At 50.6% G+C, this 143115-nt stretch overlaps 1 protein-coding gene across 2 annotated transcripts; it reads left to right on the forward strand.

The window, feature by feature from the left end:
- Positions 1-23491: 23491 nt before the first annotated feature.
- EPAS1 (endothelial PAS domain protein 1) lies at positions 23492-120645 on the forward strand. 2 transcript variants are annotated; one of them, XM_075535924.1, is made up of 16 exons: positions 23493-24085; positions 77144-77334; positions 86939-87090; positions 87487-87571; positions 89891-90009; positions 90115-90320; positions 98117-98223; positions 107035-107182; positions 107857-108071; positions 109795-109982; positions 110439-110549; positions 112542-113023; positions 114049-114175; positions 114397-114511; positions 114833-115012; positions 118549-120645. In XM_075535924.1, the coding sequence occupies exons 1-16, from the start codon at positions 24060-24062 to the stop codon at positions 118698-118700; spliced, it is 2604 nt and encodes an 867-aa protein (XP_075392039.1). In that variant the 5' UTR covers positions 23493-24059; the 3' UTR covers positions 118701-120645. The 2 variants fall into 2 exon arrangements, with proteins under 2 accessions (XP_075392040.1, XP_075392039.1); XM_075535925.1 differs by lacking the exon at positions 114833-115012 and having other exon boundaries at positions 23492-24085.
- Positions 120646-143115: the final 22470 nt, after the last annotated feature.

Consider the following 143115-nt stretch of genomic DNA (forward strand, 5'->3'; position numbering starts at 1 on the left):
CAGCGGCAAAACTCCTGGAAACCCTGGACCTGGCCTCGGACGTATGCTTCCTCTCCCGCCCCGGAGACTCTTAGGCAGTGGTGCTCTCTATGCAGAGCCCATAGTACTTAGAAGAGGGTGGAGCAGGATGGCTAGGTGGCCGCCCTCAGCCCCGAAGACATGCTCACTCTTCCTGGAAAGTTCCTCACATTCCTCCCAACTCCCTCTGCCACAGCACAGCCCTTGTTTGCAGCCCTGTCGCCTCACCTGGGATGGTGCAGAATGGCTTCTGACTTGCCTCCTTGTCTCCATCCTTCTGCCTGCGTCCACCTGTCCTGCTAGTGTTAGAGCTGCCTTCAGAAACGCCTCTGCTCGGGGTCGCCCTCTGGGAAAGGTGTGAGACCTCTCACTGTCCGCAGGACAGAGCCCAGACTCCCAAACCTGGCATTCATTCTGAGGTCTCTGAAAATGCCATCAAACTACTGTGTGTGTGTGTGTGTGTGTGTGTGTGTGTGTGTGTTTGTTTGTAATTCCTCCTTCCCACTGCCCTCTCCACTGTTCAGGATCAATTGTCCCAGCTCTGTTCTCAATCTGTCCTGAAGATCACTGCCACCCCTCTCTGTCTACCTAATCCAATCAAATCCTTCTTCCCAAGAAGTCTCCGAAAGCCCAATCCCAGTCCTCTCTGCGGCCTCTTCATTATCTATGCAGGGCCCACCAGGGGGCCCTGGTGGTGATGTCAGGTAAGCGCTGGGCAGCTCACCACAAGGAGAGCAATACGAACCCACTAGCCACTCCTTGGGAGAAAGAGGAGGCTCTTTCCTTCAGTAACGATTTAGAGCTTCGGAAACCCTGTACAGGGTTGATGGGCCTTAGAATTGACTTGAGGCGGTGGGGTTGGGGTGCTACCTCTGAGGGTGTTCATTACTTACCAGCTGCCGGCGAGTCCGTTGTGACTCAGGGCACCTATGTGTGCAGAGCAAAATTGCTCCAGTGAGTTGTCAAAGGGTTGGCCTTTTGGAAGCACATGGAAGGCCTGCTTTCTGTGGTAACTCTGGGTGAGATTGAGCCGCCAGACCTTGGGCTAGTAAGGAAACACTTAAACATGTGTATCACCCAGGGACTCCTTGTCCTGCTAACAATCACGAAGGAATGAGACAAGGAACGTTTTCTTCTTGCTCTCACTTTTCACCCTCATGTCTTAGCTCTCCGTTGATAGTGCAGGAGACAGAAGCCCTAGGTCCTGTCTTGAATCCGTCTACCTCTTCTGCAGGAAAACCCGAGAAAGCCGAAACCTGTGGAAAACCAGCCAGAGGGAAAGAAAGCTCAAACGTTTTCCACTAAAATGAGCACAAGAGGAAAGTGATAAGAAGGCCAAGGACAGAACACCTTGCAAAACCTGCACAAAGTGGCAGTCCCGTGCGAGGTCCGGCTCTCAGGGCGTCAATGTGTAAAATCCTTGTGGCTGGCATGTGGGGGAGACTCAGTGCGGGTGGGCTGATGGGAAGATTCTGGCTCCTGTCCCCAAATATGTCCTTCCCAGCTCAGTGTCCCTGTGCTGGGGCAGCCACCTGCCTGCAGAATGGGGGCCCAAATGCTTACATGCTTCCTCAAATGCATCCGACTTAACACGCTCGTTTTCCAAAAGGAGCCTGCGTTGTTAAGAGGTCCTTGGGACAGCACTGTCTAATAACCGCCATCAAGCTTCATGATGGTGGAATGCCACCTATCAGTGAGAGGAATGGTTGGAATGGGAACCTTTCTTGGAGCCGTTCAAATCAATGTGTCTGCCTTCCTTGTGGGCTGTTTCTCCAGCTCTGGAATGCAGGCTAGAAAGAGGAGACAGAATCTTCTGATTTGCAAAATCCGGCATTTACAAGAAAGCCACGTGTCTCCTTCCTTCATTCCATACAACCACCCCTTAGATGGCATCTGAGAAGACACCGTGCCTGCATTGTCGGGACACGGTTGGCCACGCGCATCTGTCCCTGCTCAGTGGACTGCCTCCAGCTCCTGACGTTTCTGTCCTGCAGGAAGAGCCGCTGGAAGGAGCTCACTCTGTCCTTTGGGCCGACAGACCCCTGGGGAGACAAATGTCACTCGAGTGGAAGAAAACGGGACAGGCTGCCAGTGGCATAAGATTCGGAATGGGAACGGGGAGCATGGGGCTAGAGAGTGTGGGAGGGTGGGGAGGACCTGCACTGAATGAGCACATCTTGTGTGCCGGACACCAAGCTACTGAGTCACTCATATGACATCCCCCCTCCCGCCAGCAGTCTTGTGCAATGAGTGTTGTTAGCACCATTCCCTTCCACGGAGCTCCATGTCCTGGCACACCCTCACTCCATTGTTCTGATCACCAAGGAGTTGGTGTTTTGTATGGACAAAAACTCAGAAAACTCATTGGCCTGGAGTCCAATCCAACTCCGAGGGACCCCGTAGGTAGAACTGCCTCTGGGGGTTTCCGACCAAACTGCCTTTCTCTGTTGGGGTCTGGTAAGAAGGTGGGGGAAGATACAGATAGGATTTACCTGTGAGTAATTGTGAACAGGATTCCCTCCAGGGTCATCGTGCTGTGTGTCCAATGATCTCTCTGAGAAGCAGGAGGTGGGATCTCATTCCCGGCAAGAGCCAAGTGTGGAGTATGTCCTCTGGATCCGAGATCCCTGTTCAGTGAGCCTCCTGGATCCAGATGACAGCTAGGCCATCAGAAGAGCAGCAGCAGAACCAGACGCTCGAGCGTGGAACAGGTGGGGGACTCCCCAGCCATGGAGCAAGTTAAGAGGAGAGCTTTTGTATGGGGGGCTGGCTTGTAGAGTAGGGTGCCTCCGGACACTGGATCGGGGGAGTTGGACTTGCTGACCCACAGAAGTGGAGCTGAGTGTCTTCATGCTGAGGCTTCCTGCAGTCGGCTGCCTCTGGGCACTTAATTCAGGACATTGGGCTTACTGTCCCATGGAAATGAGCTGGGCACTTAATTCAGGGAGCTGGATTTGCTGACACACCGAGCTTGAGCTGAATGCAGGTTGGCTTGCTGGTTTCCCTAGAATGCCATCCTGCTGTGTATAAAATGAGCCCTCTGAGAAGGAGGAAGAGGGATCTTATTCCCAGCAAGAGCCACGCGTGGATGATGTTCTTTGGACCCAAGATTCCCGTGCGGTGAACCTCCTGGTTGAGCCTTATCGCCGAGTAGTCTGCCCCCTTTGGCATATATTGGAAGACCTGAACTTTGAGACAGGTCCTGGTAATCAACTACCCCGAGCGTTTCTCACTGGCATCACGACTTGTGAACTCCTTTATTAAGCCCTTCCATCATGAATTTTGTCTGTGAAATTCCGTGTAGCCATTGCAATGGATAATAGAACCCAAAGAAGTAAAATAGAAAACAATAATTGTGACATTATATTGATGATGGAAACCAAGACTCTAGGCCCATCCTGGGGGTTAATTTGAACCCAGCTCTGATTGACTCTTGAGCTCTTTATGAGGAAAAAGCAGGAAGGCGAGGAACAATAAGCAGAGCTATAGCAGCCTGAGTGCTGGAACTAGAGCATGGTCTGAAGGATGACGAGAAGTGAGTTGGTGGGGATTTGGGAACCTTTGTGGAGGATTAGGAGATAGAAGAAAGTTCTGGGAACTTGGAATCCAGGAAGGGACCTAATCTGGCATCAATTGAGAATCTTTCTGATCATCACCTGCAAACTTTCAGGACATGCTCCTAGCGTTCTTCATCCTCTTCATACCCCTTCAGAGGATGTGTTAGACTAGGTGGACTAGAGAAACAAATTCAGAGACCCTCACATGTGTGTGAAAGAGAGCTTTATATCAAAGAATAATTGCACATTAAGAAAACATACCAGCCTAGTCCAGATCAAGTCCTTAAGTCTGATATTAGGCTTATCAGACTTATCCGGCTTATCAGACTTGTCCAATACCAGTCTATAATTTCCTCTTCATACTCATGCAACACATGCTATGATGCCAAATGCAGGAATATCACAAACCAGTGGGTGGAAAGTCCTGTGGATGCAATGGTGGTGGAAACATCTCGGTGCTGGTGTGGGTCTCCCTGTGGCTCCTCCAGCTCCAGGGATCTAGTTCCATCAAGGGTCTCCATGTGGCTGGTCAGCAGGAAGACAAGCAAAGTGTGTGGTCTGGGTTCCAGTGAGCTATCTATTTCTGTAGTGCTCCCAAATGATGTCATCAAACTGCGACCTGACTGACAGGCTAAACGCCACCCCTTTGCTCTTAATGGTCTCAAGTCGATACCAGATTATGTAACTACCACAGAGAACATCCTCTAGCCATCTCCTCTCCAGATCTGCCATATGCTCAGTAGCAGAACATTCGATATATCCTACCCTACATATTCTTAAAATTCTGAGGGCACCGTTGCTATGCCTTGCACTGATGTCTAGGGAACAAGGCATCCTCTGAGGCAATATGACCAAAGTCCAGGGTCCAAGGACTTCTTTGATCATTGTTCCTTACCCAATCATCTTTATTTCAAGTCACAGTTCTATTCATTCTTGGCAGAGGAAGGGCAAGAGGGGATCAAGGAGGAGGGTGAAGAAGGAAAGAATCGAGAAGACAGAATTCCTGACCTCCCTTTGATGGATGCACAGTCTCCCTATTAGGCAATTAACTCTTTGACTTCCATGCAGCCTTCTCCACATCCACCTTTCCCTTCACCTAACATGAGGAAGCTCAATAGAGACCGGAAGATGACTGAGGGGGGTTATGCTCCAGTCCTACCTGGAAGGAAAACATGTGAAGCAGCGACCAAAAATTCAATACAGCACTGTGCTGCTGACCATCCCCAGTATGTTCTGTGAAATAGGACAAGGTGTTATAAGACTTAGATTGTTGTGGGAACATCCAAATCACAAGCAATGTTGTTGGTGGTGTTGTTTTGTTAGGTGTGCCCAGTCAGTTCCGACTCATAGCAACCCATGCGCAACAGAAGAAAACCCTGCCCAGTCCTGCATCATCCTCACCAGTGATCTTACGTTCCAGGCTGCTGTTGTACCACTGGGTCAGTCCATCCCCCGGGAGGGCCTTCTTCTTTTTCGCTGCCTCTCCACTTTCCCGAGCATGGTGGCCTTCTCCAGGGACTGGTCTCTCCTGACGCATCCAAAGAGATGGAGATCTTTGCCTCTAAGGAGCATACAGTTTCTTCCAAGACCGAATGCATTTGTTCTTTGGGCAGTCTGGGGCACTTTCTGTATTCCTTGCCAGCAGCACAATTCGGATGCATTGGCTCTACTTGCTTATTCCGTGACCAGCGTCCACGTGCATATGAGGTGATGAAAGTACCATGGTTTGGGCCAGACACACCTTCCTTCCCAATCGCGTGGCAGATTTACCCGATGCAATACGTGGTTTGATCTCTTTACCCAGTGCAATCACTGTTCGGCGCTGCTGGCATGGACATCGATAGTGAATCCAAGTGAGAGGAAATCCTTAACAACGTCAATCTTTCCTCCATTTATCATGTAGCCCATGGTGAAGATTCTGTGAGGCTCGGTTGTGAGGATTTGGGTGTGGTTTGGGTTTGTTTTCTACATTGAGCTGTCATCCATACTGAAGGTTGCGATCCTTGGTCTTGATCCTATTAGGAAGTGCTTCAAATCCTCCTCACTTTCAACAAGCCAGGTTATGTCATCTGCATCCCACGGGTTGTTACTAAGGCTTCCTCTAATCCTCGGTGCCACGTTCTTCTTCATGTAATCCAGCCTCTCGGATGACTTGCTCAATCACAAGCCATCCTGTCCACTCGTTTTCTCCCTGCTCTTTCTTTAATTGCCTTTTGATTAGCCTCTCAATCAATACTTCTCCCTTGCCTCTGGCTGCTGCTCTCTCTAGCCCTGGTTTTGCTGCCTTCGGAAGCCATGGTGCTTCCTGGTAACATTTTCGAGAGAAAAGTCATCGGGTGATGCTATAGCACACAACAGAGACACGACATTGGCTGCAAGTTGACACGTACCCTGATTGTAACTGGGTAAATGTTTTAATTGCCGGTCAAGAAAGTTTGCGTTAAGATAACAATAGAAAGTACAACAAGTGTGCACATAAGGAACAGCACAGACGTTTACTGGGACTCCCCAGACACATGCAGGGCAGGAATGTCTGGCTGGAGGTGTCATCGCTTTGAGCAGGAGACGCCTGCGGCATGCAGGACGGGGACGCTGCGGTGTTCCCGGCATCCAGTCACCTCCCGCAATATCCCATTATCTGATCGGGATTCCTGAACGCTCTTATAATCTATCATTTACGGTCATGTATGTGCTCAGACATTGTCTAGCAAGACTGTAGTTGAATCCTGCAGTCCAGGAATCAGGCATTTAGAGGGAGGAGAGCCTGCTCAGAAGAAAGGTCTGGTAATTGCTTTCCGAAAACCAGCTATTGAACCCTCAGTGGAGAAAATGTGCTTAGTACCATGATCCTACGTCTTCATTTGCCGCACACTTCCTGGGGTCTTCAAAGTTGGCAAGCCGTCGTTTAATTCTGGACTCAGAGACATCTTCCTCTTATGGAGACTGGGGACCCGAACCTGTCCTGGCTTCCTCGCAGGGTGAATGGGGGATTGGCAAACACCCCTGGGGGGTGTTCAATCCCTGCTCGTGCCTTCTCGCTCAGGGAGTCTCCCTGTGGTCCATAGAGTGGGAGGATAAGCCCATGAAACTTCAAGCCAGGCTTCAATACCCCTCCAGAGTCATGGTGCCTTGAGCCTCACCCCGGGCCGCCGGCTTCATTCCAGTGACACACATGCAGGAAGGTGGCTCGGCGGATGACTTCTGTGCCTGAGCACTGTACAGGCCGAAGCTCAGGCACAAGAACACTTGGACGGGGTGGTGTTCCGCTTTCTTGTACATAGCGTTGTCATGCGTTGGAAACCACTCCCCGGCACCTGATAGCAACAGCCCCTGGACATGCTGTACTTTAAAACCTCACTCCTCACTGCCTCCCTCGGAAGTCGTCGCCACCGCCGCCGCCACGTTCCAGATAGGAACTCGGATAACCAGAGAGGTGGAAGGACTTGTCCAGGCCTAGGAGCCAAAGGACAGAGCTGGGGGTTGGCCCAAGTCAGTGGGATTCTAATGCCTCTGAGCTCTCCTGCCCGAAGGTTCTTGGCCCTAATGTATTCACAAAACTGCTGTGTTTTAGAAAGTCAATGATGACAAAGCCTACCTAATGTAAAATTCGCATGCTGATTTTTTTAAAAAAATAAATGATTTTACTGGGGGCCCTTACAGCTCTTATGACAATCCACATATCCACTGGATCAAGCACATTTCTACATATTCTATAGACTCGTGCAGAAGCTGAGTTATTTTTTCATCATTTTAAATCACAATCTATCCCTCCATCCATCGTGGCAAGCGTATTTATACATTTATTGCCATCATCATTCTCAAAACATTTGCTTTCTGCTTGAGCCCTTGGTATCAGCTCCTCATTCCTACCCACTCCTCTCCCAACATTAGCCGAGTTTTTCAGCACATTTTTTGTTCAGATTTTGTGAGAAAATTAGGTGCCTCAGCTGATATTCAGGTGTGCTTATACTCAAGTATATACAGTATGTTGCCATCATCATTTTCAGAACATTTCCTTTCTAATTGAGTCCTTGGTATCAGCTCCTCTTTTATTCCTCCCTCCCCTATCCTCCCACTCTCGTGAACTCTTGATAAATGATAGATTATTATTATTTTCGTATCTTATACCGACTGCTGTCTCTCTTCACCCACATTCCTGTTGTTCTTCCCCCTCTGGGTGGGAGGAGTATATGTTGATCATTGTGATCAGTTCCCACTTTCTCCCCCTCCTCCCCCCACCTTCTCCCTACCCTCATGGTATCGCTATTCCTGTTGTTGCTCCTGAGGGGTTATCTGCCCTGGATTCTGTGTGTCCAGAGCTCTTATCTGTACTTGTGTACATGGTTCAGTCAAGTCAGATTTGGGAGGTAGAACTGAGGTCATGCTAGTGGAGGGGAAGGTAGCATTCGTGAACTAGAGGAATGTTATGGGTTTCATCGGTGCTACACTGCACCCTGGCTGACTCATCCCTTCCTTGTGACCCTTCTGTGAGGGGATGTTCAATTGTCTACAGATGGACTTTGGGTCTCCACTCCAACTTCCCTCATTTGCATCGATCATATAGGCTGGTGTGTTTCTTCCATGTAGGCTTTGTTGATTCCCTGACAGATGGCTGCTTATTTAACTTCAAGCCTTTAAGACCCCAGATGCTAAATCTTTTGATAGCTGGGCACCATCAGCTGTCTTCACCACATTTGCTTATGCACCTGCTTTGTCTTCAGTGGTCACGTCGGTAAGATGATCATCACAGAATGCCAGTTATTAGAACAAAGTGTTCTTGCATTGAGGGATGGCTTGAGCAGAGACCCAATGTCCATCTGCTACCTTGATACTTAACATATAAAGATATGTGCATAGATCTATTTCCTTATCGTTAGATATTAATATATTTAGATATATACATGCCTATATTTATACCTCTATAAATGTCTTTTGCCTCCTACTTCTTTCCTCTATTTACTTTTACTTTCCTCATGTCCCACTAAGCATGCCGATCATTTATTATTTTTTTTAAAATAATTTTATTCGGAGCTCTTATAAAATTCCATACATCAACTGTATCAAGCATATTTGTACATATGTTGCCATCATCATTTTCTAAACAATTGCTTTCTATTTGAACCCTTGGAATCAGCTCCTCTTTTTCCCCTCTCTCTCTCCCCCTCCCATCTTTGGTAAATTATAAATTATTCTCATTCTCCTATCTTAGACCAACTGCTGTCTCCCTTCACCCACCTTTCTGTTGTTCATCCCCCTGGGGTATGGGGTGGGGTTGATCATTGGGATCAGAGTGATCATTTTACAGCCTAGAAGGTTGTATAACCATCTCCACTCTCTGGTTCCACAACTTTGTCCTCACCCCAAATGGAAACCTGAAAGCCGTTAACCATCAATCTGAACCCCCACTTGCTCCAGGCCCTCAAGCCACAAAACTCTTTCCTGCCTCTGCATTTACCTGTTCCATCCAGTTCAGATGCGTGACCTTCTGCGTCAGGCTCTTTCCACTCAGCAGAATGTTTTCAATGTTTGTTCACATTGCGGCATGTATGAGTGCCCCGTTCCTTCGAATGACCAAATTGTAGTTCCTTGGACTTCCGGTGTCTTGGGACAGAGCTCTACTTACTTCCCAAATGTCAGCCATCGAGCAGGAAGAGCAGAGTTCTCTCCAGACCCCCGTGGAGTTGCCATGAATGGAAGTGGACTCCGCGGCCATTGGTTTGGCTTGGGTTTCTCGGTCCACTGGATGGATTTACCACCGTGTGGGTACCCCTTCTTTAGTTGAGAAACCTCCTCATTGCCTTTTCCATGGAGCTTAGAGGGCCAGACATCCCGGAAGCCCCTCTGGCCAAAGATGATTAATCTTCGATAAACTCGGGCCTCTTGGGACTAATGAGAGACAGTCAGCCTGCAAGTGTTCATTGGGGGCCTGTGCGGAGATCTGGCAGGCAGAAGCATGTATATACGAGTGATTCAAAGACAAGATGCAGCTGAGTCTGTGCACTGGGGTAGAAGGATGCAGCAAGGGGCTGTGGGTAAGGTAGAGTCAAGGGATCCAGGGAGGTGACAGGGCAGTCAGACGGGCTGCAGGGATCAGGTGACACCATGAAGAAGAACCCTTGCTGGTATTCATGGGAGGGTCAATGGAAGTGTCCTGCACAGCTGCACCCACATCTCAGGCCTGGTAGGATGACCTTGGCCCAGCCTCTGCCCTGGTCTTGATGTCTATTTTCTCTGAAACCCCCACTGTCTAGGCCGAGGCTGTAGAAGCTGAGCTGAAAGAACTTTCTCTCTATGTGGAGGTGGTTCCCAGGAAAGACAGACCCCCATGGCAGGGCTGGGATGGGGGGTGGGAGTGGGGGCTGCAGGGTAGTCAGCAGCCTTTCATATGTGGGGCCTGGGCTCCCAGGGGCTCTGGGGTGACAAGGTGTGGGGCTTAGCCACTGGACCTGCCCCTAAAACCGCAGGCAGAGAGGGCGGGAAGGTGGAAAAACCTGCCCTTCCTGTCAGATGCTCCTCCCTGGGTGCGTCTCTCAACCTTGCTTTAAAGAGGTCACCAGAGGCTCCATGCCCCTGCCACCACCTGCATTGCACTCAGGGACATCCCCCCAGGCAGCTCTGCCCCAGTGGGTAGAGGGTGCAAAGTAGGTCTTCTCCAGAAGTAAGCTGATGTAGCCAGGCAACGAGGAAGGAGGGCAGGGGACGGTGGCGGCTTTTCCCTGACACTTAAAAACAGATTCTTAATTCTCACACAAACGAATTTTTTGGACATCGTTCAAAGCAAACACTAAGTTTTTAGATTATTGGTACCCTCTTCAGTACCCAAGTGTTTTTGTCTGGTCTGGTCCGTTTTTCACTTCTGGGGAGGCCGATCCTTATTTCGCCGGCCACTCGCCCTTGGACGTGCTCACTTCCAAGGAGCAATCTTCCAGGATAAGAGCTGTCTGTCCTCCCGGCGGCCCATGGTCTATCCAGGATGCTTCACTCACGCCATAAGGCAGATGCATCAGGTCCTCCCCGGCGTGGTTTCTTTCTTCCCTGTCCGGCGTCTGAGGTGATTGGAAAGGTGACAGCCGGGATCAGGCATGCCTCTGTCCTCAGGACATCTCAGCTGTGGAACTGCTTGGGGAGGCCTCTTGCAGCAGATGTGCTGCATCTGTTGATGTCATCCGTTGATGTCTTGACTGCTGCTTCCTTGACGATCGGCTGTGGATCCAAGTTATTCTTCCCGTCTTTCAGGTCAGGAAGCTGGGACTCAGAGACGGTGAAGGAGCCAGTGGTCCTTGACTTAGAAGCAGAGACTAGGACCAGGCTTCTGACTCCCAGGTGCCGCCACCTCCACGGCACCCCCAGTGTGGCCACATCTGTACTCTCACACACACTTCTAAGGCAACATTCAAACTGTCTCCTCTGCCAGCCCCACCCCAGCCCCAAACGCCTTCGTCCATGCAAGCCCAGTTCAGTTGGCTCCAGCCCTAATTTTTATCCAGAGTTTTTCAGGTTTTCTGGTTGGTCCCGTTGCGTTTCTGGGGTGGTTTCCCTCGGTTCTTGCTTCGCAATGCTGGAAGAATTCACGCGACAGAAGCACTTTAGTAACTCCAAGTGACTTGTATGAGGGAAAGGGACGTGTCAGGTATGACCGTCTCAAAAAGCACACGCTACCTCTAGAAAGCATGCAGGGCCGAATGGCAGGGGAGGGGGGAGGGGGTGGGAAAGTTCGTGACTGAAAATGGCCGTGTCGAGGGAGCACGGAAAAACACGTGGATGGACTATGGGAACAGAAACAGGTACCAAGAGCAGGAAATCCCAAGAGAGCGAGTGGCGGTGAGCAGGTGTGCCAGGCCTCCTGTGGGAGGAATCTCACCCTCTGCTGGTGGAGCCCACCAGAGCAAGAAGAGACTGAGCAGGAGCAGCCGGCTTTTATGCCCTGCCAGCCCCACCGGCTGGGGAGGGGTGGTTGAGGGTGTTGACCGACCTTATTGGCTAACTTTAGGCGAACCTGTGTGATGCCATATTGCTGGTGCCTAAGGTGGGTGTGCCCAGGTTGGTGTCTGCCCAGGGCCTAGGGGGCCTGTGTCCCAAGGATGCTCCGTTCTGAATTTTCCCGTAGGTGGCTAATTAGTGTGCCCGATTTCTTTGTAACCCCTTTATAGTGGCATGGACAGCTACTTTTTCAGTTAGCATAGGCATTCAGTGGAGACAAGCCTCCTTTATCCCTAAGCTAGCAACCTGCCAATACCTCGTTGACTCTTCTGCCGGTGAGAAAGACCAGACTTGTCCATTTGACGGAGGGAAAAAACCATCCTAGGAATCAGTAGGAAATGAGATGCATTCATTCCTGGCCCCTTTTCTCAAGAGCTCTCAGCCACATTCTTCCCAGCGTTACATGTGTACACGCCTGTGCTTAGATCTCTGTATGTGCTCTTTGCCTCCTCATCCTTTCCTCTATTTCCTTTTACTTTCCTCTTGTCCCACCATCATGCTTGCCCTTCATTTGGGTTTCAGTAATTCCTCTCGTTTACATTGCCCTTGATTAAGCCCCATCAGACATCCTATGGCCTCATCATCATCGATTTTAGATCACTTGTTGTTCCCTTATCCCTGGGTTTGTTGACAACACCCCTTCCTCTCTCCAATGCCCCCCTGAATCCTGTCCCCCTGCCCCCAAACCATTGGCTCTGTTGTTTTCTCCTCTGGATTGTTTATCCCGCCTATCTTATCTAGATAGACATGCAGAGACAATAATAAGCACAAAAACAAAAGACAGAGCAAAACAAAACAACAAAAGAAAACAAAAAGCAAAACAATAATAATAACAAAAGCCAACCACACTAAAAAAAGAAAAGCCTATAAATAGTTCCAGGTCTGTTTGTTGACTTTTGGGAGTGTTTTCCAGTCCATTCTGATGGGGTGCCATGCCCTGGCCCCAAAGTTTAATTTTGTATTCCCCGGGAGACTTCATTGCTTTGCTCCCCTTGCTGCTCCATTGCGTGCCCTTAGTGTTTTGCCACAGTGTGATGGGGACAGACCGGGCACAATTCCCAGTGTCTCCAGTGTTGTCCCCTGTGGTCAGTGAGGGACGTCGTGTCTCCTGGTGGGGCAGGCCCTATGGTCCTCTCTGTGCATTGGCTGCTCTGAGGAGGAATATCGTCCTCAGGGCTGGGTGGGCCAGGATGTGCTCCACTCGCTCTCCCTCCCCCTTCATTTGCTCCTGTGTGCTCTGATCAGACATGTCCCTCTCCCTGAGTTGTAGCTCCAGTGCTGTCCTCTGAAGTACATTCTTCTGAGGGGAGCATGGATAGCCACAAGGTTGGGATTGGGGTTGACCCGTAGACATCTCTATTGGTTCACTATTTCATGAAGGTATGTTGCATTCATGTCTTGGCTCACAGATTGAAGTCTGGTCCCTCTCTCTCTGTCCTGTGGAGATATAAACAATACCCTCCCCTTGGGTGGATTAGTGGCTGAGCTCTTCTTTACAGGCTCTCTGGAGAGGAACCTCCCCCCTCTTTTCCCCTCCCTGTCCTCGGATTCCTCACCAACAGTCCAGCCATGCCTGTGGCCAGGAGCCTCATCCATGCTGCTATCTCTTAAGCAGAGACAGTGACAAAAACAGCTGTCTTATCTCTGTGATGGTTGTGGGAGTGAAGTCTGGCCATGGGCAATGTTGGACTCAGTAGAAACATCTGGAGGAAGGGAGGGAGGCGGAAAGGGAGGGAGAGAGGGAGAAAGGAGGAAGTAAAGAAGGAAGAAAATATATGTGCTTTAGGAAAGTGAAATGGCACAAGAAAAACCAATAGGGTGGGTGGGAAAAGGTGGTTTAATTTTAAAAAGAAAGGGAAAGAAATGGTTGAGACATGTGTGGCAAGACATGTAATTCCTCTGGGTCTCGGGAATTACCCCACCCACCCACCTAGGCCACAATGACCCGATCTCGGGGCCTCCCCATGCTGCTCACACCTCAGAATCCCTGCTGAGCTGAACTGTGGGTGGGAATTTGATTTGCCCTTGGACTCTATGTGATATCCCCAAGATTCTGTGGCCTCTGCGGTCACCAGTCTACACTTGCTGGGTCACACAGTGATGGCAAGGACCCTGTCAACTTCCAGGCTGTCACAGTTGATCTTTGGCTTCACCTGGACATGCTCTAAGAGCTCATACAGCCACACACATGTGGTTCTGGGTTCCAAAGATGCCCCTAGAGTTTGCAGAAAAATACCGGCCACTGTGGTTGCTGGTCATTCCTGCCTTATGACCAATTGGACTCAGATCCGTGGTGGAGAAACCTGGAATGTCATTACAAAAGATTAAGGGTGAAAAAAGGGGGCGGGGACGGGGAAAAACAAGATTATGGGTCAGGTCCCATTCATCACCAATGTAGGTTTTGCAATCATTTTCAAAACATTTTAGGCACGAACTGTGTGTTCTGACTACTGCACAAAGTCAGAAACTGCTAATGATCTAAGATGAACAATGAAAACTAACCCTCCACAGAGGAGTGCCTTATGGGACCTCCCTTTGCTTTGAAAATCATAAAGAAAAGACATTTTATACTCTTGGCCCAGAAAGCTCTTCTCTTTCTTTGACTAACAAACCCCTAGTCACCCTTCAAGCTCCATGAAAAATGTCTCCTTTGTTGGAAGCCTTCCTTGACTCCCCCTAATCCAAGAAGGCGGGGGTGGGGTGGGGGTGGTGGAGCCTTCTCCATGTTTGAATATCCAGAAACATACAATCTTAACATCTGAGGGGCCGTGCTTTATCTGTGGACAAGCCCATCTCCAATAGTAGACACGGATGTAGAGAGCAGGGCCTTGTCTTATCTGTCTGAGCTGAGTTTCAACCATATGAATGGGTACGTGCTGGCCACCCAACGGCTGTGGAAGAACAGAAGAAGAAATCAGTGAAACAAATGAAATAAACGGAGTTTAAAGTAATACATGCCTAAAGAGAAATCCTCTGCTGCGATGCTGTTGCTAGGTGTTGAGTCGGTTCACAGCAACCCTATGAACACTGCCCCGTCCTACACTAGCAATTGTTCCATTTGAACCCATAATCACAACCAGCCCATTTGCGGGGGGGGGGGGGTCTCCTCTTTTTTACTGATCCTCTGAGCTACAACAAAGTATGATATCCGTTGCTAGGCACTCATCTCTCCTGATAACATGTCCAAAGTGCATAAGACTAAGCCTCGCCATTCTTGCTTCTAAGGAGCATTCTGGTTGTACTTCTTCGACGACAGAAGTGTTTGTTCTTTTGAAGTCCATGACACATTCAATATTCTCCGCCAATACTACAATCCAAATGTATCAATTCTTCTCCAGTAGTCCTTCTACATTGTCTAACTATCACATGTATGTGAAGTGATTGAAAATATCATGGCTTGGGTCTAAACTCCAAAACCAAACTCACTGCCATCAAGCCAATTCCAACTCAGAGGACAGAGTTGAACTGCTTCTGTGGGTTTCCAAGACTGTTGCTCTTTACAGGAGTAGAAAGCCTCATCTTTCTCCTCAGAGCCACTGAGGGAGTTTCAAACTGCTGGCCTTGAGGTTAGCAGATCAGTGAGTCACCAAGCATGGCCCCTGGGCTCCTGTCAACCACACCTTAATCCTCAGAGTGACATCCTTGCATTTCAGCCCTTTAGAGACTTAAAGACCTCATTCAAATGTTGAACAGCAAGGAATGCCTCTAGTGCAATGGAATTAGAAGAAGGAATTTGGAATGTTCCCTTTGGAAGCTGTTATTCAATTACTTTTAAAATGAGCTCACTACTCTTAACAAGTTAAGTTAGCTGAGAAGTCTCTGGGGGTATTATAATTACAGACTTAATGACTCATTAAAACCTTGCACACAGGAGAGCTTCCCTTTGTAATATGCTCTCGCAGACAATGAACTCTGGGCTCCCTGCCTGGGAGACAACTACTCAGAGGTTTATCGTTGGCATGGCTTAGTCCAGAAGGCCTCTCTCCGCCATAAATGCCTATGTGTGCAGGATTCACTCTGCGTTTTAATTTCGCCTAAAACAGAAGTGATTAGGAGAGCTAATCTGCTACGCTACAACATTAGAGTAGTGCATGCCAAGACCCATGTCCAAAGAGTTCTAACGGCCCGCGCCTCCTCTCCTCCCACCGAGGTAGAACGCCAAGACTTGGGCAGAACTGGAGTTCACAACCCTGAGACTCACGCAGCACAAGACCGTGACACACAGAGGACGACCAGGAGGAAATCCTTGGAATTTAAAATCTTATTTACAGCCACATTCACTGCGCTCTGCACTGGCTTTCTTCAGGGGGTAAAAGACAGAGGCATGTTCTTGAAAGAAGTAAACTGGATGGGAACAGATCTGTTAGCTCAACACCCGGGGGGGTACCCATGCCACTGACGGTTCTGAGAAGAACTGCCCAGTTGGGTTTCCGAGGTGGCAGATCTTTACAGGAAGAGATGGCCTCATCTTTCTCGCACAGCGCGGCAGGTGGGTCCTAACTGTTGACTGTTGACTTAGTTGTCCAATGCTTAAGACACTCTTCTGCCAAAGCTCCTTTGTACAAGGGGGCTTTAAAAAGTTTGTGAAAAATAGAATTCAAAAAGAGTGTTCCACACACTTTTTGAAGTCCCTCTGAGGTAGTTAATTGTGCCAACCTGGCCGATAAACACATGTGGGGTTAATTGAAGGGCGGAGCAATAAATGGCTCCGTGAGCCTATCCTTTCTAGTCCTTGGGTCTCTTGCTCTCTTGTGGTTGGACCAGAGTGCAGCTGCCTTAGCCAGTTTTCTGCTTTAGCTGGCAAGGCTCACTTCCTGCAACACATCCCTGAGGAGAAGCTAGATGAACCTACCCTGATGCAGCCCTGGGTACTGGAGCACCCATGTGGAGACCCCTGCCAGCGCTGAGATGTTTACACATTCACTGACTTGGCTTTCTTCCTGCAGTCAGCATCATTGCGTGTGTTTTCTGAGATGGAGGAGGACTTTGTGGATTGGTGTTGGACATGGGGTAAATGAGTTAATGTTGGACTTGTGGGCTTGGGCAGCACTGGGTTGGGATGTTTTCTTGATGCGCACTTACCCTCTATATAAAACTCTCTCTTATAAATGAGTTTCTGTGGATTTGTTTCTCTAAAGTACCCAGACTAATACACCTCTCTTGCCCCACACACCTGACACCCCTGACCTGGCAGGCCCACTGATGACTATAAAGCAAGCCATTGGCTCTGGTCCAAATAACTGAAGGTCAACAGCCAGATGCAAGATTCAGATCCAGCACAAAAGCAAGTAAGTGTCTACTCTTTTGGGAAGCAGAGCTCATCATGGGGAGGACTGGCTTTCAACTACCAAACACTGAGAATAAGGGCCTAGCAAGTTGACACAAACTTTCAATATCATAGAGTAGAGCTGCTTTCTAGAATCTCTGGTGTATACATATTTGCCTCATCTTTTCCCCGCAGAGTAGCTCTTGGGATTTGAACTTCTGCTTTGGATTTAGCAGTCTGACACTTAACCCACTACTTGATCAAGACTCCTTTTGATGTCTGTCAGACACTGCAAATTGGAAAAGAAGCTTTGATTCGGTTGTAAGGTGCTTGAGGTTGGAAGGGAGACAGGTGTCAGCCATAGAGAATCTAGAAGGTGTGCAATCATTCGCCACAGATTTATAAGTAGGCACAAGGAAGCCTGAACCAGAGGAAGCCAGCTGACCTTGCACATTGGGTAACCTGACGCTGTCAGGGGGGGTAGCGCACCTCTCTTTAGGTGTCGAAGCTCCTCGTGGTGACTCCTCCCAGATCTCACCCTGTGGGTGCCTTTACCTGCATTCCGTTATCTTTAAGCTGTTACCATAGTTATGGCATCTTCTGTTAGTGCCGTGAATTGTTCCACAGGACAATTGGACCGAAAGGAGGAGGTGGTGCCTAGTTGGAAGTGGAGGGGGTCATGTGGATTCCCAGGTTTATAGCTGGTACCCACTGGCCCAGGCCCAGGGGAGAGCAAAAGGGCGGTGTGGGCAGCTGGGGTCTGAATGAAACAGAAAAGGAAGCTAAGGTTTCCAGAAGAGGCCCCTGGTGTGTGGAATGGAATTTGCTATTGGCCCCCGATTTGGCATTGGATGTGAGGGACCTTGGTCTCCCTGGACTGGTTTGCATCATTGTCAGTGAGGATGGGATTTCATAGAGCACATCCTGAGTCTCCCCTCCCTACTAGCATGCCTGGATCCCTCTCAAATCCTCATGAGCACCATTGTTCCCGAGTCCCTGCAGACTCATTGTAGCCCTGCAAGACAGAATGGAACTGGCTCATAGGGTGGCCAAGCCTGCCACGACTTTCTCCATGGCTCAGCTGCTAGGTTCAAGCCAGTCTTTCACTTAGCAGCTCGATCCTCAGCCACCAGGGCTCCTCCCTCCAAAGTAGGAGGGACAAAAGGTTAGGGAGCGAAAAATATAAGATCCTAACAACAACAAAAAGTATTAGCTCCTTGGCTTTGTCCGACCTGGGCACCTGTTTCCCCCAAATGTATTTCTGGACTTGTTGGCTGTTTCCTTGCCGGGGCCCCTCCAAAGGCAGCCCTCTCAGGGCCAGAAGGGGCTCTCCTTCAGCTTAGGCGGTCTCCTCAGCGTTTGCCTCCATTTCCTAAAGAAAGAAGCTCACTTTTCCAGGGGACTCTGACACACTCTAGGTCAGTCTTCTTCCTGTGGGGTGCACAGCTGGTCCCTGGATGCTATGCTGGACCCTGTGGTGCACGGTCCAGATGGCCCTTGAAGGACATGTCCTCCCGGGGTTCTCGGGGAGGTGTCTCTGCTGAACCGAGCAACCTTGCCTGAGTTCATGTCCCTTCCCCAAGGGCTGCTGGGACCAATGACTGACCTGCACACCACGATACAACAAGTTGATAGCTAAAACCTATTTTGTATAGACTAAATAATTAGCGCTTAATTTTATGTTGGCTGAAAAAAACCTGAAGAGTATATCACACACACACACACACACACACACACACACACACAGGCCGGGGATTGGCTTCAAGAAGTTCATGGGAAAATTCCTTTACTTTTAATTCCATATGTCATGAACTTTTGGAAGCCCCTTGTTTATTTAATGATTCAGAAAAACGATGGATAACAAAAAGGAAATATTACTATATTAAACAATGCTAGCTAATTTCAGAAGTTTTAAAATGCTGAGTCCATGTCTCATCTGTCTCACACCCTGGGAAGCACGGTGGCTGTAGGCCTGCTATGTTTCCATCTGGAGAGAAAGAAAGTCCCTCCTCTCCGTCCCAAGCTGGTGCCTGGGGAGGTGGCCTGGAGCAGGAGAGCACTGTGGCCTTCCCTATCTACTGAATGGTCAAATGGAGGACAGAGAAGCCACTTCATGGGCAAAACCCATAGAAATGGAAGCTAATGGCCTTTCAGGCATTGAATCCAGGTGTGGAGGTAGGGGGCATGGTGGTTCTTCCTAACTGGCTTCTTCTCATTGGCATGTACAAAGTCAAGACGGGAAAAAAGTGTGACATCTTTCCTCCATTAAAAGAAATCGCAGGACTCTTCATTAAAGATGTCAAGTTCCTGAGCTGTGAGCATAAGAGTCACATGTTGAATCAGGGCTGCAGTATGTGCCTGCATGAAACATCTCGGGCATGTGGGCCTCTGAAGCCCAACACAGTAGGCATGGTGTGTTAGGCTGGGCTCTCTAGGGAAACAAAGGCAGTGGCACCTGAATGTGTATGTCTAGAGAAAGGGATTTATATCCAGAACTGGCTCCCACGGTTGTAGAAGTGCATAAGTCCAGTCTGTGAGTCAGCTATAAATTGAAGGCTTCTCCTGACTAGTGTAGCTGCAGAGACGGATGCCTAGGAAGTAGGAAGATGAGCCAGGAGGGCCAGAGGCTGGTGGATACAGAACTGAGTGAATCCGAGGGTGCCTGAATGAATCCTAGGTCTGCAGTCCAGGATGGCTCGTCATAAAGTGATATAACGGAAGTCGTCAAACCAGATGCAGAATCCAGTTCCCACAACAGAAGTGAGCTAGCTTCTGCCCAGCCTCAATCTATACTACAGGTAAGCTATACCCTGAATGGACCTTCTCTCGGCTGTATACAGGGTGTAATCAAACTAAGGGGATGGTTCTCTCCTCATATGCTTACTGTAACTGCTTGACTGCTTCACAGAAGATCCCTTCATGGAACTGACCACACTGTTGGATCACCTCATGTGAAAATCCACCCCCTACCCCGCCCTCCTGCAAGTTGACATAAAGCCTGTCACCCTGGAGCTGCAGTTCAAGGCTGGCGAGTGTGCGAAGGATAGACATTGTCAAGTCCAATTGAGAAGATGGCTTCTTTGGAGGGCTGAAGGAACATGCAAGAGTGAGGGAAGAGATGATTCAGGAAAGGCTTTTCAATTGAGGAGCCATGGCCTCTCCCTGATTGTCTTTCCTTCCATCTCCACCACCGAGCCTGTATGCTCTCCTCACCTCAAAACCCAATCCATAGCCAGACAAGGACCCTTAACATGTGATAAGACTGAGACACTCACAGGACCGTCAGAGGGAAACCAAATCCGAAAAACCAAACTCACAGTCATTGAGTCGACGACGACTCCCAGTGACCCTATAGAACATGCTAGAACCACCCCTGTGAGTTTCCAAGACTGTAATTTTTTCATGGGAGTAGAAAGCCCTGTCTTTCTCCCATGGAGCAGCTGGTGGGCTCGAACTATCAACCTTGTGGGTAGCAGCCCAAGGTGTAGATACTATGCTACCAGGGCTCCTTAAATTCTGCACACCAGGTGCCTTTCACCTCACCAGAGCCCTAGTCTTGATATGTGATGATACATCCAAAGTTGTAAAGAACTAGCGAAATCGCCCTGCCTTCCCAAATCTCTTCCTATTAGCTCCCACCCTGTCTAACTTAATTTCTAGCCACTTTACTGTGATGGCATTTCTGCATGCCAGTACCTACTCTCTAAGTTAAACCCTACCCCTCTTGTATCCTAAGGGCATGCTCTCAAAGAAGGGAGCTAGAGACCCGATGTTCCCTAGTGCCACAATCTGTCTTCCAAGTAGTTGAGTCTGGAGTTGGAAAGACAGGTGGGGAAATTCTCAGGTGGGGTTTGGTCCCATGTAAGTCCACCTGGGAGCTTAGCTCAGCCGTGCCTTCTACTGCCCTACGCATCCCTGCCTCTTGAGGTAGACCTGCCCCATGGAGTTTCCCAGGCTGAAGCAGACCACCACCTCTTTCTCCCACAGAGTGTCACCCACCAGAACCCGTTACTGTCTCCCGAGATGCATCACATTTCAGAGCTCTTCTCTCTTACTTCTCTGAGAGCTTTAACAACTTACCAGGAAGCCACAAGCCCGCCTTCCTCTGCTCGATGCACTCAGGTCTCCTCTGCTCAGCTTGCTGAACTGACTCTTGGAAGAAACCCCTAAAAGTCATTGGGCTCCAAGCAACCCTTCTCGGGGGGCCAATCTTCCTGGGAATTATATAGGGTTCCTTCCCGTGAATCTCACAGACACTGGTAAAATCCCAGAATCTTCAAAGTGAGTCACTGGGGTTTCCTCAACTCTATCCAGTGTTTATCTCAGCTGGAGGGTCTTTCATTTAGAGCCTGAAGTCTCACTCAGAAGGACTGGCTGACTGGCGGGGGATAGGGGTGGGGGGTGGAGATGCTCCCTTAATATGACTGGGGTGCTCCCTGTCTTTCAAAATTTTAATTTGCTTTATTTTTTTCCTGTTGTTGTTGAGCATAGACACGGAACAGCCACGAGCTCCACGTTTCCACAGATGCGGACTCCGTTCCTCAAGTTGCTCAGCTATTTTTCACTCTCCTTTCCAGGATTCTTCTTCCTCCTTTAACATAAACGCACCACCCGCATGTTTCCTATCAAAGCTGACACGCTCCTAAGTGACCTTTTACCTTTCCTCCTTAAAACAAACCAACCCCCAGAAAGGCTGACTGCATGAGCTCCAAGGTGAGGAACATCCCCTGTCACTTAGGGTGCTGCTTTGTGACTTGGTGAGCACATTCCAGGGGACCCTCCAGGCTCTGGTGGGGGAGGGCTCTGAAAACTGGGCACCCCCCAGGCACCTGACCTGTTTTCTCCCCCAACTCCTGACCCAGTGGGGCAGGTTTATGGTTAAGGGAGAAAGAACTGTGTCTATCCATTTGGATGTTGCATTAAGAAAAATAATGGCTTTTGATGTTAAAAATCACGCACTGCCATCAAGTTGAATCCGACTCTATGATTGGGAGTCTGTGGGACAGGATAGAACGGGCCCCTGCGTTTCTGAGACTGCACACGTTTCACAGGAATAGGAAGCCAGCAGGGGTGGGGCAGGGGCGTGCTGGTGGATTCAAACCGCTGACCTTTCGCTCAGCAGACCAACGCATAACACCTACTCCACCAGGGATCCTGGCCATGGAGAAAACCAGTATAAAATCACCTGGTCCCTGAAGCGGCCGAACCAGCCTTGACAGGACTCCTCCTGGAGAATGGTGCGCTTTGGGTGAATCCCCTGACTGTCCCGTTTGACCTTCCCGGAGCCTGGGCGATGAACAGGCACCTCTAGGGAGATTGGGAAATGTGTCCGGTTCTGAAGTCCTCTGATTCTTTCCCTGACATGCTCCTGCCTTGCTTTCTGCCACTTTCCAAAGAATTCTGAGACTCCCCCCGCCCGTGGACAAAGTGGGGTGGGGGACGGGAAAATGCGTGGTTTCATATGGCAACGACAATTTTATTTTTAAAAACGGTTGCATGTATATCGTTTTAATATAAAACTGTGGCAAGGCATAAAAGCAGTCTCGAGAGGTTCGCACCCCAGTTTCTCTTGGATTCTCCTCTCCTCATCTAGGGTTTCCCCCTTCCCGGGGCGGGCCTGCAGGAGAGCTACTGTTTAGATAAGAAAAGGGGCGGGACTCCCCGGAGAGCTGAAGGGTGCAAGCGAACTTCTCCCGGGCCTGGTGCGGCTCCACACAGCGCTTCGCTAGCGGCCGAGAACCCCCGGGGCGCTAACGGCCGGAGCCTTTAGAGCCTCCCGTTCTTCAGACTTCCATTCGACCTGGAGACACGGAGGGCAGGCGCTTGATTTTACGATGTGGGCACGCGCTGCAAACTCCGTTACCCTAGGAAGCCACATGAACTTGTCCCATTCTGAATTTGCCCCGACTAGACTTCGGCGAGTCGCGAACGGCAGGCCGCCTGGGGGTTTAATTGTTTCTTTCTCTCTTAATCCGCCCAAACCAAGCGTCGAGCCAAACCCTGCCAGCGACCGGTGGGACCAGGAAGAGGAGGCACCGCCATCTCGCTACGATTGCACTTTCTCTTAGCCCCTGGGCAGGTGACCGCGCTGCCGTTCGGCCTCTCCTCGCCGGCTGCAAAGCCAGCTACGCGTCCGCGGGCGCGCTCCGACCGATCCCCGCCAAGTCCCAGGGGCCACTAGAGCGGGCCAAGGGGCGTGGGAACACGCACGGCAGCGCGCAGCCCTGTCCTCGCTCCCAAGGACATGGCACGGGTGGGAGGACACCGGGCCCGCGGAGCGCTCTGGGCTCGCTCGGCACGCTCCGGCGACCACTCCTCGCCGCCAGCGAGCCCCTCGCCTCCCGCGGCGCGGAGTCCCACCTCGCTTCCGCCACCCGGGACCTCATAAACAACGGGGGGAAGTGCGTGCGGAGGGCAGCGCGGGAGGTGGAGCGGCCCGCGCGGGCCGGAGTGGAGCGGAGCGCCGGGCGCAGGGCGGGCCGAGGTCAGGGCCGCGGCGGCGGTCGCGCCTCCCCATTGGCCGGGACGCAGTGGGCCGCCCCCCCCCGCCCCTGCTCGGTGCGGCGCGGGCGGGGGGGCGGGACTTGCCGGCGCGCGCCGCCCCCGCCCGCCCCCCGCCCGCCCGCGGCGGCCACCGGAGTTTTTAAAGTGGGGAGGCTGGCCGGGGCGCTGGACATTCGTGAGCCGCCCGCCGCGCAGCCCCGGCGCTCGCCGCGCTCCCGCCCGAGTTTTCTGAGACGGCCGTACAATCCTCGGCAGTGTCCTGAGACTGTATGGTCATCTCAGCCGCCGCCGCCAGCCCGACCCGGGACTCCTTCGGACTCTGGCCATTGCAGCCTCTGCTTGCCCCCCCCGCCCCTTTTCTGCTCTTTTTCCTTTTTTTTTTTTTTGAAACCCTAGCGAAGTGACTTCTTTTTGGACAGAAACAGGAACTTCGGTTCGCCTCCCGCTGCCTTCTCGGCGCTTTTGACAACCTCCTCCCACTCCTTTCCCGACCCCGCCTCCCTCTGCAGGTTCCTCCCCGTCACCTTTCTCCACCCCCCGCCCCCGTACCTAGCCAGCCGCCCGCAAACTGCCACCTGATTGTGCGGGGCGCTCCTGAACTTGCGAGCACCCGGGACCTTTTCCAACCGCCTGGGCCTCCGAAAGCGGACGAGGATCACCGCGGAGGCAGCGGTCGCCGCCGCCGCCGCCAGCCGGATCATTCGGGTTCCGCGTCTCCGGGCTCCACCGCGACAATGACAGCTGACAAGGAAAAGAAAAGGTAAAGGGGTGTCCGAACTAGCGAAGGAGCTGGTCCGAGGCGGGTGGCTGGGCTACGCGAGGTCGGCCTGGTCGAGAGGGGTAGAGAGAGGTCTTCGTGGCCCGAAGATCGCACTGGAAGGTTTGGAGCTGGGGAGCAGGTGCCCAGCCTGGGCATGGAGGGCTGAGGCTCGCTGTGCAGCGGCTGGGCCCGCAGCAGTCGGGCGGCTAGGCGTGCGGAAGGGCCGGGAGAGCAACTGAGTTGGCCCTGGAGGACCGGTGCACTCCCGCGGTGCTCTCCAAAATCTCCCGGCCTCCTCGCACCAAACTGCTGGGGCTGGCGCGTAGAAAGTGTTGAGTTCCTAGTTTTCCCACGCCTCGGCTGCAGGGAAGCATTGGCTCCTTTTTTTTCTGGGCCATCTGGGCCCCTCCAGATGCGCTCCTCTGCCCGCGCTGCGCCCCAAACGGCCAAGGGTCCGGAGACGGAGCGCGGCTAAGGTGCGTGACCCCTCGGAAAGGCCTCGCACGCGAGCTCCAGACTTGACAGGAGTTTAGGGACCCACCTTGTCCTACCCGTATCTTGACTCCCACCGGAGAGTGGATAGTGGCAAGAGTTGCCTCGTGGGGGGCAGGAATCTTGGTGTCGGGGAAGGGTGGGGGACTCTGGGCGCCCTCGACGGGCCCTGGTGTCTCCTCTCCCAGGAGGGGAGGAAAGGGCAACTATAATCTGTCCGCCTGCCCTCGGGAGTCTCTAGGCACTGGGTGAGAGGGAACTCGGGCCAACTCTCCTGCCCTCTCGCCCCCTCCCGGCTGCTTCCGGCCAGGCCAGCAGGCCCTCTGCAAACCGGGTTTGGAGCGCTAAGCGCGACGGAGCAGTTGAGTACGGGGACTCTGGGCGCAGTGCGGGCGTCGCTGCCCGGTCTCCCACTCCCATCTCCACCGGTGCTTCCCGCAGTGGTCTGGAGGTTCCAGACCCACGCTCTGCGGAGACTGTTAGAACTGGGTTGCTGGGATGGAAATCGCGCCCAGCAGAGCCACCTAAGCCCGGGGAGTCCAGGGGCCGTGGACACCAAGAGGTCGATTGAGGCAGGAAGGACCTAAGAGGAAGGCCTGGCTGACCTGGTATGGCACCGGGAGAGCTCAGTCCCGGGTGGGATTTGTTCATCTTTTCACTTCCACTGTTGCACCGGAGCCAGAAACTTTGTATCCTCCCGTGGGAAGCGGCCGTTCCAACCTCCACGCACCGATGAAGACATGATAGGTCGTGGGGTCTATGGATTCCAACTCCCTACAGATAGAGTTTGCATGGCAAGAGCTGCAAAGTTACCTGGCAGTTCAGTCCCACCAGGTGCTCTGCGGGGAGGGAGAAAGATAGGCTCTCTGAACCCGCAAAGATTTGCAGTCTCAGAAACCGTGTAAGGACCACTTGGGTTTGGTTTGGGGAATCTTACCAGAAGCAGATGGCCAAATCTCTCCGTCCCCAGCACAGCCCCACCCCCCCACCCCCCTCCGAACCAGAGACTGGTGGGTTCAAAATGCCGAACTGTTGGTTCACAGCCCAGTGCTTAACCATGGCGCCACCTGGGCTCCCTGAAGGACTTAATAAACGGGAGCGAATTTCGCCCTTCATGGTTGGTGTCCTGGGTCGCCAGGGGGTAGAAGTTGAGCCCCACTTCGGGCGCTGACCCTCCCCCATTCCTGGAGTCACCTGGGAGCCCCTAGACTGGAGCCAGGCAAGGTGATGGCTGGGCCTGGTGGGCAGTTGCTGTGTAGCCTGGGGGTCCTGTGTAGCCCAGACCTGGGTCCTGTGTAGCCCAGACCTGGGTCCTGGGCTCTTTGATGGGAGAGCAGCAAGGATTCCTGCGCATTTTACAAAGCCGATGTGATGTGGCCGGCATACCAACGTCAGCATCAAGGACCCGGGAATAGTCAACTCCTGTGAGTGAGTGAGTGAGTGAGTGCTGCCGCGCGCTCCAGGCCAACCAGGGAATTTAGGGACTATTTACAAGGTTGATGCCCATCAGTGGGTGTTGAAATCGTGGAGGTGGGGCCTGATAGTAATCTTGACAAATGTGTGAGATGTCTGTCTAACCACAGCAGAGTGGCTGGGCTCTGAGTCCTGGATTATTATTATGCATATCCTTTGTTGCTAGAAACTTGGGTGAAATGGACTAGGTTCTTTGAACACACCCTACTGCCATGCCTCTTCCTTTAGAGGGCAGGCTGTGGAGCAACTGAGGGAGCTGGGTGAAAGTTATGTAAGGTGACTCCCAATTATTCCAGAGATCGGCCCCTCTAAGAACTCCTGCCTTCCAAATATACTGCCTACCTGGCTTCTGCCCACTCTACAGACGGCTCTGGTCAGCTCCCTGGGATTTGTCTTGAGTTTTGTGCCACGGAATGGCCCGGGCAAGGAACCCCGGGTGGATTCCTGTTGGACTACTTGTTTTGAGATTTACAATTGATATTTGGCTCTGCTTACTGCTTTCGGGCTCCCAGAGGGGCCAAGACGTAATTACATTATGTAAACTAAGGCATTTGTTCCCTAGTGGTCCCAAGTGACTACATCCTGAGCTGTCCCACAGTGTCACACAAATTTGGCATGACCCCGAGGGGGCTTCCCTGTGTTGATTGTATGCAGTCATTGTTGAAACTGCCCATTTATTCTGGTTCTGCCGTGGGGCTACATACAGGGCCCGTCCTCCCCAACATTTAGGATACAAGTTACCTTTGCAGTGTTTCTTCTCTGACAAGCTCCTCAAGAGCGTTCCAGGACTAGTTTGTTGCACAACATTCAGGTGGCAGCCCTAGTAGTCCGTTGCTATGGGGTTGGTTCTGGCTATGTTAATGTCGAATAACATTAAACACTAAAATCAATTTGCTTTCTAAATGTTGGCTGTGTGTGAGGGTGCCAAACCGGGCTCATTTGGTGATAGTGGGCATTGCTTATGACGTCAGAGGTGGCCAGAAATGGAAGTGCCTTTTCCCCCTCGCCCTCTGTACTGATCTCTTGGGAGTGGCATGGAGACATAACCAGGCTGGGTCCTGGAACTGCAAAGAGCTAGAATGTGTCTGATGACTCACCTTCTGATAAAACAATTTCTCAGTCCTTCCAAGAAGCATAAAAGAAGTAGTCTGGAAGTTCTTAGGTGCCTAGGGATTGGAAAGAGGTTTATATAAATATAAGGGAGGTCATGAATAACTGGGGATCAGTGGCCATTCCAAAGCCAGTTGCAGCTGGAAAACTTTCAGGAAGGGTAGTGCTGGGCCGGCTGTGGAATGGGAGTTGGGTACATCTGGGGTGAACCCTGTCAAATCATCTCCCCACTTTCCCCTGCCAGCTGGGCTTTGTGAGTCCTCTGCTAAAATCAACTCAAAACCCATCTTTTGTTCTGTTCCTGAAGGGAAAGATATTACTGAGCAACCCCCCCCCTTGTTTTCCATAAAAACTTCCTGCATCCATTGTATTACTATGAGGAGTGATATGGAATTGATGCAGCATATTATACGTTCCTTCCAGTGTGTACATTTAACCTGCCCAGCTTTTATGAAGTTCCAAAGGATGCTGTGGTTTTCAGTTATCCTTTTTTAATTTTCAGGTTTGCTAATGGAGGGCTGAGAATTTGTTTATAAAGGACAGTAGAAATACAAGGGGGTCTAGGGGAGATGAGTCAGTCAGGGTGTGATGTAGCACCGATGAAGAATACAGCTTTCCTCCGGTTCCTAAATGCACCCCCCCCCACTATCATGATCCGAATTCTACCTTGCAAGTCTGACTAGACCAGAGGATGTACACTGGTGCAGATAGGATCTGGAGGCACAGGGAATCCAGAGTGGATGATACCTTCAGGACCTGTGGTGTGAGGGGCGATACTGGGAGGGTAGAGGGAGATTAGGTTGGAAAGAGGGAACCGCTTACAAGGATCTACATGTGACCTCCTCCCTGGGGAACGGACAACAGAAAAGGGGGTGAAGGGAGATGTCGGACAGGGCAAGATATGACAAAATAATAATTTATAAATTATCAAGGGCTCATGAGGGAGGGGGGAGCTGGGAGGAATGGGGAAAAAAGAGGACTTGATACCAAGGGCTTAAGTGGAGAGCAAATGCTTTGAAAATGATGAGGGCAAAGAATGCACAGATGTGCATAACACAATAAGAGTTGTATGAGCCCCTAATAAAATGTTTTTTGGGGGGGAGGGGGGAGCAAGAAGGGAGGGGAAAAAAAAGAGGACCTGATGCAGAGGGCTTAAGTGGAGAGCAAATGCTTTGAGAGTGATTAGGGCAAAGAATGTACAAATGTGCTTTATATAATTGATGTATGTATATGTGTGGATTGTGATAAGACTTGTATGAGCCCCTAATAAAATGTAAAAAGAGAAAAGAAAAAAAAAGAAAGAAAATGATTAGGGCAAAGAATGTACAGATGTGCTTTATACAATGATGTATGTATATGCATGGATTGTGATAAGAGTTGTATGAGCCCCTAATAAAATGTTTTAAAAGAAAGATCAAGTGAATGCCATACAAAAAATGTTTGTTTGTTTTTTTAAAGAAATACAAGGGGGATTCTGAAAAATTTGTGGAAAGGCGGAATTAACACATAATGGCCTTCTTTGCAGACCGGGACACTGGGGAAGTTAGTGGCAGGCCAGAATCAGAACCCTGCTTTCCTTATTTCCATTAAGAACCATTTTTCTAATCGAATCGTTGACAACGTGGCACCTGTCATCCTGAAATGCCTCTCAGCAGAGAGAGTGACTTCAAAAGACTTATAGCCACCCCCATACCACTGAGCCTTGTGGACAGGGGTTTGCTTTGGGAGACAATTAGGAAAGATGGCAGGCTGTGGCAGAACTTGGCTTCCTTGCTCCTGCAAGAAGGACTAGGAGTTGCTGCTGCAGACACTAGGAAGTATGAATTCAGTGGCTCCATATAGAGAACCACCTCATTAAACAAAACCAATGCTAAGACCGTTCCTCGGGGGGCACATTGCTTTGTCAATGGGAGAACGCCCCATCACCAGAGGCATCATTCATGTCGTTATTGGGCGGATTCCTGTCCTGAGTGCACTGGCATTTTCATGAGGAATGAAAATAGATGAGACTAAAACAGAGTGTAAATGTGGGTGACTCTCAGCTCTGTAGGAACCATCTATTGTGGAAAGTGTGTAGAAATGGAAGGAACTTTCAAGTTGGCAATTGCTGTTCCTCCAGAACTGTCCTCCCAATACATTAAAAAATGCCTGTTTTCATTAATTATCTCCAGAGTGAGGCCATTTCTTGTGTGTGTGTGTGTGTGTGTGTGTGTGTGTGTGTGTGTGTGTGTGTGTGTGTTCTACCATTCATTATTGCCTATCTTTAATGGAATCTGCCCTTTTGCTTTTAGGATTGACCATTCCTGCTAGATCCTAACACATCTGACTTGTGCCAATATTGTAATGTTATCAAAGTGTGCTCCCAGGGCCCTCCAATTGCCCCCTCTCACTACCTGGCCCTCAATCCCATCCTACTTACTCTCATGATGAAAACCCACTCCTCGATAGTCACCCCAGGAGAGAAATCAAGAAGCTAAGCAGTGTGTGTTGAGCAGTTTCTCCCTACTCTGGATCAGTGCTGACACAGAGGCCAAGGCACGGAGAACTGGTCTTTGTGGTATTCGTCTGACGGGACAGACACACATGGGAGATTGTTAAAAATAGAGCTGGCAGCTTACCTGCGATTCTTCTACTACAGAGGCCAGAGCTTTTGAAGTTAAAGAGCGCTCACTGCCTTTGAGTGATTCCAACTCCTAGGAACCCTTGGGGACAGAGCAGCACTGCTCCTGGGGGCTTCTGAGAGTGTGACCCTTTACAGCAGTGAAAAGCCTCGTCTGTCTCCCTGGGAACAGCTAGTGGCATCAGATGGCTGACCATGTGCTTAGCAGCCAGGTGTGTAACCCAGTACATGGCCAGGACTCCCAAAGTTAAAGATAGGAAGTAATTACTACATTTCAAGCAGTACAAGTGCACACAATTATTTAGGAGTACAGAAGGTTGACAGTTCAAACCCACCAGGTGCTTCTTGGGAGAAAGATGAGCCTGTCTGGCCCTGTAAAGGCGATATGGAGCCTGGGAAATCCCTGGAAATCCTTCCAGGGTCTCTGTGAATTGGAACTGATGAGATGGCAGCGGGATGGGTGTGTCTGTGGATGGAGAATGGGTTCCTAGGGTCCCTGGCATCGCATAGGTAGGTGCGGACCACCAGCACAGAGACTGGCTCTGAAGGAGATTGAACAGAGTAGTGGGTGTGTGAGGAGGTGGTACTGTGAGCAAAGATCAAGTGGAGAAGTCAGGGGGGTTCCCTCTTGTGAACATTGACCCCTATCAACAGAAGTCTGTACAGTAGTCTCTACTCCCTGGTTTTGGGTGAGGGGCAGGGAGGGATGACTGAGAAACCCCACTAATGTTTGAGATTGGGGTTTTCTGATCCACCAGGAGCAGTGGAGATGGCTTGGACTTCCAAGAGGGGAGCTGGGCCTTCTTCCTGGGGGATCCAGGTGTGGTCTGTCAGTCTTTGAAGCCCAGTGTGCTGCACTGGGTTCAGTGGCATTTGTTTACCTGAGGATAGGCTGTTCCGCTCTCAGAGGGCCTGGGTTCTGGAGCAGGTGAGCCTTTCAGGACCTGTGTGCTGCCGTGATGACTTTATGCTACCCTCCGCCTGCTCATTCAGGTCCCAGGCAGTCCCTACACTCCGGCCAGTGACCCTCCAGGCCGCCTTCTGAAGGCAGGAAGAGGTGGGCATCCAGACCAAGTCAAGGGTCTTTGGTGCAGCTTAACTTTATCCGTTCCTAGCTGCCTTGTCTGTCCACCTGTCTGCTCTCGACACTGGAAGGAATGGGAGCTAGGTGACCTGCACACGACCAGTTCCCCCGAGTGATTTTTTTTTTTTTTGGGCAAATGTTCATGGAAGAACTGTGAAGATACATTCATCTTTCCCATCTGCCCTCAAGCAATCATTCGGAGGCCCTTTCATGAGCCGGAAAGGTCTGTGTATATGTGTGTGTCCTTAGCAGAAATCATATGCACAGCAAGACAGAAACAAAGAGCACTCAGTCTTATCCTGTGCCGGTACCACTCTCAGAATCTTCCCTGGAGCGCCTTTTTTTTCTTAGCCCTCATAACAATCCTGGGGGACCATCCCTGCCTTCTCCCCATTTCGCTGCTGGGAAAGCCGAGGTACAGAAAGGCGAACTGCCCAGGGTCCTACAGGTAGCAAGGACAGACTGGAATTCACACTGGGTAGAGTGTGCCTATGGTACATCCTCCTGCCCACCGTTCCACACCACCATCCCTTCCCGAGGATGTCTCTCAAGCGTTTCAGGCCGGGCCTGACTCATGCTAAGCACCCCATCAAGGACAGCTGCTTTTGTTATTGTCGTCTTTGTGATGATGCAGTGGCGGGTGCCTTCCGTGACTCACCCCCTGCACAAACCCTCACCAGCCGTCAGGGAATGCAGAGTTGAAAGGTGGACTCGGAAGTCGTCCTGGCACTTCCTATTTTTCATCCATTGCCCTCAACCCTGACAGGCGGCCGCGCCTTACCGCCCCAAGGAGTTCAAAGTGCCCCACCTCCCACCCGTCCCCGGTGGCAAAGCTTCAAGGGTTATGGTAGCCTTCGAACTCCATTGTGCAGCAGAACCTCTTCTGAAAGACCCTGTGCAGATCGCCCTGCACAGGACTTCCTCCAGCCCTTTTGATCTTTTGAAATGGCAAGCGCAGGAAGGAAAGAATGGATGGGGGCATCAAGAATAGCCGCAATCGGGCGATAATAACACGTTGTATTTTATAGAGCCCTTTTGCTGACAGGTCCTCAGAACCCAGGCCTCGGTGCTGTGAACCTAAAAGGGATTCTGGGATTTTCCCAAGGTGGCGAAATCTACTTGCCTCCATGTGTATGATACCAGAGAGAGGGAGCCGTGCCGGCAATGCCTTGGCAGTGCACGTGGGGTGGCCGTCACAGGTAGGGGCATGCCCTGACAGCATTGGCAGCTCCCAGGTAGAGGTGGGGTGTCCTTTGGCACCAGCTGACTGGTCCCACCATCGAAACCCACAGAACCCACAGGCTGGTGTCCTTTGTGATCCCGGGAGCTGAGGAGTCCTTGTGAGGAATAGACCGGAATGTTTCCTACTCCGAGTGGCTTCTGATTTCTCAAGAAATACTGGTTTGCTTGGCTGCCACACACCCAGCAAATGTGCCTTTACTCTAGAGCATTGGCACCGATAGCGTCACGTGTTCTTAGGAGGCACCAGTCTCCCCCCAACTTCCTTTCTTGGGAGCATTCTTCTGTTTTAAAGTTGTAAAGAATTTCTAGGCAAGCTAGCGATGCTGGCCAGCAGACCGCCTTCTCCCGTGGCATGATGCTTTGGAAACAAACCCCCACCGATTGTCAATGAAGAAAATGGCACTTTTTGAAAAGTACATCTTTACCCCCTACACACACACACACACACACACGCCATTTCCTGGTGAGTTCAGGTGGACTCAGAACCTTTCAGCTGCCCCAGCAGCTTCCTTCCAGGACCACCTCCACTGGAGGGGCAATACAACCAAGGGCGCGGGTTTGGAACCAGAGCAGATGGGGGGCTTCTCTGGCCAGGCTGTGCGATAAAGCAGGTGGAGAGGAAACTGCATTTATGGCGCCCCACTCCTGGTACTAGAGGTAGATGCTGCCGGCACATATCCAGGTGCAGCCAAACTCTGCTTCCTAGGATATACGGAATCCACTGGCAAGCAGCGACCATTGGTTCTTTTGCTCTGCTTTTTAGCATCAGGTACTGGTGTCCTGATCCAGACACCGCCCCCCGACCCCCCACCCCTGACATCGATGGCAGGAGGTCTGGTAAGTTGGCTGTGAGTCAGAGAACACATGAGCTCTAGCTGAGAAAGCTCAGAAGCCTTTTATGAAGCTTTTGAAGTATATTCACTAAACCCAATGGACTTGTTTCTGGTAATAATTGTTTGTAGCCATGCACGAAGTGTCTAGACTGACGATGCTCCCGAGTGCCCCATCTCCTGTCTTTTAAAGTTACACGAGGGGGCCTTCAAAAAGCTTATGGGGAAAAAAATCATTATCTTTTCATTTCATTGACACGAACTTTTAAAAGTGCCCTTCTACCTGTGTTACCAACCGCATGAGTTTGACTCTGGATGAAAGTTTTCATATCGACACTAGCGCGGAACAAGGCTAATTTTATATTTGGGCACTTGAGAAGCTGAAAGGAGCAAACCACACTGACCCCAAGAAGCGCAACCTACTGTCCAAAGAGAGGCTGGACCCCCGTGCGTCACCGAGGCTCCTAAGTCAAGGTAGTGAGCCGAGACTGCAAAGAGGAGGCTCAAACTTCAGGGCCAGCTATCCTCAGCACTAATAAGTAATTACTGCAAATATTTGCAGGCCTCCTGTCTACCTGTACGATTTCCTGTTGCCGAAGCACTTTGGAATATTGAGAAACAATGTGCTGGAAAAATACGTCATACGCAGTTGCAGCAAAGAATGGTTTTTAAGCACATGTGCCCACTCTCACATAGGCACTCACACACACCAGTTGCTGCCTGGCTTGGCTTATGAATTCCGTGCGAAAAAGACAGAAAATTATGCTTGTGGGGGGGCTGTTTGAGAGTCTTGTTTTTTTCTCTTGAATTTCTAAACAGGGTTTTAAGTATTGAATCGGGACTATCATGGACGTGGGGAAATGGGACCCATGGTGCCCTTAGGGAACAGTCTAGGCAGAATAGCACCATGCAAGTTGTAAAGTAACATTTGGAATCCACACACGTCATTTGCTACATTGTCTTTCAGGAGCCCATGGCCTCTGCCATGCTTTTTCTGCATAAGTGGTGTCGTGCTTTCGAGAGTCAGTCTCCAGGTTTGCACCAGAGACAAACTCACTGCCATCGCGTTGATGCAGAATCAGAGCGACCCTCTCAGGACAGGAAGAGGTGCCCTTGTGGTTTCGGACACTGCCACTCTTTACAGGAGTAGAAAGCCCCATCTTTCTTCCAGCTCTAAGTACAGGAAGGGACTTAAAACCCACACGAAAGGACCCGGGGAGCTAGGAGAACATCATTTGCTTTCTAAAAACACCACTGTAAATCCCGACTCTGCGTATTTCATGAACGTTTGGTTTTCGGGGCCCCCGCAGTGAGATTCTCTCCTGGTGAGGTTCTGTGAACTACTGTACCCGGCATGCCTGTCCTGTGTGCCCCGGGTTTGCGGATACTATTTTAGAATGGCTGAGGCTGAAGAGGCTAATTTTGGTGCCCAGGGTAAAAGGAGAGAGAATCAGCTACAGAGCTAAGAGGGCCTTGTGGTACCTGGGTTTGGAGCAGCGGGCTGTGACCGGACATGCCACCTTTCACCTTTAGAACCTTTGTTTGTGGGCTTGCACAACAAATGTTTACCCAGATATGAAGATAAGGAAAGTATGAAGGTCACATTTCATCGGTGGCAAGGGAGCTTCTACAAATATAAGCACATCCCCTTGCCATACGAGCTGATCTTTCATTCCACACCAGGAACTTAATGGCAGGTGGGGCAAGGCGTGTCGTCTGTCTCTCTGCAGGTGCTGGGGCAGCTGACTCGCCCCTCTCATTTGATGAGGCCCTTTGGGGTGGCGAAGAAGCCAAAGGGGGGTAACCATGCCTGCTGTGGGGGTCTCCTAGTGTCTTGAGTTCTCTGGCATTCCAGGGCAGTCAGCGGGAGGCGGGCCTGCCTGCAACAACTGTTCTCTTAGCTTTTCCAAGGAGGTTTGCATGGCGCTGGGACTTCCTGTACCTTCCACAACCTGACAGCATTGTCTTGAGAATGGGAAAGTTGGTTTTTGCATCTGATGTTCCACCTAACACACTCAGAGCCCAAAGGAAGACGTCTGAGAGTAGCCACCTTTGCAGTGAAGGTGAGTCTTTCTGACCACCACCCCATTTGCCATCATCCAGCATGCCCCCTGCGCTCCAAATATCAAAACCTCATCCTGCCACCCAAAGACTTTGCTTCCCCATTGTCCCCGGACTCATGGCCAGGGCCTTAGGCACAGCCACCACAGGCCTGTGCACACAGCTGCCTCCGCTGTGGGTGGGCCTCCCTTCTGCCACTCTCCCAGCCGGAGCCCAAACTCCCCATCTTTTCCAAGGCTTCTGTGGTCTTTTCCATCCGGGCCCCTGCCCGCCTCCACTCCTTTCTAGTTTGGGTGACGTCTGCCAAGCAGTCCAATTATGTTTCCCTGTCATCCATTGACATGTTATATCGTCGTGTTTTTCCAACACGATGGCATGCGGCTCAAGGGCAGGACATCTCATTTTATGATATCCCTGGGAGGTCTGCCACTGCTGGGGCTCTAGCAGCTGCTTCCTTAAAAACAAACAAAAAGCGTAGTCTTGAAGATGCCTCTTGGATTGGGTGGGAACATGCCTGTTCCCAGCTGAGCAGATTTGAGCCCTCAGTCAATCTCCCCGTTCAAGAGAGAGGAAAAGTAGGGGGATGAGGGTGGAGGAGCCATAAGCAAATATTATTGATACATGATTTTGTATCACCTGCCCACAGGAGAGTAATAGTAGGTCAATGTGTCATAGGCATGGACCTACTAAATAACAGAAGACCCAGCGGGAAAGTTGCATCTAGGGATTGCCAGTTCTCAGTGCAGTAACCCTCTCCACTGACTAGACTGAGGATCTGTGCCCTGATCAGTCTCGTATCCTGTGCATGCTATGTGCATGTGTGCATGCATGCTTGTGTCCATTCATACTTAGCTGGTAAACTCTTTAAGAATAAGGAGCCAGCCATTGTTTCCTGTTCTCTTTCCCCACCGTACGCAGACCAAAGGTCTATATTGAGGTGCTCACATAGACTGAGTGATTCTGTCGGCACTTGAAACTAGTCCTGGAGCTTGGTGCTGAACACACTCAGAGTGCAAATGAAGCCTAGTACCAAAGGGTGGGAAACAGAGGCAGAATCTTTGCTCAGATCAGAGTCTTTGCTCAGAGTCCTCACAGGACTCTGACCAGGCATCAGGGTTTCTTGGGATACCAACGTCATCACAATGTGTGAAAGTAACTAAGTCTAAATGTAGGCCCCAGGCTTGGCAGTGAGTTTACAAAGAGACAAGGGGGTAGACCCAGTGCTCAGAGGGCTTACAATTGAATCAGAGCCAAGAAATTCCCAAAAGGATATGTTTGTGTTAGTGGACATCCTAACCTCCTCTTTTAAGATCCTGTCGTCTTGTTAGGAAGTCAAAATTAGCTCAGATTAAGCTAAATTGAGAAAACTTAGAAGACTTAGTTGATTAGTGATGATGTGTGCGTGTGCGCCGATATCAGGGGAAACAGGTCTTGTGGAGAGTGAACAGTTAGCGAGAGAAGCCATCAGGAAAGGTAAGAGGGAGGCAGCGTGGAGCCGCTTAAATATCCTGGTCTTGAAGGGGAGCTGAAATTTGGATGGACAGGTGGGGGAGCGGCATGAATACAATATCCATGAGGCATGAGTGGGGTGTGCAGGCCAGGGCTGGTGGGCTGGCACCTTCCAGAGCTGAACCAGGGCTCTGCTAACAGATGGGAGATGAGGGCCAGGCCTGGACTGGCACCAGGAAGCTTAGGGACAGTCCTCCCTGAGTCATGTTGTGATGGAATCTTCAAGCTGCCTCAGGGCCGTGTGGACAGATAGAGTTAGTGACAGGAAGGGGTTCTGCCTGGGCACCGTCATTATCCCTCCAAGTACGTCTGTCCCCTGGGTGGTGTTGTAGAAGGCCTTGGTTGCTCTCCACAACGACCTCACCTATCTGGTAGGAAGGATGTCTGTCATCAGGGAGGTGGTCTCCACCTGTCAGGAACATGGATGTCACAGCACACCACCCCCACCCACCCCTGTTTGTAGAGTGGGAGCTATTCGGGGCTAGCTCATGCATCCTAAGGCAGGTTCTTTTGGGTTCTGTGGAGGGGACTGATGAGTCCCCTCCCCAGCGTCTACTCCTGGTAAAGTGTTTGCCCCCGTGATGGTCTGATAAGGTCTTTTAGTCTATTCCGCCTTGCCCTTTCTCATTCCAGATTCTCGGTTTTTGAGTCAGATGATTATAGAAAGATAGGGCAGCCCCATCGCCACCCCACAATTTGTAGGGAAGGAGGCACTCAAATCCAGTAAGACCACCCCTTTGGTCAGACTCCGGCCAAGAACAGGGGTCTGCCTGCCCTGCAAGGGGTCCTGTGGTGAGCTGTCCCTTGGCTACTTTGCTGCTCTGACGTTCCCTCAGCCCTCATGCCGATGCGTGTGCGGAGACGCTGCCCAGAAGGAAAAGGACCTTTCTCTCTGGACTCGCCTGGGCGAAGCAGCTGAAGCGGGAGGAAAGGAGCCTCGTGTTGTTGTTTTGTACACCCCCGCCCCCTTTCCCAACACCTCCCCTTCCCAGTAGGTATAACCTTCCCCCTGGAGGAATTTAGAAGCACTTAAGGTCATGGCTGAACACTTGTGGGCAAGGCCTTAGCCAGAGATCCAGACTTACTGGAGAAGAGCCCGCACCAAGGACCAGCCGGGGCCAACCTAATCTCATCAAGCCCAGCTTGACCTTCCAATGGTCCTTCCAGGGAGGCAGCAGCTCCCCGAAGTGCTTGCCTTGAAACTTGACCTGACAACCGTCCCTTGACCTCTGGTGTCTTACCCCTTTCTGCAGGCCTCCCGTCCTAGGTAGACGGCTGTAGGCCTGATGGGTTTGTTCCGTGGTTCACCCAGCAGTCTTTTTCACAGTGTCTCTGGAGCAGCCCATTTAGGGTTTCCAAGGCTGTGACCTTTCGAAAGCAGATCACAGATTTGTCCCCCAAGGCACCTCTGCGTGGGCTTGAACTGCCCCTTAACCGGGTGCAGTAAGCTTAAGTGCTGACTCTGCAGGCTGCTGGGCACAGGGCTTGAGTTCAAGAAGGGATTGCTGGAAGCAGGTGGGGAAAGCCCAGTGCTGCCTAGCTCAGACCCTAGGCACTGCCGGAGCCTTGGGCAAGCCGTGGGAAGTGGCTCCCGAGACATCCTGAGAAACTCCCAACACCAGAAAGCGGTGTTCACTGCCAAGGTTAGCACCTACTTTCTCATAGCACCCGGTGAGCTCAGGAGAGGAGCAGGAAGGTGTCCGTCAAACAAGTCCATCTGTGACGAGACACCAGCGGGCCCCAAAGCCTGGTTCGTACCCACGTCCATGCCTTTGAGGTGCCCGCTTCCTCACCACAGTCAAAGGTGCTTTTGAAACACGCTGGGTTGGCCCCCGCTGAACTCCTATGGCAAATCCACGGGGCCTGTGCACATTGGTGGCCGTGTGGTCCCTGCTGCTGTTGGCCAGCTCAGGGCCTCAGGAAATGGCAGTGGCAGAGACGCCGGGGAGGAAGGCATCTGAGTTGACATGCGTGTCGATTCCTTCTGTCCTGAGCCGGTCCTTGGAAGCATGTTTAAGACAGTTTCTCCACACAAGCTCCGCCTAAGCCGGGGATTGTGGGCTACCTGAGCTCCTTGCATGGGCCGTGTGCTCCAGAGGAAACCACGGTAACTTTGCCTCCTCCAGTTAGAAGCCCGGGCCGAGGCAGAGCGCATGTTTGTTTTGGCAAGGGCAAGCGTTCACCCACTTGAATTCCTTTGCCTCCAGAATTAGCAGCGCGGGTGACCATAAGGGTTCTGTGTTCTTGAGCTTTTTGTCTTGGCAAGCCGATGGTGAATGCTTCCAGATTCTTCCGTGACCCTGGCTCCCCACCAGGCTCTCCGGGAAGCCCTCACCATCTTCTAGAAGCTTGAAAAACTGCTGTGGGCCCTTCTCTGACTTGGATGACCTCTGGCAAGGCAGGTCACCTCTGCTGGTTTCCTGTCCCAAAGAGGGGACTGAACACAAACTGCTAGGAAGTTGAAATGCGCGAGGGCTTTGACACAACCATGCGTCTCTGAGACGCTATTCGATCTCTCTCTCTCTCTCTCTCTCTCTCTCTCTCTCTCTCTATATATATATATATATATATATATATATATATATACATACATATATATATGTATATATATATATCCATTATCTTGAAAGAAAGACCTTTGAAAAGTATAAAGTGCAGACATACAAGGCGTCATTAGGAACCAGCATGATAATTTAACCATTAGGCCTTTTATATCTGCAGATCTGACTTGACTGCTGTTGGAAGGGAGCCTTAGAAGAATCCGAAAGGAGACCCTTGCTCTCTCTGGCTTTTACATTCCTCTCCTGCCTGGGCTTTTCAGGATGCTGGGAGGTGGCTAGTTATGATTTGAGGCTCTGAGTTCTATTTTTGCCATCTCCCGAGATGTGAGGAAATCTGATAATGTCAGTGAACCAAGGGGACTCCTGATTCTGGAATGTCTCTTGCTCTCTGGCCCGCCTGCCCTTTACCTGTGGGATGGAGAAAACGCAGGCTGTCCCACATGGGCTGTACCTCTCTCCCAAGCACCCCTAAATCCCCAGAGCCAGAGGGCTGTATCTGTACCCCATCTGCTCAGGTCCTAACTCACTGCCTTGCCCTTGAGAACAGGGTCCAAGGTTGGGTTCCCAGAGAGACTCGGTAACTTGCCCAAGGCCACAGAGCAAAACATGCCCCTCTTCCAGAGAGGGATCTAGAAGGAGAGGAGGGGTGGGCCTATGCCCACTGCAGGCTCCTTGGTCTCCTGGTGCTCTGGGTGCTCAGAGCCTGGCTGGGCCTCCGGCCCACGGTGAGCCCTCGCTTGGCGGGTCAAAGGATGCTGGTGGTGGAACTCACGCCCACCATGTGTCACTACCTGCCCCCTGTGCCCAAGCTTGCTCTTGCCACTGCACCACCCCTGCAGCTGACCAGCTGACGTGGGCGCAGCTTAAATGGCATCTCCTCTGGGAAGTCTTTCCTGACCTCCCTCAATGGAAGCCTCATCCCTGTTTTCAAAAAAGCTTTAACACTGCTTCCCATAGAGCGGGATTGATTTCTTGCTGATTGACCCTCCCCCCACTCCTACCCCCTTCTAGTGAGCAGGCTCTAAGAGGGCAGACCCCCTCCTTCCAGCTTGTAGCTTATTCTCCACCATGCCCCCCAGGCTTAGTGCCAGGCACCTCCGAGCTGCCACTTAGATATCAGTGAAGAGACAAAAGTCATGTGGCCTTGCCAGGCCCTTCTCCTCAAAGTCATCATTTCTTACATACATCCAGTTCTTGATTTTCTTTTTTCTCTCCAACGACTGTGAAGTAGATGAAAGGAGTTGGGATTCTTATCCTACAGGTGCTGCCCTTAGGACACAAACATCAGGATCCCAAGGCCAGGCTGTGGCAGTGCCCTGGCCGACAGGCTCCCAGGCCCCCACTTTTCCCACCGGCCTGCAGCGTCCCGCTTGGCACCCTATCTGTCCGTTGTGGTGATGTGATTGTTTGCCTCACTTGGCAGTGTTTACACCCAAGGAGTAGTGGCCATTGTGCGTGGTGACGTCTGGAAATGCACAACAGAGTCCCAAAAGGGTGCGCTGCAGGTCCTTACCACAATGAGCAATTGTCAGGTCAGCCTGTGATGGGTGGGTGCCATTCCTTAAGGGGCTGGTTCTGGGCCTGCCCTCAACCGACTGCCCCCTGTCCTCCCAGAGGCCAGGGGAGGTGCTCTGGGACCACAGCCCCATGTCGGCCTGGCCCAGTCAGTCTGTCTGCCCGCATCTGGAGCTTTTCTTGTGGCCCTGTGCCCTGCGTGCATATTGGAACTTTGTGGCTTTGCAAGGTCATGATTTGGCAGAAAGGACAGAGGGGCTCATCTAATCAGCCGGGGATCTCTCTGGGCCTCAGTTTCTCCTCCTGTAAAGCGGAGCAGAGGGTAGAGATTAGACCGGACGGACGGAAGGATTTCTTGTAGGCGCCCAGGTCTGTTCCTTTCTAGTGACGTGAATCCCAGGGGCTTGAAGGTGCCCTGGCCCTGTTTCCTGTTTATAAGGGGCCCCCCGGGAAAGGCAGGTGGAAGGCGAGGGCGATCACTGAGGGTTTCCAGGAAGCGTCTCCTCTCCCATCATGCTCTCCAAGAATGGGGGGGGGGGTGGTCCTGTGACTATGAAGGGTGGCAGAGACTTGAAGGTTGCCTTTGGGCATGGCTGCGAGGCCAACCTTCAGGACAGCAATGGGGCCTCCCTGGGGATGGAATGGCGGGTGCGCATTGCCTGGCCCTTCTACACAAAGAGACAGCTGTACCAGTAGGCGTGATGGCAGTCTGTCCCTCTCTGACAACAGGGAAGAATGAGGCAGGCTGTCCCTTCAGTAGGGCCACTGGGGAGCAACTCTGCCCCCATCCCACCTTGGTCTTTCACGACCAAGAGCCTCCGTTTCTACGCCCACGACGACGGGTGGCCTCATGCTGCTTTGCCAGTCAGATTGGGGCTTGGGAAATAGAAACCCGCTTGCATCAGAAAGGGTGGCTGCCACCGTGGTCCTCGTGTGAACGAGCGTGGGGTGCACAGGGCCAGCCTGAGGCGGCCGGAGAGAGGACAGAACTGGAAAGCCAGCAGCCATGGAGGAACGGACACTGAATGGAGTCACGCCTTGTTGGGGGGAGGGGCGGGCCCCCTGTGGGACAGAGTTGAGCCACCCCACCTCAGTATTGGGGAGTCACCTTGAACCTGGGCCAAAAAAGTAAAAATATTGGGACTCGAGTTTATCTGCCTCCCATCAGGTACATCAAGTTCTGGACAGCTGCCCACTGGCCAGCAACGCGCCAAGGACGGCTCTCCTTGGCCTCCCGGGAAGGCTTTCTGCTGGCTCTGGCCCCGCTGAGCAAAGTCCACTTGCTCGCCGGAGTTCACACAGTCTCCTTGCCAGGCCTGCCCAGAATCCTGTCTCCTCTGACTTCCTGCGCTCTTGCATAATATTTCCTTGTCTCTTGAATAGCTGCCTCAGCACAGGGGCAGCTCACCGATGCTTCTGGGCACCGAGTAGGATGCGCAGGGAGAGAGAGCAGGGATGTGAACGCCACCCAGGGGTGTTCTGGGCCTTGGGGGGCAAGAAGGGGGGCCAGGGGGAAGGACACAGTTTCCCAAAGTGTTTGGGAGTGAGACATTTAGCGCCCAGCAAGTTCGGGAGCATATGTGAGCGTGCTTACACTTCTACCCTGCGAGTTATCCTCCGCTGCAGTTTGTAAAGTGACCAAGTTGTTTCCCCTGATGATAAAAGGATGCACGCTCCTCCTAAAAATCCATAGCCACAGGAAGACATGGAGATAAAAATAAGAATCCCCCAAACTCCTCTACCTAAGCGGTCGCCACCCTGGACACTTGGGTGTGCATACTTAGTATAATAAATAGTGCCATCGGATTACATGAATAGCACCTACCTAATATTATTGTGTAAGGAGCCCTGATGGCGTGGTGAATGCATTGGGCTGCTGACTACAAGGTCAGCAAGTCAAAACCACCAGCCCGTCTACGGGAGAAAAACGAGGCTTTCTATCCCCATAACGAGGCTCTCTATCCCCATAAAGAATTACAGCCTCGGAAGCTCACAGGGGCACCTCTACCCTGCCCTGTAGGGCCACTCTGAGTCAGAATCAGCTCGATGGCAGTGAGTTAGGGGTTTTGTTTTTAGTAGTGTGTGCTGTTAATGACAAAGTGCGTGGTCCACACAATCATATGGCTGTACTCACTTAGGCCCTCAGGATGCACAGATTTAATACATAGAGATACGTAGCGATGTGAGGCTCCAGCTTCAGCTATTTAACGAGGCCCCTGGTCCTGGACCAGTCCAGGCATGGAAAAGCCAAAACTAACCCTAAGGGCTAATCTCAAGCCTGAAAAGCAGCATCTCTCCCATATTCCTGACAAATGTGCTCAGTACCAGACAGAGCCCCCCAAGTAAAAGGTTATGTTAGGATGCAGACCTAGAAAAATTTCCATGATGACATTGGAAGAGGCTGCAGCGGGTCCGGGCTGGGCCTCAGCCTGGATGGGTGAGCTCAGAGTGTGGCCCGGGTGTGAACTTGGAGCAGGGAGGCATGAGCTGGTGGAACAAGTTTGTCCATTTGTCAGTGGGGGTGCCTGGGCCCAAGGTTCAGAAGAAGCTCCAGTTGACATTCCCGCAGCTGTTGCCGGCCTGACCCAGACACCCATCTTTAAGAAGACATCCTCCCTGGTCCCATGATGAAAATGTCAAGAGTGCCATTCGTAGTTGCTTTTAAATCTTACAGAAGTTTGTTTTTTTTTTGGAGGGGGGGCTTGTTTTTATTTTTAATTAACTGCCAAAAATGTTATGTTTCTGCCTTACCTTTGGGAAAGTTGTATATTATGGAAGGGTTATTGTTAGTCTTTTTGTTGTGGTGATTGTTTCTCTTTCCCTCGGCTGCTTGGGGTTACAAGTGTGGCAAGAGATTGACAATCGATCTTCTGATGACTGTGGCTGTCCAGAGTGAGCCCAGGGTCAATAGCATTTGCTTGTTATTTTTGATTTGTAGTAAGCTGGGTGAATATTCCTTCGAGGTAACCAGACGTTTTCATGCGAGGTTAGGGATAAGATGCGTGTGGTTGGGAATTGCTGGTTAGGCTGACTTTTGCATGAAGACCAATAGTTTCCCAGAGCTCTCTGCCTCAGACCGCTTCTCCTAAAATGAAAAGGATGATCCTGTCCGTTCAGGTTGAACACATTTATGTCCAAGCGCCCAGCTATCTTCCCAGAACAAAAATTTGCAACAAAATTTCGCATCTATGGACTCCAAGTATTTGACCTCATTTCCCCTGTTAACACATACACTCTCTCTCTATCTCCATGCCAGCAAGCTGGGACAGCAATTTGCATAATTACAGTCTCTTTGTCAATTAATTCATCATGGGCTCCTTTTTCTAGAATTGACTAGCCAGACTCGGAGTACATCAGATTCCCGATCTCTCTTCTCAGGAATCGGACAGGGATGCAGACACGAGCTCCGGAGAGGAAATGGCCATCTTCTGCCTGCTTTCCGGCTTTCCATTGGGGAGACATGTCACCGGCTGGTTTGCCCGTCGCTCTCTCCTGTGGCTGTCACCTGGTGTGGGGGAGGCCCCTGCCACGGGTGCCCTTTGGAGAGTGGGGAGCTCACCCGCCTCAGAATGATGAAGCGGGACTTTGTGGAAATTGATGCTTCTGTACAATGAACAGGGAGCGGCTGTTGGCATAGCAACCCCTCCCCTACGTGGAAAAGTGCACGCCGCCGGCAGATGACTTTCGCAGTGCCCAGTTGTTAATCTGATAAATGGCCTTTTTAATAGTAGTTTGTGGGCTAATGGAAAGGTCGAAGCAAACCTTCATTAATGGAAGGAAGGATGGATGGAGAGTCTGAAACCTCCAGGTCCACAACCCACTGAAGCGCCCCCCCCCACTCCAGGCCCCCAGCCTCCCCTCCCCCAGGCCCAGGCTTGTTGTCAGCAGTATGTCTCTTTAACAGCTGTGCTGGAGACCAGCGGGCAGAAGGAGCGGTGCCCCTGGTTTGCAGAGTGTCCCTGACACCATCATTTTGTATCTCAAGCGTGAAGAGGTTTTTGCATCCTTCTTAAAGCAAGACATTTGCTTTGGATGGGAGTGTAGCCGAGGAAGGGTGTGAGGCAGCTTGGGAAGGGGTGTAAGGCGTCTTCTTAAAACCCGGGCCCTCGTGTGTGGCTGGAAATCCCTGCAGGTTTAGTGGATAAACCCTGGGCCGCTACCCGAAAAGTCAACAATTCGAACTCTCCAAACACCTGCGGGGGGCAATACGTGGCAGCCTGATCGGAAAGGGTACCGCCTGGGAAACCCTGCACTTAGTTCTTCTCTGTCCCCGAGGGTCAATATGAGTCCGAATTGACTTAGCAGTGTTGGCTTTTCTTTTTTGGGGTGGCCTAAGTGCCCTTGTTCTTTAAGAAGGAGCATTGTTTTTACCAGCTACAGGAATGTGGAGCCATTTTCTTTCATCTGGGGGGTGGGGGTGGGAGGAGAGGAGAAGCTGTATTGCTGCAGGTTTTCTTGGGCCTTTGAACCCTCTCACTATCTAATGTCTATGCCTGAAACCGTGCACAAACCCTGCCTCTTCTCTGCTTTCTAGGTTCTTGGGTTGGCAACTTGTATGTTGATAGAAAACAAGTTAGCATGTGCTGAGAATCTACAATCAGCCTGGAACTAGCAGATATGAAGATCATGACTTTTGCCCGTCAAAGAAGGGCATCAAACCAAATCTTTCCCTGCCCCCACCACCACCCCCAAACAAAATAAGCGAAAACCACTGTTGTTGAGTTGACTCTTGCTTGCAGTGACCCCATGCATAGTTTCTGAGGCTGTAAACCTTTAGGGGGCAGGAAGCCTCATCTTGCTCCTGCAGAGAAGCTGGTGGGCTTGAACCTCCGGCCTTGTGGTTTTGACCTGACAGTCCCATCAGGGCTTCAGGACGCAATAATTACAGTGTGACTCTTTACAACGGTGCTTGTCACATATTTGCTTGCATCAGACCCACCTGGGGGTGCTAACTCAAACTCAGATTACTGGGCCTCAGCCTGAGAGTGGGAAAGTCAGTCAGTGTGGGGTCGGCCTGGAGAGTTGGCGCTTCTAATGAGCCCCAGGGGATGCTCCTGCTGGGGATCCAGGGTCCCCAGGCTGTTGCTGTACATCAACCCTGTGAAATAGATAATGCTTCCATCTGTGGATTAGGACCTGAGATGCAGAGAAGCCAGGTGACTTACCCAAGATCACATAGACCTGATAGCCAAGCCTAGACTTTCCACTGAGGGTCCTTACTCCATTGCCCCTGTCTCCCTTGTCCCTGGAAGAGCAGGTGTATAGGTTTCTCTCTCTTAGTTTTATTGACATATGATTCATGCACTATACAAAATTCAGTGGTTTAAATATATGAAAAAGAGTGTGCCCTCAGCACCATAATCAGGAACATTTCTTCATTCTTGTACCCAGTATTATTAGCTCCCCATCACCCCCCAACCTTCCCTGCCATAACCCTAAGAAACTTTTCACCCAGTTACTATCTCTTTTAGATTCACTTGCGCTAGATTGCCTATAAAGAAAACCATACCATAAAACAACCCTAATAAACCCAATAACTCAACAATGACAACAAAACAAAACATAGAAAAGCATCAATCCGAGAGAAAGCAGGAGAATAGAAACTAGAAAACATTAAAAATGGATCGATAGGGAAAACAAATGATAAGATGTTAAATTTTAACCTAACTGCATCTGCAGTGATCCACTTTCCAAAGTACTCTGTCTGAGGGCAAGACTATTCCCACCCCCGGTCAACGACCCAGGGCATTCAACAGCGGCTTATTCCAAATGGAAACACTACCGATGGATTTGTGCTTTCAGTGTCATCCAGAGCCTCTGCAAACCTCGTACTCAGAATGTAAGCTCTAATGCAATTCCCTCCTCTGATCTTGAATTTTATTATATCCAGTCCTTGTATTGCCTGGGCTGCCGTATTCTCTCCATGTGGATTTAGCTGACACTGCACTTAGATGGCTACTTATTTTAAGACAAGCCTCTAAGACTCCATTTTTTCCCCGATAGCTAGGCACCCAGATGTCTGATAATTTGAGTTTCCCTTATCTAGTCCAGGATTGACATTATTAATTGATCCAGTATGTTTTCCCTCTGAGCACAGCGGTGACCTTGGAATCACAGCTGCTTCAACACCTCTACCAATCAGTGGGAGTTGCTGGCTGAAGTGGGAGAGTGGCAGAATCAGAGCAAGCATCCCCGGATTGTGCTGAGATCTCATAGATGGTCAACTGAAGTCTTCTTTCAGCACCCTGGTAATGCAGAGCCCTCAGTTAGGGAAGGGCTTATCGCCTTAAAATATTGTAAACATTTAAAATCTAGATTTTTTTTAAAAAGCTGGTCTAACTCCTTTCACGTTCTATCCTAAAAATCATTCTGTTATTTAGCACTCATCTCAGTCATGTTAATTAGTGTTCACTGATAATTAGTGCTAAGAAAGGAAAACATAACGTAGAGGCAGAGGCAACCATGTCCACACGTGAAGAACGTCTACACAAATGAGCAGGAAGAATAAAGAAACAGGACTGACTTGGGATGGGGAGGAGGTGAGCATCTTGAATGTGCATAGTGTCTCTGAACCCCAAAGCCTCCCACAGACTTCTAAGTTCTCTCTGTTCTCATAAAATGAAAACTGATTGAGGGGATAACATATATTTCTTCCTCTGAGGTTTGTGAATTGTGTCAGATATTTCCTCTTGCTTAGCTTCTGTTTCTTCCAAAATGAATTAATGGAAGCCCAAGACGGGGCTTGTAATTGATAGATGTGAGTGATCAAAGGTGTGATTCTCCTGTCTCCTGCAATAACCCACCCAGGACGCTCAGTGTTTCCGTCAGCCCACACAATGTCTGGCCCTCATCACCATCAGAAATAGTTAGTCTATGGCTACTATGTATATACTCATCTCATTGGGTATTTGTACATGTCTTAAGGACAAGGTCAGGATGGATTTTGCCATTATATGGCTCTGTCTCCCCAAAGCACTTAGCAAGTATACTAGATGCTCAATAAATATCGTTAGCTGAAATACAAATCTTGAAAAGGAAACTCGTGGGGAAAATAAGCAACAGAGTGTTCATAAACATACATTGAAGACTTCCTTGTGTGTGCACATGATCCTGTGGATCTGAGAAAGAGGCCTGGCGGTGCTGTGGTTGAAATTCTCAGCAGCTAAATGGAAGATCAGTAGTTTGGACCCAGCAGCTCCTCTCCAAGACAAAGATGTGGCAGCCTGCTTCTGGAAAGATTTGGAGGCATGGAAACCTGAACGAGGCAGTTCTCTGTCCTCTAAGGCTCAATGAGTTGGCATTGACTTGGTATGTCTGAGAGGATTATGTCATCTTTAAGTGGTGAGCGACTTTGCTTTCCTATCTGTTTTGCACATAGAATGGGGTTGAAGAAAGATGGTGGCTGGGGTCACCTGTGCCAAAGAATATCAACAGCAAAGGAGTGTACTGCTGGTAGCATTGATGTGTGCGACCTTGATCTTGTTGTCTCGATTGTTTCAGGCGGAAAGACCTTGTGGTATTTGACCATGAGCACTTTAAGGATCTGCTCTGTGGAGAAAACTCAACTTTCTTTGTCAGTGCTTGTGGTCATGTCTCTTTACTTTTATGTCTACAAAACCTCCTGGTAGTCCTGGCAGAGGGAGGGAAAACTCCATCCGATGCTATGTCTGGAGACAGGCATTGTCCCAAGATGCTGTATGGGTCTTTGGCAAAGCCATGGACTGGTCAGGATGTCAGTCTCATGCAGATCTACCCAGTTGGCTATTGGAAGCCACTGTGCCCATGCAGGTCACATACCGTACGTAGACATAGAGTCTTTTATGGTTAAAAATGTGAATGTAGTACCTCTAGAAGATCCGGGGGGGGGGGGGGTGTGATTGCTTGCTGTTACATCCTGTCCTTGCTGATTCATATGCGTGCTTTGAGAAATTCATTGTGGTTTGGAATAGCGTGGAGAGGTGTGTCAGGGAGACCCAGAAACGGCATGTGCCCACCCTGACTGTGGAGATGCCTTATAGCAGGCGAGTGGGGGGGGGGGGGGGCGGTGCTTAGCAGAAAAACGGTCATCCTTGGGCAGCAACCCAAACCCAAGTCCTTTCCACAATGTAAGTTTTTAAAGCTGTATATTACAGATGGTTACGTAAGTGGGAAACTAACTACGCCCTATAAAAGGCCTAACGAGAGAGGCAGGGCCCTCCACGTAGCGTGGACCTCGTTTGTTTCAATGTCAAGGGGATGGGAATCCAGAGGCAGCTCCTGTTGCTGCTGGGCCTGGAGAAGCACATCCGCCTGGAGCCAGTCTCACGTCTGTCCCGAGCAGCACAGGGACAGGTGTTTGCTGTCCTGTTGCACTGGATAGTTCGACGTGGCTAGAGACCATTGTTTTATATTTAGGTGTGTGCTGTAGCCATTTTAACATTGAAAGAGAAGGGAGAAGAGCCTCCCAGGGTCCATCCTGAAGGGATTTCCCCATTCCATTTGGAATTCTCGTCCACTCTAAGGATGAAATGGCTCTTTCAGCTTAGAGTGAACAAGAATTCCAAGTGGAACAGGGAAATCCTTTATGGACCGGCCCCAGGCAAAGCCCCTACTTCCATGAAAGCCCAGAGAGGGAGGCTTCCTGGAGGACTGTGTGACACCACCCACCCCACTACCCTTCAGTAGGGTGTGCACCTGGACGTTCTGTGTCATAGTCTTGCATGATAAAGGGCTTGAAAAATAGTTTTGTATTAGAATATGAATGTATGAATGTCCCTCAAAATGTTACTTTGTAGGTAATGTGTTTCCTGGGGATGGAAAAAACTCAAAGCCAAACCCAGTGCCATCGAGTCGATTCTGACTCAAAGAAGCCCCCCTATAGGACTGGATAGAACTGCCCCTGTGGGGTTCCAAGGCTGTATGTTTTACCTAGAGTAGAAAGCTCTGTCTTCCTCTCGCAGAGCAGCTGGTGGTTTTGAACTGCTGACTTTGTTATTGGTAATCCAACTTGCAACCCAGGGCCCCAGGGCTCCTGGAGATGAGGGAGGTGGGTGTGAGCCAGAGTGTAAAGGGGCGTTGTGCTCATGCGGGTGCTTCCTGGGAGAAGATCTCAGAGTCACTGGACCAGCTTGTCCTACAGGCAGTTTAAGGTCAACCTGATGGACTAGTGGTGACCTCCTACTCATTCCACTGACACCCCTGGTGCCTCTGATCAGTAGAGGGCCTCTACTATAGTGAGTTAACCTTCACATCCCTCAGTAGGTGGGTCTCGACCTGTGTGAAAGTCGAGCCGGGCAAGATGAGCACCTTAACCATTCTCTCTCTTCCTGGCGACTGTTCTAGAAGTTGAGCCACATGCCTATTTCACAGCCCTCCGTGGCTGCTGCCTGGGTGAAAAATGTGGTGGGAAACACAACATCCTGGGACCATAATTTGCAGTTTTGGGGTAGAGGTCTTCTGCTTTTCAAACAAGGAACCCCAAGCTGTGAAGGGGGGAGGCAGGGGCTTCAGAAAGTTGGTAGAAAAAAAATGGAATTAAAATGTAATGGAATGTTCCATGAGCTTCGTGAAGTCCCTCACATATATAAGATTAGCAAATCCCCCTACTCCCACCCCCATTTGAACTGCCGAAGAGAAAAAAATAGCTGAGCCATGCTGATTGCTTCCTGCAGAGAAAACTATAATTATGGGGCCTGGTTAGTTTTCAGAAGGGGCAGCCTTGGAATAGCCTGGGTGCTATTTTGAATATTTGAGAAAAGAGTGACATTCAATGTGCAATGGAATGACCCTGTGCTGCTGGGTGTGGGACTGCCCTAGCAGGCATCGGATGGCCCTGGGGGAGTAGGAGCACCCAGTATACTCTTCTGTGTGGTTTTGGGAAACTATGGAGCCTGGTAGTTAATTGCTGACTCTCCCACCAGCAGGGGATCAACTTATGCTCTTGGAAGAAGCTGGGGGAGGAAAAGGAATTTACTCTGAGCTTTCAGCTCCCAGTCCCAGCCACCCAGCATCCAGGGAACTCAGCCTCCCAGAGTGGCTTCAGCGTACCATCAGGGTGACGTCTTCTGCGCCATGTGATAATAGAGGGGGTGAAGACCGTGAGCAGGGTGCAGAAAGGAGAGGCTGGATCACCTGCCCAGGGGAGGAGTCTCCTAGATGATTCCGGGGTTGGGCAAGAATTGGGCAAGATCTGGCCAGGGTGGGGATACCTTGGCAAAGGTATCTGCACTCCTAATAGATTCCTATCTCCCCAACGGGGACAAACAAGTGCTAAAAAGCTCTGCACACGTTTTAGGAAGAAGAATCTATGGCCTTGGCTAGACTAACGTGCTTCCTTTGTGCCTTCGTGGGGGTCCCTGCAGCAGGGGCCCACGGTGAGATAGATGCCGGGCTGCAGAGGGTGCAAGGGGAGCAGTCTGCTGGGCTAGGCCAGGTGGGAGACACACACTGGAGTGGTCAGAGGCGAGGCAGGGAGCGGTAAAAACATAACAGGCAAGTAGGGACTCTGGAGAGGAGAACCAGGACAGAACAGTGGTGATCATTGCAGGTTCTGGAGCGAGATGGCCTGGTTCCAGTTCGGCTCAACCATTTTTGCAGCTCTGGCATCTTGGCTAAGTCACTTACCACACTCATCCTCTTTCCTCCACTGCATTTAGACCTCAGGGCCCCCATCTGGGTTGACTAAATACTAACATTTTATTGTGTTTTCCTAAAATGCTAAGATTCTGAAATCAAAGGCACAAGGAAACAATTAGTCCAACGGGGACTAAGGGACCATGTGAACCCTAGTCTCCAGAGACAGGTTCTCCCTGAGAACAGAAGTACTAGGTGGTACCCAGTTACCACTCAGTGATGACTCTGAAAGGGATCCCAATAGGAAGTCACAAGTACAGTGGGAGAAAAACATAGAACAAATTTTAAAAATCATAGAACAGACATTAGAGACTAAAGGCACCTGGGACTGTGGCCCTTAGACACCCTTCAGGCCTAGGACTGCACTCACCCCAGGCTCAGCTTTGAGCCAAATGGTAGGCAGGGCTTGAAGGCGAACACTAACACCAGGGAACTCAGCTCTTTCAAGCCATGAATCACATGAAGCAGACGGGCAGCCTTTGCCCAGGGAGAGAGCACAGAAGACAGGTAGGAGTAAGGAGGGAGGATGGCAGGAAGGAGAGGACACGAGAAGAGTGCCGGCCCGTGGTGGGGGTGGCAGTCAGGGTCGGCACAAAGCCAGAGGTGAATGAACCGTTGAGTAGGAACCCAGCTTTCCCCGTAGAATATCACCCCAAGCACAGTAATGGAAAACCAGATGCCTTGACTCGGTGGCTGTGTATAAAGTGCCCATAATCTAGTGGAGGAAAAGGTTCCAAATTAAATGCTCACGCTGGTGGTGTGGGGAGTAAGACCACGGAAATAAAGAGGGTGGAAAGGACCAGAGTCGTGGGTAGATTGCCGTGGTTACAAACAAACTCACTGCCAGAGTCCATTCAGATTCAGAATGACCCTCCTGTGGGTTTCTGAGACTGTAACTCTTTCCGGAGTAGAAAGCCCAGTCTTGCTCATGGTTTCAAACTGCTGACCACACGGATCCCAGCCCAAGATGTAACCACGACAGCACCAGGCCTCACTCCGATGCATAGTAGCCCTATAGGAAAAGGTAGGCTGCTCTGGGGGAGTTTTAGGCTGTGAATGTGATCTGGGAGTGGATGACGGTCAGGTCTTTTCTCCCTGGGAGCCATTAGCGGGTTTAAAATGTAGACCTTTGGGTTCGCAGCACACACGGTACCACCAAGTCTCTTCTACCTGTAAATTCAACAGAGAACCCTACAAAGACTGTGGACAGGGGCTCCGTCTTCCATATCAGCATTCGGAAGGAAGCTTGGGACGTTGGCATTGATATTTAAGATAAAGTTGAAGTCTGGGAAAACTACAGTTCCCTGTGTGGGATGTAGGTGGGGCAAGGTTTATAAAACTCTGAGGCCCAGCACTGGTATGGACTAACAAATGGATTTTCCAAATGTCCTTCGGTGGTCATAGCCTTGGAACAGAGCATTCGGCACAGAGTTGGAACACAAAACGGGATCTAGGGAAGGATCTGTGAAAACCCTAGGACTCTGGACCCCCCTGCTAAATGCCTGTGTGCATCCAGGAGGAGCCCTGGTGGCACCGTGTTAAAAAGGTCAGCAGTTCGAACCCATCAGCTACTCCATAAAAGAAAGATGTGGCAGTCTTCCTCCTACAAGATCAGTCCAAACCCCACAGGCAGTTTGCTCTCTTCTGCGGTGGCTATGAGTTGAAACCAACTTGGCAGCGGTGGTGTTCTCGGGCCTGCCTCCAGAGGGCAGTCACAGAGGAAACCCTCAGCCTCAGTCTCCTTAGAATTTAGCATTGTGTGCCCCTCCCCCCGCCCCACCCCCATCTCTGGATCCCTCTTTATCACAGATAATTTCTCCTACTCTCTAGAGCTTCCCACCTTAGGGGCTACCCAGGCGATCTTTCCCCAGCAGCCTTTGAACTTAGCTTTGAAGAAAGCTGGATACGGCCTCACCTCTCCCCCTGCAGCCTGCCTTCCCTCTGGCTTCTCAAGGCAGATGGACCGATTGGGCTACTAGGGACTCCGGGTTCCAAGCCACAAAAGACTTGACAGCATTTAGTTAAGTGCCCAAAGAGTGGCGTAGACAGAAAGTAAGGTCCCTGGCCAGGGAAGAAGGAACATGTCCTGGAGGGGCTGAGGGGGTGAGCTAGGGCAGTGTTGGTCTGCTAAACTACAGAGTGGGCCGTTCAAATCCACCAGCCGCTCCTCTGGAGGAGGGGAAGCTTAGCTGCTCTCCTAGAAGATGGGCAGTCTTGGAGATCTTGTGAAGGGCTGCTACGAATTGACCGGCTGGATGTGGGTTTGGCTGTCTGACTTTCGAAGAACTAGTCAATGTCACATTGGTAAAAAAGATGGGGGGAGGCATTTGCTGTTCTTCTCACCTCCCTCCTCTCTTCTAACGCCCTCTCCTCACTAAAGGATCGTGGATGCTGACAGGTCCATTTAGACCTGATGCTTTATTCTGGAGGCAAGAAATGGGTGGGGAAGGACAGCTGGGGAGGCAGGGTCAACTCCCTGGACCCAACCCGTCATCCAGAATTCCTGCTTATTACCAAAGCAGTCATTGATGGCCTGGCTTGATAAGCCACCTCGTGCCATCCCAACTCAGATGGACAGACCACCACCCCTCCCCAACCTCTGCCCTGTCTTTCCCCACAGCAAGAGACCCAGAGGTGCTGGCAATGATGGGTCAGTGAATTTTGTTCGGGTGGCATTCTCCAGGGAAGGCACAGATACATCTCCTTTTCTAGCACCTCCACTGGAGCGAAGGAGCGCTTACAGCAGCAGGGGGCCATGGGGCTCCTGAAGGATGCCCCCTGTCCAGGCCCGATTCTAGGCGCCTTTGTCCAGGCGCCTTTCCCCTGATCTGTTTCCCTGTCCGCCTCCTTTGCTTTCATTAAAAGAAGAAAAGTTACTATTTTTTTCTCTCTCCCAAAGAAGCATGATGGAATCAAACTGTGCAACCTCCAAATGTATGAAATAAACATTACCCTAATGAGCCTCTGGGAAAGTGCTCACCTTTGAACTTGGCCAAAGATTATGGAGGAAAGAAAACGTCTTAAGAACTTGATAGACTGTTAGCTTCCTGGGTTTTTTTTAAAAGTCAAGTTACATATGACTTTCTTTTTCCTTAATAAGGGCAGTTCCAGAAACCCATTCTGGGTGATTAGACCCTGTCTGTGAGTGGAGATCTCTGGTTGGTCCCTAACTCTGGCTTGGGGGTTGTCCTCTGGGTGCTAGGCAACCTCAGGGCCCAAACCCAAAACCAAGCTAGTGGGTGTTGAGCCCATTCCAATTCAGGGCGGCCCATGTGTTTCAGAATGCAGCTGAACTCCCTGGTGTTTTCAGTGACTGGTCTTTGAGAAGCAGATCCTAAGACCTTTCTTCTGAGACACTTCTGGGTATGTTTGAGCCAGCAACCTTGAGGAGCCTAACACATCACATGGGTGTCATCTGGGACTCCTACCAGTTGAACCGGAGGTGCCATTTCTAGAATTTGCCGACTGTCTTGGGATTCAGCCCACACCCTGAGGAAGGAAGGCAGGAGACGATGCCCTTTATCCTAGTGTGTAGACAGAGATGCTCAGGGAAGCTGGCAGCTGACATCCTACCCCTGGGGCAAGCCCCCCCATGCATTTTCTGGTCTGCATTCCTCTCTGTAAGATTTTTTTCCCCTAGTCATTTTATCGGGGGCTCTTACAGCTCTTGTATCAAGCATGGTTGTACATATGTTACCATCCTCATTTTCTAAATATTACTTGCTATTTGAGCCCTTGGTATCAGCTCCTCTTTGTCCCTTTTCCCTCCTCCTCCCAGCCTCCTAACCCCTTTATAAATGATAAATTATTATTGTTTGCATCTCTTACACCAGCTGCTGTCTCGCTTCACCCACGTTTGTTGTTCCTCCGCCTGTAAGATTTTTCATTAAAGGAATAAAAAGACTTTTTCGAGACAAAACCACCCCTGATTGTCTGTGTGTCCTCTGCCGGCCTCATTGGACTGTGTTACACGTTTCCGTTTCCTTCCCTCTCCCCTCACCAAGGAGTCCTGCGGCACCGTGGTTAAGTGTGTGGCTGCGAATCAAAAGGTCAGTGGTTCGAACCCACAGCCGCTCAACAAGAGAAAGATGAGCTAGTCAGCTCCCATGAAGACACACAGCCTTGGAAACCGTACGGGACCCCGTTCTGCTCTGCCCCATGGGGTCTCTGTGAATCAGAACTGACTCAGCGGTAGTGGGTGGATCCCCTCACAGTAATGTGCCTGGGGGTATCAAGATGAATCATTCGCCCAATGACTGAAGTCCAACTAAGAACGTATAACCGGTGAGCACCTTCTGATGGAGGCCCCAGAGTAGTTATGCAGCCCCTGTGTTTGCTGTAACACTTGGAAGGATTAGCGGTACTTTAATTGCTTCCTTTTTCTTGAAGTATTTCATCTCAGTGCGTTTAATCATTACCGAACCCAACAAGTTATGCCCCTCCCTGTTTGTGTCTGAGCTTCCCCAGGCTCTCCCATTGGGCCAGGGCTGGGGTAGGAGGCAAAAGAACTCCTGGCTTTACGTAATGCAGAAATGGCAAGGGCCCTTCTGAGTTGCTCTCTCTTCCAAACAGACTCTGCCATTATTGCGGCTCCCAATCCCTGCTTGCGCAGTTAGCTGTCTGGCTCAGATGTTGGGGACACAGCCTGTGCCTTGAGACCGTCTGTGTGCAGCACCCCCCTTTTCTGCCTGGCCCCCTTTTCAGTGCAGCTCGTCTGTGAAAAGTACCTTATTTTTACACACATCATGTTCACCTTGTCTCTGCACACCATACAGCCCTCCTGGCTCCAGGCTGTAGTTTCATAAGCCCCTGGCACCAACACCTTTTCTCTGTACTGGCTCCAGTTTTGACGCGCGACTTTCTGTCTACGGGAGTTAATGTTACGCCTCCGTCTTGGTGTTTGCTGACTTTTGGTTCGGTTCTGAGTAGTAGCCCTCTCCCAGCCTGCCCTCGAAGTTCTGAGGCCGCCCCTCTCTGGGCTGGGTTCCTTCCCCGAGCTGCATACTGCTTTCTCCAGTGCAGGCAGAGAAATAGCTCTTGCCAGTGGGACCAGCCCCCTGGGTGCACGGCCTGTGTGCCCCGATGGCGGAGAGGCTGCTCCCCGGGGGCTGAAGCCTCACACAGTCTGCCCCACAGTCTGCTGCCTGCCTGACTGCCCTGCAGGACTCTCACTGCATGGACACTGGGAGGCAGGCTCAGAGGGGTCGCCTGAGCCCTCCCGGGGGTCCCTTGGGGCTGAGGCCGTGGGCAGCACACGCTCCTGCTGCCCAGCTTCATGCGTGCTGTGCATGCCATGCTGAGCGATGACAGCATTTTCTCACATGCTGCTGTCATTCCGCAGCGCACGCGCGTGTGGTCACATGAGCAGGTCCCTGGCGGCCAGGGGGGTTGTTGAAGGAGCTCTAGAATGGGCAGCTCAGCTGTGGCCTCAGAAGACTTGGCTCTGCCAAAGCAAGGTCTTTGCGCTAAAACAGGCTCGGTGCCCACGGAGATAATCACCTCTTGTAATGTCCGCACAGTCGCCCCATTGTCAGCCCACAAGGAATTTCAAAAGGAGTGAAATGCCACATAGGGGATGCCCGCGGGGCTCAGCTAACCTAGGAGTCTGCTTCCGGCCAAGGGCACCTCGGGGCACCTCGGGCACCTCGGGAGGGAGCATCCCAGCCGTCTCCCAGGAGGGCTGGTCTCCTGAGCCCTGAGCCAAGTGCTTCTCGCCCTGACCTCGCTGTGCCCTGGTCTGCTCCCTCCTCTCAGTACCCCTTTGCCACCTCCTGGCCCTGACCCTCTCCTCTTTATTCACGAGCTCTCCACTGAGGGGATCCTTGCGGTGGACTTGGGGGTGGTGGCACCCCTAGAACACTCACCCTGACTCCTGCCACCCCAGCAGAGCTGGCAGCATCGACTGCTGAGCGCGTCGACACTGTTCTAAGCACCCTGTATGGACGTGTCAGTCATGGATTCCTCCCCAAAGAGGAGCTATCAGAGTACCTTTCACAGAAGAGGCCCCGAGGTTTAGAAAACTGGTAAGTCTCCTGCCCGAGGTCAGGGAGTACAGTGTCCGAGCCACCGGGCCTGGCACTGCTCCCATGCTGTGGCATTGTTGGTCTGTCGCCCTCGCTAGGTGTGGGCTCATAAGAGACAGGGACGCATCCTCCACTCCGTAACCTCAATGCCTGGGTTGTAATCGAAAACCAGACTCCCTGCCCCTAAATCCATGCCGACTCATAGCCACCTTAGAGGAGAGGAGAACAGTCCCTGTGGGTTTCTGAGACTAACTCTTCAGGGGAGTAGAAAGTCCCATCTTTCTTGCAGGGAGCATCTGATGGTTTCAAAACTGCCCACCTTCTGGTTAGTACCCATAGCAGGCCATCTGAACATTTTGGATTCATGAAGCCCGCAGCTTGGCAGGCAGGTGTGGCATCAGATAAGATTTACACGCCAAGGACTGGCCACACTTGTTCAAATGGAAGGGGCAGTTAAGCAAGCAAGTAAGCATACCCCTCTGCAGGACCCTGGCAGGTGAGCGCAGCTTCGAGTTGTGGGGTCTGGCAGATGTGGGGACCACGGGGTGGTTAGCCTCTCCCAGGCAGTCAGAAACCACGAAAGTGAAACCAGAGCTACCTGTGACATTTAAACCTTAATCCCAGGCAACAGCCAAGCAAGAGAGGGGAAGAGAATGCTTCTTAGGATTCTGCAGAAGTGGACCCATCCAGGCTGCACACCAGCTGCCGAGAGAGCCAAGGAGGAGGAGAGTTGGTGGAGTTACACAACTACCCTAGGCTCAGGCCTCTCTCTCTCTCTCTCTCTCTCTCTCTCTCTCTCTCTCTCTCTCTCTCTCTCTCTCTCTCTCTCACACACACACACACACACACACACACACGTGGGCTAATCTTCTAAACCACCTCATCGGACACAGCGCAGCCTCTGAGGCTTCAAGGACTTAGGGGCTGTTTTTCTCTCTGGGCTTAAAGTCTTTCGCTGCCGCTGACTCCATGATAATTACTGCTTTCCTCAAAGAAGAATTAACAGTGCCTGGGCTGGACACAATGCCTTCATCGGCCCGGTGGACCTAAACCCAGGGGTCAGCGGCCCCCTGGAGCTCCCCGAGCAGCGGGGCTCAGAAACTCAGAAATTAGCCAGGCTCAGTGGGGGCAGCCTCGTCCCACATGCTCCGCTCTGCTTGGCTCGGCCTGGAAACTGCAAGTCCAGTTCCGGCTTTCTTGACCACAACCTCTTGGGGACAGTGAGGCTGAAGTTCCAGTCGGCTGCCATTGGTCAGCGTTCATGGACAGCACAGATACTTCCCATCGAGAAGGAAAGGAAGGGGCGGGGGAACAAAATCAAAAACAAAAACAAACCTGTCTTCCCTTTGCTTGCCGCGAGGATAATGAAGTAGAAATGACATTATCTCTAATGAAAGTGATTTGGAGAAATCATTGATAAAGCCCTAACCGCAGAGGGTTACCATTAGCAAGTTGGCCAGATAAGAGAGCAGCTGGCTCTGCCAGCCCCCGGCGGTCTGGTGTGTGTGTTGTGTGTGCTGGGGGTGGGGGTGGGGGGAGAGTGTCCTTTTTGGACCCACAGAGACTATTCATTCCAAAATCTGGGTCATCCTCATCGCACTGGCTCATCTTTAGGGTTGTCACCAGGTTCTCAAAAAAAGTCTTTGTTGTTTTGTTTCTTAGGACTTTTGTTTTGTGTAGGTTTTTGTGTTTGTCTTTTTTTGGTGTGTGTGTGTGGGGGGTGGCTTGGCTTGTTTTCATGTCACTGTGTTACATCATCACCGCAGGAGTGACCAAGCTGGCCAAGCCTTGGCATCTACCCTGCCAGAAATTTGCCTCTGAGGAGGGTACTCACACAAGTGACAAGAGGGCTTTGGGGCAGGTGGTGTTGGGCAGCAGGCTGTTCTCTTGTGTCAGGAGGTGGGAGCAGGGACCGAAAGCTCCCAGCTTCCTCCCTAGGACAAGGGATGGAGGGGCGGGGCAGCCCTCTTGGGACTTGCTCCTCTGTCGGTCCAGAGCAAGCTGACAGGTACCTACCCCCTGGGATGTGGCTTCTGTGATGTTGAGAGCAGACCAGCCAGCAACCTCTATGTGAAAACACCCTGTGGGCCAGGGGAGCCAGTGAGGCAGGAGGGATTGTTATTTGGTGCCAGCGAGTCCCTTCTGACTCAGTGACCCTACAGGCAACAAATGAAACGCCGCCCAGTCCCGGGCCATCCTCATAACTGTCCCCATGTTTGAGGCCACTGCGTCAGCCCATTTTGTGGATTGATGGTGGGCCTTCCTCCCTTTCACTGCCCTTACCGAGCCTCTGCCCTTCTCCAGGGACCAGTGGCTCCTGAACACATGTCCAAGTCTCCCCATCCTTGCCGCTGGGGATCCCGATTGTACTTCCACCAGGACGGACTTGGTTGTTCCTTCGGCAGCCCGCGGCACTCTCCATATTCTCCACCAGCACCACAATTCAAACCCATGGAACCTTCTTCGGTCTTCCCTAGTCAGTGTCCACTTTCACATGCAGGTGAGGCAATGGCAAATACCCTGGTCAGGTGCACCTGAGTCTCAGAGTAACGTCCTTGCTTGTCAGCACTTTTAAAGAGGTCTTGTGCAGCAGATTCGCTCCGTCTCTTGACCTCTTGCCTGCTGCTTGTGTGAGCATTGATTCTGGATCGCAGCAAGAGGCAATCAATCTTTGACAGCTCCAATCTTGTCTCCATGGATCATCGTGTTACCTGTTAGTCCTCCGGTTGTGAGGGGTTTGGTCCTCTTGACCTTGAGTTGTGATCCCTGCTGAAGGCTGCAGTCCTGGACCTTCATCAGCAAGGGCTTCAGGTCCTCTTCACTTTCAGCCAGCAAGGGAGCATCGCCAGCATGCCAAGAGGCGAGGTAGCCCAAAGATAAACATACCCTCCATTGCCCATCCTAATGGGGCAGCACCCAAGCATAAGATGGCAGCACTTACCCCTTGGCAGGGATGCTTCCCCTTCTGGTGGCTGGAGCCAGGTCTCACCAGATATCGAGGAAGCTGCTTTTGGGAAGAGACGGTACAGGGCCAGGCCCTCTGAGACATTTGCTTAGGCTGTTGCTACAGACAAGACTTTCCATAATAATACGTATATACATGTTGAAATTAAATCACTGTTGTTGGCTTGTATCCTCTCTCTAACTCCCACTTATGGGAGCCCGTCGAGCACTGATCCATAGGGCTTTCCTGGCTGGGTGAGCGTCACAGAAGCAGACTGCCAGGCCTGTCTTCAGCAGTGCCTCTGGGTGAATCCAAACTGCCAAGCTAATTGTTCAGTTCCCGGCCAAGTGCCAACTGCCTGTGGTACCCAGCAATCTTTGCTGTTAAATAGACCCTAAACCAAATTCACTACCAAAAGCCATGCATAGCAACCCTGTGGGATAGTAGAACTGGCCCCTGTGGACTTTTAAACTCTGCAGGAGTGACTGGTAGGTTTGAACCGTCAACCTTGTGGTTATCAGTTCTCTAGGTAAAGGAGCCCCGGTTGGTGGCAGAATGGTTCAGCACTTCTCAGATAACTGAAAGATGAGCCGTTCCAATTCGCTACCCGCCACTGCGGGATGTGCTCCTATAACCCCCCCTGGAGTGCTTCTACTCTTCCGTACAGGGTCACTACGAGACAGAATCCGCGGGACTCAACAAGAGCATCCTCTGGTATTTGGGGTGAGTGGTGGGAGGCAGAGATTTGTGTGGGCTGGGTAGAGAGGCCGGAAACGTCTCTAGGGAGAAGGCAGGCCTGTGATGTTTCTACAAGCTTAGAGGTCAGAGGGAAAGAGAACATTGCAGGTAGAAACAGAGCTGCAGTGGCGAGGGAGCAGAAAGGTGTGGGGTAGGAGTGGGGGCACCCCCGGGTGTTCTAGCTGGAGCAGGGAGTGCTGCACACTTGCAGGAACTGCTTTTGGCAAGCAGCCTTGGGACTAGTCGGCCTTGGGAGGCATCGACGGTGTGGGCTTCCTCCTGAAGGCAGTGGGAACCGCTTCCTGTTTTAAGCAGGGGAGTGACATGCTGAGATAGGTTGAGGAAAGGGTGGGTGGGGCCTGCCATGCTGTTCTCCCTGGGGTCTGACTGGTCATGGGGATTACAGGACAGGAGGGGCAGGATGGACACAGGAGAAGATGGGAGTAAGACTCTGAAGAAAGAGAAAGTGCCATGGAGTCAGCGGAGGTGTGCACGCTTGGTGGAGTTTGTTGTTCGCCCCAGGGGTAACGTTTCTGCCTGGCTAGCAAGGACATCCTGTAGAGGTCTCTGTGGACCGAGTGGAGGCCCCAGCTTGGGGGAGGTAGCTCGAGGGCTGCCTAACAGGGAGATTCGCATTCCTTGGTTTGAGTGCCAGGAAAGAGGAGCTCTCAAACTGGTCAGCAGAGTGTCAGAAGCATGGGCAGCAGAAGAGGGATTGAAGATGGATTCTTGCCCTCCCACGCTCCCCACCCCCTACTGCCCCCAGTGGGTTCGACAGTGACCTGATTATCTGACTTTTCTGACCTGCCCTTTGTTATCCAAAGACCTCCCTGGCGACTCTGACTCTCCCGTGGCCCACCCTAGTCTATGGGCCACCAACTCCTCTATCTACTTCTAGGGCCATGTTGCTCCTTAGCATCCCCTCCGCCTTCCTGCTGGCCTTCCACATCCTGTCCCTCCTCCTCCGATCAGAGCTCTTGTGGCCAGGTCCAGCCTCACATACTTTCTACTGTCACAGCTTGTGGCCTTTACAACCTACAGGCACTCCTCGCTGAGAGCTCAGTGCCACTCTCAGGAAGCTCCCAGAGGCAGGGATAGTGGCTCCATGTCTCCCTCTGTTGCAAATAGCCCCTGCATGGAAGAGGGATGAGTGAATCTTCGGGAGGAGTAGAGAAAGAACACTATTAACCTGTTAACTGGGGAGGGGCTGGGAAGAGGCGAGGGGAGACTTTCTTCCCAGAGTGCGCAATGTTCTCATCCGGGAACATGCTAAGAAACTCTGGGAGACTTATGGCTGTTCCTGTGGCTTTTGGTGGCATCTCCACAGAAGATGGGAGTGTCGCTCCCTGGATGAGCTGGAGCACTGTGAGCGGGAGGGACAGGGAGGCAGGGAGCGCTCACACCGTGCCTGGGAACCCAATCCCAAATGGTGCACAGGTGATCATGCAAACACACCTTCCAGCTCCTGAAGGAAGACTGAGGGGAGAGGGGGTCTCTGAGGGTCTTGTTAGGGCTCCCCTGTTTTAGGAAATGGAGAAGAGATTATGGGATGAGATGGACAGAGATGACCGATCCTGTGAGTTTTTGCACCCCTGCCCCCACAACCCCCACCCCTATTTTGGAATACTTTAAATGCCAGGCACCAGAAGCCCTGGCATCCAATTGAGATTAGTAAGGCCGATCTTAGGGTACTTACTGTCAGCCCGTGATCCAGCTGAATTTCCAATTAAAAGGCTAAACAGATACCGCTTTTCTTAAAATTGCATTTCTGAAATGAACTAGTAAACACAGGCACTTAAGATCATATTCTGTACACGAAAAGAATTCTCTGATCACTATCTCTTCTGTCCGGGACTTTTTCTTTTTCTTCATGCTGAATGTCAGATGGCAGTTCAGGGAGGTGGGGGTTCTGTTCTGTCTCCTCCTTCCTGGACTAAATCACCTTGGTGGTGATAAAAAAACAAACAAACAATGCCACCAGTCACATGTTAGAATTTTCCAAGATTAACGACCTGTTTGTTGGAAATACCTTTTTTGATAACACAAAGAGCAACGATCCACATAGACTTCACCAGATAGAATGCACAGGAATCCTATTAACTCCATCTATGGAAAGAGAAAGGAGCCCTGGTGGTGTAGTGGTTATGCGTCAGGCTGCGATCCACATGGTCAGCAGTTCAAAACCACGAGCAACCTGAGCTTTCTACTTCCATAAACAGTGACAGTCTCAGAAACCGCAGGAGTCACTGTGAGTCAGCATCGCCTCAGTGGCAATGAGTTTAGAGGGTGGGATGGAAAGAGATAATGGAGAAGTTTCATACCATCACTCAGAACAGTGCCAGCGGCTGACTGTGAAACAGATCATCACTTGCTCATGTTCAACTTCAAGTTGAAGCAGAGAGAAAATTAAAGCCAGTCTGCATGTGCCAAAGTATGACCTTGAGTATATTCCACCCAACTTTAGATGATATCTCAAAAGTGTTTTGACACATTGAACAGCAGTGCCTTAAGACCAGATGAGTTGTGATATCCCAGCTGATGGGATAACATCAAGAACAGCATACATTAAGAAAGCAGAGCGAGACAAAAATAGATGATAGAAGGGACTCTGAAGCTTGCTCTTGAACCTAGATTGCTCCAAAGCACATGAAAGACACCACGAAGTCAGCGAATGATACGGAAGACTTCAGAGTGTGCCTCAAGAAGACAGAGTAAACTCTAACATCATGCATGAAGACCTGGAGTTGAAAGCCAAAAGGGAAGAACAGATAGGCATCTCTCTAACGGAAAGAAATGAAAAAATTCAAGGCTTGAATTTCAATTTTTAAAGGTTTCTATGGGCAAAATAGTGAACCGTGCAGGAAATGTCAGGGAGAAGAAGCAAAAGATGGCAGGAAACACAGTCACAGTGCCAAAAAGAACTAGTTGACATCCAGCCATTTCAAGAGTTGGCAGGTGATCAAGAGCTGGTTGTACTGAAGGAAGAAGTCCATGCTATGCAGAAGGCACTTGAAAAAAACAAGGCTCCAGGAATTGACCAACGGAGATGTTTCAGCAAACTGAAGCAGTGCTCAAAGTGCTCACTGGTCTAGGCCAAGAAATTTGAAAGATAGTGATCAGACAAGCAGACTGAAGGAGATCTATATTGTGCCCATTCCAAATAAAGATGCCCCAAGAGAAGGTAGAAATTATTGAACAATATCATTAATAACACACATGAGCAAAATTTTGCCGAAGATAATCCAAAAGTGGTTGTAGCAGGGCATTGACAGAAAACTGCCAGAAATCCTACCTGGATTCAGAAGAGGACATGGAATGAAGGCTATTATTACTGATGTCAGAGAGCCCGTGACTGAAGCAGGTAATCGCAGACAGATGCTTACCTGTGTTTTACTGACTATGCAAAGGCTGTATTGACATTTGACGGTGTGGATTATTGACACCATTTCAAGGAATGGGAATTCCAGAACACTTGATTGGGCTCATGTGGAACATGTGTTTAGACCAAGAGGCAGTCTTTGGAGTGGACCAAGCGGGTGCTGTAGATCTAGTAATGAGGAAGGTCGCCCACATGAAGAAGAAGAGGCATCAGGAGTAGAGGAAGGCTCCTTAACAGCTTACAATGTGCAGTTGACACTACCTCGCTCACTGAAAGCAAAGAAGACTTGACGCACTTGCTGATGAAGACCAAAGACGCAACCTCCAGTATGGATTGCAACTTAAGAACCCCCAAATCCTCAAAACTGAACCAAGAGACAGCATCGTGATAAATGGAGAAAAGACTGACATCAAAGATTTCATTTCACTTGGATCCACCGTTAGTACCCAGGGAAGTGACTCACTGCCATCAAGTTAGTACTGACTCATCGTGACCTTATAGGACAGGGGAGAATTGCCCCTGGGAGGTTCCCAGACGGTAAGTGTTTATGGAAGCACAAAGTCCCGTCTTTCTCCCAAGGAACAGCTGGTGGTTTTGAACCGAGGACCTTGTGGATTGCCACCCAATGCGTAGGTAACCACAACACCACCAGGGCTCCTCCCCCACTCGTGGAAGCAGCAGCCAAGAAATCAAACAACGTATGACACTGGACAAATCGGCAAAAGACCTCTCGAAAGTGTGAAAAATCAAAGCCATTACCTTGAGGGCTGAGGTCAGCCTGACCCTGGCCACTGTATTTTCAGTTACCTCGTATGCACACGTAAGCTGGACGTGAACATGGAAGACAAAAGAAGAGCCCACACCCCGGTGTGGTGTGGGGGCAGAACATTGAGTACATGGCGTATACCAAAAGAGCCAACACACGTGGCTTGGAAGAGTGTTTCTTAGCAGCGAGGGTGGAAAGACTCTTGCCTTGGACTGCTAACACGTCCTCAGGAGGAGGGACCAGGCCCCGCAGAAAGATAAGCTGCTTGGTACAGCCGACAGCCAGGGAAGGAGAGAGAGGAAGACTTCGGCAGTAGGCTCAAACGGGAACCGGGCAGCGTCTCTCTGCTGTGGACAGGGTCGCTGTGAATTGACATCACCTCAGGCAGCCCCCTAACAACCTTCTTGAATCTGCCTGGCACTGGCCCCTGAGGCGGTTCACCCCTGTTTCCTCGTGACAGTGATTATTTTGGGGCACCGAACGTATTTTCTCCTTTCCTTCCCTTCTTGGTGGCTTTCTGAGGAGCAGTCATTTTGGTATCTCCACGCAGGCTGAAAGGTTAAGCCTTGTTCTTTGTGGTGGAGGAGGAGGAGGAGGAGGAGAAGGAGGTGGTAGTGGTGAATAGAGAGATGGGGGGGCATGACCTCTACTCTGACCTCCTCTGCAGCCCCAGGCCCCTTTGCTGCACAAGAAGATGATCCTCTTACCTCCCTGCTCAAGAAAGAGCTTGATTCCCCTCTGCTCTGTGCTCCCCCTCCCTCCTTTTTGCAGGCAAGACTTGAAGGGATATCTGGAGATGACGTGGAAGGCTGGACCTCAGGGGTGGCATCTTAATGACTTGACTTGGCGGGTGTTAGAACAGCCCCATTCAGTGTGAGTTCACTCCCTGTGCAGTTGGCCGGCTCAGCCTCTGCCCATAGATGTTCTCTTGTTCACGCTGCATGAGGAAATGGAGATTTCCAAGTGAGAACCAGCCGTCCCAACTCTTTAACTCTTCCCTGAAGGGACTGGGAGTTGCAGAGAGCTGAGTCAAATCCTGCCCCTGAGAAGGGAGAACGACCCCAGCCGGAGAGGGGACAAAGGCAGATGTGACCACTTCCTTGGTCCTCCCTGCGGGGGACCAGAAAAGCGTGAAGGGTTTGCTTGGATCATCCTCACTGTCCGTTGGCAAATATTGATCCTGTGTGGCTGCCCCGTGAGAACTACACAGAGGTAGAAGGTGGTCTCTGCTTCTGCTCCAGGGTCCTTACAAATCCAGTCATAGCCAAACTGGTTTGTACCACTTTGTGTTGCCTGCGGTCCTTGAGTGGCACTCGGCCACTAATCCAAAGGTTGGCGGTTCATAACCATGCAGCAATGCCATGAAGAAAAGCCGGGAGCCCTGTGTTTGTGAAGCTTACAGCCCCCCGGCCCCTGGTGAGCAGTTCTGTGGTGTAATAGCCGGGCTCACCATGAGTCATTGTCAACTCGACTGTAGCAGGCTGTTAGTTTTCGTTTTGGTCCCACTTGTGTTTTAGAGGACACCAAGCATGGGCAACAGACAGACAGAAACACACACACACACAAACACACATAAATGATGAAAACTAAAAAAAAAAAACAAACCCCAAAACCATCAAACACAATGATGGATCCTTTCCATCAAGAATTAATGGCTTCAAAGACAAAAGCTACCAAAGCGAAATAAATGGAGGGAAACAGGCAAACAAAGAAGACAGCTATAGGCTAGGGGATGGTAAGAGCAGATCAGGCTGTAGAGCTAAGCTGGGCAGGGTAGAGTCTCTAAGGTGGGATGTGGAGGGGAAGTGGAGGCCCTCACACCAGGGTGTGTGGAAGAGCTCCTAGAGTCCAGGAGAACTGTGAGTCTCACGGACCCCCCCCACCTCCCCACCTGCCCCACCCCAGCAGAGGCCTCTGCAGAGGCTTTCAGACAGATTCCTTATGCTAGCTCCCAGGGGCCTGTACCCATCCTCTGCCTGTTTCAGGGTCCTCTTCTGCCTCTAGTGGCATCTGCTGTGAGATAAGACTCTGCTGGCTCGAGTGGGGAGCCCATATGAAAGGCCCACACCGCCAGCCCTCAACCTTCCTTCCACCCTCTGGCTGATGCAGATAGAAATGGACCCAAGATGGGGCATCCTTAGCTAAAGGAGTCAGTGCAGAGTCTACATCCTTGGCCCTGTAAGGAGAGATCTTGGTAGCCCAGTGGGAGGGTAGTGTCCTGGAGAGAGCACTTGTTGGGAGCGAGGTTCACAGGTAGCCTCTACCCTTTCTGGGCATTAATGGCCCTCCTCTGTAAAATGGGCTGATAGTGCCTGCTCTTTGTAGCCCACTCAGTGTGTGTATAGACTAAAGCCATCTTGTATGTGTAACTGCTTTGTAAACGAATGGGTGATACAAATGTATCAACCTAAGGCGGACTATGAAGAGTGCAGGCTTGGGCTTGTTGAAGCTCAACACATTGAAGGCGTCTGCACTGCTGCTCGGGAGCACGCAGTTTTCCCCAGCTGCCTTAGGGAGTCCACGCGTCGTCCTCATCCCTCATCGGCCGCCGATGACGTAAGGAGCTGGGTTAATCTGGAGCCCCAGATGGTCTGTACCTGTGCGGCTGCTCAGTAATTGAATTAGCTGCTCTCTTCCCTAAGGCAGCCCAGAGCAGAGAAAGCTACCTGATAAGCATCTCCAGCCAGTGCCCAGCAGGATGGACCATTAGAGAGCCAGGTTAGGTGGACTCCAGACTTGCTGTCAACTCTGAATCTGGGCCAGACCCTCTGCTCCAGGGCAGCACCATCAGAGTAGGCCAGGGAGCTGCGGAGCATCCCAGAGGAGGTAAGGCCAAGAGGCTATTAAGGTGTCAGCCCCTCTCTGGGATTCCTTCTTCTGGCAGAGCCGAGGTGAAGTCATCCGGTCCAGCTTTTCCAGCCTGCAGGCATGTTCCCCATTCTTTGCACGATTCACTTTTTATTTGTTAGCCTTTCTGATTTGCTGGTCTGTAGCATTAGCCTTAGGAGCCCTGGTGGGGCCATTGGGTTAGGCGTTGGGTTGCTAAGCACAAGGTTAGAGGTTCAAACCCACCAGCTCCTCTGTAGGAGAGGGAAGTGGCTGCCTGTTCCCATAAAGATGTAACAATCTTGGAAACCCTATAAACGGTCACCAAGAATTGGAATGGACTTGACGGCAGTGGGATTTTGTTTTGTTTAATTATTAATCTCATCTCCAGTTGGGCTGTGGTCTCTTTCTGAGTAGAGACCGATGCCCCCCACAGGGAATGTGTATATCAAAGGTATTCCTGGTTTGTTTGTGTGCTTGTTTTTCTATGTCCAGATCTGTTTGATTCCTCTAGTTTCTCCTGAATTTGCCAGTTTAATCTCTTCTATTTTGATAAGTTAATGCTGATGGCGCCACCCCTACCCCCCCAACATAATAGATCCCCCTACTGATCACTGCTGCCTGCAGACAACGCCCAGAGGTGCGCAGAGAGCCGGCCCTGGAACGCTGCCCTCCTCTCCAAGGCTGAGCCCCTCTTGGGGAACTGCCTCCAGAGCCAAAGGCCATTCTTTTGAATGCCTTCAATTGTGGCAAAGCCTTATCTCCCAAGGGCACATTGTGTCTTTCCAACAACTGGGAGCCATCCACAGCCAAGTCTGGTGACTAACGCGCGTGGGTAAGCTGGATAATATTGTTGGAGGTTGAAAATGAAACGCGCTCTATGAAGTGTGATGATTCATTTTCTTGCGCGGCTCTGAAACCCATCTAAAATCGAGACTTAGCGCAATGGCTACCTCCTTCCGAGAGGGGTGTTTTGAGGAGTTTTGTTTAAATGTAGTGTCTCGTTCAACTCTGTCTCATTACTTTCATCACCTGGGGCAGTGAGGGTCACGTTCGCTCCTAGAAAAATCGAAGGTGGACACAGTGCATGGTAGAGGCAGAGAAAACAATTGGGTTTTAGAAGGGGTCCTTACAGGTGTGACCTTGAGCCTAGAAACCTGGGTATTCTCAGCCTCCCACCTTCCCCTCTTCCCATCCACACTGATGGATGCTGGCTGCCCTGGAGCATTCGGAGCTGACAGCGGCATCTGGAATCTGCCCGGTCGTCTGGCGGTCTTTATAGGAGTGGCAGAAGGTTGAAGCAGCACTGACTACTAGCTAAGAGGTTGGAGGTCACAACCCACCCAGATGCACCTCAGAAGTCAGGCGTGCATGGTGATCTGTTTTCAAAAGGTTTCCAACGGTCTCAGTCTTGAAGACCCCGTGGGGCAGCTCTGTTCCACACCCTCAGTCACCACCCATAGGAATGGGCTCGGCGGCCGCTCACAATAACCATCGGGTGGTTTCGAGGCAGGCTGCAGTTTGCACTGCATCCAGAGGTGCCTTGGAAGAGAAGTCTGGTGATCTGCTTCCGAAAAAACACAGCCACTCAAATCTGTGCAACACAGTTTTGTCCAGTGCTCCCAAGGCTGCGACAGTTGCCACTGGCACTGCCCTGCACAAAGGGAAAGGAGAGCGCTGTGTAACCCATGCGATGGTCGGATGACCTGGTCCAGGAGGCACGCGGTCATCATCAGTGTGCTCTGCCTGCAACATCTCTGAAAAAGGCAGTAGCACAATCACTGGCACCTCCATGATTATGTCATTCCAATCGCCCACCTGTGCCCCACCTAAAGGCCTTTTTGAAAAATGTTGAGCCAACTCCACCGGAACAGTGCTGCTCTGTCTCAGCCCAGGCTGCACATCAGCTGCTGACACCAGCCTCAGGCAGCACAGACAGCTTCTCAGAGCTCCTCTGGTGAGGCCACTGAGCAGCCACAGCCGAGAACCACAAATGTTGGTGCCTTTCTGGCTCAGCCAGAGGAGCCCTGGTGGCATGGCAGTTATGCCTCGGGTTGCTAAGCACAAGGTCAGCAGCTCAAAGACGCCCAGCTGTTCAGAGGAAGAAAGGGCAGGCTTTCTGCTCCCACAGTCTCTGAAACCCACAGGGATAGTTCCACCCTGCCCCGGGAGGTTGCCTTGAGTGTGACTCTACTTGGTGGCTTCTTCTGCCATCTGCAGCCTTAAGCTGGGCATGCCTCACGCACCAGGCTGCCCTTGTCAATAGCCACCCTGCCTCACTGGAGGGTCACTAGCGCTCTGCCAACTGCTTTTGACCTTCACTCCCTCCACCACAGCCTCCCATGAACTGTTACCTGCCCAGCATTTCACCACCACGAAGTAGACTGCCCCAAGTTGGCGTCATTGATTCTGGTCTCTCCTCTAGACCTGCTGAAATCCATTCTGCAGCTACGCCATCGAACCTTCGGCCCTGCTCATTTGCTGGCATTAGGCAAGTGAGTCCTAATCATTCTAAAAGTCATGAGCTGAAGCTAACTCAGTGACCAACCCCAGTGGTGCAGCTGGTGACACCGTCCAGGCCTGCTCTGAGCCGTGATCATCCGAAAGCCCAGGCTCACCTTGGCCAAGAGTAGAGTGGTTAGACTACGACTGTGAGACGAGATACTTCATCTCGGCTGGGACCCAAAAGTGACAAGGAAGAAAAACCTGGCCATCTCCTTCTGAAAGTCAGCCAACAAAAACCTGGTGAATCGCAAGAGTTTGATCACGTTGTGCCAGGCAGTGTGTGTGTGTGTGTGTGTGTGTGTGTGTTGACTGCAGCTAACAAGAACAACAACATTTGGTTCTTAATCCTACTTCTAACGTACCAGGTCTTTTCCTAAGGTGAGCAAGAGTTCATTTAAGGACAAGCCCCTCCCTGTGGAACCTTGATGTCACTTTGTCTCCCCACCCCCTCAAATCTTAGACCTCCTCTTCTTCCCATTGTGCATGTGAACGCCCAGTCTGTGGGAACGTAGCTAACGAAGCACAGGCACTTCAAAGGCGAACGGTAAACGTTTGTTTCCTCGCTGCCAAGGGGAAAACCTTTGATTTTGGAGAACTGCTTGTTTGAGACAGTGGCTCTTAGTTTTGCAAGCGACTTAATCATTCCAAATCTCCACACCGTCATCAATGCAATGGGGCTAATCGATTCTCCCTCTCAGTGCTGGTGTGCGAATCAGACAAGATAACAGCTATTTAGAAGCCACTTCTGGTCCCCTAAGCACTGGCAGGGTTTAGGTCTTGGGCCTTCTAGGTTTAGCTCAGGCTCCGCCTTCCTGACCAGCCTGTCCGGACCTTGTTGCTCAGACCATTATGTTGCTTATCATGATCCCTTGTCCTGTGTCTTGCCTGTTCTATTATTTGGACGGCTAATCAGGAGGTCTCCGTGGTCGGCTCTCCTTAACTAGACTGCAGACACCTTCAGGACAAAGGTTGTGAGCTCTGCCCTTTCTCCACAGGGCCCAGCATGGGGCTCCACACACACTTTGGGGTGTGGCCCCGGGGACAAGGGCTGTGTGGAAGTAGGCCCACCACCGGGGCCCAGGAGAAGGAACTTGGACTGTCAAGAAAGCTGGGGAACAACATGAATTTCCGCCCCTTTTCTGAAGATGAGAGGAAGTCAGGATGGGATCTCTATTTAAGGGCAACCAGGGAATTCTCACAGAGCAGAAAGGACAAACGCTGACTTCTGTGTACAAGGGCTACGACTGCCATTTGAAAACCGACTGCAGTTTATGGGCGGCTCGTCCTGGAAGAGAAAGCCAAGTGTGTTGGTTTAGGAAATGGAACCTCTTGGACCTAAGAAGACAAGTTCAGCGGCCTGGCCCAGAGAACTGGTCGGGGACAGCCTGACTGACAGGGCCACCTCCAACCCCAAGACTCCATTTATTTGGTGATGAAGTACAGCTGTTAGGGTCAAAGTCTGAATGTGACTAATGCCGTGATTAGCCAGATAATGGGACCTTTGTGATCAGTTGTCCCTAGCTTTCCTTTGAAGAGGGCTTTTAAGGACTTCTAACCTTGTCACTCTTACCTTATCAAACCCAGGCAAAATAAGGTATCAAGGCACAGAGAGCGTGCTTTCCAATTCAGAATCCCCTATCTGGGTCACAAAGCACCAGCTCGCTCCCTTCCCAGCCCAGGTGCTATTCGCCAAGAGCCTGTGCTACACAGTGTGAGCAACAAGACTATGAGCCTCCCGGTATGGAGAAGTCTTATCTTCACACCGGGTGGGAATGCCCCTTGTTCTTGGGTGTTGCTGGTCAGGTGATGGCCAACTTTTGTGTGCTGCTCCAAAAATCGTCAATAGACAGGCCTCTCCTGACTCTGTCAGAGTTATACTAGCCTGGCCCTAGAGTGCAAGGTTAAGAACAAGGCCCCTCAAGTGCAGGTGATGGCTTTGCCACTAAGACCCTGTGAGCGGCTGTCTTTCTTTTTGGAAGTACAAAGACTAAGAGGCTGCTCTTCCTTTGTTCCCTGCTAAAGTCGCCTCCCTCCCCCCACAATTATATGGTGAAAAGAGCATTGGCCTAGGATGAGAAGTGTACTGCTCCTAGATCTAGCTAGGCCCCTAGTTAAGCTGGCACGCTTTTGACAAGCAGTTAACCTGGTTGGGCCTCCGTTTACAGATCTACGGAAAGGGGGTACAAGGACACACGTGCCTGCCGGGTCAACCTCGTCGAGTCAGGTCATGAGGATGAAATTAGAGAGCACCCACGTGTCGTGTGATTTCCTGTAGCTACGATACATCCTCCGAGGACATATGTAGACATTGGCAATGTGACATTTGGCCCATCCCCATGTTATGTCTGATCGGTTCCCACGTCTGTCAACTGCGCCAATGAGATCTACCCTATTGTGCTATTCAGAGGTTCGTAATGAGACCTCGTGCGTTAAGTTCTTCTTGCAGCAATCAGCACAGGTGTAGATGCCAATGAGTGGGGGAGGGGAGGCTTCTGTCCATGCGTGTTAGTTGCAATGCTGGCAAAGACACCCATGCCAAGCCATGGGATGTGCAATGTTGGTGTCCTGACCCCTGCTCATGCTCCCTTCCTGCTCCAGATTGCCCTCCAACCAACAACGGTCGCTGTTGTTCCATAATCAGGGGTCAGGAAGAAAATGCAAATGGAAGGTGAGAATACACAAGCTGGCACTCAAGGTTAAAGGTCCTGCAGCCAAATTTCCCTAAGGGCAACTCCTGAGAGGGTGGGGGATCAACATATAGAACCCAGGCTGCTGGGAGAGAAAATGGAGCGGGGATTCGATGAAGGAAAGAAAAGAGAGGTGGAGTAAACCAAACCGTTTTGCCCACTTTACAATCTTTCTGAAGGTTCTTCCTGATGACCAACAGCTGTTGGAAAATTCTTCCTGCAGCCTGAGTATAGGATACTCCGTCCATCCAGGGAGCTGAGTGTTCTGTTTTTACAAGGAAGCACTGGAGAACATTAGATCCTGCACTTGCCACTCCGGGAGAAGGATGAGGATTTCTACTCCCATAAGCAGTTACACTCTCGGAAACCCACAAGGGGCTTGTTGTGAATCGGCTTCAACTCAATGGCAGTGATCTGGTTTTAGGATTTGCTGATGTCTTAGAAATCTAGTGCTATTATAACAGAAATACCATAAGCAGATAGCTTCAACAAATACAAAGTTATCTTCTCTCACAGTTTAGGAGGCTAGAAGCACAAACTCAGTGCCAACTCTTGGGGAAAATTTCCTCTCTCTGTTGGCTCTGGAGGAAGGTCCTTGTCTCTTTCAACACCTATGTCCCTTGGACAACTCCATAGGTCTTGCCATCAAATTTCCTTTGGGTCTAGCAGATTCTCAGCACAAAAGGACTCTTTCCATCCCTTGTTCTTTTGTGGCAATAGTAAGTTTCCTTTTACTCCTCCCTCCTTTTCATCTCATCAAAGATCAAAGTTGACACCACTCACACCCTGAGGAAAGTCCTCTTACAAGGAATTGGCGCTGTGATCTGAGTATGGATGTTGGTTCCCACCCTAATCTCCTTACAACGGATGGACTAACCATCTCAGATCACGAGAGAGAAGCACGTCATCACACACCTGCCAAGTTAGTTCACCCAACTGCCGAACCACAGAGCATCATGGCCCAGCCAATTGGACACACTTTGCGAGGGGGGGGGCAGCTATAATCTGATCAGTCCATAACAGATGCCTATGAAAAGTCAAAAGGGTACTTCTGCCTCAAGTCTTGAGAGGTCTGAGAGTTGTATCTGAGAGCATTCTGTGGATCCCCAAATACTGGGTTTTCTGTCCAGGTAACAGGCTTTAAAGGCTAAACAAAAGGGTAAGCAGACCCTGTTTTGGAGACCTCAGGAGTAGACAGAGTGAGCTGGGAGCAACTGGTTAGATGGAGACCTTGACAGTCATGGATTACATTGGACACGTGTTTTAATGAAAAGCAAACCTATTTATTCAACAAGCCATATAGGTTATATGTAAAACGACATAAAGAAATACAGATAAGCAAGGTCCCTAAGGGAGAAACATTACCCTTAACCTCACCACCCTCAGGGTGCTACTATGATCATTTTAGAGAGAGGAGTGTATGGGTGGTTCACAGCTTGAATTCTAGAGCCCAGCTGCTTGGATGAAAGCCCCAACTGCCCACTTACCTATTGAGAGACCTCAAGTGGAAGAGCTGGTCTCGATGAGCCTATTTCCTCATGTGTTAGTCTGGGTACTTCAGAGAAACAAATCCACAGAAAGTTATGGATAAGAGAGAGTTTTATATAAAGGTTAAGTGCATATCAAGAAAACATCCCAACCCAGTGCTGCCCAGCCCACAAGTCCAACATTAACCTGTATGTCTGACACCAATCCACAAAGTCCTCCTCCATCTCACAAAACACACACAATGATGCCGACTGCAGGAGGAAAGCCGAGTCAGTGAATGTGTAAACATCTCAGTGCTGGTAGGGGTCTCTACCATGGGTGCTCCAGCACCCAGGGCAGCATCAGGGTAGGTCCATGTGGCTTCTCCTCAGGGATCTCTTGCAGGAAGTCAACCTTGCCAGCTGAAGCAGAAAACTGGCTAAGGCAGCTGCACCCTGGTCCAACCATCAGAAAGCAAGAGACCTGAGAACTAGATAGGCGAGGCTCACCGAGTCATTTATTCCTCCGCCCTTCAATTAACCCCACATGTGTTTATTGGCTAGGTTGGCACAATTAACTACCTCAACCTACCCCTTGTCAACTTGGCATCTGTACACAATTCTTTAGCTTCACAATTACAATTAAGTAACACCTACTCCTTAATCCTATAATCCTGTGAAGATGTTCCCCCACCTATGAAAGTTTGTAAGCCAACCACTTCATGCCTTTATCCCCCCAATTTTGGGTATCCAATTTATATACTGCCTGCTTACACCAACCCAGTGCTCTGAGGAGACAATCATATTTTTTAACATGAAGACATCTTCATTCCAGTGGGAACCTTGTGAAGTCTGCATCCATAAGCAAAGTCAAATCCCGACTGGCCATCCATAAAGTCAGCAACAATATGCACCAGTTCACAGGCTCAAACACCTCCATCTGGTCGGGTTCTGGTCAACTCAATGTGGGCTGCCTCACTCAGCTTCCACAGGGCGCCCATTGGTCGCCTTGCCTTTAGCCCATGGGCTCTCACCAATACTCAAGGAGCTAGTAGTTTTTGAACAGCTGATGTGAATAACAGTCTAACATGTAGCCTACTATGTCACCAGGGTCCCTATCATCAATATACTGGTTCTATATTAACAGATGAAAATAAGTTTAAAAAAAAGTTTCACTAATAGGTTTCTAGCTCATACATGCACTGATTTATTCCAAACGAAATGTGATTCAGCACATCTCTGTGATCCGTGAATGTCTGCAGACAGGTCCTCTGGGTCAGACTCCTGTCTTAGTCTCATCAGGATGCCTGCAAAGAAGATTCCATCAAAACAGTGACGTCAGAGGGATGTGCTGGAGCCATTGTATTTCAAAGCAGAGAGGTCAGCTCAGAAGGTTATGGTGACTGCTTAGGGAATTCCAACCGGGATAATCTTGATAGATTTTTCTCAAAGGGCACCGGATATTTTGGGGATGACTTAGGAGGAAATATTAAGAAAATTAACAATCACATTAGGAAGAAGACGGGAAAGTTGTGCTGAGGAATTCTCCCCCTCGCCCCCCCATACCGGCGATGCACTTACTCATCCTTCTAAGGTGGTAAGGGCTGTCCTCTGAGAATGCCCTTGGGACACTTGGCCTCACCCACACCACAGCCCTAAGAGTGTCCCCTCAGACGTCTTGCTGTTTCTCAAACTCGCAGAACATTTAGCCAGACATGGTTTGAGCCCTCAGGGATGTCCAACCATCATGTTCATCTGGTCTCAAGGTAAGAGCATAGTGCTTCCGAGAAGGCTTACCTGCATAGACCTTCACGGAGCGTAAGTCAGAGAACTGTAGCTTCACATCCTGGCATCTTCTTCTTTAATGCAGATATCTCCATTTTGCAGTGATACTGTTTTACCATCCTCATATCGGATAAAGATGATATCATCGTTGTTGTGGTATTTCTAGACCTGTCCTTCTATAATGTGTAAGGATTACCAGTTACATAATGGTATCACAATAGGGTTATACTATATTTTATTTAGGGTTATGCTGTATTTTATACCTTTTTTTTAACTTTCATGATGAATTTCCCATGGACCAATTAAAAACATATATGACCTAGCAGACATCAATTGCTTATAGTTAGGATAAGCCTGGTGCTAATGATTTTATTTAAATTACCTCCTTTAAGCCTCACAATAACTCTGTGGCGTGGGCACTATTTTCAGAATTTTACAGATGAAGAACATGAGGCCGAGCGGTTTCAGTAGGTTAGGTCTACGGAACTAGCAAGCAGAAAAGTTAGAATTCCACCCCAGGCAATCTGACTTCTAAACTTAGCAGGCGTTTGAAGGCCACCTTCACCTTCCTGAGTTTGGACTTGGACTTAGATCCAGGAATCTCTTTAGGGGGTGTCTTGATCAGGGATGTACAGGAAGACCTTGGAAAGCCAGAACCAGAAAAGCGAACGGAAAGACCCTCCCTTCCCTCCCCCGCCACGTGGTAGAAATCCGAGAAGACAGCATCCCGCCAAAGGCGTGAAACTTCCAAGACCCAGAACGCAGTCCCTTGGAGTCCCTTGTCACTGTAGCAGGCTGACTGTGACTAACCCCCCTCTCCGCCCCTTTCAGGAGCACCTCGGAGAGGAGGAAGGAGAAGTCCCGAGATGCTGCCAGGTGCCGGCGAAGCAAGGAGACGGAGGTCTTCTACGAGCTGGCCCACGAGCTGCCCCTGCCTCACAGCGTGAGCGCCCACCTGGACAAGGCCTCCATCATGCGGCTGGCCATCAGCTTCCTGCGCACACACAAGCTCCTGTCCTCAGGTGAGGCCGGCACAGACGCACGTGTGCTCACATGTCGCGACACCTAGGGCGCCCTGTCATCCGAGTCTGAAGTTGGCCAGAAAGGCCTTCTTCCTGAGGAACCCCCCACTCTGCACAACTTCACCCACAGGAACACTGCGACTCCTCCAGGTCAGACTCCTCCTTCCCAGCATTGCCCCAGCCCTCGAACCTGGAAGGATCTAGAAGCTGAAGCAGGGAGGAATTAAGAGCAGCTTTTACTGACTCCCCAGCCCGGTGGTCAGCTGGCATATTGCACACTGGCTTCAGCCCTTAGGAAGGGTTTCACTTCTTATCGCCCCACTTAACCTTCTCCAGAATGGAAGATAATGTTTCCCTCCCCAGCCCCCCTCACTAGCCAGTTTTTCTTATCTATAAAATGGGGCTGAAAACAGACATCATAGGGTATCTGTGAGAATTGACAGAGATCCCCGTGAAGCACCTGTCGGGGGCATCCGTGATGGCAAGCACCCCCCAGTGCCCCAATTCTCACCCACCCTTGTCTCTCCAGGTCACCAAATATCTACCAGCACCCCACTCTTCAAAAAAAGCTCATCTTCTTCAGAAACCATTTCCTGTTAGTCTTGACCACAGAGGTGCCCGGGGAATCCTCCCACTTCAGAAGCTGTACAGAATCCCTGTAGACCAGAGGTTCTCACCCTTCCTCATGCCACGGCCCTTTCACACAGTTCCTCATGTGGTGGTGACCCCCCAAACCATAATATTATTTTTGTTGCTATTGCATCACTGTCATTTTGCTACTGTGATGAATTGGGCGGACCCTATGAAAGGGTTGTTCAACTCCCAAAGGGGTTGCGACCCACAGGTTGAGAACCGCTGCTGTAGACGGAAAGTCTTGTGAGAAAGCTGCATGGCATGTGACGCTTATCCCACCCCGCAGGCGTGAAGAAGAAGGTTCTTGGGGGTGGGTTTTCAATCTTCCCAGGTGAGCCTGGTGCCTTGGGGACAGGTTGATGCTGCCGTCCTGTTAGGAACCAGCTATTCTGGGAAAGCCACCCTGAGCAGAGGGAATCCAGTGTGAGGCCTGGAGGCCAGGCCTCCTTGTGCTATTCTGGGCCCCTGTAACACAGGAAGGATATGGGGGGACGACTTTCAGAAACTAGATGGCAACTCAAAGAACCTGAGAGGTGGAGGGCTCAGGACCCCCGAGCTGCACGTGTGCAGGGGGCGATTGTGCCGAGTGTCAGAAGGAGCAGGCAGGAGTGGGGGCCTGGGGGCCGAGGGCCTCGCCAAGTGCTATAAATACTTTCCACAAAACAAAGCGCAGCAGAGCCCTAGTCGTGGATGATCATGAAAGCCAGGCGCGGTGGACTGGCTGCAGGGAGGAAGCCATCGTGCCACGCGGGTGCCTCCTTCTACACACACGGCGGCTCGTCTGCCTGCACAGGTGAAGGCCGTGGCCAGTCCTGCGTTGGCATCACCTTTGCACATACACGGACTAGACCGCTGCCGGCTCAGGAGTAGCTGTAGGGAGACCCCTTCTCCACAAGGAGAGAATGGCCTCCTCCTCCACCTCCCCGCTAGACGATTTGAAATGCTGTTCCTTTTCAGGGAGCGGTTGCGTTGCTCTCCAATCTCCACTCTCTTCGCCCCAGAAAGGGGTACAAGGAAACCTAGGAGAGCCGCTGCTAGACAGGACAGCCTGGCTTTCCTGGGTCACGCACATTGTCCGCTGTGGCCGGGGTGCATTCCCACCACTGTTCTGTCGCCCTCTCAGCAGAGACCAGCTGCGTGTTCCTTCTCAGCTTCCTCTGTAGCCGGGGCCTGACTTTCGCAGGTTTCTGCTGTAATACATCAACCCAGGGCCACTATGTTTGAAGCCCCTGAGCCTGTCAGGTGGCCCTCCTTCTTGATCAAAAGGGGAAGTCAAGGTCACCCATGTAGCACGTGGTGGTTCTGCATCTGGAATTCAGGTCCCCATGAATCTCTATGGCTGGAAAAGGCAGGAATGAGGGGGCAGGAACTTATCACAACCCTGGCCGGGCAAAGGGTATCGAGGCTCGGATGGGGCAAGGAGAAAAAGGCAAGAGTGGGGGGGGGGCGGGCACTTGTCCTGAGTGATGTCTGGGGAAGACGTCTGCGGTGCTCTTTCTGCCCTTTGCGTGCAAAGCCCTGTGGCCCACCTGGGAGCCTGGTCATCTTTCTCAGTGGTCCAGAGATGGGCTTGGAGAGGGGCTGAGCTGAAGGCCGGGTCCTCTGAGCATGTCCCGTGCCAGCATGCTGGTGGGAGCCCCGTGGGCGAGGCATGCCAAGGGAGGGCGGACTCGTCATAGCTGGATATGCCCGTCCCAATTCAGGAGCTGTTGTAAGTTACGGACGCAAACAACCTGCCCTCTACAGTATGTCAGCTCTGGCCGCCTCTGGCAGGAGGGAAACTGATGGGCAAGGATAAAAAGTTTCTACATTTAACCATCTGGCCTGGTGTCCTTGAAGGCTTTTTATTTTGTTTTTCTTCTTCTTCCCATAAATGCCTTGCAGGAGGAGGGGCGGGAACTCTGTGCAGGGGAGGAGAAGGTGGCTCCTCAGCCTCCTCTTTCTTCTGACTTCCCTGCCCAGCTGCTCCTGGTGCTGGCCCTGGGACAGGCATTTCTTGGAAACGGCTTTCAGGAATCATGGTAGATGGAATCTCTCTTTCTCTCTCTCTTCTTTTCTCACCCCATTTTGCTTTTGTGGATTGTCAGGCCACTTCCCTTTCTCTGTAACCTTTAAAGATGTCACTGCTGTTTCTGGGCCATAGTTTCCTGATGGCCCAAAAGAAGTGAGTACTTAATCTGGCCTTGTTCTTCTGGCACGGAGATAGCGGGATCCAGAGAGCCCTCTCTCATTGCCGGCCACACATAGCAAGTTACAGTTTAACATAAAAATCATTGATAGCAAGTAAATGCGTTTATGAGAAGAGTGGGTGTCTGGGCTGTTGGAGGTACCGTGTGCAAGAAACCCCAGAACAAAACCCGTACTGGTCTCGCTTACCCACCATCCAGCAAACTCTGATCAAGACAGAGTTGCTGAGCTTGTCCAGGACCCAGGCGACCACAAATTCATTATCTAAGCCTTTCTGACCAAGGTGAGCTTTTTTTAAAAATTATTTTATTAGGGGCTCATACAACTCTTATCACAATCCATTGTGTAAAGCACATTTGTACATTCTTTACCCTAATCATTCTGAAAACATTTGCTCTCCACCTAAGCCCCTGGCATCAGGTCCTCTTTTTTCCCTTCCCTCCCCACTCCCCCCTCCCTCATGAACCCTTGATAATTTATAAATTATTATTTTGTCATATCTTGCCCTGTCCAACGTCTCTCTTCACCCACATTTCTGTTGTCCGTCCCCCAGGGAGGAGGTCACATGTATATCCTTGTAATTGGTTCTCCCTTTCCAACCCACCCTCCCTCTACCCTCCCAGTCGCCACTCACACACCCCTGGTCCTGAAGGGATCCAAGGTGAGCTTTCTGATAGGAAATAGCCTGTCGCATACCTCAGAGTTGAAAAGGCTAAAAAAAAGTGGGGGGTGGGGGCAGGTTTTGCTGTAGACAAACCTTGCTTCTTTACTTAGTAACACATTTCCCTTTGATTTTCACAGTAGGCTGTTCTGTGTGGGAATGTTGGAGAGGAAACCTTGACGCTGAGAAATTCAGGTTGTGGGTCTGGGCAGCTGATTGAGATTGATATCACAGGAAACAAACTGAAACAATGGCTTTATAATAGTAGCTTCCACGAGGCGGTGGCAGGCCCTGAGAACAGAACGCGCTGTGGCGGGAACATCAGTGTCCGGATTGCCTCAAAAGTCACTTTCAAGATGAGCCCCCCCACCACCACCTCTCACCCCCCACTCTCTCGGGAGCTCAGGGTCACTGGTGCACTCCAAGGGCACCCAGCAGCAGCCAATCCGAGGGGGGGAAGGAGGAAGGGAGGGAAGAGGAGGAGGAGGAGGAGAAGGGGGGAGAGGAGGAGGAGGAGAGGGGGAAGGGGGAGGGGGAGGAGGAGGGGGGAAAGGGAGGAGGAGGAGGAGCTAGCACTCGCTCTCAGATTGAGCTTCCAGTCCGCAAGCTGCTGCTCCTCAGTCAAGATTCGCTTTACACCATGCTGGGAATCGCGTGGGGCACAGCCTCTGATTAGAAGGGCCGGCTGACCACTGATGCACTAGCAGGGGCTTGGTGAAGATGTGAGTCTTCCGAGAGATGGAGGTTGCTGGCAGCCTAGCACTGCTATGTGGGGGAGACTAGCGGTCTTAGGGTTTGCTGTGTGAGCTTTCCGCAGAGGAAAGATGGGCCCCAAAAGAGCAAAGCTGTGATTTCAGGTCTGGTCTCTGGTGCCCTTATTCGCCCATGTTCACATTTATTTTCTGAGGCCCTTCCCATACCCCCTCCTCCTCCTTTTTGCCTTTTCCTGCCTCCCCTAACCTCTGCCCCCCCCCACACACACACCACACACACACACACACACACACACACACACACACACTGGACCCACACTCCAAACCAGCACCTTTTCCTGCCCCATTTGGAAACGAGTCAATGAGCTGTCGATTCCAATCCAATGCATGGTGAGCGGGTGGGACAGAGCTGAATGTCCCCAAAGGCTTTCCAAGGCTGTAATCCTGATGGAAGCGGGCTGCCCGTCCCTTCTCCCAGGGAGCTGCCAGTAGGTTCAAACCCCTGACCTTTCAGGTCATTGCCAAGCACGTATCCATTGCACCACCTGGCTCCTCTTAGCTGATCCATCCCAGGGCGTTGAAGGACAGAGCATATGGAATGGGCGATCCTTTCCAGAGACAATGCCCTAGCCCGAAGAATATTCTTTCACCTTAAACAAACCGACAAACAGAAAGTCAGCTCCATCAGTAGGTCTTTGCTGAACCCAGTTCTGTGCTGCATCTTGTGAAGGTCAACACCGAAAGGGTCAGACAGGAAAATGAGATACGTGAAGGACAAAGGAATGGTTCTCTAATGGTGAGCATCCAGGGTCCTTGGGAGGCGAGCCCGATCAGGTTGGACACAGAGCCTGCTAATTGTGGGGTTCGGATGGATGGCTCTTGGTATGTTTAAAAATTAATTTCTCCTTAGCTTAACTGTAAGGAGAATCAACACACCTGGGACTGGGGTCAGTGGTGGGTCTACGAGTCTAGGAGGCAGGGCTGCAAAGGAGGAAGCCGTGCAGGCAAAGTCCTTAAAGGAAAGCCCCTGTAATAATAACAGAACCAGGAAGGCCACACCAGCTTGGTCTTCACAGCCGCTCCCAGCAGCCCTGGGATCTCTCAGGATGTAAACCAAGAGGAAAGGGTCCTGGCGGGATTCTGGGGTAGCCGGCCATCTGAGAGTCAGGACTGGGTCTCAGCCTGGGCTCAAAGACCCGGCCCAGAGGGCTCTGCTCTGCTTGCCCACCCACCCCAGATGTCTAGCTCCTGCTGCCCATGCCCCCCACCCCCCACCCCCCGTGGTGCTGCGTAGAGGAAACCGACAGTGGTCCGGAAGAAGTGCTCTGAAACCTTGGTTCGCATATCCTGGCTGTGGGGAGCCATCAAAGCTGTTTACCAGGCTATTTTCAGCATTAAAGACTCTGGTCTTTAATGCTCCCCCAGGCTGCGCATATACCAGCCCAGCCTTGGGTTCTGGGGGCCCCCTGACTCACTTCTTTGGGGTCCGAACCTGACAGTCCTGGGAAGCAGGCAGCTGTTGCCTCCAAGCCAAGGACTAAAAGACCCAGTGGACAACTTCTCGCTTGCCTGGTGTGGCCTCCGCCCTTTCATCTGCCCCAAGGTTATTCTCAGTTGCTATGGAAGCCGCCTGTCCATAGACCCTTTGAGGACAAGAGACAGCCCTCTAGGTCTGGAGATCCCTGGTGCTGCCTAGCCTGGGCGATGGCACCCTGGTGGCAGCAGCAGACGGTGATCTTGTGTTAGCACACCATAGGAGCCCAAGAGTGGCTCTGTTGTGGTTAGCTGACATCTAGCTTGCCCCTGACTCATGGCTACCTATTGCACACAAGGGGATGAGACCACTGTGATCCCCAATGTTCTCACGGGTGGATGGTCAGAAACAAATCGCCAGGCCTTTCTTCCTAGTCTTCCTTCGCCTGGAAACCCTGCCAAGAGATGTTCACTATCATAGCAACATGCGGCCTCCACCAGTGATGGGTGATGGCCATGTAGGAGGTACATTGGCTGAGAATAAAGCCCCAGTCTCCTGCAGGAAAGGCGAGAATTCCACCCCTGAACTACTCGGAGTGCCTCCTTAGGAGCTGCCTACTGAGTGGGTTTCCCTTCTGCCTTACACTGAGCTGAAGTTGTTGATATGCCAGGGCATATGGCATGCCCGCCTGCATGAAGGAGCAGGGAAGTCAGGGTAGACGGCCCGGGGAAGCGAGGAGAGCTGAGCTCCAGTGGCTTTCACCCTCCCCTCCAAGTGCGATGGCACAGGCTGGCCAGGCGCACTCTGACGCTCCGAGAAGGACAAGTCCGTGCCGCAGCAGAGAGCAGTCCCACCGAGGGAAGGGGCCCCACCCAGACCCTGCTGTCCCTGGGCCCCTGGGAGCGGCCTGCTGGCTTCCTGGCCCTTCAGCCATTGTGCTTCAGTTCCAAGACATTCTGTTTCCATCCTGGCCCTACAGCACCCCCTCATCCTCCCACCCTCCCGGAGGCTGGCTGGCCGGCCACAGTGGCCAATTTCGCCACCTCCTGGAAGCGTGCGTACTGGGCACTGATGGAAACCAGTTTTGACTCTGTTGAAACTGTGAAAAAACAGGAAATTTTTAGCAGAAGTATTTCCTCTGGACCCAGTTAACCCAAACAGGGTTGTCTTAGGAGGACTCTTGATTTTGAAGTCAGTTTTGCCACTGAGATCAAAGCAATTAGAGAGAAAAAGGTCTCTTCTCTGGACCAGAAGCCACAGGACTGGCCTGCTGCTTGCCAGGAGAAAGAGGAGTCGCCTCTCTGACGTCATTTAAACGATGATGAAAACCTCTCCTCACCCAACCTCCAACTTGCCAAAATAGGCAGATACCCCCAGCCTATTAGGTTAGCTCGTGGACCTTGACTTAAGGTGGCGGTTCTCAGGAGTGGGCTGAGGACCGGCAGTACCACCTCGTCTGGGAACTTGATAGAAAGACAGGGTCTTGTCTCTCAACCTCGACCGACTGCTGCACAACCTTTCCCAAGCCGGGGTGCGCAGCCTGTCCAGTCACGCAAGACTCCCCACTGAGTAGGGCCCAGAGCTTGGTTTAATTCTGGTATGAGAGTCCCCCATTTTCCCTCTGCCTGGGGCCCCACGATATGTATAGCCCAGTGCTGGGCCCAGACATGTGTGTTTCAGCCGGCTCACCCTGATGCTTCTGGGCATGCCAAAGTTTGAAGTCCCTGAGTTCAGTCACCGCTTCTAAAGCCCCTGGTTACATGCAGCTGGCAGAGCTGAGGTTTGCAGCGCTATCGCCCACACCTGGAGCGTTGGTCCATTATCAGTTCAGCTGAATGGTTAGTTGGTCAAGAGCAGGTGCATCGACAGAGACCCTGAGCAGGAGTCGAGTGTGGGGACATGTGTGGTACAAGACCTTTCCCATCAGGAATCGTAAACAGAGGGGAAGCTCTCAGGATATGACTCTAACCCCAGTGCTTGGCTCTGAGGGCTGCTCTGGCCCTGAATAGGCGGCACTCTGGCCCTCAGAAACAGCAGCGTCTGGGACTCCAGCACCTTTTCTAAGCCTGTGTCCTGGGAGGTGGTGTTGCCCTGGAAGCCAGCCCCTTGGTAGGGACCTCTCCTGATTTGAATGTGTTTTCCTTGAGGAATGAAAATGGGATGTAGCCCAGAGCATTAACTTGGAGGTTCAAGGAAAAAAAGAGAAAACATAGTTAAACAAGACTGGCGCCATTGCAGAAAGGCCCTTGGCCCCCTTTCCCAGCACCGATTCCTTCATGGCCACCGCTCCTGGATTCCAGCGCACCCTGCATTCCCTGGAATAATCTGAATGGGATAAACGGCGTTTCGTGACCTGAAGGTTCACTTTTATAAGTGGCAAATGATGCTGTCACTTCCTTGTTTTACGAATTGAGCAAGGCATACCTGAGTTGATGCTTGTACTGGAGGGATACAATTTTCTTATAGCAATACATGCATGTTTACAGCTAAATCCTGAGTCAGAGCAACGGGCCCTTGAACTCACGGTCTGTGTTCTCAAGGAAGTGGCTCAGGGCCCGGGCCTGAGAGGTTCGTCTGTCTGGGACGATAGTTGAGTCCTATTTTACAGCTAGCAGAAGTAGACTTGACTGGCTCGGGTTCCTCTAGGTCTAGGTGGATGATCTAGAGGTGAATGTTTTACCAGGTTGCCCCTAGCAACCACCTCTCCAGCCTGCCACCAGTGCAGTTGCCTCTTTACTCTGTTCCGTGTCTCTGGCTTCCACCCTCCAAACCATTCAGCAGGCCACTTCCAGAGTAATCCCCGCTGAATGATGCTCGGAGATGTCACACGTCTGCCCCAAAGCCCTGGCCCTGAGATAGGAGATGCCCCCAGAGTCCCAGCCTGGTCGCTGAGATTGGGGAATGGGCCTACTTCTTCAGCCAGATGGCCTCCTCTAAGTGGCTGGGCAGGGTTTGCTGCTGACTCTACCTTCTCCGACATGCCCAGCCAGAGAAGCCCTGCTCTCTACTAAGTGAAAGCCTGTCTTCCACAAGTTCCCTCGCATCTCTTTCTTGGAAACAGCTGTCTGCGGGAACCTCTTTCTGTGCACTCCTATGCTCCCACCCGTGACTGAGAGCCCTGCCACCGCGGCCACACGTCCCCGCACAGCAAGATGAGGGCTGGGGTAGTGACCTAGACGCCTGGGAACAGGGAAGGAATGTACCCGTGTTGATACTGTTTGTGGCACGTTACATACTTACTCAATCCTCACAAGCCAGCGAGATGGAAGTTAGTATCCTCTGCTAGCTGTGGAGGAAACTGGTGTTTGAAATCAAGGCCAACACGAATCAGGCTTGGAAAGGAATCTGCTTATTGGGTTCTGAAGCCTGTACATTGTTACCAGCGTGGCTTCGGGAGTCAGCTTCCTGGGTTGAAAATGGCTCCGCAAGCTGTAGTCTCAGACTGGGGACTTGGCCTCTGGAAGCCTGGTCGGTAGAATGAGACTGAGAAGAAATGTGAAGATGATATAGCACACTTAGGGCCTGGTCCGCAGCAATTGCTCAACATACATTAGCACAGTGGTTCTCAACCTGTGGGTCATGACCCCTTTGGGGGTCGAACGACCCTTTCACAGGGGTCGCCCGATTCATCACAGTAGCAAAATGACAGTGATGAAGTAGCCAACGAAAATAAATTTATGGTTGGGGGTCACCACCACATGAGGAAGTGCATTAAAGGGTCTCGGAATGAGGAAGGTTGAGCGGTTGAGCGCAACTGCTCTATGCGTGGTGCTTGGTACGTGGCCGGTATGTGGGTCTCGGCAGCGTGCATTTCCAGATAAGGCCATTGGTGCCTCTGCGCCCTCCCCAGAGGCCATCCACCTGTGCCAGTCACATCCGCCCTAAAGCCCTATTCTCACGAGTCCTTCAACATCCCCCCCCCGCCCCTCTTTCCAGTGTGCTCAGAAAACGAGTCTGAAGCAGAGGCTGACCAGCAGATGGACAACCTGTACCTGAAAGCCTTGGAGGGCTTCCTTGCCGTGGTGACCCAAGATGGCGACATGATCTTTCTGTCGGAAAACATCAGCAAGTTCATGGGACTCACACAGGTGACAACTTCCTTGGTCTCTTCCTGAAAGGGGAAAGCGTTTCCATCGGTGGGCAGGAATTAGGGACCTCTCTCTGCTTCTGCCCACTCCGACCCTCCCTGGTCTCGGGCACGACTCACTGTTCTGCTTTGGAAATGGCTTTGGCATTGCTTACGGCCCTCCTGGGGGTAAGCTGACTCGATGAACCGGCCAGCCTTTGTGAAGCAGCTCACGCGGTCATCAGAGGGCATGCCTCTTGTCCATTCTTCGTGAGCCCAGAGACTAGATCCGGACTAGGAGGCGGCCTGTTCCAGAGGCGCCCTTTCCCCCGTTCTGGAATGTGATGCCATTTCCTCCTCCTGGAGTCCGCTACTTCAGCGTCAGGAATAACCGAGCCCGACCTTGCTTTTGAAATAGGTGGAGCTAACGGGACACAGTATCTTTGACTTCACTCACCCGTGTGACCATGAAGAGATCCGTGAGAACCTGAGTCTCAAAAATGGTAAAGTAGTCCACCCTGCGTGCTTCCGTCCCCCGTCGCCCCTGGGGGGAGTGCTGCATTCTGTTTGCCCATCAGCCCCTGGCCTTCACGATCCAGGAAGACCGACACTCATAAAAAGCCCCGCAGGGCTCTGTAGAGACACGTAGGCTGCCAGCTGTGGTTGGCGCACCGGGAGAAGCCAGCACTCAGCCTTTATCTGCGGCTGAGTCTTCGAAATGCCTCATATCCCAATCCGAGGCCACTCCTTTGGGTTAGGCCATGGTCTCTGTGAGGCTTGAGCAAGCAAGAATCTAGCACCTCTGCTATGTGACCCCCTCAGACGGACACACTTCTTTCTGCCAGTGCCCCCTGGGAACAGCTGCAGTGGCCTGTTGCTAGGTTACAAACCGCCTCAAAGTGCAGTGGCTTCAACAAGCAATCATTTTCGTGTCTCTCACTTTCGATGGGCAGTTCTTTTGTTCCATGTCACCCGGGCAGCACGTATCTGGGAGTTCACCTGGGCTGACCTGCATGACTCACTCGTGTGCCTGGGCCTCGGTGGCCAATCCCGTGTGCAGAGGGCTGGCCTCAGCGGGGATGCTGGACTCCCCTGTTCACTGCTTAGTGTCTCCAGGGTAGGCAGATTTCTGACAGGTCAGGGTTCTCAAAAAAGCACACGTAGAAACTTCAGGGACCTCCCATGGGTTAGCCCTGAATCCATCGCGGGAGCAGAGGCTTGAAGTTGGAGAACAGCAAAAGAGTCTCATTTTCTTATCCACTCCTGAAATCCTTGGCCTGAGCCTAGTCCCTTCACCTCTCTGTTCCTTAGGGCTTTCATTTCCAAGTGATTGCATGGGGCCAGGCCATACCTGGGTCTTCCAGCTCTCAGATTCCTTGATTCACAGCCACGCGAGCTGCTTCTCTGAACAGAATGCTAGAACTGTTGGTCCATTTATTCGGTGATGGGCGCAGACTCAGTCAGTCAGTAGCTCCTCGTGGTATTGGGCGTGTGTCTGCAGACAAAGTTAAGGGGAGCTTCTAGAACAGTGGTTCTCAACCTTCCTCATGCCGTGGCCTTTTCCTACAGTTCCTCATGTGGTGGTGACCCCCAAACCATAACATGATTTTCATTGCTACCTCATCACTGTCATTTTGCTACTGTGATGAATTGAGTGGCCCTGTGAAAGGGTCATTCGACCCCCAAAGGGGTCGCGACCCCACAGGTTGAGAACCGCTGTCCTAAAGGAAGGTAAAGGTCAGGGCTTTGGGCAGCGCTTCAGGGATGCGAGTCTCCACTGAATCAAAGATGTTTCAGTGAAGATGCTAGTAGCTGCGCCTCACCTGCTGCCACGAAGCTGCTTTTGACTCTTAGCAACCCAGGCTGCAAATCTTTCTGAGAGCAGAAAGCCTCATCTTTCTCCCAGGGGGTGGCTGGTAATATTCAAACTACCAATGGTGCAGTTAGCAGCCCAGCTCCTTACCCACTGTGCCACCAGGGCTGCTGGTATAGGCCTGCCACCAGGCAAGGATGGTAGTGTAGGCAGAAATCAGACATGGAACAGAGGAACTGAGCCAGCTCCCACTGTACCCCGGACTTTGTGTTGTCTAAGGAGGTACAACAGGTTCTGATTGAACTTGGCTTTTTGGAGACACTAAGAGAGAGAGAGAGAGAGAGTTATGGTCTTGATGATTTATTCCATTCTGGCTGACAGTGGACCTGAGCTCTCTTGAGCTACTCCTCAGAGTCAGCTTGCTCACCAAATCCCTGGAGACTTGGAGCAGAGATGTGTCTCTTGTGTCTTGACGTGTGTCCATCACCATAGAGAGGAAGCTGTTGGCACGTGAACTTGAAAGCAGTTGTTGGGGATGGGGTGGAGTGCAGTAGGGTTCAAGTTGGGGCTGGCCAGTTAGGAAGCAAAGAGCGATCTCTGTGAGAAGTATGCCCTGGGAGGATGTGTGGCTGTGCGGCATCCCTGTTAGCCAGCCCAGGGCGGCCCCAGGGGAGATCATGTGTCATGGCCGCTGGATTGAGGACGGACCATGTCCTAGGTAGGAGGGGAAAGAACGTGATGGCCTTATCCATACCTGGGGAGGGGGTTGTGTCCCAGCTCAAGAGGGAAGCTGGAGATGAAAACCATTAATCCATAGGCCAAGAAGGTGCTAGGTGTGTGTGGTGGCCTGCAGGTGCTCCGTGAGCAAGCGGGTGGTGGTCACGGGGTAAATGGAGAGGGACCTTTTGTTTGGGAAATACAGACAGTGTCTTTCCCAGGACAATGACAGCAAAGCCCCTCTTCTGGGTCTAAACGGAATTTGCCTGCCCTCCCCACCACCTTCATCCAGGCTCCGGATTTGGGAAGAAGAACAAAGACATGTCCACAGAGCGAGACTTTTTCATGAGGATGAAGTGCACGGTCACCAACAGAGGCCGAACCGTCAACCTCAAGTCGGCCACCTGGAAGGTACGATGGCCTCGGGCTGGGCCTGGAGCCCCGGTTGGGCGACGCTGGGCCCCGAAGCCCTGCTCCCAGAGCCTGGGCCTGTGTCTGACTCTTGCTGATCTCCAGGTGCTGCACTGCACTGGCCAGATGAAGCTCTACAACCAATGCCCCCCTCACGGCAGCCTCTGCAGCTTCCAGGAGCCCCTGCGCTCCTGCCTCATCATCATGTGTGAACCCATCCAGCACCCGTCACACATGGACATCCCCCTGGACAGCAAGACCTTCCTGAGCCGCCACAGCATGGACATGAAGTTCACCTACTGCGATGACAGGTGAAGCAGGGGCGTGTTGGGTGGGGGGGGCATCTGGTGTGCCTGCCTGCAGTGTCGGGGGGCGGGTCTCACCTGCATGTGTGTGTGTGTGGTTGTGTCAGTGGTCAGGGTCTGGGGTCGGGGCATCCATGTGGCACTGCTGGGTGTGTGCAAGTGCGTGAGCCTGTTCAGTTCCATCAGTGCAGCTCAAGGGGTTCCTACTGTCGTGTCCCATGGCCTCCTCCCTGTAGCGGCCTCAGAGTCTGTCTGCAGAGTTGTGTTGGTGATGGTGGTGTCTACACAACCTTCCACATGTGGACCCGGCTCCGGAGGGAATTCCAGGCAGGCTTTCTCCCCCAGGACATAAAGTTCATGGTCTTTATTAAATGATAAAGACAACTCTGTCCCTAGTCTAAAACCTATCAATATCCCATACTTAAAGAATAAGAAAGAACATGGAAGAGAATGTAACTTCAGGAAAGGGTAAAGTGGGAGCTGGAGATGACATGGAAATAACTCAATTTCAAGGCTCCAATATATTGTTGACTGAAAGTTAGAGCAGTGGTTCTCAACCTGTGGGTCAAGACCCCTTTGGGGTCGAACAACCCTTTCACAGGAGTCACCTGATTCATCACAGTAGCAAAATGACAGTGATGAAGTAGCAACGAAAGTAATTTTATGGTTGGGGGTCACCACAACATGAGGAACTGCATGAAAGGGTCGCGGCATTAGGAAGGTTGAGAACCCCTGACATAAAGTCATTCTAAGTTATGGTGCATTCATTGTCTTCCTTTTAATGGCTTTCCATGTTATAGCCTATAAGCACCACGCTTTCGATAAAAGAAGGGCATGGGGCATTGGGCACTGAGCCAGTGCCTGAAGAGGGCATGTCCCCAGCAAGGAGAGGCCTTGTGCCCCACCTCCTCCTGTGAGTCAGGGCTAGTAGGCAGCACAGATACCTGATGGCATCTTTCGGGCCTGTGACTCATAATGTGGAAGGTAACATTGCCGAAAACTTCTGCTGGACACCTGGCGTTTTCAGCCAAGTCTTGCCTTCCAGGCACCTGGTTCGCCGAGGCAGGCTCTGCCTGCAGTGCTGCAGGCAAGAGGAAGGAGGAGGTGGTCCAGACTGGCTGTGCTGGGATGTACTGATGTTGGGCTTCGCCACTCGCAGATTCATTGTTCAGGGCTTTCACCACATCTATTACAAGTGTCTACTTTAGACCTGTCTTCTACATCACTTTTAGGAGAGTTGGGTCCATTGCTGTTGCTTCAGTAGCTTGTTTTGCTTTGTTTCACTTGGTGTTGGGATGAGAACTGGCAGGAAGTGGCACATGCGTGCACACACACCCATACACACACACTGACACGCCCTTCTCCTAAAGCCCTGTCTTCCTGATTGAGAACTGCTGTCCCAGAAATCCCACACGTGGGTGCCTTTGATAAACCGAGTTCATTTCCCACCATTTAGGAGGTGTAAAATTCACAGTGCTGGCTCCAAGGGAAGGCTTGCTGTCTCTGTCAACTCTAGGGGGCAGTGCTGGTCTCTTCAGCTCCGTTCCTGGCTCCTGGTGGCTGGCCACCAACTCCCCCATCTCTGTTTGCTTGCTGGCTTGCTGAATTTGCTCTTTTTCATAGCTGGTAAGGGAGACTGAGGAGGCTGTTTGTGCCCATGAAGATAGACAGTCGCAGAAGCCCTGTCCTATAGGATTGCTATAAATCTAAATCTGCTCACCAGCTGTGAATCAATCCATATAGAGATCGACTCAAAAGACACCCTACTCTAATCCTGCTTCATGAACGTAACAAAGCCCGCCCAATTCCCAAATGGGATCACCAAGGTTAGGATTGATGACACATTTTTGTGGGTGAGAGGGAGACACGATTCAATCTATAATAATAACCTTTTATGATAAATGCTTCAAAACCAGTACCTTCCTACATTAGCCAGTGGGGAACGGCTAACAATTCCGCCAGGAAATAACCAGGTGTACTAATGTCTGGCACGCACAAGAGGCTACGATTTCCCACAAAGGGGATTGTTTTCCCTCCGGGAAAATTCGAGCAAATCTGAAGAAAATGCAAGGTAATTAGGATCTCCAAAAGCACTTTTGAGGTGCTTTGGTACTTTTTACTAGTCACACAAAAAGAATAAAGAGATCATGGCTAAAAGGAGAACACAGAGGAAAGAGGAGAAAGCGCTAAGAGATTAGGAAGAGGCTTAAAGCAAGAAGAAGAAGATGAAGAAGACTGCCCACACGGAAAAAGTCTCCACTGGACTCCCTTGGACCACTGACCAGGAAGGGGCATAGTCTTGTCCTCACAGGCAGAGTGCATTGGAAACAGTGTTACCACAGGTAGAATCAGGTTAAAATTCAACACACTGTCCGTCATGTGTTTTCCCTTTGTACCCACTTTTAATTTGTCCTACTTTCTGTCATCTCCTGCTTTCTCTTGGATTGAGGTTTTTCTGTATTTTATTTTATTGTTGCTGTTGGGGGAGGGGGGGTTGTATTATTTCCTGTATATGAAATCCACGATAGGGGAAGCTATAGAAACAGTAGCTAAATAAATCATTCCTTAGAGTTATGATAGATAGAGAGGGGGTGGGGAGTAAAGGGGAGCTAATAATAACATATACGACCAAGAAGAAAATATTTTAAAATTGATAATAGTGCTGATTGTACATATGTTTTAATAATATTTAAGCCATTTTAATGCGTGGTACATGAATTATGTGCCAATAAAACTGTTCTTTTAAAAAAGGAGACCTATAGAAATTTATACACAGAAATAATTAAATAAAAGAAAAGCCAGATAATAATAAACAAAAATATTGAGAATGTTGGTTACCTAGAGAGGATAGAGGCAGTAGCAAATATGACCAGAACAGGGTGCACAGCACAGCTTCAGAGAAAAAGTTCTACTCCTGCAGCTGGATGGCAGATATAAGTGTGTTCATTTTTAGTGCTATTATTTTAAGATAGATTTCCATTGGCATAGTATTTATTTATAAAAATAATACATCAATAAGGTAAATAAATATATTTAAATTCAGGAAAAATAAATTCTAAATGAATATGCCAAGGTGGTATCATTTAGGTAAATGTCAAAGAGCGATAACAATACTGTTTTTGAAACAAATATATTTATTGGGGGGGGGGCGAGGACTATTGTCTTGTATGTAACTTTCAGGCTGTGCCCAGAACCACCTGCTCCGAATCATCTGAGATTGAGGTCAAAGAAAGCAGATGGCTCAGCATTCATTTGTCCCATACCTCAGAAAAAAAGGGTCAGAGGACCATACTAATATTTGAGACAATAAACATTCTGGAAAGCGAGTTCTTTAATAACATATATATTGGTTTACCTTCATGTATATGATTGTCACTTGCTAGGATAAAGGGGTGGAGAGAAGAGTGGAAAGATGAAAGAAGTCCCAGTCACTAGTATAACTGATCACCTCTTCCCCACTTCTGCCAAAGCGTAGAGTGTACACTCCGTTTCCTAAAATACAGACCTGCTAATTAAGGAACTGTTGTTTTATTTTAGCATCTTCTATTTATCTAATCTGTTACATCAAAGAGGTAAAGAGATGATTCCTGTTACCTAAGACTTTATAGTTGAAAGCATGAGTAACTTGTACCACAGTGAATGGGACAAAATAAGACATTCCATTTACCTAAAAGGAAGCCAATAGTTATTCCCAAGTAATTTACGGGTAATTTTTAAATGGGTGTTTATTCAATTCATGGAAGCTGCCATCTAGTGGCAAAATAGAATACCTATGAAAAAACCAACCTGTCAAAGAGGGTGGGCAAAGTCTTTCTAATGCACATAATCCCACTATGAATTTTTTTAGTCAGTTTTAGAAGGCTTCCCATATCTTATAAATAAACCATCCAAGCAAATTATGTGGAGAGGAACAATATCACTGGGAGGGGGGGCAGATAATGAAAGATTCATATTAATATGGAATGACATCGACTCTTTTCAGAGAAGGGGAAGGACTGAGGACAACCCTCTTGGGTCATTGAATTAAAGGGCAAAGCAATCACAGGAATTGCCGCTTAATAAGTTAAGATGCTGCCACGTCTAAGTCTGTGAACCCACATGACGATTCATTATTTTTGAAGAAGTCAGAAATGGTAAAGATACAAAATGTTAAGGAGAAAGTTGAACATCCTGGTGATAATGTCACTAAAAAATTTTTTTTAATGCCGTGAGCTATATAACACACGCATGCCCACCCTAATCCACCTGGAAGGCCGTGGTATTGAAGTCTGAGAAGAAAATAGGCTGGCTTCGGGAAAATTAATAGTACGCTTGTATATATATTCCTTGCACATTGGGAAACATTTGGTACAGTATATTATTTTAAAGGGTAGGTGTCTTTTTTTTAAGTCAAAGGCACCTTTCAGATGAATACATTACATGTAGTTATTTTAATTTCCTATGCAATTTCTTCTAAATCACTGTGCAGACTTACATGTTAACCGTTCGCTACACATTTTAGGTAAGAAGAGTGTGTGTTTTTGTTGGTTTTTTTTACAATGTAGGGGAAGGGGAAAAAAATGTTTAAACGTTTTCCTCGTGCTTCCGTGTCTCCTTCTAGGTGACTGTTTCAATCTAGATCAGTCTAACAGAGTTAGGGAATACACAGAATGCTTGGATGTCATCCTGTCTGCCCAAACCACCCCCTGTCGAGAGGTAGCTGGGCAGGGCTTCAGCAGATTCCACTTCAAAGCTCAGTATTGTCCTTGCCTGCCTGCCGTTGAGTGGATTCCCATTGACAGCGACCCTATAGAAAGAGTGAGACTGCCCCCACAGGGTTTCCTCGGCTGTGCTGGAGACTGCACCACCACGCTCTCTGTTAGCATCTGAACACGTAACCACGGTGCCACCAGGGCTCCAGAACCTCACGATCCAAAGCGGATTCCTTCTACGGGTTCTGCGTCAAGTCAGGGTTTGAAGATTGCCTTCCACTGCGTCTGGGCTGGAAGGCGATGAGAGGCAGTGAGTGAGGGGATGGCTCAGCCACCAAAGGCGGCCCTGGCAGTGAGCAGCCAGGCTGTCTTCCTCTGTATCGTCGCAGCACATTGTCGGGGTGGGGGCTGTCCTTGCCTTCAATGCAGAGCTGGTCACAGAGGGTTCAGAGAACAACCTAGCCCTTGAAGGAAACACAGGCTGACGTAGTGTTGCTTAAAACAAGCACAGTCTGGCTGTAAACATACCAAGACCAGCAGGAAGCCCAGGAATCCGAGTGAGTATTCTGGATATTTAGGAAATTCCATTCCAATGCTTAGAAGCATCAAAAAAGAAACCGAAATGAAGTAAATCAAATGTGAGCCGAGGAACGGCCTGGCCGAAAGGGTGGAGGAGAGAGAGCGGAGGACTTTGATCTGGCTCTTGAAGACTTTCTTCCTCTTAACCAGCCTGTATTCCAGCACCCCCTTGTTTGCATGATTGATTTTCTTAGCAAATCCTTCTCTCACCTCATCAGCCACCACCCGCCAGACCTCATTTGCCCGCAGACTGTGGCCGGGACATTCTGGAGTCTGGCTGCCATGCCCCACAGAGGGCAGGCACACTGGGAACAGGGCGGGCCATCCTGGGCCCCAGGCAGCTGGAGGCCTCTGCCCCATCTTGGGGAGGCCAACGTGGTGGCTAAGAGGATCCTCTTCGCTGTAGCACTCGGCCGCAGGCCGTCTATTTGACCAGAGCCTCGGAGTGTGATTGCAGACCCATGAACGAGTGTCACTGTGCGCTTGGGAGGCATATTCGACGCTGCAGGGTGGAGCCCGATGGGCTGACACGCGTGTTTACTTGCGCTAATGCTGACTTCAGAAGTTAATACGCCTCCCCCACCCCCGGCTTTCTTGTCTTCGGCTCTCTTGGGGCAGCTTTGTCTTCAACTCCCTCCCGACTGCATCCCACCACGGCCTGTCTTTCCAGCTCATGATGACAGAGTAACTGCTGATCTAGTGCCTTAGAGCCTCTTGCGTTTCCCTCTTCTCGAAAAACACCGCAGTCCCACAGGTGGACTTTTCCGAGTGATGAGTTACTTCAAACTGATACTGTCCTCTCTCAGTGAGTCAGTGGAGTTTAATTAGAAAGAAGAAAGGAAAGAATATATAATAGATATATATTATATATAATTTCCCTTGCTCTTGATGGAGAGAACAAATGAAATGGTGTCCTCACAGCCCAGCTCTGAAGGCCCTGCTCTGGAACCACGGGAAATTAGCTGGGAAAGGCCCTTCTGCCCTGGAGGACCGGCCCTATAAACAAGCTCGGTTCATTCGCCTCCTCGCTGGCGTCTGTGTGCCTGCAGATAGAGGCGAATGACCATTAGCTTTAAGTTGGGGTTTCCTGGCTTTGTGAAGTTTGACAACTCAATTGTGTTTGGGTTATGTGTATTTCCCAGTTTTCATAGTCGTCAGTTTAAAGGAATGAAGAGAGAGACATTAAATATTTATTTTAGCTGACAAGATAAATGGAAGCAGCGACCAGGAAGATAGCTGACAAGTCTGAAAGCTAAGTTTGTTTGTCCACTTGCGAAGCATGGCTATTGTGTGCCTTGCGATGACTGGCAATTAGATAAAGGATGGCATATTATCAGGCAGATAATAATAAATATTTACTTGGAGCCCTGTAACTTTAAATACTAACCTTGGAAGAAGATTTCCCTTCGGCCGGGAGTAGAATCAGCTCTTTCCCAGGAAACCCATGGCCTCATTTTGAGGGTCTCTAGAAGATTCTAGAGCAGTCCAGAAGCTAAAGCAGTTTCTCTAGCAAATCACTGAGCCTGTGGGTGACTAGCTAGCGATGGTCAGCAGGGCCCCCCAGCGCACGTCTGGTACCTAACCCCAGCTGGAAAGGCGAGTCGTGACTCGGGCTCCGAGGAAACGCAGGTGTAGCGAAGGAAGGACCAGCACTGTCCTCTGTCCTCCGTCCACCCTAGCTAAGGCGCCGTGGCCAGGCTGCTGGGCTGCCGCCAGGCCTCCAGGTGCTGCTGCAGAGTTCAGGGACTTCGTGCCCGACTACCTCAGGGGAAAGGCCTGGAAAATCAGCTATGGCAAACTCTGTGGACCACTGGATGGCCAGCGGGTGTTTTCCCTGGCCAGAAGGAGGCCCGTTTCTGTGACTCTGGCTCTCTGTTTCCTCCTTTCCTTGAGACCGGGAGTGGGAAGCAGCAGGAGCCGGGGAGACACATCTGAAGTCACAAGAAGAATTCAGTGGAGTGGGTTCCTCAGCACAGAGGGGGGCTCCACCTGCTCACTCAGCAGAAGGGCTAGCTAGCCTGTTCCTCCCACTTGGGCCCACGTCATTTTCACTTTCCATTTCCATTGCCCCTTGCTAGCGCCAGGCTGAAGAGGAACCTGGAGACCCTAGTTTTCATCTGTGCTACGCCCTGGCCACAAATACCCCATCTCCCGATCTCACTCCTTTATCTGCAGATCCCAGGGAGGTCGCTTTTAGGTCCCGTGCCAGTGGCTCTTCGAGAATGAGTGTCTGTGCATATTGAGGGGCAAAGGAAGTCCCCCGAATAAGTGCTTTTCCTTCCCCAAGCATGACTACAGGAAGGGCAGGAACAGTGGGGGTTTGGGTGGGGCCCCCAACTGCAAGCTGACCACGGACTGGGTTGATTATGCTTGTAAGACCGGCCCCGCCCAGCATGCTGGGGTGTGGGCATCTGAATGCCTGCATTCTGTTTCCCCCTCTGAGCTTCGCTCCCTGAGCCCCTGCCCTCCTCCTGCACGGGGCTGATAAGCTCTCCCTTGCCCACTTGCTGATTGTCCATTACTGTTCTTCAGAATCACAGAACTGATTGGGTACCACCCTGAGGAGCTGCTTGGCCGCTCAGCCTATGAGTTCTACCATGCCCTGGATTCAGAGAATATGACCAAAAGCCACCAGAACTGTAAGTCCTAGGGGTGTCCACGGGGCTTCCCTGTGTCCTTGGAATCTGGGCCTGTGTGGGGTGGGACCAGGGAGACAGGAGTGAGGCTTAGTCATTTCCTTTATCGAGGCGCCGTCTTGTGTGGTGCACACACTCCTCTCCCCTCGGGATGGCTAGTGACCCAGGGCTGCCACCAGCCCGAATGACACCCTCATGCAAATTAGAACAAGGATGTCTTCCTCCGGAGCCTGGCCGTCTAGTGGTGACGTGTCGGCTGCTAGCTGCGAGTTCAGCGCTTTGAAACCATCAGCTACCCTTGAGAAGGAACGTCTGTGAAGAGTTATCATCTTGGCAACGCACAGGAGCAGGTCTGCCCTGCCCTGTAGGGTCCCTGTCCTGTGAGTCGACATCGACTCGGTGGCAGTGAGTTTTCAGATCCCTTCCTCCACCCAGGCAAGACCGCACCCAGGCTCCCAGCTTGAGTGGAGCAGGGATGGGAAGGCAGAATCTCCGTCCCCATCTACCTCCTCCCCTGAGCAGCGGTCTGCACCACAAGCCGTGTGGACTATGCTGCAGGCAGCAAGGCCACCTGTCGCCAGCGTGGATTTTGTGCTCTGTAGAGATGCAAGTGTGTGCTTCGCGGAAGATGAGCACTTGGAGAGGTAAAAGAACGTGCACGATCCTGGAGGAGGGCCTTGAAGGGTCCGGAGAGTGCTCGAGGGACAAGAGAAGGTAGCATGTTACCAACTAACTTCCACTCTGGTGGGAGGAATAGATGGCTTGATATGAGATGTGGGCCGCTGCTCTCTAGGAGCTTGTTGGCTGGACTCAGAAAACTCAGTTGCAGGAGGCTCTCCAGGCCGCCAGGGAAAGCCGGGAAGCTGTGCGATTCGGCCAGAAAGAAATCCCGTCGTGTCAGCTAGGATCTTCCGCCGCGATGGCAACGTCCTCTGGGCGTGCTTCCACATGTAGCCACTGAGCACTTGAGATGTCACTCGGACAAATGAGGAAGTGGATGTTTTCCTTTGCTTTCAACTTTTTAACTTTAAATTGCACCCCCATGCTGCTGGCTGCCGTGTTAGACAAGGTAGTTCTAAAGCTTTCCCTTGGCCGTGTTCCCATTCCGGCTTCCCTTTGGGAGCAGATGTTCCTGCGTAGTGCACTTGATTCCATACTGCCCATCGACATGCAAGGACTCGGGACCTACAACCCTGTTTTGGCCTGCTGCAGGTAATAGAAAAAAGTGGGATCCACCCCTTTCCTAGGGGCTCTTACTTCTAAGGAGGGACAAGGAAGGCTGTGAGCTACATGGGAGCGAGTGGCTCACAACACTAACCGCACAATCTTGCTTGGCACTGGGCACAGGGCAGACGTTAAGTGAACAATCGCCCGATGTGACGAAAACATATGCTGAGAGAGCATGATGCCGAACAAGTGTCCGTAGTGGTGCAGACAGAGGTGTTGAGATCATAGGAGGATTGAACATGACCAAGTTAAGTCTGAGAAGCTCCTGCGGAGTCTGCCGACCTTGGAGGTCCAGGGTCTGTTGTGACCCAGGTGGCAATGAAGAGAATGGAAGGAAGTCTGAATGTGCACTGCCCCGACATTCATTCATCAGTCCCAAGGTCAAGACAGCGTCTGCCCCCAGGGCATGTACACAGGGCGCTCTGACCCAGATGACCCACTGATTTCCCAGGGCCTGGCTTTCTGAGCCTCCCTTCCGTTAGCCGTAAAACTAAGGAAAACCAAGCCTTCCTTTCCAGACGAGGGTGAAGCCAACACTGAGGACAAATGCAGACGTTCCTGGGAATTGCAAAAGGACAAATTTAACTCTGTCTTTAAGGGGGGTGGGGGGCGAGGTAAGGGATACTCTCTCATCAAATGAAATGCAAGTTGGCTTCTTATTAAGAATATACAATGGAATACCCCCCCTTCTTTTTAGAAAATCTTTTACCCATGAAAACAACCGGAAGAGAAACATCCCCTATCAGTTTTCTCCTGACTGCAGAAAATGTTGTTTGCTACCAAATGAACGCACCAAGCATTAGAACCCCAAACCATTTTCTACAAAGGCAGTTTGACACCTGGGGACCCAGGGTTTGTCAGAGGAGAGCTGTGCTCTGCAGGACTGACTTTCAGCGGCTGACTTGGGGGGAGTGGCACGTCAGGTCTTTTGTTCCAGGCTTCTCAAGGTGGGCGCAGCCTCCGCACTTTGCATCGGGAGTCAAGTGTGCTCGCTGTGGCAGCCACCCGCCAAACTCCAGGAAAACAACTTCACTGCCCACGGAGTCAGTTCTGACTCATCGCGTGAAACTGTCCCTGTGGGTCCCAAGGCCGTCACTCTTTACAGGGTAGAAAGCCTCTTCTCTCTCCCGCAGGAGTGGCTGATGGGTTCAAATTGCCCACCACTTGCAAAATATCATCCCTATGCCACTAGGGCTTAGGGACCCTTTAATTGTTGCTGTGAAAAGTCAAGTCGATTCCCACTCATTGCAATCCTTTATGCGAGGTGAACGGCTCGCTGGCATGCCCGATGCTGTAATCGTGATGGGAGCAGACTGCTTGATCTTCTCTCCTGCCGAATTGTCAGGTGGATTCGAACTGCCAGCCTAGCAGCCAGCAGCTGAGCTCATAGTCCCTGTGCCATTAGAGCTCCTGTTGAACCACTGTTGTTGTTAGGTGCCATCGCAAACAACCTGGTGCACAACAGAATGAACCCCACCCCGTCCTGCGCCATCCTCACAATTGATCTGATGTTTCAGCTCTTTGCTGGAGCCACCGTGTCAATCCAGCTTGTGGAGGGACGTCCTCTTTTCCCCTGCCCCTCTACTTCACCAAGCATGATGTCCTTCTCCGGGGATTGATCGTCTCTCGACAATATGGCCAAAGTACGTGACACGAGGTCTCACCATCCTGGCCTCTAAGGAGTATTCCGGCCGTACTTCTTCAAAGAGAGATTTCTTCATTCTTTCGGCAGTCCATGATATTTCAATATTCGCCACCAGCACCGTGCTTCAAATACATCAACTCTAGTTCAGTCTTCCTTCTTCCATGTCCAACTTTCATATGTGTATGAGACAATTGAATAGACCGTGGTTTGGATCAGACATGTCTGAGTCCTCAAAGGAGTTTCCTTGCTTTCAACACTTTACAGAGGCCCTTGTGCGGCAGATTGACCCAAGGCATGCATCCTTTGGTCTCTTGACTGCTGCTTCCATGAGCAGTAATTATGCTTTCAAACAAGATGAAATCCTTGACATCAGTCTTTTCTCCATTGATCAGGATGCTACCTAATCGTTCAAGTTGTGGGGATTTGAGGCTTCTTTTACAGTGAGTTGTAATCCAAAATGAAGGCCGAGATCCTTGATCTTCATCAGCAAGGGCTTCAAGTTCTCCTCGCTTGCAACGAGCACAGTTGTATCATCTAAACATAGAAGGTGTTAATAAACCTTCCTCTAACCCTGAGGCCACATTCTTCTTTGTGTAAGCCAGCTTCTGGTGATCTGCTCAGCATACAGATTGAACAAGTATGCTGAGAATATGCAACCCTGACACACACCCTTCTTGGTTTTAACCCATGCAGAATTCCTTTGTTCTGTTTGAGCAACTGCTTCTTGATCCATGTACAGGTTCCACACGAGCACAATGAAGTGTCCTGGAATTCCCATTCTTCTCAAAGCTGTCCATAGTATGTTATAGTATACACAGTTGACTGTCTTTGCATAGTCAATACAAGTAAACATCTTTCTGGTGGTTTATGTCCTCAAACAAGATCCACCTGGCATCAGCAATGATGCCCCTTGTTCCACATCCTCTTCTGAATCGGACCTGAACCTCTGGCAGCTCCCTATCAATGTACTGCTACAACCGTTGTTGGATGGTGTTCAGCAAAATTATACTTGGCACGTGCTAGCAATGATATTGTTCCATAGTTTGAGCATTATGCTGGGTCGCCTTTTTTTGGAATGGGTACAGATAGAGATCTCTTCCGGTCAGGTAGTCAGCTAGCTAGCTGTCTTCCACATTTCCTGGCGTAGATGACTGAGTGCTTCCAGGGCTGCATCGGCTTGTTGAAACATTTCAGTTGGTGGGCCATCAATTCATGGAGTCAGTGCAGTTTGAATTTCCTCCTGCAGCATCGTTTGTTCTTGCTCGTATGCTGCCTCCTGAAATTGTGACATGTTGACCAGTTCTCGTTTTGTTTTGTTTTTGCTTAGTGACTCTGACTCTTTGCTTCATCTTCTTCTGGTGCTTCTCGCATCATCTGTTATGTTGCTTACAGAATCTTTCGCTATTGCGACTCAGGAATTGGATTTGTTTCTTTAGTTCTTTCAGGGTAAGAAATGCTGAGTGCATTCTTCCTTTTGGGGGTCCATATTTCACGGTCACATTTGGTTTTGTCTTCTAAGCTGCTTTGAAACTGTTCGGCAATGTGGAACTTCAGCCTTTCCTTCATTTGCCTTGGCCACTCTGTGAGGAAGAGCAAGCTTCAGAATTTCTTCTGACATCGACTTTGACCTTTTCTTTCTTTCCTGTCTTTTTAATGACTGTTTGCTTTCTTCATGAATGATGATCTTGAGGTCCTCCCACAGCTCATCCGGTCTTCTGTCCTTTCCCACAGATGTAGTCAGTTTGATTTCTGTGTATTCTATCTGAAGAAGTCCACATGTACAGTTACCGTTTGTATCGTTGAAAAGGGGTATTTGCTATGAACAAGTCATTGGCCTTGAAATTTTCGATCATGTGATCTCCAGCTTTGTGTCTGTTGTCAAGCCTGAATTTACAACTACTTTCCTTCTTCTTTGTTTCCCACTTTTGCATTCCGATTGCCAACAATTACCCGAGCATCTTGATTGCATGTTTGATCAATTTCAGACAGGGGGACATTAGTAGAATGCTTCAATTTATTGCTAGCGTTTGTGGTTGATGCAGAAATTTGAATAATAGTTCTATCGATTTGACTCCCTTGAAGGTGGCTGGATATCACCCTCCCACAGACAGTATTTATATTTCAAGGTAGCCCTTGAAAGGTCCTTTTTAGTGATGGATGCACAGCTGTTCCTCTTGATGGTGACATTCCCGGCACAGTAAACTAGATGGCATGAATGCTCATTAATGCCTAGAATGCTCATTTTCATATGTCCCATTTCATATTTCTACAATTTCCAATTTTCCGAGATTCATACTTCCTACATTCCAAGTCCTGGTTATGAATAGATTTTTCCAGGTGTTTCTTCTCACTTTATGTTGTGCCCCATCAGCCAGTGACGATCCGGAAGGCTCCACGCCTACAAACTTGACTCCTATCCAGTCACATTGCCCTGGCTGACTCTGCTTTGAGAAGGCTGCTCCTCCGCAGTCACATTTCAAGCACCTTCCGACCCGTGCGCAGGGCAAATCCTCTGGCCGTCCCGCTGGCAGTGTTCTGCTTCCACTCGTGAGACCTTCAGTACCCGACAGTGTGTCCCCGCTGGGCACAAGGTTTTCCTCCGCTCATTCCTCTGAAGTGGACAGCCTTGTCCTTGCTCATGGTCCGATCTACGTCCAGAAGCTCTGCGGAAACCTGTTCCCTTTGGGTGACCCTGCGGGCATTTGAAACACCAGGGACGCTGCTTCCAGCATCACAGCAGCACGCAGAATCACCGCAGTGTGACGAGCTGTTGGACTGGGTCATTTGACACACTCGAAGGTGACTCACAAGAAGAAACAGACCACCGGCTCTCTTCCCGGGAGAGGCCCAGTAGAGCTGCTGTGAGCTCAGAGCCTGACACCCAGTCAGAAGAGCCCAGCAAAGTTGGATACGCTGCATGTGTTGGCGGTTGGGTTAAAGCCATTGGAAGAAGGATCTCTCTCACCTCCCTCCCCTCCACTCTCGCTTTCTCTGTCTCTCTCTGAGATTGTCTTTGGGTTGGTGCAAAGAACGTTACACACAAACTCACACTTGTTCTGGAGAGCTCCCTGGGCACCCGGGCTGTAGGCTGGGCCAGACTGACACTCCAGGGTGTCCTGACTTCCCACACGCATGCGTGCGTCCCTGCCCCTGAAGGTTTAACCTTGCCGGGACTGGAGAAGGTCAGTCCCCAGACCAGCCCGACTTAATTGAAAGCCGTCATTCCCAAATGGATTAGCTCTGTATGCAGTGTTACTCTCATGGTGGGGAGGGGGGATAGAGGGGGAAGGGGGTGCCCAGTTTCTCTTTGTTGTATGAGGACGTAATGTGCTTTTAGGCAAACAAGATTAAAGGCCATAAAAAGCCTATCTACAGAATAACAGGCCCCTCACCAAGGCTGTCCTTAATGAGCAGACGATTAGAGAGCTGGCGTAATTATATTCCACGGACCTGAGCAGACCCTCGCCTGTGAGCGCTAGAGAGGCAGTTAGACCTTTGCTGGCTGCACTGTTTAATCAGCAAGAATTAGGGCCTTGAATTGGGCCCACATTAGAGTGTCTGAACGCGTTAGCTCCGGGCTCTTGAGATTGTGCAAGAATCACTTTGCTGCACTGGGAAGCCTCGAGGGGACCGATAACGGAGAGCAGGGAGGACGAAAGTAATTTCTCTCGGCCAAGTGCACGTGATTGTGTAAGACAGAGACAAGAGCAAATTAAGTCTTCCCGGCCACTTGCGGCTTGGGCGAATGCACAAGAGCACTGTGCCCAGGGGCCCACGGCCTGTCCTCTTGCCCGACTCGATCACTGTTGTCGTGGGCAGCGGTAAGCGGGTCACAGCCCCTCTGGCCTTGACCTGTACAAGAAGACTACATCCGTCCTCTCTGTAGCATAGGGTTTGCTAAAGTGGGTGGGCTAACCCCTCTGGAATATCATTGACGGCTTTTTGTGACGTGACCACGTCCTTCGCATAGAACCCAACAATGCCTTGCTGTCCTACGTGTCCCCAATGCACCCATCCAAAGGTGTGCTCACGGCAATCTGGTTCGAAATGACCCCAAAGTAGAAACAACTCATTTGCCCATCAGCAGGCAAATGCGTCACTTCTGGTGTGTTCGTGTAACAGAACACTGCTGTGTGTACTAGAGAGGAGCAGCGTGCAGAGAGAGAGGACGGCACGATACATGTCCAAAACACGCCGAGGGGAAAGAGAGCAGACACAAAGGAGTACAGGGTTTGGTCCTGTTTCCACGCAGACCTCAGAACGCCTCTGGGACAGCGAACGGACAGGCAGTCGCAGGGCTCCGAAGTGGGAATGGGGATTGACTGGCACAGGCCCCGGGAGTTTGCGGGCTGATGGGAAAGGTCCTATACCTTAATGGTGGCCAGAGTTACACGGGTGCATCCTCTCTGACCTGTACCCTGAACCTCAGTCAAGCTGATCGGTTAAAAATGTGAAACAAAGCGAGCCCACTAGAGAAGCTTAGGCCAGACACCTTTTAGACTATTGTCTCCTGTTTTTGCCAAGGGGCCTTTTAACAAATCACCACTTGTTCTGAGCTTCTGTTTCTTCAGATGTCCAAGGGGAATTTTTGTAGATGCCTTATGGCAATGGGATAGCTTGGCTACAGCCTGATAACGTGGTCCCACTGAGTGCTTTCATGGGCCAGCCGAGTTGTCAGCGCTTTCTAGGAGATGTTTGGGAAGGTCTGCAGCGCTGTGCATCCGTGCATTGCTGCGGGTCCCTCCCTCACAAGGAGAGGGTGACAGGAGAGGGTGACAGGGCCCCTCCCTCACAAGGAGAGGGTGACAGGTGTTTGCGTCAACCGAGCTGCATGCCTCGGCCTCACACTGTGGCCCCCCGAGTTTGTCAGCAGCGGGGGCATTCTGCGTCCACACTGAACCTGGATATCATTCCTCAAGGGCTCCTCTCTCCCTTGATGACAGCTCTGCCCATGCTGTCCATAGGACGGCCGGGGCAGTCTGCAGAGTCGAAGCGGTGAGGGAAAGACGGCTTTCATGACGTTGAGTTGATGTCCAGGTGCAATGAGGAGACTGTCACCAGGAGCGATGATCCCTTTCTCAGAGTCCCCAAGCTAGCAGGAGTCGTTAACCTCTCCACCCCCCCTCCTCCCCTGTGATTCGAGGGCTTCTGAGCCAGAGTCCGGAGAGGAGGATGGTCGTGGGCTGAAAGGCAATGGACGGATCGGAGCGCTACCAGCAGTTCTAAGACTAGCAGACGTTAACTTAAAGGCAGGGGTTGGTTTCTCTTGAGTGGCAGCAGATGGACTACTCTGAGCTGGGAAGAGAGAGGGCAATCCAGGCTATAGACCCCAGTGGACAAGCAAATAGAATCACCCGCAGGCTCCTAGCTGGGGAGCTGGGACGGAGCACCAAGGGGCCCGCACAGCTACATGTGAGGCTGCGTGTGTAAGCCGCTTTCTCAGCCCCAGCAGACAGAGGGGCATTGCCCAAGGTGCCAGGTCCGACAGATGCCTGGCAACCCTGGAGTGCCAATGTAGAAAGACACTGCTATTATTGATAAGCACGGTCCTTTTCAGCCTGCTTGTCGGGGTCCACCCCACGGGCTCTCCTCAGAGCCTCCCTCTGGGGACCGTGGGAAGCAGGGCAGGACTGTGTTTACCCGGCCTGCAGTGGAGCAGATGGGTAACGCATACTTGTCAGGGGAGAGTGATGGTCCCTCCCCGACTGGACAGGCCAGAAGGAGCCATTCCACCTCCCTGAGCCTCCTGTGCTGAGAATTAAAGTAAAGCTTTGGGTGAGGCAATCTCATCCTCCCTCTCCCCCTGCCCTCCATCTTCAGTATCTTGATCCTCAGTCTGGACAGTACCCCCACAGACTCCCCTCCCCTCGGGGTCTCCCCGCCCTGCCGTGGGCTCTGCTTACCCTCCTCCCTGACTGCTGGGTCTCTTTCTCCTCCCCTAGTGTGCACCAAGGGCCAAGTGGTGAGTGGCCAGTACCGGATGCTTGCCAAGCACGGGGGCTACGTGTGGCTGGAGACTCAGGGGACCGTCATCTACAACCCCCGCAACCTGCAGCCTCAGTGTGTCATGTGCGTCAACTATGTCCTGAGGTGAGCACAGGAGGGGCGTCGGGGCGGGCTGGGGCAAGTGGCATGAGTACAGGTATGGAACCAGGCTGGGGATGGGTAGATGCCCTGGCATGACAGGCCCAGGGAACCTGAGCCTCCGAGGACTCTGCTCCCCATTGAGGGGCTCTGCTGTGCTTATCAGTAAGACCCCTCAATATCAGCCTTCTTTGGGGCTCTCAGGAACACTGAGTCCCCCTTTTCCTGCCCCTTCCCCTGGCCGGTCATTTATCGCCATGCCTTGGCCCCAGAGGGGAAGAAAGCACCGGTATCAGTGATTTCTGAACGGGGATAAAGGGAATAGAATTGCCCACGCTTTCTAGGAAGAGAGCATGCTATCCCGTTACAACAGGGCACCTGGGAAGAACGCTAGACACGGTCATTGCCAGGGTGACAAAATTCCTCCCACCTCTGCTCCCTCCGTCCCCCACCCCCACCCCCCAAGCATTGCAGCTAGGCAGCTACGTGGTCAGAGGGCCCCAAGTGGCCTGCCGCCCTCAAAGCCAAGAACCTGACTGCCTGGCTCTTTACAAACTGCAGACTCACCACAGCTGACTCCCCACCTTTCCGCTGAGAGGCCTCCCTGCCAGGGTTTGCAGAGTCTTGGGGTGGCGGGTGTGGGCGGATGTGGGGGTCTGACACACCCTGTCATTCCTCAGCGAGATTGAGAGGAACGACGTAGTGTTCTCCATGGACCAGACGGAGTCCCTGTTCAAGCCCCACCTGATGGCCATGAACAGCATCTTCGAAAACTGCAGCGAGGCGGCTGTGTCCGAGAAGAGCAACTTCCTGTTCACCAAGCTGAAGGAGGAGCCCGAAGAGCTGGCCCAGCTGGCCCCGACCCCAGGAGATGCCATCATTTCTCTGGATTTCGGTGGGTGCCTCTTACCTGCGCTGGGACCAGGGCCACTCTGGTCAGGGGGCAGACATTCTTGTCTTGACAGGCCTCCTGCATCAGAACTGTCCTCCCCCCGCCTCCCCACCCCCACCCTGGGTTATGCTAACCATCCCTTAGTGGCCAGACCCTGTGCTGCTAGGAGAAAGGGACATCATCAGGCATCCTGCTGCCTGTGGCCGCCCTGGATCGGACCTCAGTGTGCATGGAGCCAGGCGGGTGGGAGAGGCAGGGGTCGTGGGGAGGCGCTCCTCCACCACAGGCAGGGTGGGTGTGAGGTGTGGGTGGCAGGGGCCGAGGGGAGGCTTTTTCAGATGGAGAAAGGAGATCTCTCTTGCACTGGGTCTGGAAGGACCCAGGTGGGGTTGTGGGCAGGGTGGTGAGTGGAACGGATGCTGGGGAGGTTCATCTCAGAGGCACAGCCAGAGAGAGACCCAAGCCCAGAGTGAAACTCTAAAACCCACTGCCTCCCAGGGACGCAGGTCACTGGCATTCAGTAGCGTTCTCAGCACTTCCCTCGCTCCCCTTCCAAGTCTCCTTGCCTGTGGGCTACGAAGCCCCTCCCTGCCCTCCTCTCCCTCTGACCCACTCTCCCCCCGCCTACCCCTGCCCTACACTGGCTCCTAGGGCAGCAGCCACAGCTGCCCGGGGTCCCCCTAATTGACAGAACTGTGCCTCAGCCCTTTCCGTGTGCTCTTCAGAGACCCCATGAGAATCATCACACTTCAGAGCAGTGGTTCTCAACCTTCCTAATGCAGCCACCCTTTCATATAGTTTCTCATGTTGTAGTTGCAGTTATTTTCATTGCTACTTCATCACTGTCATGTTGCTACTGTTATGAATCAGGTGACCCCCATGAAAAGGTAGTTTGACCCCCAAAGGGGTCAAGACTCACAGGTTGAGAACCACTCCTCTAGAGAATCCCAGGGGGATGCAGCTGCTAACAGCAAGGTCAGCAGTTTGAAATCACCAGTGGTTCTGCAGGAGAAAGACAAGACTGTCTTCCCCCATTAAAAAAATAACAACCCACAGCCTCAGAAACCCACAGGGACAGTTCTGCTGTGTCCCTAGATTCGCTGTGAGTCCGAGTTGGCCCGATGGCACCGAGTGTGCTTGGCAGGGCGAGTGGTTCACGGTATGTACCACTGAGAAGCACTGAAGAAAATGGCCCAGGTCTCTCAAACCCTTTTCGAATCTCTCTCAGGGAAGAGCCTGCACACACACGCCCTGTCCCCAGGGATCCTCTGCGAGTTACATGCTCCGGGAGGGAGGGTGCTCCTGTGACAGGTGTGTGGAAATGCTCCCAGGCCATAGTGCATGCATGGTGGGGGTACTGCAGAGCAGAGGGCTCTGCCTGTGGTGCCCTCTGTGTGTACAAGGAGAACTGCAGTACAGGGAGTGTGCAGTGGCCGGGACCTTGAGACATGGATCATAGGATCCTTCTCCCGGGGCAGCTCTGGGTAGACACGAACCTCCAACCTTTGAGTCGTCAGATCAGTGTGTTCCCTCTGTGCATCCCCACACACACACCCCACCCCAGGGGCTCTGGATGGACTCTTAGCCCCATCTGATGTCCCAGCTAAGCCTCAGCATGTGAGAGTCTAGCCCTCCTCCGGCCTTCTCTGCTCCCTGTGGGTCCTCTCTGCCCTGGGCTGAGTCCCACAGTGGAGGGTGTTAACCAAGCCAGGCCCCTCTTCCCCAGGAAACCAGAGCTTCGAGGAATCCTCTGCTTACAGCAAGACCATCCTGCCCCCCAGCCAGCCGTGGGCCAAGGAGTTGAGCCACAGCGCCCTGAGTGAGGCCGGGAGCCTGCCCGCCTTTACCGTGCCCCAGGCAGCCGCCCCAGGCAGCACCACACCCAGTGCCACCAGCAGCAGTGGCTGCTCCACGGTGAGTCCCTGCCCCAGGACAGGTGCCTCCTGCTTAGCAGGGCAGATGAGGACACAGTCCAGATACCAATACCTCATCAAGCCAACACAGGCCATGGCCAGGGTGATCGTGACCCTTGCCCGGTGTTAGAACCGTGTGCTGACTCTTATTGTCCACCCATCTAAATGGTGAGTGCCCCATAGCTTTGAGGGGGCCCCCACAGCACACAGAGGGGCCCAGTTCCCAGAGCCGGCGGCACAGTTTGAGTGTGTCTGCTCGTCCAGACAGCCTGTGAAGTGGCATTAAGCCTCATGTTCTGATGAGCCAAGGAGGCGTTGAGAAGTCAATGGATTGACCTACGTCATGGTGCCTGGGTAGCCTCTCTGCATTGTGAGCATGGTGGGCTCCCTCCACGTGGGCCCTCTGGGCAGCCTGACGTCTCGCCCTTGACTCGGTCCCCTTCCTTCCTGACTCCAGCCCAGCAGCCCGGAAGACTACTCCACGTCCTTGGCAGAGGATCTGAAGATTGGGGTGACAGAGCAGCTCTTTGCCATGGACACGGAGGCGAAGGATCAGTACAGCACCCAGGTGGGTGGCCAGCTGGAGATGCAGGCCCCTTTGGCACAGGGACGATGGTTTCTTAGACGAGGGAGGGTGCCGGGAAATGGAGGTATGGCTGTGTCTCTGCCCTGCTCACGGTTCTCACCAGCTCGGCTTCAGTGCTCTGCGATCACTTGCTTAGTGCACACGAACATCGTTTCTGTGAGGAAGCCCCCATGAAAACCAGAAACCATGCCCTGATTCATAAGCCACAGAGGGCACTTCCTCCTCCCACTAACACATCCCTCTGAAGATGCTTTGAAATCAGTGTTTCTTTGTCAGTGTTGTTGTTTTTTTGTTTTTAATCATTTTATTAGGGGCACATCAACTCTTATCACAATCCGTACATACATCCATTGGGTAAACCATATTTGTACATTCATTGCCCTCATCATTCTCAAAACATTTACTTTCCACTTAAGCTCCTGGCATCAGCTCCTCATTTCCCCCCTCCCTCCCCACTCCTCTCCACCCTCATGAACCCTTGACAATTTATAAATTATTATTTTGTCCTATCTTACACTGTCCAACGTCAGTGTTTTGTTTTTTTTAACCGGTGTCTAACTGGCAAATAGGCATTCCCATGCACCTTTTCAGAAGTGCCTTGATCCCGTACGTTCTCAAAACAGACGCGGTAACGGCTGAAGTGGGTGGACGGGTATGTGGTTCACAAAGCCAAGGAAACATATGCTCCCCATTTCCCTTCTTCTGAGTCCCTCATCCACATAACCCCCCAGCCCTGGCTCCCCAGGTTGTCATGTTCCCTCTGTCTCACACAAGTCCCTGATTCTCTGCAGAACCTCCCCTCCTCCGGCCCTTCCCTTCCCCTCTCTCCCTGCAGAACTCCAACAGGGGTTGTGCTTAGTGCTCTTTAATTCTCATCCTTAATGCACTACAGCATGGGCTCTCTGGTAGGACAGTGGGCCAAGCACTGGGCCGCTAACCACAAGGTCAGTGGTTCAAACCCACCAGCCACTCTCCATGAGAGAGCCGAGGCAGTGGGCTCCTATAGAAAGTGACAGCCTTGGACTCCCACAGCGGCCTGGGGGCTTGCTTGGAGGCTGAAGCAACTGGATGGCCCTGGGTTTGAGGTTCTTTTAGATTGTGGGGTTTTTTCCATTTTCTTTTTAGGTGTTTTGTTTGTTTGTGTTTTTAGGATCCCCCCCCCACACACACACATACTTTCCTGCCCTTATTGGGGCTATAATACTGTGCAAAGGTAGAAATGATTTCTGCTTCACCTGTGAGAATTCCCCCTAGAACCCAGAGCCTGGGGAATAACCTCCCAAACCCCACTGGTCCGCAGGCACACCCTGGGTGCTTACTGTGTGCTTGGTTCTGTGCCTGGAGGGTGAGGTAGAGGAGGGGGTCGGCCTTTGCTCGCACTCAGGCCTAAGCTCCGTAGGACAGTGAGATGGGCCCTCACCACCAGCGGATGCAGGCCTGCCTGGTTGGCTTGCTGGGTTTGGGCAATGATGATGGGTGGGCACAGTGGGGGGCAGTGATGGTGGAGCAGCAGAGCCCCAGTGTGGTGAGTGAGTGGCGCCTGGCACCCTGTGGCACTGGGTGGCATGTGGTAGATTGTGTAGGGAGGAGCGTTTCACATGCCAGGAACCCATGCCCACTCATTGGACAAGTTTGAATTTGGGGATAGGTCCGTGGTGGGCTGCCCGGTGGTGCTGTGGATGATGGGACTTGTGGTCGCCGTGTGTAAAGATTGTAGCCAGGAGAATGTGGGGAAACAGTACCAACCCAGGTTCTCCTCAGAGGGTACCATCGGGGTGGGGGGTGGAGATGACTCAGTGGCAGCAGCTGTCCTGGTTTGGGTTTGGTTTAGGCAGGAGCTGTGGCATCTGAGCTGGGCAGTGAGACGGCTGTGCTTAGGATGTGTGACTGTGGCCATGATCTGAGGGGGACAAGGGACAGACCTGGCCTGTTGGTGAGGTGTCACCGCCATTTGCTTGGTCTCTGCTCACTCAGACCGACTTCAACGAGCTGGACCTGGAAACACTGGCACCCTACATCCCCATGGACGGGGAAGACTTCCAACTCAGCCCTATCTGCCCGGAGGAGCCTCTCCTGCCGGAGAACCCTGGGCCCACCCCTCGGCACTGCTTCAGCACCATGACGAGCATCTTCCAGCCCCTGGCCCCCATGGCCGCCCACACCCCCTTCCTCCTGGACAAGTACCAGCAGCAGCTGGGCAACAAGAAGACAGAGCCGGAGCACCAGCCCGTGTCCTCCATCTTCTTCAGCGGCGGGAGCAAGGCGTCGCTGCCACCATGTTGCGGCCAGGCCAGCACCCCACTCTCCTCGATGGGGGGCAGATCGAATACGCAGTGGCCGCCTGACCCACCATTACCCTTTGACCCCACCAAGTGGCCCGTCGGGGATCCGCACCCTGAGTCCCTGGGATCACCACCACTGGGGACCTCGCCCCATCCCGCCATGATCAAGAAGAGGTGAGTGACAGAGGGGCTGGGCCAAACTGAGTGGGGTGGACAGGTCCCCAGGGTGAGGTTTCTGCAGAAAGCCTCCCTGCTCCCACCCTTCTCCTTTCATTCCACAGTTGTTGGACCCCCCCCCCCCCACACACACACCCCACACACACAGCTCAGACTTAAAATGCACTACTCAAAGTGCACAAGGCCTGGGCAGAGCTTGCTTTAATCAGGGCCAAGAGAGAGCAAGGGGAAGGGAGGAGCTGCCTGTCGAGGGTCTTGAACCTGAGGTCTCCATGCGGATGACTCCCCACCGAGTGCCTTTCTGGTCCAGTGGTCACCAACTGGACCACAGGACACAGCGAGGTATCTGAGGGACTGCTTCCACAGTCCTCTCTTGGAGTCCTGGGGGAGAAATGGGAAATCATGCACCCCTGTGTCCCTGCCCTCTGACTACCCAGTGTCCCCAGCAGCAATATCCAGGCCCCACCTCCACCCCTTCCTCCCCACCCCAGCGCCTGCAGGGTCCTGCAGCTCCGTTCTGACCAGCTGAGAGTGGGTGTAGCTTGGAGTAGCTGTGCCGTCATACTGCTTGGTTTATGGAGTCTTCCTCCTCGGTCATTGGTTATTCTTCCCTGGGCCCATGCCCTTTTTAAGAGAGCCCCAACTGCTCTTTAAGTCTCGTTATGAACAGCAGAATAAGGGAAAGGGGAGTGGAGTTCAGGGCACTGAAGATTAGGGGCAGAAGAACCTGCCAACCCCCTGACCCCAACTGCAGACTGCAAGCCCCTCACCCATCAGCTGCCAGTGCAGCCAAGGCTGAAGGCTGGCCGTGATGGTCGGGATGGAGAGAAGTTGTTCAGCACCTGAGCTGGGGGGCTCAGAGGTCAAACCACAGCCTCAGGCCCACCCCAACTCCTTGGAGATTCTGTGGTCTCCGAGGCTACAGGGGCATCAGCCCTAGGGGGGACCCTCTGAATCTGAGAAAAGCAAGGCTGGTGTGATCTCTGGACACCCTCATGGCCATCCTTTCTTGGGCTCGGCAGGTCTGCAAAGGGGCATGGCCCTTGGGGACCGGACGTGCTGAGCCCGGCTGTGGTCGCCCTCTCCAACAAGCTGAAGCTGAAGCGGCAGCTGGAGTATGAGGAGCAGGCCTTCCAAGATATGAACCGGGTGAGCCCCTCCGGACTGGCCCCGCTGTGGTTCCCCAGGGTTGTCAGCTGAGAACAGCGCCTGTGGCACACTCTGACGGTGGCTGCCAAGGCAGCAGGGAGGGCGGGGCGGGGTCCTTTCCAAGGAGCCAGCAGCTAGTGAGACAGAGCTGCTCTGGGCCCCAGCCTCTGTTCAGCAGTTCTCTGGCCCCTCCCAGTTACATGTCCCCTGCCCACACATAGGGGGACCCACCGGACAGCAGCGTTTCACATTTGATGTGGAAACGGATGAAGAGCCTCCGGGGTGGGAACTGCCTCTCGATGCCAGATAAGCTGCTGAGAGCCAACATCCCCAATGGTGAGTAGGAGGGGGTGGGCCTCGACCTCCCAAGGAGACAGAGGGCGAGCGGGCAATGGGGTACGGTGGCCCATCCCACTGCTGCCCCTCCCTCCTGGCTGTCTCCGACCTCCATGCACGCTGTGCGGTCTCCCTGTATCAGAGAGGGCCGGTGTTCTCTGCCCACTCTCACAAGCCCAGCTGCCCCTCTTCTGGAATGGAGAATGCCATCAGGGGTCCCTGGGTGCCAAGGCCTGGCTCTAGTTCTAATGGTGTGATGAAGAGGGGTCCTGGGGACTCCCAGCCCGCCCCTCCCTTCACCCTCCCACTTTGGTCTTCTAGATGAGTTTGCCCCAAACACCATGAGAGGCATGAGCCAGCCCCTGAGACACCTGCCGCCACCACAGCCACCGTCGGCCCTGAGCCCCCAGGAGAATGCCCAAAGCGGGTACCCCCCACAGTGCTATGCCGCCTCCTACCAGGGCTACAGCCTGCCACCACCGTCGGCTCACAAGGTGTCAGGTGCGTGTGGGCAGGGCCGGAGCCCCGTGCCAGCATCTGATACATGGGGGAGGCCTGAGCGGGCAGGTGGCTGGGAAGGCCAGTCACCCCAGCTTAGCTGGAGTGTGTACCACGGCTGAAACAAGGAACAGCTGTTCAAACTCTTAGAACCCCGTCCGAAAAACCGAACTCACTGCCCTGGCCGTTGAAGCTGACTCACAGCGACCCTGGAGGGCAGGGTAGAGCTGCCTTGTGAGTTTCTGAGACTGTAGGCGCACCACCCCCCAACCCCCCTGCCTTTTTTTTTTTTAGAACATTTGCTTCATGCTTTTATTCTTTTTTTGAAACGGTTTTACTGGGATCTAATCCACGCATTGTACAATCCAGTAGTTCAATCCCGTCGCAGGTCCCTCCGCCATCCATTTTAGAACCTATTCTCCCTTCCTGTACCCCTGGCTATTAGCTCCCCGTTTGCCCCCAGCTGCCCTACCCCACCCCATGAAGCCCTCCATCCATTTAGAGCCCCTATACATCCACCCCTCCTGCATTCCATCCACCTGAAAGCAAGGAAACAGGAAAGCCGAAACCATAACAAAATCAACTCGAGAAAAACATCCTCAGAAAAGAAAGCAAACATGTTACAAATGAGAACAACTTTATAAGGGGTCAAAAGGGAGGTCAAATGATAACATGTTACTTTTAACCTACCAACAGCTGCCACAGTCCACTCTCTAATGCGCTCTGCGTGACAGCCAGGCGGTGGCATCCCCGGCCTCTCTCCAGAGGGGATTCACCGGAGGCTTACCCCATGTGTATTTCACCTTCACTTTTATTTTTTAACCGAAACAACTTTTAAATGGGTCAAAAGGGAGATCAAATAAGATGTTATATTTTAACCTATCTATATCGACTACAATCCTCAAAACTGTAACTCTTCACGGAACAGAAAGCCCTGTCTTTCTGCAGAGCAGCTGGTGGTTTTGAACTGCTGACCTTCTGGTTTGCAGCCCAATGTCTAAGTACTGCTCCACCAGGGCTGCCTTCACTGGGTCCCTGCTGCACACAGAGGTTGTGCTGGTTCTTTTCAGTGCTGTGGGGTGCTTGGAGCCCCGCCCATCTGTCCCTCCCAGTGGGAAAAGAGCTGCTTCTGGGGGCTCAAGTCCCCAGCCACCATGAGAAGTCAGTTGGTCTAACTGGTTTTTTGTTTTGAATTTGGTTTGGATTTTGGAGCCCTTGGTAGTGGTCAGTGGTCAGTAGTCTTGATTGTCCACCAAAAGGTGAAGTCCACCCACAGGTGCCTTCGGAACAGAGACCTGACAAACTGCTTCCCCAAAAGCAGCCACTACAGACCCTGGGAAGCACAGTTCCTATGGGGTCGCTGTGAGTCAGGACCCGCTCAATGGCCGCCGGTCTCCACTGCCAGCTTCCATGTCATCAGTTATTCCACACTGTGCAGACGACCCCTTAGTGGCCAGGTGCCCTGGGAAGACATAGCTCACCACTCATGCTCACAAATTCCGCCCCCACACTAGCACACATTCACTAATACTCATACTCAAACACACACACACACACACACGCGCGCGCGCGCTTAGAGAAGCAGACAAGAAAATCCAGAGCACAGGGAGCTAGTTTGGCCAGTCCAGAATGTTGGAGCTTTCTGGAAAGTGAAGGCTGTTGACCAAAGAGAGTGTTTTCAGAAGATCAAGGAAACCAGGCGGGACCATGCGTGGGCCAGAGGCCGTCGTGCGGGACTGATGAAGAAGGAAAGAGTTTAGGATGGCCAGTAGAGGGGCACCGCAAAGCTCAAAAGAAGGATGAGCCTGCAGCCAGGGCACACCCTCCTCCCCGGAAGTATTGCAGCAGAGGCTGGCAGGTCTTCTGCCGACGGTTCTCCAATAGCTGGTGACATTCAGGGCTCTGTCCACCACAGAGCCCAGGAGCCTGTCAGGCTCAGCTCTTCACATCTCCATATGCCCAGTGCCCGAGAGTCTGGCCCTGAGTTCAGGACATTCACACAGTGCTCTTGGAAGGGGGCTACCCACGGGAGTCATGGTCACCTGATCGCAGTCTTCGACCCTGTCCATTATCTTCTCCCCCAGTCGCCATCCTATAGGCATACCTGTCTGCCCAGAGAAGTTTCTCTTTGGCTCGAGTGCCCGTCCTGGTTCTAGAGAAACTGAACAGGGGCGATTTCTTCAACCGTTCAATGTGGGACAGATGACAGTCTAGTGATGACAAGTCCAATCCCAGCTCTGCTGTTGACTGACGGGACCCCTGAGTCAGTCGAATGCTCCCGTGAGAGATTTGGGTGGAAACCATTCCCTTTGGTGGCTGGTGTTCAGGCTGTGCGAAGCCTCCTGGCTTTCTTGGGAATCAAAGGGAAACCATAGTCTATCGATGCAGGTCATTGCTGAGGGCATGTAAAAGAAGGACAGTGAGACGAGGACAGTGAATCGCCCCGGGAGCGGAAGGTCATGGGCTGCCTACTGTGAGGTCAGCAGTTGGAAACCCCCAGCCCCTCTTGGGGAGAAAGAGGAGGCTTTGTGCCCCCGTGGAGAGCTACAGTCTTGGAAACCCACAGCAGCAGCTCTACCCTGGCCTGTAGGGTCACTATGAGCCACAATGGAGGTGGTGGCAGTGGGTTGTTTTTATTGGATGGGGCAGGCCAAGGGCTGGGCTACCTGGCTGGGAGGGAGCGTGAGGGAGGACGAGGCTCTGCATGCGAGAAAGCCCAGAGAAAGATAGGCAGCCCTTCCAGTTAGAAGAGCAAGGCTGAGGAGCTTCCAGACTGTCCTTCCTCTTGGAGTCAGGCCTGGTGGGGCAGCACCCACAGGCTGAGGCCTCCCTTCCTGGGAAGTGACAGGTCTGACAGCTATGGGGGCGGGGGTTCCCTTTGCCCCCTCCTCCTTGTGTGACCAGAATGACCCACGGGTGAGGAGAAGCTGCCAAAGAGAGCCATCCCGACTGGATTATCAGGGCCACCACTCACAGAGAAGGTGTGTGTGTGTGTGTGTGTGTGTGTGTGTGTGTTGCCAAAGAGAGCCATCCCGACTAGATTATCAGGGCCACCACTCACAGAGAAGGGGTGTGTGTGTGTGTTGCCAAAGAGAGCCATCCCGACTGAATTATCAGGGCCACCACTCACAGAGAAGGTGTGTGTGTGTGTGTGTGTGTGTGTGTGTGTGTGTGTGTGTGTGTGTGACTTCTCTCCATTCAGCATGTCTCTCCACTCAGTGGGACCAGCCCCCCTAACCTCAGCCAGACTCTCGGGGTGCCTCATCCTCCCAGGCTAGGACGCTGTCCAGAAGTCCATTTACCTCTGCTCCGCCCACACCACACACTTCCTGCCTGACCCAGGCCTCCGCCCGCACCTGGTGAGCTGGGGGCATCCTCGGAGCATGCCGCCCATCACAGAGCGCCAGGCTCAAATTAAGGCTGCCTGTTCGGACGGTCTGGTCACGGGAATCAAAAATGCCTCTTTCCCTCCCTGGGCTAGTCTCCTCCAAAGGGTCCATTCTGGGCTTCAAACATCATGGTGCTGACCTTTGTTTCAGGCCTGGCCAGCCGGCTGCTCGGGCCCTCCTTTGAGCCCTATCTGCTGCCCGAACTGACCAGATACGACTGCGAGGTGAACGTTCCTGTGCCCGGAAGCTCCACGCTCCTGCAAGGAGGGGACCTACTCAGAGCCCTGGACCAGGCCACCTGAGCCAGGGCCCCGCTCCCACCCCATCCCCGGGCAGGCCCTGCCACGCCGCCCGCCAGCTTCACTCTCTCAAGTCTGTTTTTGCAGCTAGATTTTTCTAACACCAACACACTTTACAAGATGTACCTACCTGGCCAACTCGTCCAGGGCACACGGGCCGTGGCCTTTTCCAGAACATGCTCACATGTTTTCACACGATGATTGCCTTCCCTGCTCCGCTGTGCCCTGTCAATGAAGATGGCCTTAAGTTGTGTAAGATTTCTCTCTCCCAATATGCAAGGACTTCTAATTTATGTTATCTATAAGTATCCCCCCCCCCCCAACACCCCCCCCCACCACAGTAGCCGTACTAACAAGTTTGGGGCATGTTTATTCTCCCGCTGGGAAACCTTTGGCTTCAGTGAACTCAAAAATGTTGGTTGTTGTTGCCAAAGAGGAAAAGCAGAAAAGAGTCTGCCTCCCAAGCTTGATTTGTGGCCTTTTGCTCCCGAAGCCCCCCACCCCTTTTTTTCCTTTATGAAAACAAATCATTATGGTGTACAGTTCTTCGTTTGTTTTCCCTCCCCAAGCTAACTGTTGGCTCTTATTTTTGCTGCGGGCTTTTGAGGAGGGGGCGGGAAGGAAGGAAAACTGAAGGGTCAACTCCGAGGAATGTGGGAATCTGATAGTTGCACTTTGAAGCTTTCCCAAACCTGCTGTTTCTTACCCCCCTCCTCATTCAGCGGATTTTTCCCGTTTGCTTTTTTTAGAGAAAGTCTGTATATGGGTGAAGTGTTTATCACACGTATGGGTACTTTGTCATATCGAAATACTTGGAAGTGGAATCTTGCTCAAAAAAATCACTTCCCGGCTTCTTGGAAGCTGACGACGTTGATGTGCTCGCGTCGGGGGTTGCTGACCCCCCCAGACTTGTGCAGACTCCCCTGACCCGTACTAACACTGCTCTAGGCCTCTGCTCTCTGCTGCCTGTCTGCTTTCTGTGACTTAGGCCGCAGCGTGAGAAGCAGTCCGAGCGTGGAGCCACCGTCACGCGAGCACGCCGCGCTGCCCCTCTTCGTGTCCTTGTCTGTAGTGTGTATGTATGTATGTACGTCTGTCTCATCGCTGCCCAGAGGGTCCAGCGGCACGTCATGGGTTATGGGGTGGCCGGGGGAGAATACTTCGATGAGGGAAGTGTTTGGCTTTTTCTAAAGGCTTTGTTGCTAGCCCTTCAGGTGTACTGAGCTACATGGCTCTTCATGGTCGCCGCCCTCATGAGCGCCCCTCACTTGGCACGTGGCGCTTTCCAGAACTACCATAAAATGGTTTCGATGGGAATTCATGGGGTGGGGGGAGGCTTCAGCTATGTGGTGCAATCAAGCCCACCTCTGCCTGGCCCACTGCCTTCGAGCAGTCCGAGCTGCACTGAGAGGGAGGGGGCAGACAGGAATGGCAGCTGGCCCTGAGCCGCCCCAATGGCCTTGCCCTGGGAGTCCCTTGCTGGTGGTCGACGGGCAGTCCTCCAGAGATGCAGAGGGGGCCGTGACTTGTATAGTTCGGAAGCACTGCAGATAGGGTATTCCCCAAGCACTTTGTAACTCACTGGGTAAGAGGGACGATGCCTTTGCTGTTAAATAACAATCACATGGAGCTTTTCTGTCCTGGGTACAGGGAAGAAGTTTCTAAACACACACACACACACACACACACACACACACAGCAGGGCAAGAATTTGGTGAACCCAGATGAATGTATTGCAAAAAAGAAAAAAATACAAAAAAAAAAAGCACCTAGTCACTGTGTTGCCTAAATTTTACTTTAGCACCACAGCTTCGCCGGACACATGGTGGCATAACTTGAAGGGTTACAACGTGGTCGCTGGGTCTGATTTCCTGTTCGTGTCGCTTTAGCATGAAGGCCCCTTTACCCTTGCTATTTGACTAAAACACTCTGAAAAATAAAAAAATATCCCAAGCTTCTTATTAACCTTACCTATCAGCGTAATGACTTCATGAATATTATTTTATTGTTGAATTCCTACTGACAATATTATAACTATATGGGAGCTTAACTTTATAAGGAAATGTATTTTGACACTGGTATCTTATTAAAGTATTCTGATCCTACCTTTGTGAGTGGCTCTTCTTTCCTGTGGATTTGTCATGGGCTCACCCCTGCGTCAGGTGAGATCTGTATTACATGTTGACAAAAACATGTTGGCACTGATCTCCACGGGCAACTGAGGCCAGCCACCCTGAAGACTTGTGAACAATGATTAGTCCTTGTGTTAGTCTGGGTATTTTAGAGAAACAAATCCACAGAAACTCATGTATAAGAGAGAGTTTTATATAAAGGGTAAGTGCATATCGAGAAAACATCCCAACCCAGTGCTGCCCAAGCCCACAAGTCTAACATTAACCCATATGTCCAACACCAATCCACAAAGTCCTCCTCCATCTCACAAAACACACTATGATGCCGACTGCAGAAGGACAACTGAGTCAGTGAATGTGTAAGCATCTCAGCGCTGGCAGAGGTCTCCACACAACTGCTCCAGCACCCAGGGCTGCATCAGGATAGGTCCATGCAGCTTCTCCTTGGGGTGTCTTGCAGGAAGTGAGCCCTGCCAGCTGAAGCAGAGAACTAGCCAAGGCAACTGCACCCTGATCCAACCATCACAAAGCAAGAGACCCGAGAATTAGAAAGGTGAGGCTCACTGAGCTATTTATCCCTCCGCCCTTCAATTAACCCCACATGTGTTTATCGGCCAGGTTGGCACAATAAACTAACTACCTCAGTCCTTTTATGGAGTAATGCTCTCACCAGCAAACCAACTGTAGCCTCGATGTTTCTGCAGTCATTTTCCTATGGCGGGGGAGGGCTTTGGGGGGCATCTCTCATGGGGAAACCCAGGGAGAGAAAGCATGGATCCTGCCCTCAGACACATTTTGCGACGCAGCTGAGCTGCCCTGGAGGCGGTCACATGTGCCTATTGACATGAAGCAATCAGAAAGGACTTCGATTTCCAAGGGGGAGGCCTTGGGTGGGCTTCTCGGTTAGAACGTGGATGGGAAAAACGAGGATAACAAGGATTGAAGCAGAGCACAGGGGGAGCCCGGAATAGGGTGTGGGCGTGATGGGCTCCCTCATTCCAATTTCACTCTTCCGATTGAGGTCCTGCTTAGGAATAGCAGGCATTTCCGTGGTGTGGTCACGGGGGTGGAGAAGGGGAGGAGCCAGCGGCAGCGTCTGCTCCCAGATGTCATTCTGAGTCCTGGTGGTGCCAGCATCATGCCCTTGGCGTCCTCTAGTAGCACAGTGCCTACCGTGTGGGCGCATGTGCTAGCGTGCCTCCTCATTGACCACCCTGTGAGCAGATATCAAGCCCCCCTTTACAGATGAAATAGAGCAAAAGTGGCACACCTGCAGGCCTCAGGTTGTTGACAGACGAGAGGAAGCATTCTGGTTGGCCAATGTGGCTCTCTGCAAAAGTTCCGCCCTGGCTGGGAGGTATATTTCCTGCTAGACTTTAGGATGGGTCCCTTCAGGATGGGAGGTATACTTCCTGTTAGACTTCAGGAGGGGTTTGCATTTCCTCTGCAAAATTCCTGGCTTTGTTTAGCCTGCACACCTCCTGCCGGTCCTTCTCTTTCTTCTCTTCCCAAACATGGCATCCGGAACTTCAGATCATTTGGGGGGCTCAGCCGCTCTCGCACCCACCTTTTCCCACTTCTCGGACGTGCCTCCTGCCCTTTACAGAAGCTCTTCTCTGATGACACAGCTCAGCCTGTCCTTCAGGGACAGAGTTGCCTTTGAGCCTTGACAGGTTGAGGACTCAAACCTGGATGGGAGCAATCCCAACCCCCCAGCAAACCCCACGGTCCCATGTGGTTGACAGTGCCAACCCTGGCCATGTCCTTGGGCTTACCATCCCTGTCAGCCAACCGCACTGCCATCAAGTCGGTGCTGGCTCATAGCCAACCCTGTAGGACAGGGTAGCACTAACTGCCCCTGTGAGTTTCTGAGACTGTGACTGTTCACAAGAGTAGAAAGCTGGTGTTTCTCCCACGGAGCTGCTGCTGGTTTCGAATTGCCAACCTTTCAGCTTGCAATCAGGTGCTTTAACCGTTGTGCCACCAAGATGCCTCTCACACCACGAAGGGTGTCCGTGATCATAAGAAAAGAAAATGACGGTTGCCGGTGATGGCATGGCGAAGTAGGAACCTTCATCTTCTTGGTGGAATTGTCAAATGGGGCAGCCACTGTAGACAGCAATTCGGTGATTGCTCAAAAAGTTAACCATGCAATGACTATCTGACGTAGCAATCCCATTCCTACTCCTAGGCCCAAAGGGCTTGAGAGCAAGAACACAGGCAGACATTGTCCCAGGTGGTCGTCGCAGCATGATCAGCAATAGCCCAAAGGTAGGGATAATCCAAGTGTTCATGAACATGTAAATGGATCAGCCAGGTGTGGCAAGGAGACATGGGATTCTGATATCTGCTACAGAGAGATAAGCCTCGAAAACACCGGGGTGGGTGAGATACGCCAACACAAGCTAGCAAAAAGTGTATGACCCCACCCGCTATGAAATATCCAAGCCAATGTATCAGGATCCAAGTCTACTGGCGTGAGATTTGGGGAAGAGGCCAAGGAGGTGTTGCTTAAGGCGCAGCGAGTTTCTTTTACAGATGATGAACAGCATTGGCACAGCGAGAACGGGGTGCAATGTGGTAAAATATAATGTCACTCAACTGTACGTGGGCAGCGGGAGGGAGGTTGAAGCGGCAAATGTTTTGGTAGATGCATTTGTATCACAAGAAGGAAAAAACAGCTGCCATGAATATTTACCCCTTCCCGAAGCATGAGGCAAACAGCCAATCCAGGTCAGGATCTCTGCAGACTCTGAAACAGAGCCCCCGTTAGAAGCTGGGGGCTCCTTTCCTCTACAAGATGCCACCCCATTAGGGCCCTTGTCTCCCGGAGCCCCTGCCTATCTTCTGTTGACTTTGAATCATCGCTGTGCTTGTGCGTCCTGGGGGCCGTGGCTTGCTTAGACAAGCCTGGCTCTTCCCAGGGTCCGCAAAGCAGCAATGGCCGGACTACCTCAGAGTAACTCAGGGCGCTGACAGGGACCTACTATGACTTAGCTTAACCCCAACACTTCGCTGTCAACCTCATGTGAGAGATAAGGAAACTGAGGCCAGGAAAACGTATGGGCAGGGAGGGGAGCAGAACCCAGACCCACATCCTGGGAACTGAGGGTGAAATCGCCTTAAGTGGCAAAGCCGACACCTTAGTCCCAAATGGGCTCCCTTAGCCCACGATGCCAATTCTCTACTGCTCAACCAATACCCAAGTCTCCCCACAGATGGGCCTTCCTGTGCCACCACCTAACAGGTTGCCAGTCCTGCTACTTTCCTTGGGACACTTTTGGTTCTTCCCAAATGGCCATGGTCTCAGCCTCATCCCCATTCCTTCAATATATGCCTTTGAGCTCAGTGGCCATCATGGGAATTGTCTGACCTCTCTGTGGTCAGAGTGGATTCTAAATTAGTTCCTGGGCTTCTAGACTGAACGTTCCTTGACCTCCCGGTGCCAGGAGAACGCGTTTTGAAGTACACTTCCAATTCCATCTAACACACGTACATTTAAAAATCATATTTATTAAACCATGCCCCCCCTCTCTCCAAGAGCTTACCAGCTAGAAGAGAAACAGAAGTCATCCTGGCTAGCTTAGACCACTTCCGGCGGTGTTATATAAGAAGAACGGAGGCACGTGGCCATGTGCTCATCTGACTCAGCGTTCTGAGTGTGCGGTTATACTTATTGGGCCAGGACTCCATCCGGGGCCCAGGAAGTATGATCCCGAGCCACACATGAACACTCTGTTGTTCTTGAGTTGACTCCAGGTCTTGTGGGAATTCAGAGGAGGCCAGAGAAGAGTAGCATGCGCCTCAAGAGTGAAGAACCCCCAAAGTCAAGCTGGGATGGAATAGGGTTAAAGAAGGAGGGGGAGAAACCCAGCCACTCCAGAAGTGGGTCAAGTGGATAAAGGCATGAGACCAGCAGGATCAATACAGGGTGCTGACGCTGGCAGTAGGCATGGCAGGGGCTGGGATTGGGGAGAAGGTGGCTGGCAGTCTAGTCACACATCGCATCAACTTGGAGGCAGAGCTGGTTTCAGATGCTGGCTCTTGCTTCTAGCTGCATCACCTGGGAGCCTGGGTTTGCTTATCGGTCAAACAGGCATAACCGTCCATGGAACACAGGGGTAAGGGTGGCAGTGTACATTTAGGAGTCAAAAGCAGGGAAGTTACGATTAAAACTTACTGCCATCGAGTTGATGCCGATTCATAGCGACCCCCTGAGGTTTCCGAGACTGTAGTTTTTCGTCGGGGTAGAAAGCCCAGCTCTCTACTGAGTTGTGCTTTGTCACGGGGTTTGATACAGGACACTGATGACATAAGCATGTGGGGGGTGGGGGGAAAGAGTAGAAAGCCTAAGGCAGAAGCTGGTCCTTTCAGGACTCTTGGAGGACATGGATGAGGCTGAAAAGGAGCCACTAAGAAGACCCAGAAACGAGGAAAAGCTAGAACCCCACACCGAGCGAAGGGAATGGCAGAAGAGAGGGACCCAGATCAAGTAAGGTAAGGGCAAACTACTGACGATGAGACCTCAGGACATGCCGGGCACCGCGGATCTGAACTAGGGCGTTTCGATGGGGAGGGAAGGACAGTCGCTTGAGGGGAAGAGGTTGGGGAGTGGGCTGGACGGACTCAAGGGGGGAGACCACAGCAGTACACAACTAGTTCAAGAAGTTTCTCCACAAAGAGAAGCAAGTTCTAGGAGACAGCTGCCATTGGAGTTCGAGGGAGCAGCCATTGAGGACCCATTTAGCCTGAAACAAAGGGACGCTTTCCTCATTCTCATTGGCTTGGTTGGGGCAAGGGCAACTGAGCATGAACATTGACACTGTTTGGGGGCCTCACTAAAAGGCCAAGGCAAAGCTCCAACTAACAATTCAAATCCGTTTTAGAGAAGTGACTCAGCCGGGGTGTTGGCTGGCCTGGCTTAGGAAATCTAAAGGTTCCATCCTGCTGCTCCTTCACGTGTGGAAGGGCCACTGCATCCACCAATGTGGACTGTGCCAGGGGCATCAGGTATGCTCACCACCACACGTACTGAGATAGTTAAAGTTCATCGTGCCAACCTGCCTGATAAACACATGTGGGGTTAATTGAAGGGCGGAGAGATAAATGGCTCGCCGAGCCTCACCTTTCCTGTCTCTTGCTCTTTCATGATCAGACCAGTGCGGGGTTGTATTAGCTCGTTCTCTGCTTCAATTTGTATGTTACACTACCTGTGGGACACCTAACCCATAGACTGTGTCGCTGTATTTTGAGGTTCCTTCAAGACCTGCTTTGCCACACCATTGGAATTTACATTGCTTGAGCTGGGGACTGCCGGACCCTGTCATCTGGCTGACTGTTGGTGACCTGCCTTGCTGTGTGCTACCTGTGGCCGGATAGCCTGAATTGCTCTACAGAGGACTACCTGGTGATCCTCAAGACTTGAAGGACTGCCAGTGTATTAGCTGTCTCACAGAAGTGAGTGGTACTGAACCATTTGTACTTACTTCTCTATAAATTAACTGTTTATTTCTTATGTTTTATATATATATAATCATTAGTGTCCTGGCTTGCTTCTCTGTCTAACATACTGAATATCTGCAAGTGAACATCTGAGAATGATAAAACTAGCAAAGTATGTTCTGTGTAGTATATTTTTTACTGACAATAAGATGTACCAGCACAAAAAAATGTGATAAAGGGAACTACCTGTAATAGATTATAAGCTGGTATTTACATACATAATAAAACAACATTCATGTGCCCCTTAACTGCATTAATAGAAGATCTGTACCTAGAAAAAGAAACCAGTCATCGTACTACACTATGGTCTAAGAAACCAACTCAATATATTGTGTCCCTCTCTGAGCACCATATGGGATATGTTGTTGTTCTTGTTAGGTCCTGTCAAGTTGACTCAGAACCATTGTGACCCTTAGTGACCCTCTGCACAACAGGAAAAAAACACTGCGCAGTCCTGTGCCACCCTCACAATTATTCCTATGCCTGAGCCCATTGAAGCAGCCACTGTGTCAATCCATCCTGTATAGTGGCCTTCCTCTTTTTCACCACCCCGGACTTTACCAAACATGATGTTTTCCTCCAGGGACTGGTCTCTCCTGAGAATATGTCCAAAGTATGTAAGACAAAGTCTTGCCATCTGTGTCAGCCTGGGTTGACTAGAGAAACAAATTCATAGACACTCAGGTGTATAGGAAATAGCTTTATATAAAGAGTAATTGTACATTAAGGAAGCATCCTAGCTAGCCCAGTTCAGATCAAGTCCCTAAGTCTTATATTAGCCAATGTCCAGTGCCAGTCTGTAAATTCCTCTTCAGACTCACATGCAATGACACTGAGTACAGGAAGATCACAGGCCAGTGGGTGGAAAGTCTTATGGATCCAGTGGTGGTGGAAGCATCTTAGCGCCGACATGGGTCTCCATGTGGCTCCTTCAGCTCTAAGGCTCTGGCTGCTCTCAGCATAGCTCCATGTGGCTTGTCAACAGGAGTGTCTCATAGGTGGGAGTGTGTATCCCACCTCCAGTGAGTTTTTTATCTCCATAACCCCTCCAAATTAGGTCATCAAGCTGTGACCTGAATGACAGAAAAGCGTGTGATTTACTATGCCAGGAATAACAAAATCAAGAGGAATGGCATTCATTGTCAGAAAGGATCTTGCTAAATCCACCATGAAATACAATGCCATTTGTGATCAGATTATATCTATCCACTTTCAAGTAAATCCAATCAATACAACTATTATTCAAATTTATGCACCCACCACAAAATTTAGTGATGAAAAAATTTTTTAATTCTACCATTGACTTCGGTCTGAAATTGATCAAACATGCAACCAAGATGCATTTATAGCTATTAGTCATTGGAAAGTAAAAGTTGGAAACAAAGAGAAAGGAAGAGTAGTTGAAAAATATGAATTTGGTGATTGAAATGAAGCTGGAGATTGCATGACAGAATTTTACAAAACCAACAACTTGTTCGTACCAAATACCTTTTTTCAATGACACAAACAGCGACTATACACATGGACTTCCCCAGATGGAATACACAGAAATCAAATGGACTACATCTGTGAGAAGATATGATGGAGAAGCTCAATATCAACAGCTGAAACCAGACCAGAAACCAACTGTGAAGCAGACCATCAATTGCTCATATGTAAGTTCAGGATAAAGCTGAAAAAATTAAAACAAGTCCACAAGAGGCAAAATACGACCTTGAGTCTATCTCACCTGAATTTCAAGAACAGATTTGATACACATTACACACTGATGGCAGAAGCCTTGTAGAGCTGTGGCTGACATCAAGACCACCATTCACAAAGAAAGCAAAGGTCATTAAAAAGACAGGAAAGAAAGAAAAGATTGAAGTGGATGTCAGAAGAGACTCTGAAACTTACTCTTAGTTGTAGAGTAGCTAACTAAAGCAAATGGAAGAAAGGACGAAGTCAGGGAAATGAATAGAAAATTTCAAAGGGCCAGCCAAATACCAGAGAGTGTAAGACACGACAAATTGATAATAATTTATAAATTATCAAGGGCTCATGAGGGAGGGGGAGGGAGGGGGAAAATGAGTAGCTGATACCTGGGGCTTAAGTGGAGAGCAAATATTTTGTGAATGATGAGGGTAACAAATGTACAAATATGCTTGACACAATTGATGTATGTGCGGATTGTGATGAGCCCCCAATAAAATGACTTTTTAAAATATTATAACAAAATGCACAAGGACACAAAAGGGAAGAACATGCTAAGTAAATCTGAAAATGAAAGAACTGAAAAAAATTCAAGCCTCGAATTGGAATTTTGAAAGATTCTGGAAGCAAAATATTGAATGATGCCAGAAACACCCAGGGAAGATGGCAAGAGTCACTGCACCAAGAAGAACTAGTTGGCGGCTCACCGCTCAGGAGGCAGCGCGTGAGTGAGAACCAATGGTGCTGGTTCAGGAGGCAGCGTGTGAACGAGAACCAATGGTGCTGGTTCAGGAGGCAGCACGAGCGAGAAGCAACGGTGCTGGTTCAGGAGGCAGCATGTGAGCGAGAACCAATGGTGCCGAGGGAAGGCGTCCAAACGGCACTGAACGCATCAGCCAAAATCTAGGCTCCAGGGATTGACAGACACCAATTGAAATGCTTCAGAAAGCCGAAGGAGCACTGGAAACATCACTCTTTAGGCCAGGAAATTTGGAAGACAGCTGCCTGGTCAATGGACTGGAGGAGATCCATTTTTGTGTCCATTCCAAAGAAAGGTGGCCCAACAGAATGCTCTAACTATGGAATGATATCACCGATATTGCACACAAGTAAAACGTTACTTCGGACCATCCAACAACCATTACAGCTGCACACTGACAGGAAACTGCTGGAAGGAAATGGACAAAAGCTGGATTCAGAAGAGGACACGGAACAGGGGCTATCATTGTTGATGTCAGATGAATCTTGGCTGAAGCAGAGGATTACCAGAAAGATGTTCCTTTGTGTTTCATTGTCTATGCGAAGGCAGTCGCCTCTGTGGACCATAATGAACTGTGGATCATAATAAACGTTAGAAGAATGGGAATTTCCAGAATAGTTCATGTGCTCACTCAGAACTTGTCATGGATCAAGAGGCAGTTGTGCGAGCAGAACCAGGGAATGATGCATGGTTTACAATCAGGAAAGGTGTACGTCAGGACTGTATCTTCTCACCGTACTCGTTCAAGCTGTATGCTGAGCACATCGTCAGAGAAGCCGGGTTCTATTAAGAAGAATGCAGCGTATGGGATACAGTCCACAGGAGATTCTAAAGAGAACAACTATGACACAGCCATTGTGCGGAGACAAGGCTGCCTGAGAAAATAAGTTTAGGGGAAGCAGAAAAGTTCATTTTCAAGTGTCTGGAGAAGCTGTCGTGGGATGGATGTGTCTACCCTCAGGGCTAGAACTAGGCTCAGAGGTGCAAGAGAAGAGCGCGTAATAGAACGTAAGCACACTCGAACGGCCACCTGCTAATGAAAGTCCATGACTGCAGCTTTCAGTAGGGATTGCAACTCAAGCTAAAGGAAATGAAACTCTTCATGGCCGGACCCGTAGAGAACTTCATGATGCATAGAGGAAAGACCGAAGCTGGGGAGGATTTCATTTTGCTTCAATCCACCGTCAATATTCATAGACTCAGCAATCAAGAAATAAGGGGCATATTGCATTGGGCAAATCTGCTACACAGGCCTCTTTAAGGTATCGAAAACCAAGGATGTACCTTAGGGAATAAGGGACACCTGATCCAAGCCATGGTATTTTCAATCACCTCATGCATGGGACATATGAACAATGCATTAAAAAAATCCTATAGAATCGACACATTTAAATTATGATCTTGGCAATGAACAGAAGGGAAGGTGGTGAGATTGTTTCTCAGGTGTTTTAAACGGGTTCGCGGGAGAAAACAGCCCCTGGAGAAGGACTTGATGCTTGCTAGAAGGCCATTGAAAAGGAGGAAGCCCCTCCAGGCGATGAACGGACACAGCGGCAGCCCCCATGCGCTCCAACGTAACAGCCAGCGTGAGGAAGGCACAGGATGACGCAGGGCTTATTTTTGTTGCTGGTAGAGCCGCTGTGATTCAGAACTGACTCAACAGTACGTGCACCCACCACCGACGCACTCGACAAGATGCTCAGCCTTGAGTTTGGCGACTGAGACTCCCTGAGGAAACGTCAGATCCACAACGTCTGTCTCACGCTTTCTACGGGCCAGGTGATTGCCACCTGTGAGCGTTCACACTCAGAGGCGCAGGCACGTGTTGGGGCAACCAGCGTGGTGAATGGCTACAGGGTTCAACCTCACCTATAGTCAAACCCCCGCTTTCTGTGTGTGGAGATACATTTGGATCATACCATGCGTCGTATGGAGACTGTTTAGAAAACCTAGATAATATTCAAGAAATTCTTCTGTTGAAAAGTAACAGAGACACTGAAGCATCAAAGAATAGGTGACAGAGAGAAGGGAGAGTCATCCTCTGTGGGTCGCGACCCCTTTGGGGGTCCAGCGACCCTTCCCAGGGGTGACCGACTCATGACAATAGCATAATTACAGTGATGAAGTAGCAATGAAAATAATTTTATGGTTGGGGGGTCACCACCACATGAGGAACTGTATTAAAGGGTCGCAGCCTGAGGAAGGTTGAGAACCACTGCCGTAGGACCTTCTCTCATCCCAAATTGGTGACTTATAGGCTGCTGAGCGGAACAGAGAGCAACAACCGAGAGGGAGACATGGAGCAGAGGTGTTGGTAGCTCCACACGGCCAGCGGAGAAAAGGCCAGGGTAAAACTTGAGACTGACAGACCGTCTACATCCTAGGAAAAGGGACACTGGCTCTCAAAGACTCACAAGCACACATTTGAATCACCTCAATTCCAGTCTGGATTACGATGACCAAACGCTAGACTAAATTAATTTGCCAAAAGTTAAGGTTAAATTAACCTGGAGAAAGAAATGGTCCTCCTGAAATGCTTATAATCAACACAAACAACCCAATTTACAAGGGGAAGCGTGTCAGGCCGGGTTGTCTAGAGAGGGTGAAAAAGCAGAACAAAAAACCAGTGGCCCTCCTATGACTGAGGAAGAACTCCATATCAAGGAGGAACTTAACAAGAAAGCCCCCAAGCCCAGGCCAACTCCAGCCATGGGCTGAGGCTAGCGCAAACTCTCTTGAGACGAATGTAGCCAAAGGCTGACGACACAGAGAGGTGAAGTGGGATGTAAGGAGATCACAGGCCACTGGTGCAGCGTCTTTAGATCCAAGGTCGGGGAAACATGGCAGGGTGCAGACAGCTCCCAGGTTGGCCGCCAGGGTCAGTGGCGCACATGAGGCCACCCCTGGAGGCAGACAAAGAAGCCCAGCAAGCAGGAAAGCAAAGGACCAGAGGGAGAGGGGAGGGGTCCATGATGTCTCTCCCATTAAAAGGCCACACCCCCCAGGAGGCATCAGCAGGCTGTGACTTGATGGACAGGTGGGACTGCCACACACACACACACACACACACACACACACATGTAAGTTGACATAAAATCTAACTGCCACAGCAAGCAAAGGATTGGAGTAGATATTTATTCAAAGAAGATATACGAATGACCAATAATAAGCACAACGATCGATAAAATGCCAGTAACTGCAAGGTCAGCAGTTCGAAGCCACCAGGCTCGCTGTGGGAGAAAGAAAGAGACTTGCCCCTCCCGTAAAGCGTGATAGTCTCAGATACACACAGGGGCATCTTCCCTCTGTCCTGTCCAGTTCGCCATGAGTTGAAGTCACTGATGCCAATGAGTTTGGTTTGGTTCATCATCTAAAAAGCTACCCACATTCATGAATCATCAGGGAAATGCAAATAGAAACCACTGTGAGATATCACTTCACACCCACTAGGATGTGGTTCTCACTAGGTGCTGTCTCATCAGCTCTGATTCATAACACTAGTGCAACAGAAGAAGATTCCATGTGCTGTTTGTAGCCACAGATGCCACGTTCCTGCAACCTGGGCCCACCTTTCTTCCTCCGGCCCTGCAGTGCCACCCCACCTGGCTGCTCTAGCTGGAGTTTCCGCCCTTGGTGATGCTGCCGGCTCATCTGAGAGCCATGGCCTCCTGTGGCGACTACTCTTGTAGCACAGAGCTGAGCCTGCCAGGTGCCTGCTGCCGGGGCTCCAGCTTGTCTGGCCCCGGGCGCTTGCCTGTGCCCCCAAGGCCGAGTGGAACCACTCCTCCAGACAGTGCTGTTCTTAGCACCCACTCACACCCCCACCTGCCCAGCTCCTCACAGGATGGTCCTCTGGAGGAGAGGGCCAGGACCCTCAAGGCTCACTGTGTGACTTCACTTACGGACCCTGACAACAGCCGTAGGGGGAGCAGAACTTTGCTTGTTGTGGCAAATACGAAAGGTTGGGTAATAAGATAATCATGACGTGAAGAGTAGCTAAGTAACCACGGGTACAAATGTTGGACCCACAATGAAGAAACAAGACTTCGTCGGCGCAGGCCGAGCTCCGTGCTCCGAAACAACAGAGGAGGGATTCTTTCTTTCCCGTTGCACAGGGGCCTGGACCCAGATTGACCGTGTAGTAGTTGATAGCACTAGTCCTCAGCAAGTATTACTCCGTTTCAAAGATTAAAAATGGATTTTGAATAGGTCCTGACCACAATGAAAAACCAGTCGCTATGATTTACTATATTAGCAGACTCTGGTAGCTGGGGATTTTATGCCAACTTGAGTTTGTACAAGAGTGCAGGGAAATCTTTTTTTTTTTTCTTCTTTTACATTTTATTAGGGACTCATACAACTCTTACCACAATCCATACATATACATACATCAATTGTATAAAGCACATCCATACATTCCCTGCCCCAATCATTCTCAAGGCATTTGCTCTCCACTTAAGCCCCTTGCATCAGGTCCTCTTTTTTTTCCCCTCCTCCCTCCCCATTCCCCCCTCCCTCATATGCCCTTGGTAATTTATACATCGTTGTTTTGTCATATCTTGCCCTATCCGGAGTCTCCCTTCCCCCCTTCTCTGCTGTCCCTCTCCCAGGGAAGAGGTCACATGTGGATCCTTGTAATCAGTTCCCCCTTTCCAACCCACTCACCCTCCACTCTCCCAGCATCGTCCCTCACACCCTTGGTCCTGAAGGTATCATCCACCCTGGATTCCCTGTACCTCCAACCCTCATATGCACCAGTGTACAGACTCTGTCCTATCCAGCCCTGCAAGGTAGAATTCGGATCATGGTAGTTGGGGGGAGGAAGCATCCAGGATCCGGGGGAAAGCTGTGTTCTTCATCGATACTACCTCATACCCTAATTAACAGAGTGCAGGGAAATCTTAACCTGTCAGTCAGGTCACAGACTGATAATGCCTTCGTGAAGGTGAGGTGGCTTTCTTAAAGGGCAGAAATGAGAAACTTCCCTAGGACTCTATGTCTGGCTCCAGGGGTAGCCTCATGTGGGCAACCCGAAAGCCCGGTGGTGTTTCCACCGAACTTGGATCCATTAACTCTGCACCCTCCGGCCTGTGATCTCCTCCCTCTGCACCTCTTACTGTCATCAGCCTGCAGGGATGTGAGTCTGAAGGGGGCCCCAGCTAGCAAAATTCTTGGCCTAGACGAGTGAGTGCTTCCAATGCTTCATCGGCCTGTTGAAACGTTTCAGTTGGTATGCCAACAATTCCTGGGGCCTTGTTTAATGGCTGATGCTTTCAGTGCTAGCTGAACTTCACTTGGACTGAGCTGGGGTCTTCCTGATATAAGATTACTTCTTGATATAAAGCTATTTCATATACAAATATGAGCATCACTGGATTTGTTTCTTTAGACAATCCGGCCTAACAGCCAGAATAAAGGGGAAAAAACAAACATAATCTCCATAGGTGTATGAAAGACATTTCTTAAAATCTGAAAACATTCATTATTAAAAAAATAATAGTGATAACGCTTAGCAATAAGGAGTAACTTCTTCTATCTGATAGGGTATTCAAAACTGACAAAATCATACTCAAAGATGAACTGCTGAAAACGCATACACCCTGACCCCAAGTCAAGGACAAAAATAAGCCCCTACTATCACGTCTACTCAACACTGTACTAGAGGACCTAGCCTAACTTCAGTAAAGGCTGACACGGAGATAAACGATCTGAGGCTGAGGAAAACCTAAACTGCCATTCTTTCAGGCCTATATGTTTTTCTCTTATTGATGTTCTTCTTTCATTTGAGCGTCCTGTTGGATCGCCTTTCTTTGGAATGGGTCCACATATGGATCTCTTCCAGTCCGTGGCTCAAGTAACTGTCGTCCAAATTTCTTGGCCTAGACGAGTGAGTGCTTCCAGGGCTTCATCAGCCTGGCGAAACGTTTCAGTTGGTGTGCCATCGATTCCTGGGGCCTTGTGTTTGCGCATGCTTTCAGTGCAGCTGGGGCTTCTTCCTTCAGCACCATGGGTTCTTGATCACATGCCGCCTCCTGGACTGATGGAATGTTGACTACCATATATACCCTCGTGTTTGGCTTATACACGGATCCATGGCATGAATGGATGTCATCTGGTCAAGCCCGCCTAACAAAAGGAGGAAATCTCATGAAGCCTGACATAGAGTTAATAGCAAAGTGGGTTCGAGATGCATGGGAAGACATTCCAGAAGACATGGTGCGACGTGCCTTCCAGAAATGTGGTATTAGCAATGCTATGGATGGCAATGAAGACTGCGCTTTGCATGAAAATGACAGCAGTGATGGTGATGATGGCGATCTCGGTGAGGACAGCGTCTATGATGACCTCATACCAGCTGAAGCTCTGCACTGGGACATGGATGATGAGGAATCCAGTTTTGAAGGATTTTAACTCTACATTTTAGCTTGGTTGCTGATTGAGCTCAGGGAATAGTACTCTTAAGGTATCATTGTTGATACCTTATTGTTTTTGTTGAACCTATTTTCCACTTACTGTGCTGGTTTACTAATGTTAAATGACTTGTTGTCCTTTTATTTATGTTTTTATTTCAAATAAATATTTAAATAAATTACCCCACTGATGTCTCAATTTTTAGTAATTTTATTTTCATTTGTTTTGATTATTGAAACTCACCCATAGCTTCTGCATTTTCCACCATAGATTTATACTCGAGTCAATCCGTTTTTCTGGTTTCCCAGGTAATAATGAGGTACCTCGGCTTATACTCGGGTCGGCTTATATTCAAGTATATATGGTAGGTGGTTTTTTTGGTACAATGACTCTGTGTGTGCACTCCATCTTCTCTTAATGCTTCCTGCACCATGCAGCATTTTGCCCATAGGATCTTTCAAGGTTGGATCGAAGATCACAAGGATTGCAATCTTTCAATGGTTACCAAGCATGACGTACCTTTCCAGGATTTGATCTCTCCTGAAACACACCCAAAGTGCATCAGATGCAGTCTCAGCATCCTCACTTCAGTCTTTGATCATCCAACAGAGGTTGTAGTGATACAGCTAGACAATGATTGACTGTTAAAATGCATTCTAATGCTAGTTTGGAAGTTTACAGCCACGAAGGAAGTCCTGAAATAATACACTGATTCTAGATGCCTTCCACTATATTGCTGAAGATCAGGCACAAAAGGAGATACCAAAATAGAAGGGAGAGCATCGCCAACAAAATGCAAACACTAGAGTGACTCTCTGTGTTGGTCTTGGGGAATATTTATTGCAGCATTTCCATCGGACACGTCCGGCTCTCTAACGTTTAGAGATGTCTTTAAAGAGAAGCACAAATCTCTTCCAGTCATTAACCAGGTAACTACATAATTCAAGAGAAGATTTTGGAAACACCACAATCCAAATACTGCTAAAAACTGATTATCAAGCAGTTCATCAACACAGAAACATGCAAAAGAAACAAGTAAATGATGAAAGCAAACTATAATTGACACACTCAAATCTTATATATACACACACACACGCACACACACAAAGGGGTTAAAGTACAGGAAGTTCTAGCAAATAGGTTTTTCCTTTGGGGGAAAAAATGCATATGCCTGATGAAGCATGCACAAGGGTATCCAAGGGTTAGTCCAAGCTTAGCTTGATGACTTAGATACAAACCTTCGCAGAACAGTGGGACAGTCACATTCTTACATGACCATCAAGTCACAGACCCAAGAAAGACACATTTCATTTGTGCCGGCTTGTAAACTCCAACACCGCACTGCCATTGGGTCGATGCCAACTCGAATGACCTATGTAGGCACACAGGGTTCCATTATAGAAGATAAAGCACAAGGTGGGTTTCCCAAGGTTGCCGTTACTGTACGCATATTCCTCACTTTAATGACCACAAGCTGTTCAGCAGCACACTCATTGTAATCCTTAAGAAGACTAAGCCCCTCTCAGCCTACAGTGACTCAAGGAAGGCTCAATCAACTCCTAATCCTTGTTATGTGTGGAAGTAGATATTGCTTGGCAGCTCAATCTCATGAAATCCTTAAAGAATTTGTGAGAACAAAGGAGAGATAGAACTATTTTAATCATGACATGTGAGAAATGAAAAACTAAAAATAAAATATAGTAATGTGTTGTAATATTTGTTGTCTGATCATTAAATTTTATTTTATGACATCTATGTATTCATTTATAATTAAATCATTTGTTATAAAACAACATAAAATTGAATTATGAACCATTTAAAGCAAAATTGGTGGCAGTCAATTATCCATTGTGGCTAGTCAACAGAATTTTACACTGTTGAAATAAGCGAGTTCACTGGCTCATTTTCTGTGCTTTAGAATATGTGGAATACCTTGGTGTCATCGAAAATGTAATATATAGTAAAATCTTTGTACCATGAATTCAAAAAAAATTTCATCAACAGTTAATCTCATCCCACTAAACTAGTATATGCCATCTCTGCTTTCCATTACTAATATTAGAGCCACATTAAAAAGAAGCTGCATGGTGGAAAGCTAAGACACACATACATGTACATAGGGATGTTTCATATATGTCTAAAGTTCATCCATCCCATTCCTAGTATGAGAAGGCAGAGGAAGGTCATCACATATTATCAGTGGTTAGGTCTTCACATGCCTTAATCCAGCTCTGGTAATGGCAAAGAGGAACAAGAGAGGGCCTTCTGCAATCTTGTTAATATTCTACTTAAGGTAATTATATAGAAGTGTTCACTTGGGGGAAATTTGTGTAACTATCCATTTAAGATCTGTGTTCTTTTATGAATAAGTTTTCTACCTCAAAATTGTATCAACTGGAAAATGGATAACGTATTATTGGTAGAAGACAAATGATGTATGGGATCATGATTGTCAATGTGTATATATATATATATTTGAACATTAGCAGGGCTGAGAGGGGGTGGGAGAGAAGGCCATTAACAAGAGGGTAGACACATGGATGAAGGGAAAGACAAATGATCCTAAGTGTGAGGTCAGAAAAAAATGACCAAGACAAAGGAAGACACTGGGAGGAGCATAAGCAGTAGAGGCAACAAAGGTAAATGCTATTATATAACATTCATCTACATGTGGATACTTAGAGAGGGACTCAAACTGAACAAAAGTGGGACGGCAAAGGAGACTATATCCATGAATACATATGGATTTGACAGAGCACATGTCTACCTATGTAGTTACATGTGCTGGAGCGTGTACTGTCTTGGGTTGAGTTCTCTGAAGAAGCAAAACCAGGGAAGGTTCTGTATGTGCACGTCTGCAGAAAGATGTATATCAAGAAAACAACTCACTGTTGTAGAAGTGAGCGTGCTCCAAGTTCATGGATCAGATGTTAGGCTGGAGGCTTCTCCTAACTTGTGTAGCAGTGGGGGCTGCTGAACTCAAGAACAACAGGAAGATGATAAGCTTGTGACTGCAAATGAATGAAACCAAGGTGTCCAGATCAGGCGGCAGGCCTAGGATGACTCCGCTCTCAACAGGCAAGATGGCAGGTCATTGGCTCAAGTCCAAAGAACCAGAGATCAATGAGCCAGAGGCAGGATCCAGACCCAGCATAAATCAAGCAAGCTTTTTCAGTGTCCACTTATATTGGAAGCAGGCCACACTACCAAGGAAACTTCCTTTCAATTGATTGGACGGGAGCTGTGATCTGAATAAAGATGTTGCATCTCATCCTAATCTTTTAACAACTATTGGCTGCTCATTATGGAGATGATTGCCTTGTATTAGAATACATCATGTGGAGTTAAAACTCAAAACCTTAAGCTCACTGCCACTTGGTTGATTCTGACTGATAGTAACTCTACAGGACAGGGTAGACCTGTCCCCTGAGAGTTTCCAAGACTGCGACTCTTTATGGGAGTAGAAAGCCTCATTTTCCTTTTGTAGAGAGACGAGTGGTTTCAAATTGTTCACCTGTGGTTAACAGCCCAATGTAACCCACCAGAGTTCATGTTTCTATGGTATTACTAGGCCATAACTACCAAACCACTGAGAATCTCGGCCCAGCCAAGTTGACACACAATCTTAACTATCACAGGAGACAAAATTATGAAAACTTGTTAGCCATAACCAAACACCTTGAGGGAACGAGTCACTAGGCTTGGGACCTCAGGACCAGAGTCTCAGGGGACACCAAGGTCAATTGGCATAATGTAGTTCACAAAGACAGTGTCCTCCGTCCTACTTTGATGAGGAAGGTCTCTCCCCATCTGGAGCAAAGAAGAGTGAAGAAAATGAAAGGCTTGAGAAAACAATTAGTCCAAGGAACTAATGATCATGTGAACCCCAGCCTCTATGACCCGGAGACCAGAAGAGCTAGATAGTGCCCAGCTACAACTGCTGACCACTCTGAAAGGGACCACACTGGGAGGTGCTATATAAAGTGAGAGAAAAATATGGAACAAAACTCAAAATCATAGAGTAAAGAAGAGGCTTACTGGTTGGCTAAAGATTGATGGGACCCTACAGACTAGAGGCTCAAACTGAAATCAACCCTATGTCTCAGCTTTCAGTCACACGATAGGCCGATAAGATGAAGTAGCACCAAGGATGTGCCGCTCCTTAGAGCATCAGCCATAGGAGCTCAAAAGGACAGTGCTCATCCAGGGGTCAAGGTCATAGGGCAAGAAGGAATCAGAAAGAAGGATGAAGGAAGCACAGGAGGGAGTGGGAAGGGAGTGAAGACTGAAGTCAAAGTCACAAAACAAAATGGGTATGAATTGTTGAGTGGAAACCCAACTTGCTCTCTAAACTTTCACCCAAATCATGATTTTAAAAAATGGTTTTATTTTTTAAAGCATTCTATTGTTGGTGCAAGTATGAATCATAAATATCTTTGACAATAACTTTGGTCATAGCTACAAAAATTGAAATACCATATTTTTATGCTTAGAATCAGAAGTTCTGCTTCTAGGAAATGTGTGGTTATGCTTTCGCCCATGCACAAAGTCACGTGTGCCAAGGATACCTATTGTAAATATGAGCTCTTTGAATAAATTATAGAACACTTAAACTATGCAACAGATTTGTTTACACCAAATCATAGTCCAGGTTCATGTGGGGCAGAGTATCTCTGGAAAGATCCATGAGACACTAGCCTCCGGGGAGGGGCACTAGGTGGGGAAACACAATGGTGGGGAGAAGATTAGCCAAATGCTCCTTCTGCATTGTGTCCCATCTCAGAATGCAAACCCATTCATCCAGACAGAAATGTACCCTTGGCCTCACAGGGGAGTCCAAGAGGGATGGCAACATGGGATTCCAGAGAGAGGAAGGGCTCCGAGGGCATAGGGTGCAACCCTTAGTGACACAGCGAAGAGACGGAGGCACCCGTGCCCGCATTCCTTCCGAATGGAAAGCACATTATCCAGGAGGCTAACACACACCTCCACTCCCACCTGAGTGCAGATGAAGCGGGCAGATAGCAGGGCAGGCCCAGGGAATGTTCGCAGGACGAGCAGGTTTTCTGGAGAAGGTTGTTCGCGCACGTCGGTGACAAGGAGGGGCAGAGGAGGCAAGCATCTAGGGTCCTGGATGGTGTCCTGGGAAGGTGGGAGGTGAGGGAATGCAAAAGTTCTGCCTCCAACTAAACTTGATAGCGCAGCACTGGGTTCAGGTCCAAATTCTGTTCCTTTCGAGTTGTGGGAGGTGAGATAAGTCATGTCTCTTCAATGTACTGTTGATTCAACCAATCACACACGCTCTCGTGAATCTTTTGGCCTTGCCTACTCTGCGCTAGGCTCTCCAGTCATGAGGAACATAACCAAAAACACGGCCCCAGAATGATCGTGAGTTAGGGTAACATGAGTCTAGCTTCTTGATACATCATAGAATCTGTTCAGTGTTGCAATAACTACTAAAAAGCCTTTTCTTTCTTTCTTTCTATTTCTTTTAAATGTTTTAGCCTTTTCATTTTTAAGTTCTACTGTAACGGAATAAAGGTGTTTTAACATGAGAGTGTAGTTTTATTCTTTGTGCTCCTTTTGTGTGTTTTTAAATTACATAATTCTACATGCCTCCCCTGAGGTATACCCCTGAAGTGCAATGAACGGAACCTATTTTACCTCTATGATTTGACCAAGAGTGACATAGGCCTGTGCTTGCAGAATCACATGAGACACGGGTGCTTCCATGACACCCAAGAGGTTCTTCTGGCCTTTCATCATGCCTCCCTCCATCTACTCCCATCCCAGGCAACCTGCGGCTGCTGGAACACTTCATTGTTTTGTTGTCTACTAAAGTCTCCTTAATTGGACGTGAGGGAGGCTGAGAGAATATCTGGAAATTGGGGGGGGGGGGGTGGAAAAACCACAAGCCAATGCACTGTGTGAATTAAAGAGCAAAAGGACTTTACCAAAATACTGGTATTTACCCTCAAAGCGCATGTCAGGGAACGTTATCATGATCGCCTTGTAGGAAAGAGCACACTGAGCCTCAGAGAGGTTAAGGGAGCTGGCCTCGGGTTCCCCAGGTAGACAATGGCAAAACTGGGGCTAAAGACCATCTGCCTGGGGCCCCAGTCCTTTCCCTGCAGGCCCTGGGCTACCTGGGAGGACTGGCTGGACTCAGAGAAGTCCAGACCTGGACCCAGAGGGGGCCTTTTCCATAGGCCCTGAGCCCAGCACAAGGTCCTACAGGCTTCCCAGCCCCACTGCTGTTGTTGAGAAGGAAGCAGCTGCGCCTACCACTGGGCGAGCACATTGGCCTCCCGCCCGCCCGCCTGTGTCTCAGCCTGATCTGAGGCTCAGAGGAGCCCCACCCTCTGCAGGGCTGGTTCGCAGGGAACTCCCCAAGCTCCCCGGTTCTGGAAAAGGCAACTGGGCCAACATGGAGGGCCTTTTCATTCTGCCTAAAACCAAAGCCACATGCACACACATTGGGCTTTTAGCTTCTGACAAGTTGCTACATAGCATGCCGAGCCTGACCCCACGCGATCATCCGAGGGATATGTGGAAGTCATGGACAAACTATAACTTTCGGATTAAAAGCAAAAATCAAATGGACGACTCAAACGAAAGAATCCTGGAGGGCAGTGGCTTCACGTTCATGAGGGAGGAGCGGCCTTGTGATCCATCACGAGGTATCACCAGGTTCAAGTATCAGGCCTCAAAGGATGCCAGACAAACCATCCTATCGATGGAAAGAGTAGGGATAGAGCGGAGACGCAAAACCCATCTGTAGACAATTAGACATCCATCCTCTCACAGAAGGGTCACAGATCAGAGCTCTTAACACAGGGAATCCAGGAGAGACCATAATGGGAGTAGCGATAGAATGAGGGTAGGGGGAAGAGGGGGAAGAAAGGGAGAAAGAGGGAACTGATCATAATAATCGACATATAACCACCACCACCACCACCCCGAGGGGAACAGACAACAGAAACGTGGTTGAAGAGAGACAGCACTTGGTGTAAGATATGAAAATAATAATAATTTATAAATTATCAAGGTTTCATGAGGGAGGAGGAACAGGGAGAGAGGGAGGAAATGAGGAACTGATACCAAGGGCTCAAGTACAAAGAAAATGTTTTGAGAATGATGAGGGCAACAAATGTGCGAATGTGCTTGACACATGGATGTATGTATGGGCTGTGATAAGAGCCCCCAATAAAATGATTAAAAAACAACAAAAATATAAGAATAATAATTTATCAGGAGTTCACTAGGATGGGAAAGTTGGAGACTGAGGGAATGAAAAGAGGAGCTGGACCTGATGCCGGGGGCTCAGGTGGAGAGCAAATGTTTTGAGAATGATGAGGGCAATGAATGTACGGATGTGCTTTACACAATTAATGTATGTATAGATTGTGATAAAAGTTGTATGAGCCCCTAAGAAAACGATTTAAAAAAACAAAGAGAAGCTGATACCAAGGGCTCCAATAGAAAGAAAATGTTTTAAAAATGATGATGGCAATATATGTACAAATGTGCTTGATCTGATTGATGTATGGATTGTTATAAAAGCTGTAAGAGCCCCCAATAAAATGATGCACTTAAAAAGATATTATAACCTAAATTTAAAAAATTAAAAATCAATGATCAATGTTAAAAAAAAAAGAATGAAGAAAATGTTCTTTTTTTGTTTTGAAGAAAATATTTTAAAATTGACTGGGGTTATGATGGTACAACTCTTAATATAAATTAACTACTTATTAATTATTATGTATGAATTATATATGTGAATTACATGCCAATAAAACTGCTGAAAAATTGATTGTGAGGGCAATTGCACACCTCCTTTTAATATGTTAAAACTACTAAGTATATGGTATGTAAATTAAATGTCTATAAGCTATTAAATTAGTTTTATGAACCAAAAAAA

Source organism: Tenrec ecaudatus, chromosome 17, assembly GCF_050624435.1.
Source record: "Tenrec ecaudatus isolate mTenEca1 chromosome 17, mTenEca1.hap1, whole genome shotgun sequence".
Classification (NCBI taxonomy): domain Eukaryota; kingdom Metazoa; phylum Chordata; class Mammalia; order Afrosoricida; family Tenrecidae; genus Tenrec; species Tenrec ecaudatus.

Bases quoted from the DNA above. Each gene is read 5' to 3' on its own strand.
- EPAS1 (XM_075535924.1), top strand. From the start codon at position 24,060: ATGACAGCTGACAAGGAAAAGAAAAG. The intron at 114,176-114,396 runs GTGAGCCCCTCC...GCCCACACATAG, and splicing joins CCTTCCAAGATATGAACCGG to GGGGACCCACCGGACAGCAG. The intron at 114,512-114,832 runs GTGAGTAGGAGG...TTGGTCTTCTAG, and splicing joins GAGAGCCAACATCCCCAATG to ATGAGTTTGCCCCAAACACC.